At 40.2% G+C, this 144,179-nt stretch overlaps 2 protein-coding genes across 3 annotated transcripts; both read right to left on the minus strand.

Moving 5' to 3' along the window:
- Positions 1-28,785: 28,785 nt before the first annotated feature.
- On the minus strand, positions 28,786-40,910 carry BCAS2 (BCAS2 pre-mRNA processing factor). Its single transcript, XM_075196295.1, has 7 exons — positions 40,775-40,910; positions 38,283-38,375; positions 34,882-34,952; positions 31,848-32,009; positions 31,466-31,516; positions 30,951-31,031; positions 28,786-29,275 (listed from the first exon to the last, which is right to left on the minus strand). Exons 1-7 carry the CDS (start codon positions 40,865-40,867, stop codon positions 29,155-29,157), a joined length of 672 nt encoding a protein of 223 aa, XP_075052396.1. The 5' UTR covers positions 40,868-40,910; the 3' UTR covers positions 28,786-29,154.
- Positions 40,911-57,108: 16,198 nt separating this feature from the next.
- On the minus strand, positions 57,109-100,240 carry DENND2C (DENN domain containing 2C). Of its 2 annotated transcripts, none has more exons than XM_075196297.1 (19): positions 100,019-100,240; positions 81,136-82,185; positions 77,271-77,419; positions 76,756-76,868; positions 73,855-74,025; positions 72,728-72,824; positions 72,443-72,487; positions 71,206-71,393; positions 70,144-70,253; positions 69,909-69,978; positions 69,285-69,362; positions 67,455-67,595; positions 65,691-65,839; positions 63,526-63,703; positions 62,517-62,558; positions 61,590-61,695; positions 60,778-61,014; positions 59,844-59,930; positions 57,109-58,431 (listed from the first exon to the last, which is right to left on the minus strand). In XM_075196297.1, exons 2-19 carry the CDS (start codon positions 81,975-81,977, stop codon positions 58,400-58,402), a joined length of 2,835 nt encoding a protein of 944 aa, XP_075052398.1. In that variant the 5' UTR covers positions 81,978-82,185; positions 100,019-100,240; the 3' UTR covers positions 57,109-58,399. The 2 variants fall into 2 exon arrangements, with proteins under 2 accessions (XP_075052398.1, XP_075052397.1); XM_075196296.1 differs by having other exon boundaries at positions 60,778-61,017.
- Between the last annotated feature and the right edge of the window lie 43,939 nt (positions 100,241-144,179).

The raw sequence follows: 144,179 nt of genomic DNA on the forward strand, positions 1-144,179 counted from the left end.
GTGTGGTCTCTTATTTCTGAGCTCTGATCGATCAATACATCACACTGCTGATACAGCATCATATATATACTAACTTTGGCTTGTCAATTGCAGGTAAATATACCTCTATATAGTAATACAGGAGGCAGCCTTAACACTCTTGTGTCAAAGTATCCTCAATCTACTCACCCAACGCATTTTTCTCTGCACAGACAAAACTCTTTTGAGTAAGCTACCTCTACACTTTAGTCATTTAAGAACATTGTCATACTCGTACACTGTAGTATGAATGGGAGGCATATCCTGCAATTGTGCCTCCCCATTACCCTGCTCATGGAACCACTACCACTCGTACACTGTGGTGATAGAAAATGAGTAGGGCTAGAATAATATTTAGCAGGAAAAATCCTCCTGCACAAAACACCAGCCACTCACAGCAATAGGCTTTGAAAATGCATCCCCAAAACTGAGAAAGCACACCAGTAAGCAAACAACTAGGAACTGTCAGGCCCTCCAGTCAATTAAACAGGTAAATCTTCATACTTACACCGAAACAAGTTAAGTACATACTAAAAATATTCTTTCCACTGCCACCTTAAGCACTAATGTTTCTCATAATGGTTTCCTAGACCCACCGCACAAGGACAGACTACCAAAAAGCTCATAATCCTTCTGACACATGGCTTCCAGAAAATACTTCATGTGCCTCGTTACTCCCTAGTAATAAAGACTCTTGGCCATTACACCAACAGGGTCTGTAATGAAATTGTATTCAATACATACATTTTAATATGGAGTTGGTGCCCCTTTTACAGCGATAACAGCTTCCACTCTTCTAGGAAGGCTTTACACAAGATGTTGTAGTGTTTCTGTGAGAATTTGTGCCCATTCATGCAATAGAGCATTTATGAGGTCAGGCACTGATGCTGGACGAGAAGCCTGACTCTCAATCTCCGTTCTAGTTCATCCCAAAGGTGGTCGATGGGGTTGAGGTCAGGGCTCTGTGTAGGCTAGTGAAGTTCTTCCACACCAAACTCATCAAACCTTGTCTTTTGTAGTCCTTACTTTGTGCACTGGGACACAGTCATGTTGGAATAGAAAAGGGCCTTCTTCAAAGTGTTTTCACAAAGTTGGAATCATAGCATTGCCCAAATGACTTGGTATGCTGATGCATTAAGATTGCCATTCACTGGAGATATGGGGCCTAGCCCAAACCCTGAGAAACAGCCCCATACCATTATCTCTCCTCCACCAAACTTCACAGTTGGCATAATGCAGTCAGGCAGGTAATGTTATCCAGACATCCATCAAACTTAGACTCCCCCATCTGAGTGCCAAACAGAAAAGAGTGATTCGTCACTCCACAGAACATGTTTCCACTGCTCCCCAGTGCAGTGTTGGTGTGCTCTAAACCACTCCATCTGACGCTTGGCATTGGTCTTGGTGACGTGAGGCTTGCATGGAGCTGCTCGGCCATGGAAACCCATTCCACTAAGCTCCTGCCACACAGTTTCTGTGCTTACATTAATGCTGGTGGAAGTTCAAAACAATTCAGCTATAAAATTAGCATACCGTTGGTGACTTTTATGCACCAAGAGCCTTAGCAGTCGTTGACCCCACTCCCTGTGATTTTACGTGGTCTTCCTCTTCATGGCTGAGTTGCTGTTTTTCCTAAACGCTTCCAATTTCTAATAATATCACTTACAGTTGACCGTGGAATATCCAGCAGTGATGAAATTTCTTGAACTGTCTTATTGCAAAGGTGGCATCCTATCACAGTACCTCGCTTGAAGTCATTACGCTCCTAAGAATGACCCATTTTGTATCACAAATGTTTGCAAATGGAGATTGCATGGCTAAGTGCTTGATTTTATACACCTCTGGGTACGGGTCTGATTGAAACACCTCAGATATGCACAACCCGATATACTGAATGATCTAATTTAGATGTTTTGCAATTGATTGAGCTTCCAATGTGTGTTAAATATACACTTACATTCTCTGGAATTTTTTAGCCTCAAATTGGGCAGAAGATAGAAATTCCCATGTTAATTATAGAAGCCATGGATGTTATGTCCGGTCTCAAAAGGCACCTGTTAACTAACCAGACAGGCTGCAATTGAACTAAATCACTCCCAGTTACTAGTGGAGATCAAAGGAAATGCAGTGGCTGGGCTTAATAGTATTTGTCCCGATGTAAGATAGCCACTTGGACATACACAAGCTAGACCGACAACTGCAATCTTTGGCAGAGCAACAAGTGTTAACACAGCTGAAATGTTGAAGTGCACCGATATCTGGATAAGCAATACGGGTAGTCCATTTGAGATTCTCAATCCTCCGGCTGAACTAGTGACTGCGGTATGGCAGCTCACTATATTCATGTTCCTGTCTGCTGACAGGCAGACAGAGAATGCTGTCTGGCCACTCTGATTGTGTTTTAATACAATCAGCGCGAACGAGCAGCATTATCTGCTGGCCTTATTACAAAAAGGAGAAGACTGCACCAGGCAATCCATTCACCTTCCTCTCAATATATAAATCCTAATTTCACTTGCGCAGTAAGAAATGTCTACAGAGGAAGAGTGCACCCGATCATTGTGTTAATTATATAACCAGGATTAAAAGAGAAAGAGAAGAATGATCATATGGGGCACTCGAAACGGAAAGAAAATAAGTATATTATATTTGTATGCATTAAAAGTCTGTTGAATAAATCTTTATTAATTAAATTGATCAAAAAATGTCTAGTAGCGAAATATTAAAAGTTGCAATTGAATCACACACTGAGATTAAAATAAGTACTGTTAAAATAGACAATTATTACTTGTCTAGCCGCGACACTGCTCTGAGATAATTGTTACCCTGATTTAATATATCTTGGTCCGATGCCATAAATAACAGGTATATATACATTCCATACCCCCTCAGCTAAATAATGTATCATCCTCTATTGATACCATTCACACACCACCTCAATGATATGAAATGGATGGGCTTGACTTTTACAATTGAGGATACACTGCTGGTCGTTTGTAATAGCAAATACTGGAACTAGTGGAATTCCTAATAATATCCACTGAAATCTGCGGAATTTAAATTAAGAGTTTTTGCCCTATTAGTATAAAGATTATCCCCCTTGATTGGGTCCTCTTAATCTAGTAATGCTGAGTTTCATATCCGTGTTCTAATAATACGAATGGAGATTGAATTATATCTCATAATCTCTACCCTTGGGACCATTTATAGAATTAACCCATTAGAGAAGCTGAGATGGTTTGCTATATTATTGTCTGTTTGAGCCAATGAACAGCGCTATTATGCCCTAACAATGTTCAGGGCAAAACGACACAGCACATATTTATACAAGTTCTATCTTGATTAATCTAACCGAGGACTTGAAAATAGCAGGGATTGGAAATGTTAGAGCAGCGAACGCGGCGTCCGCCGAAGCGCGTTTCGCTATTGTGAAATAAGTTAATGATATAACGGTCTGTTCACAAAAACAAAATATCAACCACAAACCTAAAAATATGTTCCACATTTTACATAAAATATTGACAATAAGTTTAAAGATACCTTAGGGAACTGGATGAACTGAGAGTTGTACATCCTTGGATAGTTCTCTCCTAACCAGCTCCATTCCCTCTCTATAGTTGGAGCCTTCTAGCCTGACAACAGCCAAAGAGCACACATAGATAACCTGGGACATTTCCAAATCATATTATAATAGGATGAGCAAATCTGTAGTATCCCTTAAACATGTGTCAAAATGCCTACAATGAGCTTTAAAAATAACTGTATCTCAATTCTTTTTTTATAGATCCAATTCCTGATACAATTACAAATTCAAAATCCCAGATACAATTACAAATACAAAATCCATGATACAATTACAAATACAAAAGTATAGTATTAAAAGAGATTTGAGGTAAATATTTACAATGGATATCGAAACTTTGGGAGGCCTTAAAACTCAGAGCACCATGCTTAAAAATGAGTAGCTAGATCATAAACAACAATTATGAGTATTAATTTCATACAGAGCTATGAGAAAAGGCAAAAACATAACATATTCTGGCTTGTGGAGTCAGAGGCAACCCTTTTTATACATCTTGTGCAGAAAACAAAAACAAATATCTGCTTTTAACTACAGTTTTAGTAATTAATTATAAAAATACAGTTATAAAACACCCATTATGTTCAAGGGCAACCTCTTGTCAGCTTTGCGTTATTAAATCATCCATGTGCAGCAATATTCTTCTTAGAGATAAGAAACAAGTTTTCCCTGTAACTCTGAACCGGACAATTGGTCTGTGTTGAAAAGTAAGTGGCTTTGTTTCTTCACGGATTATTCTGCAGGTCATATCAGAACATTGGAATATCCCTAAGTTATCTCAGTTACTATTATGCAGAACATAGCAGAACATTGCTATATCTCTAAGTTAACTCACATACTGTTCTGCAGAACATAGCAGAACATTGCTATATCGCTAAGTTAACTATCATACTTTTCTGCAGAACATTGCTATATCCCTAAGTTAAATCACATACTATTCTGCAGAACATAGCAGAACATTGCTATATCCCTAAGTTATCTCACATACTATTCTGCAGAACATAGCAGAACATTGCTATATCCCTAAGTTATCTCACATACTATTCTGCAGAACATAGCAGAACATTGCTATATCCCTAAGTTATCTCACATACTATTCTGCAGAACATAGCAGAACATTGCTATATCGCTAAGTTAACTCTCATACTTTTCTGCAGAACATTGCTATATCCCTAAGTTAAATCACATACTATTCTGCAGAACATAACAGAACATTGCTATATCCCTAAGTTATCTCACATACTATTCTGCAGAACATAGCAGAACATTGCTATATCCCTAAGTTATCTCACATACTATTCTGCAGAACATAGCAGAACATTGCTATATCCCTAATTTAACTCACATACTGTTCTGCAGAACATAGCAGAACATTGCTATATCCCTAAGTTATCTCACATACAATTCTGCAGAACATAGCAGAACATTGCTATATCCCTAATTTAACTCACATACTGTTCTGCAGAACATAGCAGAACATTGCTATATCCCTAAGTTATCTCACATACTGTTCTGCAGAACATAGCAGAACATTGATATATCCATAAGTTATCTCACATACTATTCTGCAGAACATAGCAGAACATTGCTATATCCCTAATTTAACTCACATACTGTTCTGCAGAACATAGCAGAACATTGCTATATCCCTAAGTTAACTCACATACTATTCTGCGGGATGTTGCAGAACATTGTTATATCCCTTTTCCTGAATCTCATATTCCCTTTCAGGTGCTTTTTATATTAACTGATTATTACACATACTGTTCTGCAGAACATAGCAGAACATTGCTATATCGCTAAGTTAACTCTCATACTTTTCTGCAGAACATTGCTATATCCCTAAGTTAAATCACATACTATTCTGCAGAACATAGCAGAACATTGCTATATCCCTAAGTTATCTCACATACTATTCTGCAGAACATAGCAGAACATTGCTATATCCCTAAGTTATCTCACATACTATTCTGCAGAACATAGCAGAACATTTCTATATCCCTAATTTAACTCACATACTGTTCTGCAGAACATAGCAGAACATTGCTATATCCCTAAGTTATCTCACATACAATTCTGCAGAACATAGCAGAACATTGCTATATCCCTAATTTAACTCACATACTGTTCTGCAGAACATAGCAGAACATTGCTATATCCCTAAGTTATCTCACATACAATTCTGCAGAACATAGCAGAACATTGCTATATCCCTAATTTAACTCACATACTGTTCTGCAGAACATAGCAGAACATTGCTATATCCCTAAGTTATCTCACATACTGTTCTGCAGAACATAGCAGAACATTGATATATCCATACGTTATCTCACATACTATTCTGCAGAACATAGCAGAACATTGCTATATCCCTAATTTAACTCACATACTGTTCTGCAGAACATAGCAGAACATTGCTATATCCCTAAGTTAACTCACATACTATTCTGCGGGATGTTGCAGAACATTGTTATATCCCTTTTCCTGAATCTCATATTCCCTTTCAGGTGCTTTTTATATTAACTGATTATTTTATTTAATCTTATTCCTCTGAACACTTTAGAGCATTTCTCAATAATGTTTTTATTTCTATGATTGTCTTGATTTTTAATCTGCTGATTCATTCTCATGTTATAGGCTCAGAAGATTAACATAAGTACCTCTGTGACTTTCTTCACAGCCTAATACCTTAGTACTATTCCTGTCTATTTTAGTTTATGTTATTCTTTGGCATTTTATTTTCATTTTGTTTTATTTCTGAATGTTGTTGTTCAGTAATTCATTAATTTTTATTTCATTCCATTGCTATTTCCACATTTAGTCTGACTTTGATTTTTATAATGTATATCTTTATGTTTGTATGTAGTATATTCACTTTGAATATGATTTTGCTTATAATTCTATGACACCCACTTAGCATACATTAATAATTCCCTCTATGCCCATGGTATCAACTGTTGTACCAACAAGACATCCCTTATAGGAATTCAGGCATCATCCTACTAACCCTTCCCTGTGTACCCCTCAGGAGCACTGGATCTTTATATAACCTGCATATTGTTGATGCCCCTTTCAACTGTACAATCACCTTCTCATACGTTATAATTTACTTCTGTAAATTGCAAATAAAGACTCGGAAACATTTGTAAGTTTAGCAAATTAGGTCACAGTTTTAATTAATAAATTGGTGGCGGAGAAAACAAACTGCGAGACAGCTAACACAAATGAATACTGAACCAAACTAGTGGATGGCCAAATGCCCCTGAATCCACTAAACCAAGGAGAAACTTTCTTACTGAATGCACTGGAGTCACAATGACTATGCCTTCCTACCACAGCTGTAGTCCTTTAACAGAAAAATAGCTTGCCACTAAACTAATTAAAACAACCCCCTACCCCCAATAGATCTGTTTTAGGGACAGTCACAAACCATCTTCAGTGAGGTGAACCCCATCTTTTATAAACAAGGGATCTAATTCCACCGTAATTAAGGGATATCTAGTTACCAATGCCCTTGTCCTAATTATATTCATTTAATGCTTATCATGGAGACTCCTCATAATGGGGGCACTATCATTACCCCTTACACCTGGAAGGTGAAACCAATCGTGCCTGACAAATGACATGTTCGCTGACTCAAGAGTATTTCATAACCATCCCCCTGGAGCTCTTTAACTAAAAGCCCAGTGGACCCATTCAGTTTGCAGCAATCGCTTCATGCTGGAGCCACTAACCATTCCCGACAGTAGATCCTAGGGATATATTCGACCGGCAAAAATTACCACTGGCAATTTATCCTTCTAAAGTCTAGCCTGAATTTAATCAGCAACTCAATGGATCTGCTGTAACCAAACCAGTCCCCCAAGAAGTATGTCAAGGGCATCGAGTCAAAGTCTTTGAGAATAACATGGCCATAGTTAAATACTGACTGCTTTTTCATGTAGCACACAAATACTTGATAGCTTATTTGTACACTGAAATTTAAAGTTGATATTTGTGTGCTACATGAAAAAACAGTCAGTATTTAACTTATGTGCAAAACAGAAAACTAGTTTGCACCCCTTGCATTGTAACATGGTTTGGTCCAGGAGACTGAAATAACACACCTCTTCATTTAAGATCCTTAATGAATCAGGCACTAAGTAAACTACATTGTAAGTGTAAATAGCACCCAAATCTACATAAGGCCCATAATGTGCGCAAGGCCTGATCAAAGGTTCAGGCCACCCTACACTAATGCTCTTGTAATGCCTCCTTGCCTTCCATGCCAAGCTAAAGGTAAAAAACTTTAAATTAAAATCCGTCTTCCTTTAATGTTTATGTTTGGACTTTTTTGAAACCCAGATCCACTTAACTTTTTAAATGAGTCACCACAATCTTTGTCATTCTTTTTATTTTCATTAAAATCAGAATTGTATAGCGAAACGGATGCGTGAACGAGCGCTACTAAGGGTGAAGGGGTGATAATGGATGGGGGGCTGTTGGATCTGTGCCTATCACCATCCTTGTCTCTCCTGCTCGCCTATCCTCAAACGCCCACCCGAGGATATTTCATTGTCTACAGCCTTTACCACGGCAGTATGTCAAGATTAAAACCTTACTACATTTTTCTTTTGTTTTCTTTTTACTTTGAAGAACTACTATTCTCTTATATTTTAAAAAATTTTAGTTTATACCTCTCTCTTTCACAATTTTGTAACCCAAAAATTTTGCGCCCCCTAAAACTCTTGATCCCTAGGCTGGACCTCCTAGCCTATTGGTAATCAAGCCCTGAATGTGCTAAAAATGAGCTGCATATTTTTGTAAGTATATATGGATTTAGATATTGCACTGTATGTTATTTGTTATGATAGCTGTTGTTTAAAGTTACTGTTGCACTAAATATTTCTAATTATACTCTAATTAACGTTGAATGGTGTATCATTTTAGATATAGATCAGTGTAATTATGTGAGGCATTTTATGAATAACCTCTGTGTCTTTGATGTAGTTTGGATATGGGGAGGAGTGTCTTTGGGATGTTGTCCTGTAGTCGTGTTTCTGTTTTCAGTTGCTGGACATAGGGTTCTGTGAATAGTTTAAGAAAGGAAAGAAGAGAGGGTTACTTCCTATGGTTAACTTGCTTGTTGGCGGTGTACAGCTGTTCAGAGTTTGTTTCTGAGGGTTTGTATAGTTGAGTCCTGAGAAAATGGTATCAGATCTTCCTGTAGGGAAGTTCTTTTAATTAGTTCCTGAAAATTGTATCTGTTAGCCATGTAGTTCTTTCTTTTGGCATGTTGGGGTTCTGTCTCAGATTTAGTTTATGTTGTTTTGAAGTGGTTTAATAGCTCTTTTGTCTGTTGTGTTTTGGGTAAGTGGATGTGTATGCGCTTGAGTTTGGCACGCCCCTACTGTAAATTCACTATGGCAAAACGCCCATTCCCCGCCCAGGTCACTTCCTGAAATCATAGGCTATAGCAAGTGTCCTTTGCGTACAAAGACGAAGCGGACAGGGCTGCGATCATGGTCATATCTACCCGTTCTGGCATGCTCAGTAAGATTTTGTGGACGATACACACAAAAACGGCAGATACGTACTTTGATGAATCACGCCCGTAGAGTCTAATAATGCTCAATACAAAAAAAAAAGTTTTGTAGAGTACCAATGTTTAAAGCAAACATTGTTTATGACTCGTAATAGTGTTTATGCCTCAAATTGTCTATAGTAAACAAATTACCTGGTTGTCAATGTTTGTAGGTCACAATGTTCCCTCGGTACTTGGTGTGTATTTTTTATTGCCAAATAGGTATTAAGGCGGTTATTTGAGTTATATGCAAATTGAGTTTTGGTGTATAATATGCTTTTATATTTGTAATAATGCACACAAAGCACTACTTTGGAACTTGTGCTTTGTGCACATGGATGGATATATGCTGATAGAAGTGGAGCTCTCTTTAATCCAAATGCGTTTCCTACCGATGATATACTTATTTATTTTCCTAAATAAACAATTGCTCTTACCATTTCACTCTCCCATCTGTACATACACCATTGCCACCTGAGTACTCCCCAGCCTCCCACATACATTTCCTAAAACACCTCGCAGTGCCAGCACCACACAGCCTTATTCAACACTGCATCCTGTCACACACCTAATAACACACACTTTAAACCCACTCCTGAGATCAAACAAGATTAAGCACTCAATATCTATTTATCAATAAACAATACATACCAAGTACTGAGTTGTAAAGCTGGGTACACACTACAGAAATTTCGACCAGCTTTTTATCCCGAGCGATTTTACATGCAATCAATGTTCCAATCGCTCAGTCCATGGACTGCATACACACTAGCCTTGTTTAGGACGAGAAAGGGAAGTGCAGACGTCCCGTTAGCGACTTTTTACAGCCATGTTGTCGTGAGCAATGACTGTAATTTCATACTCACTGTTGTGGATCGGTCAGAAGTTTATACACACTACACAGCGGAAACGAGATTGGAACGAAAATATTAAACGGTACGACCAACCAAATGAGGTGACAATCGTCCATTTGGGCAGACTTTCGACCATCGTGTCACTGCACACACTGACTCGACTTTTGAACAAGCGGTCGTATGTCGGCTGATTTAGCCGATAATTGGTTGAAAACTGTGTAGTGTGTACCCAGCTTAAGCTATAAATATTGACAACCCATTAACCTGCTTTCTATAGACATTTTTAGCCATAAACATATTTGTCATAAACAGTTTTATGCTATAGACATTGGATGCTACAAACACTGTATGCTATAGACATTGGATGCTACAAACACTGTGAGCCATAAACACTGTGTGCTATAGACATTGGATGCTACAAACACTGTATGCTATAGACATTGGGTGCTACAAACCCTGTACGCTATAGACATTGGGTGCTACAAACACTGTACGCTATAGACATTGGGTGCTACAAACATTGTGAGCCATAAACAATGTTTGCTTTAAATATTAGTACTCTATAAAACCAGTAAGAGCTTTTGGGCATGTAAAGAGCTATAGACACAAACTATCTTTGTATTCAGCATTATTAGACACTACAACTCTTTTGGCATTTCCCAACAAATAAGGCTATACACATCCACATATAGCCTAAAGCACCCAAAATACAATTCACAAACAAGTTATTAAACCACTGCAAAAGAGCATAAACTATAACCTGGAAGAGGACCCCAACACGCTTTAAGAAACAAACTGGCTACAAGGATAATAGATACAATATTCAAGATATAAATACAATAACTTCCCTACAAGGAGAACTAATACAATTTTCTCACAACTTATTTTTACCTAGTCTCAGAAATAAACTCTCAACAGCCACAAGCTCTCACGCTATGACACCAGAATGCATACAAAAACTATATATATTATAAAATAAATGAACAACTCTTAAAAGTATAATCATTAATAAAAATATGGTTAGTAGAATTTTTTTTATATATTAAATACATAAATGAATGTTTTTAATGTGTACTGTAAATACAATGCATTTTTGTAGTCTATCTTACTTGCATACATATGTTCTGTGCTTTGCTAGTAGCATTCATATGTGTACTTTTCCAAACAAAGACTATGCCATGCCAGTCATCACCATCAGTCGGCATTTACACCTGCCTGTAGATAGTGCAAATAATACAACTAAAACCAAACACAGGGCTTGAAATGGCCACATCTGCATCGGAACGCCCTTGGTATGACCTTACTGTACATTTGTGTTTGGCCATGAATTACATGCAATTGCGTTAATTGGAGTAAGCTCTGTTTCTAAACATGCGCAGAGTTATATCACCCAAGATACCGCATACAAACGGACTTAAGTCCAAACATGAATCAGGCCCATTGTCTTAAACATATTTCATGGAAATACGTCAAGATTAAAACCTTACCACAATTTTCTTTTATGTTTTATTTTACTTTAAAGAAAATCAATTCTCTTATAATTTAAAATCAATTTTAGTTTGTCCCTCTCTCTCTCACAATTTTGCACCCCCAAAAATGCTGCATCCCCCCTAAATGCCTATTGCATATTCAGTCCCTGGAGACAAGGAAACCCCCGACTCATTCTGACTTGCAGGATCTGAACTCTTGAACTTTCCGTTAGACCTCAGTCACAAGCACAGATAACAAAAACCCAATTTCTCCCCATTTTATGAATAACACCTTAATAAGGACTTAATAATGACTTCATGCATTAAAGGAGTGATCCAATTTAAGACAAACATCTTTTCCTCACTACTTTGCTGATGGAGAATATATATGTGAAAGTTCCATCTAATTGAACACAGGCATTATACTGGGGATCATTTTCAGACACATATAGTCTAACATTTGATGAGTTATATTATTATTGGGCCATCCAACAACATGCATAACCCAGGGGTGTCTTATGTTAATACAAACTGACACAGCTGGCTTTGGGGCAGCATCATATAGGACAAAAAAGCTTATTTGTGTTTTCTACCTTGTCGGAGAATCTAGTAATGATTTACTAGACGGAGACTTGTAGTTAACACCAGGGCCTTTTTTTGTCATAGAATGGCGTTCCGACACCTTTTTTCCATGGGTTTTCAAAGTTTAATTACAGTGCAGCACCGCATCTTAGTGTGTGTCCTGCTTCTGGCTCTGACAGCATGGTGATGTCACGACGCTGCCAGTGAGAGGAGCAGCGATCAAGCAGAGAAGCAAGAAAAGAAGCATAGAAGGTAAGTACAGACTACGGAAAGCGGGGAAGGGGGCGCAGAAAGAGAGGGCAGGAAGAGGACCACAGAAGAACAAGGGAGGCAGAAAGAGAGGGCTACAGAAAAATGAGGGGGCAGAAAGAGAGGGCTACAGAAAAATGAGGGGGCACAAAGAGAGGGCTACAGAATAACCAGGGGGCCGAAAGAGAGGGCTACACAAAAATGAGGGGGCAGAAAGAGGTGAGTTACTGCACCTTTTTTCTTAAAAAAAAAAGCACTGGTTAACACAATTTGTGTTTTACAATATATTATTAAAACACATGTTTACAGTGATTGTGTAAAAAAAGTTCCATAATTGTCTTTATTTTTTCATACAGTCATATTATTCCAATGCCACAGTGCATTTGGCTTATTGCAGTGGGAAATTTTATTTGGAAATCTACCACAAAAAGTAAAGTATGCCAAGTAAATGTTATATAATTTAATGTATTTCTTTTGTTTGTAAATATAGTAGAAATTACTGCTTCTTTTCCACAAGCATAAGTAGGTTTGTTTACCTTTTACTTGCCATTCTCTGTGTTGAATGAAACATTTGAACATGCCCTCAGAATATAAGGCTGGCCCTCTGCTACCAGAGATGAATAATGTTTTTTTCCGCCTGTCAATTACGTATACTTTTAAGTGTGAAGAATTCTCAGAAGATTTCCATTTTTCATAAAATTGTTCCCTGCTTTTCATTTTGTCTGTCACCTGTCAACCCACCAAAGTCCCTGCTGATTTCTTTTCACTTTTCATTCCTGGATTCCCCTGTGTACTTTCTATTTGATCGCTTCTGCTGTTGGTTCTAGCCTGGTCAAGTCCCTTCACCTTTTATTTTCACAGCTGTAGAATGCTACACAGACATGGAAGACTGCCAGGTAATTCCCCACTGCCCAGATCATAGACACTTTGATTTCCCAAGGGAAAGCCTTAAGATTAAACATATAAATCCAAGGCTGTATGACCTTGTCCTCACTAGCTCTCACAAGATTATCACTGCATAGACAACATATTATACATCCTGTATATAATATATAGTCGTCAGGCATTCTGTTTTTATAAATCTGACAAGTTTTATGGTTTTATCATGATTACATTAATAAAATGTTTAGCTCTCGATAATTAAATTTGCCAGTGGATTTTAATATGTCAATCACTGATTAGCTGCATCTCTTCCCTGCATTAATGAACATTATTTAAGATATAGCATCTGATCTAGTTAAGCAAGTATCTTATTGAATTTTTATTAGAAATATTATATTCTAGGTGTAATTATGACAACCTAAGTAATCGTTTCACCCAAGTGAATGTAATTACAATTTTAGTTTGTACATTGACCACCTGAAGACTGTCAGGATTCCTAGCATTAATACTATGGAAAGTTATGGCAATGAAAACAAAATGTCTTTATTGATAACATGGTTACACAGGGAGCAATAGGTGCTGTCAATGGTTAACAGCAACTCAGTTCTTAGAGGCAGCAGATTCAAGAAAGCAAGAAATAGCAAGTATAGCACGGATTACACAAGAACCAACAGATGTAATGAATGGTTAATGTCAACTAAGTTCATAGGGGCAGCAGTTTCAAGACAGCAGGGATGGCAGGTAAAAGGGTAAATGAAGGCTCTAAGACACAAAGAGAGAACTACAGCATAGGGTAGCAGGTTTACTAGGTCAGGCTCTGAGGCTGGAGATGCAGCAGAAGCTGGAAACACTGGATAGATCACAGGTAACAGGATTCAGGTTTACCCAGGAGGCACAAGGCACCAGATGATCCACAGGTCTCAGGAGTCCGGGTTAGCCAGGAGGCACAAGGATATGAATGATTCAGGGGTGTAAATGGAGGGTCAGACAGGCCATGGGTCAGAAGCCGGACAATCCACAATGCCAGCAAATGTGCAGGAGCAAGCTCAAATCAAGGCAGGGTCTAGGTCACAAGAAGAGGTGCAAAACAGAGGGTCTAGCAGGAGTCAATGCAAGGAAGCAGGTCAGAATCATGTCACAAGAATGCACAGAGAAACCAGCAGCAGCAATGGCAATTGATGAATTGGCTGAGATTGCAGGGAAAGGCAGTCTCTTAAAAGTCAGCTACAGGTTATTGGGATCCAAATTCAAAGGTAAGGAGTTAACCCCTTGCAGACAGGATCTGCAGAAAGCAAAGCAGCATCTATGGAGAAGATGCTATAGTGTATCTGGAGGCAAATTCTAAAGCTCTCCCTCTAAATTTGGACAATAAGAAATATACTTGCTTGCATTAGTTGTTGACAACATCTGGTACAGAGACACAATGCTTCATAAGGGCACTTAATTGAGCAGTGTCCCCATCAAACGTAGGTGGCCGGAATTCTGGAACAGAAGATGAATCGGTAGTCTCAACAACTTTGGATGATGGGGTAGTAGAAACCTTAGTGGAAGAAGAGGCTACAGCTAGAACAGGAAACTTGGGGATCCCAGAATAGGAATTATCTGGACTATCTGGACTGGAGTCCCCGACTGACACATCAGGAGAGCAGGAATTCCCGACTGGGACAGCAGAATAGCAGGAGTTCCCGACTGGGACAGCAGGAGTCCCTGACTGGGATATCAGGAGAACATTAGTCGCTGACTGGGACAACACGAGAGCAGGAGTCCCCGACTGGGACAACATGAGAGCAGGAGACCACAGTAGGACATCAGGAGAGCAGGAGTCCCTGAATGAGAGAGCAATAGGACCCAAAAGATTTATCTTTGATGAAGGAGATAATTCAGATTCAGGCTGAGCATAGGTTTCTAGGGGCTCGGACTGAGCACAAAATTCGGAAGGCTTGGGTTAAGCAAAAATGTCAGAAGGCCCGAGATGGACACACTTGGCAAAAGGCCCAGACTGGGCACACAACTCGGAAGGCCCGAACTGGGCACACAATGCGGAAGGAGGCCCAGACTGTGCAGTTAGCTTGGGAGGTGGCTCAGACTAGGCAGACAACTCGGAAGGAGGCCAGGACTGGGCACACAGCTCAGAAGGAGCCCGGACTGGGCATACAACTAAGAAGAAGTCCAGTACTGGGCACACAACTTGTAAGGTTCGGATTGAGCGCCAGTCTTGGAAGGCGCAGCACTGTGAAGCAACTCAGACTGAACAGCACTTTGAGGCACCTCTGACCGGGTGGAGCCACAAGGCATCTCTGGATGAACAGTTCTATGAGGCATCTATGGCAGAACAGCATTTTGAGGCACCTCTGCCTGGATGGAGCCGTGAGGCATCTCTGTCTGAACACTTCTATAAGGCATCTCTGACTGATAAGTACTTTGAGGCATCTTTAGCTGAACAGCACATTGAGGCACTTCTGAACAAATAAAACCATGAGGAATCTCTGGCTGACCAGTACTGTAGGCATCCCTGGCTGGGCCGGCTGGAGGGACAGGGCCCTCTCTGGGGCAGGCTTGAGGAACAGGGCTGTTTCTGGAGCAGGCTGGAGGGGACAGTGCACTCTCTGGAGCAAGTTGGAGGGTAGCTGTCCTTAAAGCAGGTTTAGAAAGTAATCCCAAGCTACATTTATTCAGAGAACCCTTTGGACAACCTGGGGGTAATTTGTGTCTGCATAATGGGCATTGCACCAAAAAGTGCTTGTAGCTGGCACAGTAGCGGCAGAGATGGTTGACTGTTCTGAGCATGCGCTCCTCCTCAAACAAAGAGGGATGTGGGTGGCCTGGTGGTTTAGAACAGAGGTAGCCCCATTAGAATCTTTGTGCCTAAGAAAAGTCTCTGGAGGATGTGGTGCGGCCAGAATGTTCTCTCTACTGGAAGAATTCATTGCTCCAGAAGAAAAGAAAACCAAGACTGGAAGCTGTTTGAGCAACTCGATTAGTAGTGTAGACTTGTGTAATTTGAGAACAAAGTTGTAGTATATCAATCTGAAGCACTTGCAACAAATGGATTTCAGACATGGTCACGGAACTGAAAAGCAAACTATATTAAAAATAATGTAGAAAATGATGTAATGTAGACAAATCTTAAATATATTTAAAAACGCCAGTGAGCAAAAATGTGCTATAGTATTAATATACGGATCACTTGAAACAGTACCTATTTTTGGTGAAGTCATGATTGAACCAGACAGAGCTTTGTTCAATACAGAAAATATATAATTTGGAATAGGTATCACACATTCTTATGGTGAGTTACACATCACTAATAGTGAATGGTGACTGAGAAGATTAGTAAGTAGCGGTCATGGTCTATCTAGCATTGTCATGAACCTTTTTATAAAGATCAACTATCCATATTTCAGCTGTTCATTCTGTATGCAATAGAAAGATAAAATACAACTCAGACTTAAAGAGCAGGGACTTATTCCAGACATTGTGGGTACACAATCTTTAGCTTTTGGCTTCCAGCCTTTTTATGTTTGACACGCCAAAGTAAAACACAAAGTATTTGTGACAATTTGCATACATCATGACTATATTTTTTTTTTCTAAAGCAGTGACACTGTAACAGAGCACTGCACACAAAGGTGTTCTCTGTCATTGCTGAATGGAACAAAGGACTTGTACAAGGTATACAACCGATATAAAATGTAGCCCCTAATCAGCTCAGTGATAGGAATACAAAGCAGTCCCTATGGCTAGTACACATAGGCACAGCAGTTGCATCTCACAGTGTAGAATACTGGTCTCATAGCAGTGGCGCACGCAGGGGGGGTTTCTGAGTCTCCAGAAACCCCCCCGCGCTAACTAAGTGGCCGCTATAGCTGCACTGTCCTATACAGCAGCCGCGGCGCTGTCAAAGAAGCGTCCGCGGCGGTGCTGTAGTGTATACAGCACCGCCGCGGACGCTTCTTAGACAGCGCCGCGGCTGCTGTATAGGACAGAGCTGAAGAAACAGAGCTGCTGCGCATGCGCAGCAGCTCTCGCGGGGGGTGGGTTTTTTTTGGGGTCGGGGGGGAAACCCCCCCCCCCCGACAATCCTCCGTTAGCCCCTGCATAGCCAATATACATCAATATGCAGTGCCAATCTTTGATTAATACACAATACTGCCCCATAGCCTGTACCTAGTGTAGCCACACAGCAGGATAAATTGACCGTCATTGTCTCAGCTCTATTCGCAGACAATAAATTATGCGACATGAAATTCCACAAATGAAAAGCAGAATGGAATTCCGTTGAATGATCACACAAAAACATAACGTCACACCTCTGCCAGATTGCCTGTTCTGGCAAAAACTTAATTTGCACAACACTGCGCTGATCCATAGTCGCGTCACTATCTGCTCCACACCTGCATTGGAATCTGACATGGGAAATTAAGACAAAAAGCATTGCAGTGTTCACTGAGGTGGATTCTGCTCGTAAAGGTAAAGGGATGTTGGGTAAAAATTATTTTTTAACCTGGTTACCCTCAACTTAACTAATGGAAAAGAAAACAATATAAACAATGACAGAGGTGTAGTCAGCATTCCTTTTCTCCCCAGTTGGCTGAAAACCACTGGACTTAAGATAATGCCCTACGCATGAAGCAGAGGCTATAGACTGCTTGTCAATCAGTAGTACAATAACAAGAAATATTTAGCATAAGACAAACTAGAACCATACATGAAGCTCTGTTTAGAGTCACAAGTGCATTATTTGTGCCAGGGCCGTAACTAGGGCTGTGCGACAGGGGCGACCACCCAGGGCACAGCGCTGAAGGGGGGCGCAATTTAGGAATATTTTAGGTTAATTTGGTTAAAATTGAGGGCTTGGGGGGCGGCATTTGTCTTTCTCGCCCAGGGCGCTAGAATTCTAAGTTACTATCTAAGATGTTCCATTAAAACAAATTATCCATTGAGTGGAAATTATACTAATCAAAAAATAAATGCCTTCTAGGCAATCAGTTGAGAGCCCTGATGTGGCCAGTGGTTGCTCTAATGAATTATTATAGCAGACAATTAACCTTGCAATTGTAAATTTTGTATTGTACTCTGATGCAGATAGGATTTAATTTTGAATTAGACTTACATTAAAAGTCTGTTTTAAATCAGCTGGAATAAATTGTTTTTTTTATTACAAAACGTAATTTTCAGCACAAGTTCCAACTTTATTTTATTATTACATTATTACTTATATTTTCACATATGTGTTTAATTCATTTTGTATATATTTAAGTATGGTTATACAGCATATCATAATAATTCATTTCTTCCTTCTGCTTTTATTGTAGTTTTATAGTTTTTACTGGACATTAATATATATTAAATTTGCATTATGCTTGATTTAAATCGCAGAAATGTTTACTGCCTGGCATGCCACTTGTGTCACGTAATTGCTCAAAACAGACATGTTTAATAATGTGAAACGGGAATCAATTGGGAATGGTACAGAAACCTAAAATGTATCAATCAGCGGTTATTTAAATTTTGTGAGCTTTACCTTTAATAAAATTGCCATTTTAAATAAGGCAGAGAAACCACTGAGAATCAGCGGTTTTAAGTAACCACTGATTGATACATTTACCCCTTAGAGTGTAATCTCTTTACAGCAGGGTCATTGTGACAGGATGGGCCAAATATGCCACCCTGTCTGTTGTTGTTGGGAACCGTCTGTGCTTACTTTGCCACCGTTCCCTTTTGTTATCCCAAATGGGCCCTCTTGCCGCAGTAGGAGGGGCTTACACGAGCTGCCACCACTGGACTCCTTACCGGCATCCAGTACCGGGATTCTTCTGGGTAAATGATGCTGTTAGCGTATCTCGTTGCTGGTGTATCTGGGCTGGTAACTCCGGACATCTTACTATGGATTGCTGTGGATGGATCCTCCCTGGCCTATCTGACCAGAGCTGCAGGTAGCAGGCAGAGCGGTGGTACTGGAAAAGCTTGGGTCCAAACTTCAGACAGCCGGAGAATGGATTAGATTTAGGGTCTAATCGGCAGGTCACAGGATTACAGCAATATTGAAGAAGTTGTCAAGCAGATCTTTGAAGCAGAGTGATGTTAATTGCTCAAGTGTCCTGACAAGGACAGTTCCACTGACTTAAGGTATCAGTGGTCAGGTCAAATGGAACACAAACATGGATTTACATGCATTGCAAAGCCACTAATATTTATACTTAGCTATGAAATTCTTAAAAACCTTGCTGTGATTTCCTGGTTCTTATTTCAGAGGCAGGAGACTCACTAGCAAGTCAAAAGGTCTGACTGGCATGAATACTTCAGACAGTCGCCGAATACACATTTCCACAGAACAACAACAAAAAAAAAAAACAAGCCACTTCCCCACATCACAATTCACCAAAAGCTTGGTAAACACAGGCTCTTTGTATCAGATATATACATCAGAAATAGGCATATCCTATAGCAAGGTTAAACAGAAAAAACAACTTTTCTACCCTGGTCTCAGAGATAACGATTTCCTATCTCACAATATACACAATATCAAAAATAAGTTCACCTGCAATTACATAAATAAGTGCCCTGTGCTATTTGCTTTAAATAAACTTTTACCAAAAATTATTTAATAGTGATCCAGTCACAGTCATCTATACCATTTGTTTCAGTTTTATACTTGTATTTTGTATATAATATATGTTCTTTTACTTTAAATGTAGGTTTTGTTAGGATCGCAGCTTTTGATAATGCTTTAGAAACAAACTAGAAGAGGTCTTCTCCTATAGCAGCCGCCTTTCCCATAGAACTTTATACATTTACCGGTACTCGGATGCCCCCAGGACTTATCTCTATGGTAGTAGAGGCTTATCAGGAAAACTGTGGCACTGGATAGGGTAACTGTAAGAATGGAGGTGGCGTCTGAGGCCAGGCCTGGGTCGCGCGTCCATAGCCAGTAGAAGGGTCAGGGTACAATCCGGAGATCAGAGCTGGCAACAATCAAGCAGGTCCAAAATTTAAGCGAAGGTCCCGGTCACAAGCTGAGAAGTGAGATCCAATATCCAGGCAAACAGTCATGGAACAGGCAATCAAGCAAGGTCCAAAAGTTCAGGCAAGGTCACAATGGAAAATCAATCAGGAATGTCAGGAGACAAAGCAGGTAAGCAACACCCAGGCAGAGAACATTATAAGCGGCAGGGAGGCTAAGCCTTAAAAACATGGAAGGGCCAATCACAGAGGTGAAAGCTAAGCAGGGAAATAATTGATTAAATAAAATTGTGTAAGTACCTGGCTGCCCAACTGGCCTAGTTGCAGCGGTGAAATGAAGAGCATCCCGGCCATTGCCATGGTGATGGCCAGACCAAGAACCCAAAGTGATGTCCCGGTCGTCATGATGATGGCCAGGACGCAGCCGGGGAGCAGGAGTAAGTTGTGGCGGCTCGGCCACTGCCACGGCTCGTGACAGGTTTAACTAAAAAGTTGACAGTTTATAAATACATAATAATAATAATAATAATAATAATAGGCATATGTGCTTGGCTTGGAGTCTTCAGATGGTGGATAGACATAAACCTATTATAGGGACTCATAACTGTAATAAAACGCAATGTGCCTATTTTTATATTTTTACTATTGTAAAATTTGGGAGAGGTTTTTTTTAAGTATACACCCTTTACAAAATAAAACAACCAGAGGCAAATAATTCCACATTTTCACCAAATACCACGGCTGGATTAAGGGAATAGAGGACCCAGGACTAAGGGTACTGTGAGATGCCCCCCACCCCCCCATGATATATATAACAGAGCATACTATAATGCTGTGAAGAGCTCCCCCCCACGTGAGGCACCCCTCCCCCCCCCCCCCCGTAGAGCTCTTACCTCCTGTTACTGATCTGTCCTTTCTTCATTATCTTCCGTCACTCCCTGTAGTGCTTCCGCGGCGTGCAGTAAGCTCCGTACTGAGGAGATCTCCTGAGAGTGAGACTATGACTCATAGCCAGCTGACCCGATGAATGCCGGCACCCCCCCAGATGCCCGGGGCCCCTGGGCTCTAGCCCAGTTAGACCTCAGGTTAATCCGGCCCTTCTGAAAATTCTTTAATAAAATCTTGAATGTTCAGATAAATAAGTCACACTTCACAGTACACAATCATGCATGACATGGTAAATGCAATCCAATTTTGAAAGATCATTCTCATTTTAGACAAAATGGGCCTCATTTAGAGTTGGACTTATTTGCTTACTGACCTTACTGACAATAGGTAGGAAAAGACACACACAAAGAAAACGTATTTATGTGTATATGTTAAGTCGGATGGATCTCAAAATGTTTACAACTAGTATCTATGCCAAGTGTATGTCAGGCGTACAAGTGTCTATACTTACCCCTAACGAAAGCGTAGAAATGCAGTTTGACAGTGTAACTAATAAGAGCAAAAGTCTAATGACCATATTTGTACACAAATAATGTGGGGAAGGGCCGTTCACCCACAGTCAATGTACAGGAAGGATGTGCCAAACTCGAGCGAATGAAGCCATGTCTGAATCAAACTTTTGGCATCTCAAAGGTACTTGATTTTCTGCCATATCTCTTGCTCCAGCTACAGGATTAGTCCTGATTACTAGTGATGACAGTTGCATATAAATGCTATAACATGTGTCTTGCAATGGTAAAAATGTATTTTATGTTCCAGGGTCTATGCCCAATAAATCCCATGAACACGCTTGGTAGCGTCGGCTTCAATGGAGATTCAAGTTTTTAGTTATAAATTAAACTTTTAAAGGCAATGAAAATTCTGACATGACACCTGCTTATCTAGTACTGGAAAAGCTTACAAGTGTATGCTGGCACTATATAAATAAATGTTAATATTAATATATTAGACATCATTTTATTAGGGATGTGCACCGGCCACTTTTGGTGTCTCGTGTTTTGTGTTTTGGATTCGGATTTGCTTGAGGTTTTGGGTTCGGATTTGTTTCGCAAAACACCTGACTAAAGGTTTTGGTTCAGATTTAAGGTTTTGGATTTATTTTGAAAAATAAAGCACAGCACAGCACAGCACAGCACAGCCCGAGATATAGCAGGACAGAGGACCACCTAACACAACCTCCCTCTACCCTGATCAATGCCCGAGTGAAGATGGCGGCGGCTAGCGGGGAATTTATAGAATACGAGTATTGCGAGATCCGACAGCGGGATTATGACTCAGAGCCTCAGTTTCAGTTTTGCAATTGGCGGGAATACCCGGATCTGTCTAGGATCCGGCTCGGATCGGCAACGTTCGGGTGGGCTCGGATTTCAGATATCCGAGCCCGCTCATCTCTACATTTTATACAGCTATGCCACTGTGCAGGCTATGAGCAAGTGTTGCAAATCTGTGTCTTTCATACCCTTCTTTCCACCCATAAGCTATTTTATTGAGAGTGGCAAGAGTGACTAAGAAAGATAAAGGGGTTATGGGGATGAGATTAAAGCAAGGTAGTATCCTATAGCAAGAATATTTCATACAATAATTTCTTAAATGTATCACTAATTATTTATATGACAAATACAAAGGGGAAAAATTCTACATTAGATAAATACAAATTATGTAAAAATAAATCATGCAGCCCCTAATTATTCCTAAGTTTTATATAAATGGGCACTAAACCTAATATGTAAAATTGCTTAACATCAAAGAGTCCTATTAAAACTGACTTAATGTAAGACAAGGCTTTGATTATAGTGGACTACATGTTTTCCTATGCACAAAGACTACCAATCAGTATGTCTACCGAAAGATGCTTAAGGGAGTCTTTCAAAGTGTAATTGATTAATACCAAAGAACAATAGCTAACACAAGGTTGGATAACTTAAACTGTCCATATATGCTGTAATGTTGACAGCAATATCATGCAGCTGGCCCGATATAGCAGTGTATGTAGCTGAAAAACAAGCTTGATATCCAATAATAATCAGACCAAAATTGATCGAATCATCTTTGCACAACTTGGTAAATACCGTTGGAAGTAGACCACTATCGGCATGTGTTCCAACTGCACTAACAGGCTCTGAAGTGTTCCTGAATTGATTTAGCTGCACAGCCCGGATATCAAATATCCTGATCTCATCTAATTTCACCACGTACATGTGTGGCCAAATTGAAAAGGTATTGAGCAATATGTGACTGACTTTAAAATAGCCACACACATACAGAGCTGGGTTGGACAGATCTAGTTGTTGTGGGGTCAAGCCGAATGGCTGATTATATTCCCATGATTCAGTCAGTTATAGATCAGATGGATATTTAGCCCACACAAGCATCAACTGGGGAAGTTCATTATGAAACCGCAAAGTTGTCCTACCATTTCATCATGCATGTAGCCAGCTTTAACTCCTGCCGTGGTACAAGAACTGTTACATATGTTTGTATGCACATTATATAACTGCGAGTTTAGGCTTTGTGGCTCTTTAATATAGAACTAAACTAAACTGCCGTTTCATTTTACTTATACCTGTTTTGTACTGGAAAATCAGCCCGGTTTATATATCAATATATAGAAAATACCTGGCGATAAAGCTGTGAAGAAAAGTAGTATAAGTAGCACTGAGTGACAATAGTTTGGCCACAGGAACAGATAAAAACTATATATATATATTTATATATATATATATATATATATATATATATATATGTATATATATATATATATATATATATATGTATATATATATATATATATATATATATATATATCTAATATATAAATGCTTAGTGGCGTCTGTGTGTGTGTGGAAAATAAAAACCAAGTTGCAGCGCCACCTGCTGGGCAGAGTTATACACTGACCTACTAAATTCTTAGTGTGTGTGGGGAAAAAAATTCAAAAAGGGCTGAAATTTGGTAGGGCTCAAACTCATTTTCGTGAGGTAATTTTACCTCCTGAACACACATGTGTAGAGGCGTGCGTTAGTGTGTGTGTGTGTGTGTGTGTGTGTGTGTGTGTGTAAAAAACTATTTTCTCAGAAAGGGCCCATCCAATTGACCTGAAATTTGGTATACTGACATTATTTGACAAAAAAATTAGAATAGTCAAGTCAGTTAACTTCCATCATCCCCCTGGGAGGGGTAGTAAAGGCTAAATTTACGAGTTGAGGGGTCAAACTCATTTTCATGAGGTAATTTTACCTCATGAACACACATTAAAAAGGGCGCTTGCGTCGGGAAGTAACGATCTTCCCCTGAGGAGGCCTGGGCTAGGCCCAAATGCATGACAAGAACCTTTTTAAGACCTTAAGTATCTTGATTTGACTAGAATGCATGAGTATCATGCACGGGTTAACTTGTGTATATATATATATATATATATATATATATATATATATATGTTTACTGTTTTGTAACTGTTCTTAATCCATTTATATAATAAACCTGTTTTCAAATTGCTATAATAGGAAGCGCTTCCTTGCTATATTTTTTGTCCAATTATAAGAGTGTTTATAAAATGTGTCTGATATTGTGAAACATTTAGATGGATGATAGTGTGCAGAACATCTAACAATAATTACAGATACGCCCCTTTTCTCATACTCTCCTGTACGTATATTTATTTCCATTACCTTAATAACACACTTTGGAATACTACGCTGGATTCACCTTTTCTTCTTATCTGTTCTACCCTTTCTATATTCACATGGGGTGCACAATACAATTTTCCTTAATCAGCACTCTGCCAATTTCTGTGCAATGTTACTAATCCCTGACACCTGGTAAGAGAATAGTTAATTTTCCATATATTTTTCTACTCTGCCCTTTGCTTGTTTGCGGTACATAATGCCATGTTATTTTTCTCAAGACCTATAATTTCATCCCACCACTTATCATAGCCTTGGTGCTTTGAAAATAAACTCCGCTGGGACATTAAATCCAGCACTTAAAAAATAAGAATTCAGCAGTTTACAACTCTAAATAACAAAGGTTAAATTTTCTTTCTTAGATTAAAGGGACTTTTCGACCAAAACATACAGTAGGATGTATCGAGAAGGCAGAAGTCTTTTTGAACAGTGGCAATCTACCAAATGTATTTTTAAATAGAAACAGTGGTATAAACCTTGTAAGAGCAGATTTTATCCCGTTTCAAAAATAGATAATAGTTCACAGTGTATATAATTTAGTAACTTGTAACAGTCTATTATATTTTAATGAGCAGAGGAATAGATTTTACTAACTTGTCTTTGGAATACTGTACTCTTCCAACTACTTCAAATATAGACTATGAATTATCTTATCAATTAGGTTTTATGTCTGAAAGTTGGCTGAGGTGCTGTCTAATGTAATTAATATAATGAATGTTGAGTATTAATTGGAATTGGGTATTTATTACCTATCTAGTTCATATGGTTTCTCACATGGCCATTTTGTATACATGTGTGTGAGTCATTGCATCTAATCAGTAAAAAGATATAACCTGCGCAGAGTGGACCATAAAGTTGAGGAAATAAAAGATAATTATGAATATTCTGCACACATATAATAGATGAGAAAAAGGCTTTAAGATCACGTTGTGGTATCTTGTACCAGAGTAGATCTTCTCAAATGTCTTCCAGTTCAACAGTTTAATTGTCTAAAACATCATTTCACTCGCACTGCATTTAGGTTTCAGCAGGATATATCCATTCAATGGATGATGAGAAAACGTCCTTTGAGTTTCATGTATCTAACCACTTTTTGCGCATTTCATGAACCTCTTCTGGTCACTTCCTGAGAAAAGTGGTCACTTTGAACATCGAAAGGACCTTTAAACTCTTAGATCGCTCCTCATTCATTGACGCCTCAGGGTTAAGTACAGATCATTTTAATCCTAAATATATTCAAATAATATCAATACAGTAAAACAGTAGACCACAAACAAATAAATTCCTATTCATAAACTTCTCAAATGACATAATATGGAATTTGATTCTTTGCAGAAAGTTGCCATGTTAGGAAGAATAAGTTTTCCAACACATCCCTTCAATAAAGGACACATGATTTACACTGGTTCTGTAGCTGGCTGCCTGACACAAAGAAAGATGATTAACTCAATTCTCCAATTCATAATTAGCCATCCTCTGAGCATGTGAAAATCATACAGGTAGTGGACAAAAGATGGAAATGTCTTAATAAATGAGGGACAGCAAGCATATTGAAAGCAAAGGTTTCTACAAAGTGTGTGGTACCTGTTTATTTAGAAAATAGTATCTCAGTGCAGGGTTATGAATAATAATGCTGAACTGCTTTGTTGTTCTTCTAACGTTTCACGAGCCACTTTGTCTGATATGTCAGTATGAAACTCTTGAGAGAAAAACGCCATCAGTATAGGGTAACAGTGGGTATTCTCCTTGACCATGATATCCATGCATTAATTTGAAGTGCAAGAGCAACTGCAGATCAATTAACTGCACATTTTAACTGTGGTGCAGGCAGCCAGTTGCTCAAACCAGTTTAATGAGAACTCCCCAAATCAGAACATCAACAGTCCGATTGCAGTGCATAAACTGCCTCGCATACCTGGCAATGCAAATGCAAATGTTTCGTTCAGTTGAGCAAAGACCATTACCAACAATGGAAGGTTCTAATGGTTCTGTAATGTTGTGTGGTACATTTTCCTGGAATTGTTTGGGTCAATCCCTTAGAATCAAGATCAACGCTAATTACTACTTAATCATACTAAGTGATCTTCTAAACCCATGTTGTAGCATTAACCCCACATTAATTTTCTTCCATGATGGGGCATAATCCAGAATGACAATATCACCAACAGGATAGCATTTGTGACCACCCAATGGTTTAATGAGCTTGAGCCAGATGTATATCCATATTTCAGGAATGTTCAGTCACGAGATTTGAACCCAATTGAGCATTTGTGGGATATTCTGGAACAATGTGTCACCAACCAGTTGTTATTTGAGTGACATTCTTCTGGAAGAATGGTGCTGCATCCCACCTGCACAATACCAGATATTGGCTGGCTCAACACCATGCAGAATACATAGTGCACATAGTTGGTTATCATTCTAGAAAATTACTTTATATAAAAGGCTTTCATGTTTTTGAGAATTGGCAGTAGTAAGTGAAGGTGCTTCTCTGGCTGAACAGATAAGAGGAGCTGAAGTTTGGCACACTTCTTTTGCAGTAATGCACTATATGGAACTTTGCATATATATATATATATATATATATATATATATATATATATAATGTTTTGATTAATGTTATTCTTCTGTCAGGTTATTGACTTAAAGACTACAGCTGCATTCTCCTTGCTGGCTATCACCATAAGAATAATCCTTTCACAATACTATACAAGTGGCTCAAAGGCAAGAGATATATGTGGCATCATTGGGGTTAGAGCTTGCAAACACTCCATAACTCAGCTCATAGCTTGCACAGGATAACAGAAATATGTCTAACACAGTGGTTCCTAACCTTTTCCACCGAGAACCTCCTACAGATTTTTTTTCTTCCCCTGGGAACCCCAAATGTTTAGTAGTGCTTCAACACACTGTGGTTTTGGTTGCTCTTGATGCCCAATATATGTAAAACTAATTTTCATGTAATCATCATCATATTTAATTTTTTTGCATTTCGATATCTTATCTATTTTTTTGTCATAAAGATGTTTTGGAGAAAGAGGTGATTAGCTCTGTTTATATTTGACATTATCAAGGAAATAATTTTTTATTCTTGTTGAAAAGAGTGCCCCTTTCTGGTTAGTGAAAGCATGCACTCCAGGAGGAGTCAGTGATCTGTAACCCTCCAGCCACGGGCATTTTAAGAGTGAGCCTGTCTGCAACATTAGTCCTTGGGGCCCCTATCCCTGACTGAACAAAATGCAAATAAAGGTGCACAGATATTCAAGCTAAGCAAAAAGCTATCTAGCCCAGTAAAATTGCTTAAAAGAATAGACTCCAAGGTTACCACAGTACAATTTACTGAGGTCATGAGTTCGATTCCCGACCATGGCCTTATCTATGTGGAGTTTGTATGTTCTCCCTGTGTTTGCATGGGTTTCCTACCACACTCTAAAAACATACTGGTAGGTTATTTGGCTGCTATAATTGACGTGTCTGTGTTAGGGAATTTAGACTGTAAGCTCCAATTGGGCAGGGACTGATGTAAATGAGTTCTCTGTACAACTAATGATGATATCTCCAGATACTGTAGAACTACAAGTACCTTGCTAGCTAAAAAAAAATATGTGGCAACCTGCAACTCTTCAGATGGTGACAGGCCATTCTGATAATTGTAACTCCTCCTTTCCTGGCCAGACTTGATATGTCACCTGACAGGAGACACATCACAAGTAGATCCATCCACGTGACAATAAGAACAATAGTGCAGCCATTACTGATTATTTTTCAGAGAACCCCCAGGGAACACTTCAAGTACCTCCTATGGGTTCCCAAACTACTGGTTGGGACTCACTGGTCTACTACATACAAATGCAATTGAAAAGCATAGTTGTTATCTGAAAACAGAGTTTGGGCTAAAGGAACAATGCTGGTGTCCCTTCAAGAATTATTGGAGAAGCAGAAACTTTCTAGAACTTTAATTGTAACCACAATAGACTGTACAACAAGCAGAAGAAATAGGGAAAATAATTTTATTCAAATAAAAAAAGCAAAAAACAAAACACTGGGTTCCATTTTTGTCAACAGTAAAGTATTAACCAGTTTCACTGAACATTTGGGTGACATAACTCCAAAGGGTGTTTCATTGGCAGCCATCTAAAAGATGACATGTTTCATTGCAAAATGATTTCATTTTTAGCCAGTCATTAATGGCAGCCAACCAATTTTACCCAGTGTATGTACTCTTATATATAATTGAAACACAGACACAAGTACAGTGAGAAAAGCAAAGATTCATCTATGTCGGAGATAAATCTTTACTCAATCAGAAAGACCTGAGGAAAATAGATGGTGGACAAGATGTTAGTTGCTCTTGAGGAACTACAGTTAATAATCCTGGATATTTTCTTTGTTCTCCCCATCATTCTGCTTAAGTTGATTGATTTCATTTTCCAGCTGTACAATTGCACGTTCAATCTCATAGTTCTTACTCACAAGGGATACCCACCTGAATACAGAATACAAAACAACAGCACACCTAAGATATAGCAGGATCGAATATGCATATATTCAAACAATAGTTAAGAACAAGAAAATGGTATCATCTAAAAGGGGGGGGGGGGAAATACAAAACATTTTCTTTTTAGGCAGCATTATTCATTTTCTGCCAACAAATATGACATCTTATATAGACACCTCTATCTGAAAGCTATCCGATTATTAAACAAAGGAGAAAAGCATTGCTGTTTGTGTATTCAGTTGCTGGAGTTGAGCATCCAGTGGGCATAAGTCACAACACAAGAATTATTGTTGGCTTTACATTGTGCCTACATACATACATGTCACTAGTGAGTGACATCACATATCATGAGAGCAGGTCACTTGGGATCCAATTTATTGAAAAGGGTACTAAAGTTTGGTATTTGGGCGAGAAAATAGAAACTGAAGTTATAGATTTGGATCAGGGATTGGGGATAGACATCTGAGGTTGGAGTTAGACTGGAGATTAGAAATAGGGACTGGGAATTCAATTAGGGCACTGTAAATTTAAGTTAAAGAACAGTAACCAAGGTTAGAAGGTGTGGTTATGTATTAGGGACTGAGGCTATACATTACAGAGCAGTATAAAGGGCTGGGACTACAGTATTGGGTGCCAGGGTTATGGAGGGAACCCACAAGATATGTGTTAAGAGGTCTACCCAGTACTGATAATGACTGCACCTGGAACCCATGTTGTAATAGGCTGCATGATGGCTGTGTGTTGGCAGCATGTGAATGTTATGATCTGAGCTCACTAAACACATTAGTAATTAATGACCTTTGTCTAGTATATTTTTAAAAAAAAAGGAGGGGGGGGGGGGGGTCTTTTTTTTTTTTTTTTTTCATTTTTACTTTATGTTCAACACTTTCACACCAACCAGGTGGAGAGAAGAAATCATTACCAAAGATTAGTTACTATCTCACCCACACCTGGGACCAGTGTGTTTATAATTCAGTAGGTGTACAGGTCAAGGTCCGAAGCCAGCACCAGGAGGAGCCATGATGAGACAACATTTGTTGGAATGAGGACCACCATTCTGTACACTTCTTTCTGGCTACGTGTATTTGGGTCTTAATCCTAAATTCCTAATCTCAGTTAACAATCTGTAACCTAAATGCTTAACTCATTCCCCAATATAAATTTCAGAGTTTCAACACACTGTTGCCCAAATAACACATTGCTTCTGGACCACAACTCCAAACATTCAAGAGCTGAAAAATGGAAAACAGTTGTCAATGCCCCCAAACATGATCCAGATCCTTCCATATTTACCAAAGCCATGAGCAATGTCTAAGCCCCACCACTTGTGGAACTCAAAAATCTGTACTGTTGGGGGATATGCAAATTATTTTTAGTGCTCTCATTCTTACTAATGTGTGCTGACAGATATTGCCATGTTAAATAATGACAAATTTTGAGATCTATACAGGGAGAAAGCATTGAAGTGAACCTGTCTTATGCACACCGTGGAGTCCGCTTTTTCTTTGGGGTCTGAACAAATATTCATGAGAATGCAGCCTAGTAACTAAGATCCAATAAAATCACTAATGTACTAAAGTAATAAAAACATTGCTTAAATATTCACCTAATCATTCTCTCAATTAAAACGTTTATAATACACATGTGCTGTAAAATCACTTACGTTGATTCCATTTCTCTAAGCTTGGCCCCAGATGTAAGTTGGGAGTTCTTCCTCTGCCAGTTCAAATCCTGAATCCTTTTTCTTAATGTGAAAAACAAAAATACACTTACAACAGGAAATAAACTAATTCTTAAATGTTTAATACAAATCAGTGTTAAATGCCCCACTCTCCAAAAAAACACAACTCAGATAGCAAAAAATAAACTGCCAAATTAATGGGCAGATTGGAATTGGGATTCCTCCCAGGTCCAGGCATTATCAATTGTATGCCAACCTTATTAAATCAAAGCCAAATAAAGTCAGTTGTCATTCTTTGTGCTTGTATTTCATGACTGAAATCTTGATTTCAATCTGTCATGACAATCTTGGTGAAATCTCCCAAATGCTTGCCCAATAACATGAGTTTATTTAAAAAAAAAAAAAAGATTCTTGAGGAATAATGGGAATAATATTATAATATAACTGTAGTAGGTGGTAGTTCTCTCTCGGCACAGACCAATTTGCTAATTACTCACCTTAACTTCTGAAGATCCTTCTGTGCAGATTCAATCATACGAACAAGATTTCTAAAACAGAAACATTAGTTTATTAAAGACTAGTGAACTAAAGATAACCTCAATTCCCAAACCCTACCCCCTTCCCTAATATTGCTTTACAGGCCATCACTTTTCATAATTGCACTATTGCTGCCTGTGGACAATGTGTTATATGTGGCAGAGAAACAAATGTGCCATCTCCTATTCATAATATTGAAAATATCACTATAGGAATAATATTATTCTGTGTAGAACAATTTTAGGTACATGATTTGTTGTAATGTGAATTTATTTAAGCTAAAAGAAAAAAAAAAAAAAAAGGTCTATTTAATTATGTTTTCTTTCCAGTTTCCAGACTCACTCATTATAAACTCTCCATGCATTACAGCCATGCTGGGACATGATCTCCAGATTTTCAATGCGAACCGCTTGGTGCTCCAGCTGAGCCATTGAGTTATTGACACATTCCTGCCATGCAGTGATATCATTCCTCTGACCTGAAGAAGGAGCAGGTAATTCATATCTGAAAGAGAAAATACAGCCAAAATTCCCATTAAATTATTTACAATCTTAGGGAAAAAAAACAAAAAAAAAACTTCTGGAAACAGAGCAGTCATATTACACAACTCTGTACCATCAGAACTTCCAGGCACATTTTTCCCTACCCTGGTGAAGTTTACAACCAAATTTCCCTTCCACAAACGCACATCAGGTACAATTTGATTCAGAAGCCAAATAACCAACCAGTATGTCTTTAGACAGATGAAGGAATAGGGGCAGCCAGAGGAAATCCATGCAAATACAGGGAGAATTTACACACTACCCAATATTTATGCATGATGTAAACAAAATCTGCAATTGGTACTGCTAATTCTGTACAGCAAAAATAAATATGGACCTTTGCTGGACAAATGGAAAACATGATCTGAAATCCCAACCATTTATTATCTTGTTAATCCAGGATGCTTTCCTATAGCCAAATGTCCAACTGTATCTGAAAGTTATTTAATGCAGTGAATCATTCCACTGCAGGTAGTAAAGAGAATCCATCTTAACCTTTCCAAAGCAGACGAGAAAAATACGTCTAAAGAACATCCCATTCCCCTGTATTATACATAAGCAAAAATACAAGTACAGTAATTGGAAATGGATTTGCTGAAGATGAGGATTTGAAGTAAAACTAAACCATGCTTTTATGTCAGCAAAGCAGCACACTAGATGATTTATGCATTGGATTACAAAACCAGAGTGACTTCTAAGTAGCATATCCCATAAGATGTCCTCTACACTAATATAAGGCTTTTTACTAAAGTGCTCCTGAGAAATAATGGAGGATCTTGCAGAATGACTATGTAAAGGAAAACATCCTGTTTCAGCCTATTTGCATTACTGACTTTAGATTTATTGATATCTTATCTACAGAAACTTGCTGATTTGTTTCAATATATACAGCTCCAAACATATTTTGATATCCAGAGATTGGCGTCTTTCCCAGTCAGATGTTTTTTCATCCATCCTTATTGTCTCAACTTGCTACCCTGCCCCATTGTCTTCCTCTTGCTCCCCCTACCTCTTCCACTCGCTTCCATCCACCCTTATCATCTCAGTTTGCTTCCCTGCCCCTCGGTTACTCTTCCTCTAGTGGTGTCTTCTAATTTAGTTGCTTTCTCTATTGTCTCTTCTTTTATTGATTTTTGGCGATTCTATTGTTTCTCTTGTTCCTTACTTATTTGTAGATTGTTCGGTCGATAATATGATGCTGCAAATTCTGTGGCGCCTTATAAATAAACTACAACGATGTTAGATTTATGAAAAGAAAAGCTGAGCAATGTCAAGATATAGACAGATCCAGGATGGTAAAAATGTAGTAAGAAAATAACCTGTGCAAAACTATGCTTGGTGAAGGATGAGAGGCCGATGTGCAGTGCCTTAAAACGCATCTATAATTCATTTTAAAAATCATTGTAATCAAGTGTATATGATCTTAAAAAAAAGTTAGACTTGTACCTGTGAAAAGGCTAAGTAGCAGGTAGCCAAATGTGCCTAAAAAATATTTCTGGAACTTTTGAATAATTCTTATTGATCTCAATGGGTGCTCATCTTTCCCATCTCCTTAAAATATCCTGCTGGTTGACTGGCTTCTTAATTCTATATTATTTTTTCCAGCCCTGCTTTACACCAATTCTTCCTGGTCCCTTAAAAAATAAAAAGATGGAGATTTGACTCATTAAAACTGATTTAATGAGCCATTCGCAGGTTCACTGTACCGGTCGTGTGTACTTACACTTGCATTGCTTAATCTTTGAATCAAGCATATGGTACTGCCAGGATCAACCAGGAGTGTTTTGGCTGCAAGGATCACCTCATAAAAGCATTTTACTTTGTTTTAAAATGAAACCTCTGTAAACTAAACACAATAGTAAAAGTCACTACTGAAACCCATTGTTGTTCCCAGCAATCTTAACTGATTAACAGTACAATGGGTTGTACTGAAGATTTCAGTGATTTTCAACATGGCACTGTATTACGATACCACCTTTCCAAATTTGGCAAATCTCTGCCCTGCTTCAGAAGCCCCAGGCAACTGTAAGTTACTGTTACTGTGAAGTGGAAATGTCTAGGAGCACAAACAGCTCAGCCACAATGTAGTAGGCCACACAAAACGGTTTTTGCATTGTTTGATCTGCGCTCCTTAGATCCAATGAAGGGAAATCTTTATGCTACAGCATACACTGACATTCTAGAGAATTTCTTTGCTCCCAACTTTGTTTGGAGAAGGCCCTTTCCTATCTCAGCATAACAATTCCCCCATGCACCAAGTGAGGGCCATCAAAAAACGTTTGGTGGGAAAGAACTTTATTAACCTACACAGAGCCCTGACCTCAACCCAGTGGCGTAACTATACATTTTGGTGCCCTGGGCGAGACAGGGCACCGGCGCCCCCCATCTAAGGAGGGGGTGGAGGGAGGGAGAGGAGAGAGAGAGATTAACTTACCAGAGTTTGATGCTTGTCCATAACTTCCGCCATGTTCCACTGACAGGAAGTTCGGCATTTGGAACGCAAATGCCTAACTTCCTGTCAGTGGAACGCACATGCGTTCCACGGCGGAAGTTAAGGAGTGAAGCATCAAACTCTGGTTAGTTAATCTCTCCCTCTCTCTTCTTCACCCCTTAAACGGAACTTAAGGGCTTAAAGTATAAAGGCAGGTAGCGGGCGGCTGCTGCACCCACTTGGCTTTGCGCCCAGGGTAACGGTACTGCCCGCACCACCCTCGTTACGGCCCTGCCTCAACCCTAGCAAACACCTTTGAGATGAATTGGAGTTTTGGGATTATATGGTTAACAAGCACATAGCATACATTTATAAATTTATTTACTACTGACCTGGGACTTACCTTTTCATGCTGAGAAGTTCAAGTGGCTGGCGAGCAGCTAGTCTTTCAAACTCATTCCTCATTATTTCTGTCTGCAAACATATAAAGGTAACATTATAAAAAAAAACAAAAACAATGCTTTTCCTAATATTCAGTTGTAGATACGCAAGGGTTTTAATCACGAACATAGGTGAAATCTTCCACAGCAACTAAGAGACATATACATTCTGTTGCAATCAAACTAATTACTGATTTGCTTCTTTAGACTACTGCACTGTGCAAGTATGTTGATAACCAAGTCCCACTGAATTGTTTCCTATAAACTTTCCTATTACAAGAGATGTTTTATAACCCTTTGTAAGCAGTGTCTCCCCAACAGCATAAAGTAGTCAGGCTCCTGCCAAAATACTATAGTGCTTTATAAGCTCGAGTCACTGATATGAATCAATAACCTGCCATGTCAGTATCACTATGTGTCCAAAGTACAATTCTCACTTGTAACCCGTTTGCATATTATATATTTTTTTGCAAAGTAGAAATTATATACAAGCATAGACAGGATTTCTGTCATCACTGAAAGAAGTCTCTGCTCTCAGCATTTACAGTATAGTACCATCCACTTTAAGAGACATCATGGCAGACCCCAAATATTAAAAGCTGATGTAGTATACTATACTATATACTACCATCAACTGCACAAATCCATTACCTTAAGTACTACTAAAAGAGAGTTTTAAAACATAATTGACAGGAAAGTAACAATTATTCTTCATACCTATGACCCCTTCTGACAAAGACCAAGGGGTATATATACACAACAGGTTTGAAAAAGTGGAGATGTTGCCTATAGCAACCAATCAGATTCTAGCTATCATTTTGTAGAATGCACTAAATAAATGATAAATAGAATCTGATTGGTTGCTATAGGCAACATCTTCACTTCACTAAACTGGGGGTTTGAAAAATATACCCCCAAATGTTCTCCCAAACCTCCCAGTTAGTAACTATTGAGAGGAAATAATTGATCTTTAAAAAAAAAAAAAAAACACCCTTCTCATTAATCCACTCACTCAGTGCAGGTGATAGCAACAGTAAATTAAAAGAGAAATTCGGAGGCACAATATTTTGCACTGCTTGGAAGGATTCATGGCTGGAGTGTCTGCACGTTACGTGTAGTGTCATACTGGCATTTTGCACTCCACATTTAAAGCACAGCATATAACTGCTTCTATAACTCATTTCCATTTCCAGCTTCAGTGCTCATGCTTCATTATATAGCATTTTTATTGCAGCGTTTTCTTAAACCTCACAGAAATCGTTTTTATTAAGCATTTTGGACACTTCTCCAAAACATTGCTTTCAGCAGTTTTAAAAGCGTTTTGAGTGATTAAAGTTCTTGTGTGACATCCTCTGTTTTACTCACAGCAATGAATGATTTCAATTTGCATCAATTAGATGCTGCACTTTAAACGTGGAATAAAAACCGCTAGTGTGACCCTAAAGCTGGAAAAGAGGTATTATGAAAAACAACTATGTGACACCAGCTTAAGAGTATTTTCACATAGCATAAAAACATATAGAGAAAGCTGTTCCAAGTGATTTTCCGGTTTGAAAGTTCTACATAGCTTCCAAGCAGTGTATCAGCAGCTTGTGAGACAAGTGTGGGAAACAGAACAAACTGCTTACAGCTATTTAATCTGTTGGGTGTGCGACACTCTCTAGACTAAACCCATTTGTTTTAACAGGATAACGCACAACGGAATACAATGGTGAAATCGAAGGTGGTGGTGATGCTTTGGAAAAAAAAGGGGAATAATTAAACTGTTTTTAATATTTGTAATTGAGTTTTTATTATTATTTGACAGTGTATTTTGTGTTAATCAGTTCAAAGAAACCCACTATATCTAGCTGTAGTAAATAGATGACTATTGGCTTGATTGTTTCAGGGAATTAATCCAATGGTAATTTAGTTGGGGTTAGGAAGAAATGTTCTTCCCCTTGTGAGAATAAAATGGCAATCAATCAAAATAAATGAAATATTTACCATTATGAACTTAAACCACTCATTGGAATTAAAAAACTATGAACTATAACATTTTATATGTTGTTTGTTCCACTTTAATTGTTTATCAAACTAAATTACACATTTAACAGTTTCAGTTACTCAAGTAATATATTTTTGCTTTAACGCAACCAAAATGACTCCATCCATCCAGTTGTCTTCAGAGATTAATAAATGCGCTCTATTCAGCATAAACAAACAAGACTGGACGCATTGAGAGCTACAGTTCACATGACATTACACAGATGGGTCTGAGGAAAAGACCTCACTATTTACTACATGCAAGTGGGATAGTTGTTCAAACCTGGACAAGTCCTATTAAAGTCTGATGGAGTTACAGGTAGCAGAAGTAAAGGCAATAGATTTTAAATTTCAAAAATTGCCTTTTATTTTTAGGACATAGAGCCGATATGCTTCCAACGCAGATAACACAGCCAGATTTAGATAAATATCTACCTATTTGCTGGCGTATAAGACTACTTTTTTGCCCTAAAAAACATGCCTCCAAGTGGGGGGGGGTCGTCTTATACACCGGGTCCAGTATCGCGCGGTATCCAATGCAGCCGCGGCGGGTCATCAGCATGGCTGCGGCGAGCATCAGCAGCGATACAGGGGTGCCAGCCTTTTCGGCGTGACCGGCCCATTCTGCTGACAGGGAGGGCAGACAAGGAGCAGGGACCAATCCAATCAGGCTTTGTATACAGCCAACAGCCAACCACATTACTGCACCATTGTACAGTACAATACAGCATAGAAAATGTCCAGCAGTCAAACCCCTGTCAACCCTATCATGGCACCAGCAAACAGAAAGAAATATAATGCAAGTTTTAAACTTAAAGTTGTAAACTTTGCCATGGAACATAATAATTGTGCTGCAAGACAATATGGAGTAACAGAAAACCATCGGGACTGGAAATCAAATGAAAAAGCATTAAAGATTATGCCAAGGGGTAAGTGTGCACTTGCTCTCTCCCTCTATTTGTTATCTTCCTTCTATCATTGACTAGTGAATTACGTCTAATAAACTTGCACTGTTTTAAGTTTACTGTACATGTTTGATAACATACAGCCTTGTGACAGTTTCCCTGCATGTCATAGGCATTCGAATATAAATTAACATGTTGAAATCAAATCTGATGTTCTTTTACGTTTTATTTGGTGGGGTAGTCTTATATGGCGAGTATATAACAAACTCTATATTTTGAGTGGAAATGTTGGGGGTCGTCTTATACGCCGGCAAATACGGTAAATTATGCCGTGAACCAGTCACTTTTGGCATACATATACAATAGATTAGTTACTTAATAGGAATGACAAGAACAGTGAAAAAAAAAAGCAAACTTAATATGAAAGGTCATACCTCAAATGCAGAGTAATCTGGAGTGGGCAAGTAACTTAGATAATTTTTTGTTGGACGATATCGCCTGGTCTCCTCTTCCACCAAAGCTGCTGCCTAGTTACCAAACAATAAAGTATAAATTAACAGGATCAAACACTCCACTCAATACATTTGATATCAAAGCTTCTGTATATACCTGCAATAAACTATTTTTTATTTAATATATTCAGCATGCTATTAGTGCCACTCTTTTGCTGATAATTAAAGGGTTTCTTCACACTAAAGTTAAAAGTTGAATGTATACTGCTCTTGGTAGTACATAGCAAAATAATTCTGCTCACTACAGCTGCCCACGTGGTTTGATCAAATACCAGTGCCTTTTGCAGTCCTGATACCTACGTTTTCTATGCACTTCACTGCCATCAAGCTGGGTGTAGCGGGGTTCAATTTTTGTACATTGTTATTGTACATATTCCAGTCCTATGCTGTATCTCATATAGGACAAAAGTTGACAAATATTTATGCATCAGATGTGATAGTGTACAGGTGAGTAGTATTAAAATACACTGTCAGACATCCTCTAAACCAGTGATGGGCAAACTTTTTCAGGAGCGGGCCAAATAAAAAAGAAAAAAGTTAGGCGGGCCAATATAATTTATTAAAAAACTCAAATATCGAAATATATAATACAAATGTTTTGAATGGGACGGGAGGGTGTTATATAGCAGTGTTACCTCTATAAGTGCAGCGATCGTACAGACACAGCACTTATTTCAGCAGGTTGTTGCAGATCCGTCTTTCTGGTGAGCCACTAACTGACAACACAGCAGCCAATCGAAATCCGCCTTAGTATACGGCCCAGCCCATCTCTTCTCACATGACTTTCAGCCATTAGGGGGCGGGCAGGTGTTTGAGTGATTGACATACGAAGTGTCCTTTTAGGAAGGAGGATGAAGTGTAATGGAGGAAATAGCAGGGAAGGTATAAAAATGAAGGTTCTGACACACAGGGTCGGCCCTAATAATTTTATGCATATTTTAATGAAATTTTTTAAAATATTGGCAGGCCGGCTAGAACCTCTAAGTGGGCCGGATCTGGCTCACGGGCCGTAGTTTGCCCATCACTGCTCTAAACCACTGGTGTCAACTTATTTGCGACATGTGGTGAACGAACCCTATTGCAGAAGGGCAGCAAGGTGGCTAAGTGGTTAGCACTTCTGCCTTACAGCACTGGGGTCATGAGTTCAATTCCAGACCATGGCCTTATCTGTGTGGAGTTTGTATGTTATCCCTGTGTTTGCTTGGGTTTCCTCCAGGTACTCCGGTTTACGAGTAGGTTAATGGGCTGCTATCACATTGACTGTGTGTGTGTGTTAAAGAATTTAGACTGTAAGCTCCAATACTTGCCTACGCCCCCTCCTACCCGTCACATGACCTGTCCTCCCGAAGGACAGTGTTGGAAAGTAGGCAAGTATGGCCTGATGTGAATGGGTTCTCTGTACAGCGCTGCAGCATTAGTGACACTATATAAATAAATGATGATGGTGAGCAATCTGCTTAATTGCCAGAAATTTTAAAAAAACGTTAGTAACACCCTGCAGACAGACCCTTAAAATGAGTGTCTTACATTCAGCTTTAACTAAATGTTCAGTCAGCTGACAGGAAAATAACAGCCTTCTGTGCAGAGCGAGGGGCACACTGAGGATTGTCGAAAAACAAAAAAAAACGAGAGCTGCTGCACGCAGCTCCGTTTCGTCAGATCTGTCCTATACAGCAGCCGCGGCGCTGTCTAATAAACATTCGCGGCGGTGCTGTACTACAGCACCGCTGCGGACGCTTCTTTGACAGCGCCGCGGCTGCTGTATAGGACAGTGGCCACTTAGCGCATGGGGGGGGGGTTTCTAGAGAAGGGAATTTACATTCATAGCTATAGCATTAAAGAAGAGACAGGTAAGCAATTGTATTAATAATGTGTATTAGTGCTAAAAGTTTGCTGGTATACGGTGGTATGCTATATATATATATATATATATATATATATATATATATATATAAAATAAGGCTAGCATCACATTTTACTCTGACATCACTACGCGACACCTTCGAAATGGAGTCATTATAGCACCTTTTACAAGCAGTAAATGTTATCGTTGTAGCCAATAAGCATGGCTACTTATGAGACAAACAGCAGATTGTGATCTGGAGTTAACTGGCTATGAGAAAGTACTATGAAAACACACTATTTAAACCATCCATTGTGTTTCTGCGTATTGCTCTACCTATCAAAGAATTGTCAAAACAACGTACATTAGTTTGGTGTAATACTGATCATTAGTTTTGGATGACTATAAAGGAACAATTAACCATCTTGCATTTAATGTGTATCCGAGCAGATGCAGGAGATTGGTGCGGCGAGAGGTGATGCTGTACGGGTCCATGTGACTAATATCCGGGCTCCTTACACGATCCATTACAGAGATAATTGCATATATTAACAAACATGAATTAACTCACCGCCTCCCGTACTCCCGGTGCATCATATCCCTGATCAAAATATGGTAACGCGTCCACTACCACATCTCCAGCCACTAGACTGGTCCCCGCCATCTTGAAACCTGGCAACAGACTGAACCAAGCATGCGCACAACCTACTACGTGCTGAATGACGTTCTTCACTGATAGGTAACGAGAGAAGCTGCGCTCTGGCCTATCTGTTGTGAGCGCCGGCACATGGTGTGCTTGTGGTTGGTCAGCAGCGGAGGAGGGATTACCGACATTACTCATGCTGATTTACTGTGTACTTGAACATAAATAGTGTATTGGTTTTATATTTTATATATCTTTTTTGTTCTTTAAAATGTAAAGCATAAAACTACAAAATAAGTACAACTGTAAGAGTCACCCTGGACATAAATCTGAACCTACTGTTATTGATTGACGTTTTTTTAACTATGTAACATTTTAGAAGGATTGTCAGCATCGTCTTGTCAATGTAGGGGCATGATGACACTCACAGCTACTCTCACATCACACTCCACCCCAGTGAAACAACTGCATGCTCAATAACATGTAACAGTTATTATTTGAAGGTTAAAACAACCCACATTGGGCAGCAAGCTGGCTAAGTGGTTAGCACTTCTGCCTCACACCACTGGGGTCATGAGTTCAAGTCCCGACCATGGCCTTATCTGTGTTGGTTTCCTCCGGGTGCTCCGGTTTCCTCCCACATTCCAAAAACATACTAGTAGGTTAATTGACTGCTATCAAATTGTCCCTAGTGTCTCTCTCTCTCTCTCTGTCTGTCTGTTTATATATGTTAGGGAATTTAGACTGTAAGCTCCAATGGGGCAGGAACTGATGTGAATGAGTTCTCTGTACAGCACTGCTGAATCAGTGGTGCTATATAAATAAATGGTGATGATAGGGCCTGATTTACAGTTGCATCTAAGTGCATCTGTATGATGTAAACATTTGTCTTGGTGCTTTGGACATGCATACAAAACGCATCGGCAACTTGCACTTGTGGGCCCCTTACGCTTTATATGCAGATCAGGGGTATTAACGTGCAGTACAGTGTGGGCATGCAGGTACATTAGTCCTATATCTTATTTTGAAATACACAGATCTTGAAATAGGTAACAGATGTAAATTTACACAGATCTTGAAATAGGTAAGAGATGTAAATTTTCACATACTTAAAATGTGCAAGACTTTGAGTTGATAATGAATCTTTGCTCTGGGTGCTAGATTTAAGGTTGCACATATTTTAAGATGTTTAGGTTCAACCCTAAATTAGTCACATAATCTTGACTTCACTCTTTATCTCTGCACCAAAACTATATAACCGGTTTATTGCAGATAGATTGACCTAGACCTACACCTAACAAAAACCGTATCCATGTTTTGGAGTCAATAATGACTGTCACATGTCCTGGAAACATCTAAACACTAGATTTAAGGTAACTCAAAATACAGACATGGAAACGCAGATATGTAGATGCATCTTTGCTTAAATGCAAAGGGAGCATATTTACATTCAGCTTTAAATCAGACCCATAGTCTTGAGTTCACTTTTTATTTCCGCACCATTAACTATATAACTCGTATACTGCCCATCTATAGACATATTTGTCCTCCACATTAAATAAAAACAAAAGCGCCTACATGTTTTAGACAAAGATGGACTAGATCGCTTGAGGGAACGCAAAAGTACATGTACTGTGACAAGAGCCAGTTGACAAGAATAAAGGATTCCTGCAACATGATAGCGATGGTATATAACATTATCCCATCTCATAGGTATCCTTTACCAGGTTTAAAAGTATACTTCATATTAGATGATGGAAAATGAACATCTGAGCCTTTCATCCAAGAATATACCATTGGCCATAATGCTTCCAGTCCACCAAGCATTGTAGTGGACCTTAAACTGAAGAAAGAACCCAAGATCTGTTTTGCTTAATTGTTTATTATCAATTACAATTGGCTTTGGTGAACAAATATGAGTAGAATATAGAAAAATAAAATTCTACTGCAAACTCACAAATCGTGTTACATAAATTTCAAAAACATTTCCAGAACATGCACATATCTTATACAAGAGACTGATAAAACTCTAATTTATGTACTCATCTCCCGCATTGACTATTGCAATTCCCTCCTTACTGGTCTTCCTCTGAAACAGACACCCCTACAATCTATTTTGGATGCAGCAGCTAGATTGATTTTCCTTGCAAATCATTTTTCCTCTGCTGAACCACTCTGTCAGTCTCTGTTTTTTAATGAATCCAATATATAAGTGCTTCTACTAACATACAAGGCCATCAGCAAAACTGCACCAACATACTGCACCTCACTTAAAATATCTCCCAACTCGACACCTCCTTTCTGCACAAGATATGCATCTCTATTCCACTCTCCCAGGACTTTTTTTGAGCTGCACCAATTCTGTGGAATTCCCTCCCTTGGACAATAAGACTACAAACCTTCAAGCATTCTCTGAAAACCCTCCTCTTCAGACAAGCTTATAATTTTCCTCAACCACCCTCTTAACCTATTACCACCCTTTACACAATTCACAACCCTCTGACCCCCTGACCCCCTGACTTTGCTGTGTGACTGGATCATATAGCATACAAATCACATGCAGAGACTACTGGGAAAAGTGTTACCCTGTCCCTTGCCACCAGGTCATTGGTGCTTTTCTTTCTACCATGGGGCTGGACGTGTCAGAACGGCGTGACGGAGTTGCTGCGAGGACAGGACAAAGACAGTCGTGAGGTGAGTGTAGGCACACTGCAGATTTGGAACGACATTGTTCCATCATTGAACGAGAGTTTAGGTTCAGTTTGAAAATCTTGATGAACGATTTCATGTGCTTTGGAACACTAATCGTTCATCGTTCCAGGGTATACACTACTGTGATATCGGGCCAATGAGTCGTTTATTGTCTGATTGGCCCGATAATCTGCTAAAAACACAGTAGTGTGTACCCAGCCTTACAACTATGAAAATTATGATATTAAAATTTCACTGGAAATACAGATTTGCTAAACTTAAAGTTTAGATATAGTGATTCATGGCCACTAGATGGCAATAGTGGATAAGTTAATTGTACCTGTTAAATAGTATTTACTTCTTTTCTTATTCTGTACAGAAAGAAGAAAATGTTTTCTGTTATTGAAAAGAACATTCTTTGAGCACACACACAAAATGATTAAAACAAGATAAACATTGTGTATAAATAATCACAAGCAAAGTATTGTTCAAATAATAAAAATGGTTTCTAACCAATCTGGTCTTTTTTCTGTCCCAGCAATTATCTATGTACTATAACCAGAGCTTCAGTTTTGTATAGAAATAACTATGATGCAAACCAAAATATTCAGCACCATCTCCAGGAATTAACACAGCCCAACGAGGGCAGAATGGTGGCACAGTGGTTAGCATCCCTGCCTCACAGTACTGGGGCAATGGGTCCCCTATGTGTAGAGTTTATATGTTCTATATACTGTGACAAGAGCCAGTTGACAAGAATAAAGAATTCATGCAACATGCTAGCGATGGTATATAACATCCCATCTTATAGGTACCCTTTACCAGGTTTAAAAGTATACTTCATATTAGATGATGGAAAATGAACACCTGAGCCTTTTATCCAAGAATATTCCATTGGCCATAACGATTCCAGTCCACCAAGCATTGTAGTGGACCTTAAAGTGAAGAGAGAACCCAATATCTGTTTTGCTTAATTGTTTATTATCAATTACAATTGGCTTTGAGTAGAATATAGAAAAATAAAATTGCTGGGAAGCAGCTTTAATGAGGTATTTTAAACCAAACGGTTAGAATGTTGGCTCAATGAATTCAAAATAAACAGATGATGGCAGCAACATTTTAAGACAATAAGCCTACAATTTTAGATGATAATTCCTAATCAACAAAGAATGTCTTGGTGAAACAATGCCAGTTTTATTAATGGGACAGAAAGTCACCTTTGATAACGGATCTACAAAATTGGCGTGAAGGCATTATATTATATTATATTAGTAAAATAGTGTTCAACCAGTTTACCCTTTAAATGATGGTAGTAAGCAGACAACAAACAAAGTTTACCACCAATAAAAATCTCTTCAGAGTTTGGATTCAAGTGGTCAAAGGCAATGTCTAGAAAGACCCTGTAGATTGCTTGAAAAAGTGGTTAGCCAAGCTGAAGACATTAGGAAAACATCTACACATACAAGTCACAGTGACCAAGATGAGTGACTATTTAAAAGATGTAGTTAAGTATTATATAGAAAGATGAGAATCAAATTGTGAACATTTATTTTATGCACAAGTGTGATTCTTTAAAAACTACTCTAAAGTCAAGTAAAGTTGTTACTGAATGACTCACCGCATAGGTAAAATGATCCTGAGAGAGAACTTTGAAACATTTTTTTATTTTTAGAAAGTGGTGTTTAAGAAAAACATTACACAAACTTGTTTCAGTAGCTGCTACAATGCAAGTAGAATTGATAATTGTGTGTCCATTTTTGTTTATATCTTGATTCATATTATATAATAATATTAATATTATATATATTAATATATAATAATATAATATTAATATATTAATATTAATTAATAATATTTTATCACCAATGAAGATGGTTACAAAATAGACTTATTCTGGGGGATGATTAAAACATTATGTAAACAATGTTATATCAGTATACAGTAAGATGCAGCTTGTCCATTTCCTGTGTCAAGCGTTGCCTGGAGAACCAACAGGTGAATGAAGCATTAACAAAGGCTTGGTACAGGAAACTAGAGATCCTCACTGACCCCCGTGTTTTGGTTTTGGTTTTGGATCTGGATTACCTTCGGGTTTTGGTTTTGGCAAAACCACCCTTGCGTGTTTTGGTTTTGTTTTGCAATTTTGTTTAAAATCAATTTTTTTGGGCATATAATAACCGAATTTAGTGCTCCACCTGTTTCTTGGATAAGTAATGTAATTGTAAAGCTAATAAATTATGAAAAAAACAGTTTAATCCCTGGTAGGCCGTCACTAATTCTACACACAAACCAGATTGTCTTCCTCTCCATCTATGCATATTGGCAATGCAGCCATCGTCTTTGGGTATATATTACACCCTACACTTATAGTTAAATATATAAAGAAATGGACAAAGGCAGTTTGGTTTCTGTCTCTCTAGGCCCCCCTCCACTTGTAGAAAATACTAAAAAATTCAGCCGTTATAGACTGTACAATATAAATAGAAATGGACAAAGGCAGTTTGGTTTCTGTCTCTATAGGCCCCCCTCCACTTGTAGAAAATACTAAAAAATTCAGCCGTTATAGACTGTACAATCTTAATTGAAATGGACAAAGCCAGTTTGGGGTCAGTTTGTGTATGACACCCTACCCTTATTGAGAAATTGCCAAAACAGCAGCCTTTCAAGACGGTACGTGATATAGAAATGCCCCAAGTCCCTTTCCTATTTGGGGGTAGATTGCACCCTACACTTAAATAGAAAGTTTTAAAAACATGTTATCAACATCATCTTCAGCTCCATCCTCACCCTCATCAGTGTGTATGTCATCATCACAGACTATCAATTCATCGCCGCTTGAATCCGCCATTAGAGAACAGTCAGTGCTTGGATGTCTTTGATGGTGAAGGCCTTCCTCGTGGAAGATGTAGTTCATTTTTATAAACATCATTTTCTCCAAATTTTTTGGAGGTAACCTTCTACGGCGATCACTGACTAGGTTCCCGGCTGTGCTGAATACTCGTTCAGAGTACACACTGGAGGGTGGGCAGCTTAGCTATTGCAAAGCAAGTTTGTACATGGGTTTCCATATGGCCTGCTTTTCTTCCCAGTAAGGAAAGGGACTGTCTATCAATTACCTCTTGAAAATAATCCTCCACCATCCTTTGCATGTTAATACTCTCATAGGATGGAGTTATGGGCAAGCTCATACATTTTTTTGAAAAATCCTTCAAACCAGCCCAGATGTTAAACTGTTCTGGTCTGCCCCTTGTGTCTTCCCTGCTTCTTTTTGGAAAATTTTATTTTTTACAAGCAGCAGCTGCTTGAGAAACTGAAGGAGGACACGTCGTCAAGTCAAGGCCCAGTTCAGCGGACAACTTGCTGAGCAATAGCTCCTTGCAAAAGTTCACATCTCGCTCATTTTGAAGCAAAGACTCAATATAGGTCTTAAACCTTGGATCAAGCACAGTGGCCAAAACGTAGTGATCCGAGTTCAAGATTTTAATAACTCGAGGATCATTGTGAAGCAAATTAAGTACTTGATCTAAAAGGCCAACATACTTTGCGGAATTGCTTTCTTTCATCTCCTCCTTAATTTTCTCAAGCTGCTTTTCCAATAGTCTAATTAAAGGAATAACTTGGCTCAAGCTAGCAGAGTCTGCACTCACTTCACACATCACAACTTCAAATGCTTTTAGCACCTTGCACAGCACTGAAAGGATTCCCCACTGTGCAAGAGTGAAATACATCCACCCTCCTTTCCCAATGTCATGGCTTGTGCAATATGCTTGGATGGCTTGGCGCTGTTCCTCCATCCTCTGAAGCATGTACAGGGTGGAATTCCACCTAGTTACCACCTCTTGCTTGTTGGTGACAGGTCAAGTTAAACTGTTCTTGGAGCTGCTGCAATCTCCTACATGCTGTGGTTGAATGCCTGAAATGCCCTGAAATTTTACAGGCCACCGAAAGCATCTCCTGCACCTCACGGTTATTTATTAGGAAGCTCTGCACCACCAAGTTGATGGTGTGAGCAAAACAGGAAATGTGATGGAATTCACCCAGCTGTAATGCTCGCACTATATTGTTGGCATTATCAGAAATGACATATCCTGGGGAGAGACCAAGTGGTATAAGCCATGTAGCAATCGCATCTCTTAGTTTTCGTAACAAATTTTCAGCTGTATGCCTGTTAGTGAAGCCAGTGATACAAATAGTGGCCTGCCTGTGACAAATGTTACGTAGTGGTGTACATGCTGCTGCTGGTTCTGCTGGTGAAGGCGAATGACCAACCCAATGGGCTGTCACAGTCATATAGTCTTTGGTTTGCCCACTTCCACTTGTTCACATATCTGTGGTTAAGTGGACAGTGGGCAGAATGGCATTTTTCAGCGCAATCTCTACATTTTTACACACTTTTTGGTATTGTTGTGGAATAGCTTTACAGGAAAAATGGTGTCGCGATGGAATTCTGTAACGCGGACACAAAACCTCAATTAACTGTGAAAAACCAGCTGCATTTATTGTGGATATTGGACGCAGATCTAACACTAACATGGTAGCCATGGCGTCTGTGATTCGCTTGGCGACTGAGTGACTGCTGTCATATTTGCTTCCCCTAGCAAATGATTGTTTCACAGTTAATTGCTGAAATGTAGGACTGCTCTTTTTCTTGGCCTTTCTCTGGGATGACGATTCACCCCCAGCAGCAGCAACAGCAGCAGCAGTGGGACTAATGCTTTCTTCAGTGCTTGTAATTTTCTGGGAAGAACTTTCAGCTTTTCCCAACACTTTGCCATGAACTCTCGTCAAATAGCGTAACATAGACGAGGTTCCAAGATGGTTAAGGTCCCTCCATCGACTGACTGTGGCTTGACATACACTACAATGTCAGGATTTGGGTAGAAATAATTCCATACATAAGAAGAGGATTTTTTTGTTTTATGCCCAGGCATGACAATGGCCTTTTTCTTGTCACGTGCCAGAACTGTTGCCACTGGTGCAGGACTTACACAAACAACCTCATCCTCATCAACATCCTCATTAGCGCCCTCGTCGCCTACACAAATCTCCCCCTCATCCTCTTCTAATTCCAAAGTGGCATCCTCAATTTGTGTATCAACGGCTACACTCGGGCTGCTCAGGCACACATCAGCAGAACTGCTGAAAGGGCCCTTTCTTTATGGGTACACAAACAGAATGTTCACGATTAGACATACCACTGACTCTCCACAGGGAATGGTGTCATTTATGATTCAGAGCATACATTATCCTCTAATGCCTTACTTTTTTCTTGCAGCTCGGCTTTCACGCGTAACAATCGCTGTGCACCACTTTTAGACTCCAAATTACTTGGTCTTGCTTGGTCACGAGTGACCGTACAAGAAGAAGGCTCAGTATAATTTTTTGATCTGCCACTAATAGAGAAAGGCGAAGGCCTCATTCTTTCTTTGCCACTGCGTGTGTAGAATGGCATGTTGGCAATTTTTGTTTTTTTATCAGCAGTTAACTTTTCCTCACACTTCTTTTTCGCTTCAACACGGTAAAAAAAATTTTGGTGGGTGTTTTTTTTCCCTGATTTAAAAAAACTATGTAATTTTACATAGGTTTTACCAGATGACATACTGGGAACACTACCATCAGGACTGGTGCCAGTACCTGCTTGCTGATTCTGCTCATATGTGGACTGCTTTGAATCCATTTTAATGAGCCCAAAGAACTTGTAGTACAAAATATTGTATAGATACTGCTGATAAATATGACTTTTGGCAGCCAGAAAAAATATTGTATCTCACTGGGGAATATGGGATACCCCAAAGCACTTGTAGTGCAAAATATTGAAAAAAAAGCCTCCTCTAACAGAATTGCTAGCAGAATTTCAATAAAAATTGAAAAAATAAAGTATACAATTATTGCTCTGTCCCTGTTTTAATACAACCTGTGACCTAACCCTGCTCTCTCCCTCTGTCAAATGGCGATGGATTGCTGTGGAGGCGGGTATTTATGCATTTCAAATATGGCGAGAATTGAGCCCAGAGATCCGACTACGTCACAATGGCATTTTGCCTCGATTTTGAATCCGAATGGGCGGGAGAGCTTGGCTCGGTACTCGGATAGGCGAAGTTCGGGTGGGTTCTGATCTCGGGGAACCGAGCCAGCCCATCTCTACAGGAAACAGCAATTGGTAGCTGCATACAAACGTAGGAGTAAACAAATATCGAAAAAATGGAAAACATTGACTGTTATAGTTCCTCTAGTTGGATAAACCAAGATAACCAATATGGGTATTTGAGCCAAAGACTTGGAGACCAGTGAGAGCTCCCACGTTTACAAAAGTTTTGGATTTAGAAGAGGTTGATTGCCAGACACGTTTACGGGCTTCTTAGGTTGAAGGATCCCACCAACACCTTTTTTAGATAAAGGGCCATGGATATTCATCTTCTTGAGCATGATGAGGGTCTCCTCTGGGGAACTAGTTGATATCACTTTGCCCTTGGATTGAACTTGGAGGGAGAAGGAGAAGCTCCACCCAGTGGTCGAAGTGAGGTTATGTATGCTTGTATGCCATACCGCTACTTCTCCTACTGCCTTTATTGTAAAACTATCAAATTCCATTCACTAACATTCCCATTATATTTTTCATACTGCCATTTCTAAACTTCCACTTCAACCACTGGCATTACCTATACTTTTGTTTGGTTTCATGTAGGTCTTGCGCTATAACCTCTATCTCTCTCTTTTTAAGTAAGGTTGTAGGAGTCAAATCATAAAAGAGCAGCAGCTTTGCTCTGTCAATTGTGACCTCAGGACACATCCTTGCCTCTTTTCTCATTTGCTACTTTGCCTTAAATAGTTCAAGTGCAGGATCACATTTATTGGGGTATTAGGATTTTGTGGCCAGGAGCATATGACTCAAGAATCAGCATGTTATCTGAGGCCATTGATGCAAGCCACTTTAAAAGAAAACATTTAGAAAATTGTTCCCCCTTTGCTTCTATAACTGCCTCCATTCTTCTGGAAAGGCTTTTCACTATTCACTAGATTTTGGAACGTGGGTTTTGGGGGGTTTGCATCCATTCATCCACAAGACCATTTTCAGAGGTTGGCCACTGCTGTTAGGCAATAAAGCTTGGCTCTCAGTCAGCGACGGACCTCGCTTTGTACACGGGGGCATTGTCCTGCTGAAACAGGAAGGGGCCTTCCCTAAACTATTGCCACAGAGTTGGAGGCAAACAGTTTTTCTAGAATGTTATTGTATGCTACATTAATAAGACTTCCCTTCACTGAAACTAAAGGGCCCAGGCCAAACCGTGACAAACAGCCCCAGACCAATATTCCTCCTCCCCCAAATTTTACAGTTAGCAGTACATCTTCGGGTAGGAAAAGTTCTCCTGGCATCTGCCAAATCCAGATTCCTTTGTCAGACTGCCCAATGTTAAAGTGTGATTCGTCACTAATTTCCACTAATCTAGAGTCCAATGGCAATGCACCTTACACCACTCCAGTCGACGTTTGGCACTGCACATTATGGTTTGAGGCTTGTGTGCAGCTGCTTGGCCATGGAAACCGAATTCATGAAGTCCCCAAAGCACAGTGCTTGTGCTCTCGCTTCCAGTGTTGTTGCTCCTAGACATTTCCACTTCACAATAATAGCACTTACAGTTAACCGGAGCAGCTCTAGCGGGGAAGAAATTTGACAAACTGACTAGTTGGAAAGTTGGCAATCCTATGACAGTGCCACACTGAAAGTTATTGAGCTCCTTAGTATGACCTAATCTACTGCTAATGTTTGGCTATGAAGATTACCTGGTTGTATACTTGATATTACGATCCTGTTAGCAAAATGTGTGTCTGAAATGGCAATATACACTTAGATAGTTGTTCCATCTATGGCAAAAATACAAGCCTAATAAGAACTTTGCATTAGTTATAAACTCTTTCATTATGTTTATAATTATAAACAGATTTAACAATATTCCCATCCACCAACAGAAGTTACCTACCTAACATTTCCATTTCTGTTTATAACATGGCCAAAAATCCCACCCTGCAAACTCGCTGCCTAGGTGGGATTCTTGACTCACAACTATCCTTTGTTCCCCACATTTACTCTATATTTAAACCATGTTACATAAATTTAAAAAACATTTCCAGAACATGCATATATCTTACACAAGTCACTGATAAAACTCTAATGCATTCACTCATCTCCCGCATTGACTATTGCAATTCCCTCCTTACTGGTCTTCCCCGAAACAGACTCCCCTACAATCTATTTTGGATGCAGCAGCTAGATTGATTTTCCTTGCAAATTGTTTTTCCTCTGCTCAACCTCTCTGTCAGTCTCTACACTGGTTGCCTGTTTTTTAATGGATCCAATATATAAGTGCTTCTACTAACATACAAGGCCATCAACAAAACTGCACCAACATACTGCACCTCACTTGAAATATCTCCCAACTCGACACCTCGTTCTGCACAAGATATGCGTCTCTCTTCCACTCTCCCATTTCTCTCCCAGGACTTTTTTCGAGCTGCACCCACTCTGTGGAATTCCCTCCCTTACACAATAGGACTACAAACCTTCAAGCATTCTCTGAAAACCCACCTCTTCAGACAAGCTTATAATTTTCCTCAACCACCCTCTTAACCTATTACCACCCTTTACACAATTCACAACCCTCTGAACCCCCAACCAAGATTGCTGTGCGACTGGATCATATAGCATACAAATCACATGCAGAGACTACTGGGAAAAGTGTTACCCTGTCCCTTGCCACCAGCTCATTGGTGCATTTCTTTCTACCACGGGGCTGGACGTGTCAAAACGGCGTGAACAAGTAGCTGCGAGGACAGAACAAAGACAGTCGTGAGGTGAGTGTATGCACACTGCAGATTTGGAACAACATTGTTCCATCATTGAACGAGATTTTTAGGTTCAGTTTGAAAAACTCGAACGATTTCATGTGCTTTGGAACAATAATCGTTCATCGTTCCAGGGTATACACTACTGTGATAACGGGCCAATCAGTCATTTATCGTCTGATTGGCTCCATAATCGTCTGAAAACACAGTAGTGTGTACCCAGCGTTACAAAGAAACAACTATGAAAATTATGATATTAAAATTTCCCTGGAAATACTGATTTGCTAAACTTAAAGTTTAGATATAGTGATTCATGGCCACTAGATGGCAATAATGGATAAGTTAATTGTACCTGTTAAATAGTATTTACTTCTTTTCTTATTATGTACTGAAAGAAGAAAATGTTTTCTGCTATTGAAAAGAACGTTCATTGAGCACACACAAAATGATTAAAACAAGATAAACTTTGTGTATAAATAATCACAAGCAAAGTATTGTTCAAATAATAAAAACTGTTTTTAACCAATCTGGCCTTTTTTCTGTCCCAGCAATTATCTATGTACTATAACCGGAGCTTCAGTTTTGTATAGAAATGACTATGATGCAAACCAAAATATTCAACACCATCTCCAGGAATTAACACAGCCCAACGAGGGCAGAATGGTGGCACAGTGGTTAGCATCCCTGCCTCACAGTACTGGGGCAATGGGTCCCCTATGTGTAGAGTTTATATGTTCTACCCAGGTTTGTGTGGGTTTCCTCCCAAAATCCAAAGTAGATTAATTGGCTTCTGACAAAAATGGACCCTAGGGTATTTTTGCATGATAGAGAATTTAGACTGTAATGTCTATGAATCGATGAATTTGAAAAGCAGCAGAGCATAGTTGTTTATAAAATGCAATACTTTCCATGGTCTTAAATGCATGATGTGTATTTTAGTAGTAGTGGTTGAGTACAGGTAATGCTAGAAAGGAGAATAATGTAATATCCACCTGTCATTTTTTACTATGAGCTGTATTGACTAGAAAGGGGAAAGCAATTTAAGTGCTTGTAGAATTAGTGGTCAATAAATCACTGTGATAAGCACGGTTTCTGTACTCAATGTGGTTTTCAGAAACAGCAGACAGACTGATGTATGCAACAAATGGACTTCATCATCATCATTTATATAGCGCCACAAATTCTGCAGCGCTGTACAGAGAACTCATTCACATCAGTCCCTGCCCCACTGGAGATTACTAGAGGGAGAGGGAGAGGGAGAGAGACTTTTTGATAGCAGCCAATTAACCTAATAGTATGTTTTTGGAGTGTGAGCGGAAACCAGAGCACCCGGAGGAAACCCATGCAAACACGGGGGCTTGGACCTAATTGGTTATTGAATTACAGTGGGAGATACAATACAAGGGGCTGATTATCCAACAGTCTGCAGCCTAGGGCATGAGGCTTTTGGGGGCACAACATTTTGGGAGCACAGAGAATAGATTTCTCCAAAGTAAAAAAAAAAAACATGAAAGAAAAATGTAGAAAGGTTTTAATCTTGACACATTACCATGGTAAAGGCTAAAGACAATAAGCCATCCTTCCGCAGGTGCTTAAGGATAAGTGAGTAGGAGATACAAGGACGGAGATAGGCATGACAGTCCCCTGGCCCTTCACATCTACACCCTCAGTAGTGCTGTTCATACCAGCGTGCTGCTATACAGTTCTAATTTTAACAGTTTGCAACACCTAGAAGAAGCTGCACAAAAGCACTGTGGTCATAGTGCATAACAAATTCTTACTGTGCATCTTGGGCCTAGTTTGAGGAGGGGGGCTTTCAGTGAGCTTTACTGCATGGACAGTCCACTTCTCAATACTTATCTCAAGATCAGTGATAGGGGGGACCATCAGTGAAGCTCTGGGAGATTTGCTAAATGAATTCTGTTGATAGTCCATTTTCGGGAGGATCAGTGTCCGTTTCAGAGAGAGGCAGGCCAACATTACTCATGCTGTCAGTGTTTAGTAATCCAAGCACAGACCAGGGGCGGATCTAGAGAATACTGCTACCCGGGGCGATGTAGGGGGGGTGGGGGGGCGATTAAGGCCCCGCCCCCTTTTTGACATCTGAGGCTGCCGGCGGCTGCATACTATGTGCAGGTCCGTTCAGCAGTGACAGGCAGGGACAGTGTGCTGCCCGGATGCTCTGGTTGTGTTTAAAACACAATCAGAGCGGCCAGGCAGCACGCTGGCCCTGCCTGTCACTGCTGAATGGACCTGCACATAATGTGCAGCCGCCGGCAGCAAGCCCCTGCTAGGGGAGGGCCTCCGGTGACACTTTCTTCCGTGGAAGCAACCTGTATACCAAATACTTTGATGCAAACAAAAATGTCCAACATACAGCTCCATCTACAGTAAAGTACTCAGGCTAAATAACAAAGCTTCTATTTTCTACACATCATTATAACTTTCTATAGTAAAAATCAAAAATTCAAACACACTTCATGTAACACTTTATTTGTAGTTTTGTGCCAATATAAAAACATAACAATGACATATACAGGGCCTATTAAAGCATTACATAATTATCTACAAAAATGATATGCAAAAGCATGTAATAATAATTTGACATTAATATACAAGCTCAATATGAGCCAAGTGTTCTAACTACGATAATATTATGTGAACTGTGCTACCTCAGATGTATACGTATGTGGTAAATTACAACTGAATGAGAGAGTAGACGTTATTCAGACAAAGATCATCACTGCAATATAAATGGGTTAAGCTGGTCACTGACTAATAAAGGTCAGGTCAGTTTAATTAATCTAACCAAACAGCAAAGAAGTTTTGAATAGGAGATCAGTACAGAAAGTGTTTGTATGTAATCTATCACTTTTTAAGGTGTAAAACCAGTTTATGTACAAATTAATTTTTTAGTCAACATACTGCTTTTGTATACCTTTCAATGTATGGTAATATTCTGCAATCAAATAGCAGTGTTAGTGTCAATTTAACTTAATAGATCTAAAATACATCTTGTGTGGATACAATTTAAACAGAAGTGGCTGGATTTCCTGGTGTGCCCACGGCACTTATTTATTAACTTTTTTTTATATAGTGCCAGCATACGCCATAGCGCTTTACAATTACGGACAAACACAGTAAAAACAAACAAAAAAAAAAACTAGACTGGGTGTTAAAATGGGTTAGAGGGCTCTGCCTGCAAGATTACAGCCTATAGGGAGATAGGAGCTTGATACATGAGGTTAGGTGCCACTTGGTGCATATTGGTGCCGCCAGATAGTAATGGGGAAGAGGTTGTTAGTGGGGTGTTATTTCACACTGTATTGCATCTCTAGTCAAAATACAATAGTTAGTAGATTCAAACATTTTGTGAATGTCACTTATCCTTTTGAATATAGTAAAATAATGATATGCTAGCTGGTCATTGTGAATAATCCACTGGTCACTGCACAGTTGCGTTTTGCTAGAGAGTAACGTACACATAGGAGTAAAATACGGGAACCATGAATAACTATTCTACCGCAAATCCATAGTCTTCTGAAAACAGTCACCAATCACAAACCAAAAGTCACACCATTTACATATGTACATGACACTATAATAGGTAACAAATCCAGTTTAACCCAAAATAACAAAATTTTAATGTACTTCCCAGAGTTTTACCAGAACTTCATTATCCACCCGAGATCCTGCTGAATCACCCAGTTCTGGCTGTAATTTCTGTCAGCATAGTCTTCTCTAGACAGGTGCCCATGGTGCACATCTAGACAGGCAGCAGCGACAGAGCATTATGACACCAGTGAAAGTGGAGATGAAATTTAGCAATTTACGGTTGATAGTGGCCACACCTTCCCTTGGCTCAACAATATAAAAATTCAACATTCATCATCACCATTTATTTATATAGCGCCACTAATTCCGCAGCGCTGTACAGAGAACTCACTCACATCTGTCCTTGCCCCATTGGGGCTTACTGTCTAAATTCCCTAACATACACAGACAGACACACAGACTATGGTCAATTTGTTAGCAGCCAATTAACCTACCAGTATGTTTTTGGAGTGTGGGAGGAAACTGGAGCACCCGGAGGAAACCCACGCAAACACGGGGAGAACATACAAGCTCCTCACATATAAGGCCATGGTCGGGAATTGAACTCATGACCTTATATTGAACCCATTCTTCTAAGTAACTTGTATCCGGTGTATGTAAAATGTTCAGTATATATGTGCAGACTTCATCTAGAACTATGATTGGAGAATGTGAGTCTTATATACTTTTATCATATAAAACTTGTAGTACAGATGGATCAGCTCTTTTGAACTAAATCAAATTGAATAAACATTTTTACTTTAATTACACGAGAACTGTTATGTTTTTGCATAAACATCCTTCCCCCATATAGTAAAATTGTAGGTGTCCTTTCCCCAAGATTTTCACCACCAGGATATACCTGCTCAATGTACGCTATAGGCCTCAGTGTGTAAGCAGGTTTTCAGAAAGCAGCTTGTTTACCATTGTAAAATGGATCAGTGACTGTGGCAGGAGGATGGTGGATGGTTTTGAGCAAAAAACTTTAATCACATTGGAGTTCTCCTTTAAATGGAACCAGACACGATGTGCAGAAATAACGAACCATCTGCAGTTTTGCCAATACGATTTTTAAAATCCGTTAAATCGTGTCATAATGAAATTTGTATCAAATATTCTAAATTTCTTTAGGACATAGTATATAGTAACATTTCTGTAGTGGACAACCTAGCTATGATGCACAAGTGGCACTTATGAAAGGCACGTACATTGTATGTATATATGTAAAATGCTATATAAAGTGCATTTCTAGAGTTTATAACTTTTACAGAATGACCTGAAGGCAGTTGTGACCTTTGCATTGTATATGCATGTAATCAAGATTCCAAACAGCATTGTCCCACTCAAGTTATACAGTATAATGTACATTACTATTTACAGACCATTGCACATTATGATACATTTCACAGTGGTAAGTGACGCCTGGTTTGGACATATCAATTCTAAGGGGAAAAATTTCCGTTAGTCACAAGGTGTAGTAGTACCGCACGTGTTTTGTTTCTGTGCATATTGTAGCAGGTACAGTAATGATAAAATCGCTCATGTTTACTCAGGCAAAAATTAGCAAAGATCATTACTGAAACATCACGTGAGACTACTACTGAATCTCTCAGCTAATTGAATTTGATTGTAACACAGCAACATCAAACCATGATATTCCAGTTCAATATATAAAATATGTATACTGTAATATTGTATGAAATCAAGTTCTACTTAGTCTGCTATTTACATATAAATTATATAATGATGAAGTGCTTTCATTTAATTTCTTCTGTTTGGAATTTCTTAAACTTGCAGTGAACCTATATTATTAGGCCCATCTGTCTTGCTCCTTAAGATAACACTATGAACGACTCCTGGTGATGTCCCATCTGTTTTATTGATCACCGATATCTGCAGATTCAGCATTGGTAATCTTGTGTTGCCAGAGTTCTCAAATGTGGTCATCTGTTCACATGAGATACGTGCTTCCATTTTTCCCAGTATGTCTGACAGCAATATCAAAGTAAAATCTACAATCCAACTAGGTCCAGGATTAAAAGTCTTGAAGGAAGAAACTCCAGTCAATATTTTTAGTACTGGATGGAAGTCCCAAATGTAGCACTTTCCGAGAATTAATACTCCAAGCACATGCTGCCTTCTCAAAATGTTCAAAATTGACCAGGATCATCTATCCACTTGCTCTGTGTTATGAACGAGAATTTGATAGACTCCAACCATTATCTACTGACTAAAATGGTCCGTTCACTATTTCATCAATCTTCCTACATTCCAGGAAAAGTCAGAGGAAGATAAATGAGAGTTCTTTTAATCTTCCTGTAAAATGAGCCATCCAGGTAAGAAATTGTGACTCAAGTCTGGGTGATTCCAACAGTGGTAAATCCATATGTAACACAGACCAACAAATCCGTAAGTTCTTCAAGTGGATCATTTCTTTTGAAGAAACTTAATTTTACTACCTGGAAGCAATAGACAATAATTAAATTCTGTACAAATTATGCTTTTTTTTAATTCAGACATTGATACAATACAGTGCGTTTACCCCAGAACTTTTTTTTGTATGTTTTACACTTTTAGTGTAAAAGTCCGCTCAAACAGGCTGATGCCTCTTGTTTCATACACTCTTGGCCCAAATGTAAAACTGCAATTCGGGGAAGAGTAGGAAAAAATAAATCACTCTGTCCATCGCTGTTTCTCACCAGAGCCCAGGGGGCTCCGTCATGTGACACTGCAGAAGGGTTTGTGGCTGTATAGACCTATAGGAAGTTCCTATTGGTTCATGCAGCTACACAATCTTTTACGCTCCATTTTGCAATGGTAAACAAGCTACACCAGCACCCCCAGCTAACTGGGAGTGCAACTTCAAAGCAGATACCATCCTTAAATTGAAGATTTATTAACAACAATATAATTTAAGATACCAAGCCTTAAAACAGAGCCAATCACTTAAGCAAACAACAAGTAAAAAAAAAAACAAAAAACTATTTGCTTACTAAATCATATCCTCTATTTTGGGATATTTAGAAATATGATGTGATTCGCGTCATTTTGGCTCCGCCCCCAGTGACATAATGCCTGCTTTGGGTCTTTTTACCACAGACCCCAAACAGGCATACATCACTGGGGGGCGGGGCCAAAGAGGCGCAAATCTCAAAGCCCTGCCCCCTTCCACCCTCCCTTCACACCCCTCTTCAGTGATCTCCCGGAGGGAGCCTGTTAAAAGTAGATGAATATGCTCTTATGACATCAAACATATTTCTTTTCACTAAGCTATGCCCCAAAAATACTGTATTTAGAGGATTATACTTTAACAAAAAAGAGGATCCCTAGGAAGAGAAAAAGGATAAAAATATGACAAACAATGTCAGAATGGTGACCATTTACAAGAAATCTAATTAGCATCATATAAACTGGGTGAAGTCCTACAAAAAATATTATACAATCATTCATTAATATTTACATTGACAATTAGAAAGTGAAATATAAGGGTAGTGGTGCATGCCTAATTTTAGAGAATTTTTATAGCAGCTGCAAAAGCACAGCGCGTTTACAGCTCCTAACTTGTAATGAGCACTCAATACACTCTGTTGAATTATGATGAATTTCAATTGGAGTGCATATTTAATAAAGTGCTTTAAACACTTGTCCAATGTGCTGTTGTAAGTGTTTTAAAAACTGATGAAGTGGTTAATGCACTGTTTAACATCTTTTGCATATTACTGATATAAATGAATTATTTAAATTTGGATTAATTAGACGCTGCACTTCAATTGTAGCATTTAAGGCACACGTGCAACATCGCCCTGAGGTTGCAAATTTATAAAAAAAAATGAATATAGGAGCAAAGATATAGTGTTGGATTGGAACATACTTAAGCCTTTCAAAAATTTGTTGACTCCGCTGGGCTCCGTCTCAGGAAGAGTCTTCAGATATTCACAGGCTCGAACCTCAAAAAGTCCTGAATTAAAAATATTATTATAATTAATTACATATCTTATTGTCTTCCATAGGAAGGATCAGAAAGTAAATATTCCCAATTATTTTTCAGTAATCAAAAACTACTAGTCATGTCAAACATTTACATTATTGGACAATATAAAAAAAGGGGACATAGTTAACTGCACAAAGGAAGTGTATTAATAATGACTTTCATTAAGTAAAATTTACTAATAATTCTTAGACAGAATCTAATTGGTTGTTATGAGTTACAGTCCCACAACAATATTCATAAAATGTCTCCAACTGAATTTAATGTAGATCCCTTCATAATCAGGAATAGTCCAAATAATTATCACTACATTGGTAGTGCCATAACAAATTACACTTTATTGGCCTGAGTCATTAAGGAGAGCAAAGGATAAAAAATAAGTAACTTTGCACCTGGGTAAAACCATGTCGCACTGGGGGGGAGGTAAATTTAAATGTAGGGACAGATTTATAGTTTGGGTAAGGTTTGTCCTAGATCAACTTTAAATTTCAGGGTGAAAATAAAGCTATCAAGTATTTTTGTGCTAGATGAAAAAAAACAGCCAGTATTTAACTTATGTGCAAAGTAATAAACTATATAATAAAACAATAAACACCCCTTGCATTGCAACATGGTTTGTCCAGGAGAACATTTACTCCTTTTTTTGCCTTACTTTCCTTAATGACTCAGACCCCATTTATTGAAAAGCTCAAAATCAAGTGTCCTCCTTACCATCTGAACTTTGGCTCTAGCCTTGTCTACTACGTTGAGTGGGTTATTAGGACCATTTACCCTGGATACTAGGAGTATAGTAATAGGCCACAGGCATTTCTCTTACCTCTGACCACACTTTTCCTCAGTTCTCTGTCCTGTGTAAATCCTGCAAACATCTGAGTCTCCATAAAGATGTCAAGGAATTGGCGTACACTCCTGGAAGTGTGCGACTTGCGGAAGGGCTCTCTCTGGAAAACCCGCTCGCCCTTCTCATTCACATACATGTGCAGAGAGTAATGTCCAACAATCTCCACAAAGAACCACACAAAGGATTCTGATACCAGAGAATTCAGAGTGACATCTTCTGGAGAGGGAATGAAATAATGTATCATATGTTTGTATAATAGTTTGTGTGGGAATAAGACTAAAATTCATTTACATTGTCATGTGATTGAATGCAGGATCTGAGTAACTTCTGAAAGATAGACACGGGCTACATGTTTCTGAGAAGAACTTATAACTTATTATACATCAATTGTACAGTAATTAAATTTAATGAGATGTATATATGGGTTTGTAAGTGAATGGAATTTGATAATTTTACAATGAAGGCAGTAGAAGAAGTGGCAGACCACTGTACGCCCCCCACTTCGACTGCTGTATACATTATATTTATGCACTGGAATGTTAATACATAGTGAGGTACAGTTAAGAGTTAAAATAAACATTTCTTTGATAGTATCCTTATTTGGGCATCTGTTTCTTAGGACAGTTTTCTACATTCGACTAGCTAACGCGGGACTACTTTACTATAGGCGAACTACTCAAACTGGCTCAGTCACTGGCCTTGAAGTATGTTTACAGCTATGTTGTTTTTAGAACAAAATTTGTACACTGACATCCCTCGACTAGGCCTCATAAGAGGTTCTTACTCACCTTCTGTGAAATGCTGCTCATGGTACAAGATGTCATTCCTCTGCTCCAAGATCTGGCACAGGGCAGCCTGGAGCTTGTGAGGTAGAATGTCATCTTCATCTGATATCTGCGAAGAAAGAAAAAGAGAGTAAGTTACAAATATAAAACACCTGCGTGCATTTGTGTATTTGTTACTGGCGCTTGTGTAATATCGAACATTTTGGAACACTACATTAAATGTGTTCACACACTATTAATAACACTTTCTTTCCATGGCTTATTATGATATGCCACAAACTCACGTGCTCTTATTCAGTAAGTTTGTATTCCTTGATGAATCATTTGTGCGCACACACACTTATATTTTTTCAGTATGTCAGTTAGGTGGAAACCAAGTGTCCAAATTATAATCTTCAGATGGGCAGGTTGAGGCCAGGGAAGAAAGAAAACGTGATTGTGCACTCGGTGCTGTACTGGTGGGTGGAGGAGTTTCGAATTAGGCCAGGTGGTATGTCTAGTGAACTCCCTAATCTTGGCGGACTGCCCAGGAGACCAGATTGAGCTGTCTGTTTTGCAACTGGTACAAAGGGCTTTATATGTAATCACAGGGCAGGGACTTGTATCCTCCTGAGTTCTGTAAAAGAAGATGACCTATATGTACATAATGGTCTGGTGTAGAAAAGGATACACCTAGACTATCATTATAAGTAACATCAACAGACTGATCGTCTGTTTTACAATTATCACAGCTGCCTTCATATTTCCTAACTAGATGGATGTCCCTTATAGATGTAAGAATAAAACCACAAAATGCTCATTTCTCAGAGCCCTCAACAATCTAAAGAATTGCAAATAAATTGCATTGTTCACATCCGTTCATATAAATAACATTAATAAATATATATCAGAGAATCGGGTGGGTCTCTATAAAGATCTAAAAATTCTCACCTGCTGAAGAAACTTGTTTGCACATAGATCAACAATTAATACCTAGAAGAGAAAAACAACGTGAAAGAAATTAATTCCATACACTGAAAGATTATCTTAACTATTGTGCAAATGTTTGGATGGTCCATAAACACAATGAAGTGCACCATTAGAATCAGTAATCAAGTAACAATGAGAACAAAGTAATATTTGTCGCAACAATATATTTTATATTTAATCATTCATGGTTCAGTCAGTGTACACTGCTGAGATTATGACCTATATTATCTTTTTTTTGCAATCCAACACATTGCATACTTAATCATTCATGGTCCAGTCAGAGAATCAACAACAAGAACTGCGGCCCAAACGGCTTTTTTCTTATTTGCACAAGACCACCCAATTGTTTGGTAAGCACACTTGAAAGAGCCCATCCACTTCCCAGTCTTTGGAAATAACACCATATAATCAATTTGTGCCTGGAATTGTGGATTTGCGGATACTCCAGAAAGTACCACAGAACTTACTACATAACAGCCGTGGCAGAGTTTAGTTTGAAGCAAAATGTGTGTTTTCTGGCTATAACTTTAATACTGGCAAGACCGTTCCGGAGAACAGAGAACAAGCCACTGGTCATCCTCCTTGTTTGACATCAATAATATTACTTACTAAAGTATTATTATGACAATATAGATCCTGTTTTCATTCTGTGCAATTTCTACTGAATGTCATGTAGTAAAATAAGAATGTAAGTATTCTCTTGCAAGCAAATTAACTTCAATATAATGGCTATAGCTACCATGTTTATGATGGACCATGATGAAACAGAAAACTATTTAAATTATTTTATCTGCCTTTTACACTTTTATTTTCTGCTTTATGTATTGCTCCATTTGCAGAGGATAAAAGCAATGCTATTTACAGAATGTTACAGATTTTTTTTATGACTATTGTATATAATAATACAAGCAGCATGAGTTTATTGATAACTACTTTCTAACCCTCCAATGAAATAAGTCAGCAGACTCACCTCTTCAATGGGAAGGTCACTTAGCAGAGGTAAGGAACATGACAAGATGCCGATAAGGAATGGAGTGGGAGAGCAGACAATGTCAATCATGGAAGCCGGAAGGACAGGGATGTAGGTGTGCTGCCAGGTGAAAGGATAAAGCACGGCGAGCACCGCATGAGCACACTTAGACAGGGTGCTAGAGAGAAAAGAAAGATAGAACATTACAATGGTTATTTTCGAACATAAAACAAATGAGAGTTTCAGTGCAATACCAGGAGACTACAAGCTTCTAAAAAGATTTTAGAACACAGTCTCCTGCTCAGTCTTTCTATATACTCCAAATTTAAAGTTACTGTAAAACACAGTTCTTGATTAGGAGGATATGGAACGACAGGGCAAGAGGCTATTCTGCTTTTCCCAGTCCAGTTAGTGATATTAGAATTCTGTAACAGTTTTTTCCATTTGTGAGGAACATGACAACTAAAGATATAACAATGTTATATAACCACAGAGTAATTTATTTTAGAATTGGAATAGAGGTCAAAAAGCTCATACTGCAGGCATTTGAGTTATTGTGGCATCACTGGCCTTGTGTAAATCATCCAATCCACACATTGCAATCCAGTCTATAAATCTGTCAATCAAACTACACCTCGGGGTATATTTACTAAACTGCGGGTTTGAAGAAGTGGAGATGTTGCCTATATCAACCAATCAGATCCTAGCTGTCATTTTGTAGAATGTACTAAATAAATGACAGCTAGAATCTGATTGGTTGCTATAGGCAACAACTCCACTTCTTCAAACCTGCAGTTTAGTAAATATACCCCCTGGTCTGTTAGAGAAGAACACCCCTCCTAACATGGAAACTTGCAGCAGAGGATTGAAAGAGTTCAGTGGACATATTTAGTTAAGTATAAACACTCCAAGTATTATTATGTACATTATTAAGCTTAGTAATACACTGCATCTGGTATGTATTCACATTCTCTTTAAAAAGAGGACTAAGCTGAAAATTAATTGACAACTGAAACTAAAATACAAACTGGCTTACATGGACGAGCTACAAACAACATTCCAAAACATATCTAAACAATCGGAAGCTTATAGGAATTGAAGGCATTTATAAATAATGTTGTGACCATAAAGGGTTTATAATCCTATGCACAGCATATTTCCTGTCTATGCCCTATTGAAGGATGAAATCAGACTCTTTGAAAATGACTGATATAGTTGAAAATGACTGATGAACAACAACGTGCACTCGGCTACATAACAAACGTAAATCTAATGGAAAATATCCTGTGTCAAGGTAATACAGATATATGAATGTTATTAGTAGCAATAGAAAATTCCTTGCTAACCAATTCAGAGGAGTTATTGTTATAACCCACACTCCTCCGGCCCCCTGGTTTCTGCCAACAACCACCACCTCACTACGACACGGATTACCTTTTCCCACTCCTTCCCCAGGACTTCTCCCAGGCTGCTCCAGACCTATGGAATGACCTTTCATGCTCTACCAGGTTAGCCTCTACTCTCCAAGCCTTTAAGTGTGAAACTAATTTCTTTATTGAAGCCTATCCGACCTCTCACAAGCTGGGCCCTCTGTCCTCATGTTCTCCTTCTGATATTGCATCACCCTCTGTACCTCTAGGCCTGCTTCCCATAGCCCTGTTTTCTTTATCTCAGGCCTACTTCATGTTGGACACTATCATCACTATTATTATCTGTCCTGTAAATAACTTTATCTGCATTACCATGTTATCTGTGTGTAATCTGTGAATAAGTAAATGTCTGGTCTTTGCATAATTATGTTAATAATGTAATGTATTATCTATTTATTGTATACTACTGTCAATGTCATGCACAGAGCTCTGCGGACCTTTTGTGTTACCTTGTAAATAACAGATAATAATAATAGTAGTAGTAATAAAGTAACAGGCAGTAGATTAGAATTGTTGCTGACAGTGTAAACATTATGTATTATGTTTCTCTGTAGTTAGAGGATATCCTCAAGTGACTCATGGGTATTTTTAGTTGTGTACAATTGAACGTTATTGAAAGCAGATGGGCAAAACAGTGTAGTAAATGTGCTCAACAAACTCATGACTCAGAGGCCCACCACAAATATAAGCATCATATTTATTCTAAAAATAGACAATAAGAAATGGCTTACTCACCTAAGATTGTCAGCAACAAAGATGACCCGTCTCTCCAGCAGAAGTGAGGCAAAAACCTTGATGAGGTGAGGAACACTGAGGCAGCTAAATAAGCAGTCAAAGTCTACATGTTCCAAGCGGGAGTCCATCGGCCTGCAAAGCTCAATGACCTGGAGAGGAGAGAAGAGTAATCGTTAAAAATATCAATTTACTGTGTTATACAGGAAATCTGCTGTCTTACTTCAACTTAGCAATGTTTAGACCTAACGAAGTAGATAACATGATATAAATAAAGCATATATATATATATATATATATATATATATATATATATATATATATAATATATATATTTATATTCATTCAAGAGACATGGATACACTGCAATCACCAATCACACAATTAATGAGGGAGGATGAGATCAGTTTATCCTTATATTGTTTTATTTTAGTGCTCTTTCAGCTTTTACGGATTGTTGACATATACTAAAATTGTAGTATATCATGTGATCAGACTCATGATCGACATACATTTACATCTTTTCTCCATTGGAACCATCTATATACATCTATACCTATATATTTTTACTTTGTAATGATACCCCTAAGATATGTAAATGTAAGTGGCAAAAACATCCCTCTTTTCATGCAAATGTATTTCTATGAATGATTTTATGACATTTTATGGCAGTGGTTTTTTTTTGTGTAATCTACAGTTGATGGAACACAATACAAGAGTAATGTCATTGGAGAGCATCGCAGTCCATCAACCAATAATAAATGCACAGGATGTAAGAACATACAATACAGAACATACAAAAGATAGAGAGAGGAGAGAGAGCAGGGAAGTGGGAGAAAGAGAGAGGGAAAGTGGCGGAGCGGGGAGGTACCAGTGTTTAAGTAGATTTAAACTTATTTTCTGCTCGTTTTAATGGTTTTGCACGTCATTGATCTAAACAGGCTTTATAAATCTGTGACGGAACCATTTCCCCATACTCATGTATTGAAACATGTTGGTGATTAGGACTGTTAGGAATATTTCCACCGGCTGGATATCTCCCAAACAAACCACCTTGGATGCGGATTGTAACAACCCTGGTTTTCAGATTAGTTCTGTTTTAACATACTACACAAGAGGATTTTTACTGTTTTTATTCCCCATCATGTACATAATTGGAGGATATTCCCTTCATAAGATTGCAAAAAGCCATAAACAGGAGGAGGAAGATTTCTATAAAGATTATCTAAAGGCTGGTTGTCTGATTCAGGCATGCGAGTGTGAATTTGGCAACATCTCATTCTGATTTGGAGTGTTCTTTTATGATATTACACTATTTTGCTTCTAATTTATGTTTTGAAAGATATAAGAAAAATTGTGCAAAACACAACTTAATCTGCAACTTTTTCCATTAGTGTAAAGTTACCATTGCATGTGTATACCGTGTTTTCACATGGGTGTTGTCACCGGGTGTTATTTGCAAGTATCGAATATTAATCCTCATTTTTCTTTGTTTTTTTTGTGATTCATTATCATTTTTTTTACTTAGGATACCATATACGAAAGTTTGAGGTGAACAAAAGAATGGAAGTGTATGGATTGAGATTCACCTTTCAAAACAATGACATTTACCATAAGGCTGTTTGCCGATTTTTGAATTTTTTTTCTTCTGGTTATCCTCTTTTTATTGTGGACTTTAGCGCCATTGGCTCATCTTGTTTTGTATTCATAGCAATAAGACTAAAGACTGACTATTATCCCACATTCCACATAAACTGACATAGATACCTCATTTCCTGATCCAGGCAGGAAGCTCTTCACAGTTATTGTTCTCCCAGGTGCAGGAAATGGAGCCTCCATGACACTGCGCATGAACGGAGACACCAGAGCTGGGGATATTACCCTCCTCTTCTCTACTTCATCTAAAATCTAGAATTAAATTAATTGGAAAATTTCATGTTGACTTTTACATAATTATAGCATAATATCTCCAGGTATATCACATTATTAATATAATACATTTGTAATAATAATTATAAGTAGCAAGTTACACATTCCTATCCAGAGTCATTTATTTGTAGTCTGGCCTCTCCAATTCAAAATGTATTTGATAAAATACATTTGTTTAATTCACGGTTTCCCATATAGCATCCATTTAAAAATATATAATTTTTTGGTTATATACATTTAGTAATTCTTTGCTAAAATATATATATATATGTCCATTTTTTTCCTTTTATTGAGCAATATTGATAGCTACTTAGTCCAGTCACCTGCCTTTTTGAAAAAGAAAAAAAAAGGAGTGTGAATCTGACACTGAAGTTTGTATTGTACACCTGAAAATGGGTGGATTGTCTAATATCACGTACCAGAGGTTGAACAATGATATGACATACCAGCACTTCCCACTGCTCAGTCTAACATAGCACTTGGTGATCAATGGTTACAATTAAAATTATCTCCAATGCATAAGCCATAGTGGGTGATCAATATACATAGGCTTCAGTGCATTTTGGTCTACAGAAAAATGTCTGATACTTGTATTGCTTAGCCAGTAAAAGAGAAACAGTGTACAGTAGAAGTTAATTGACCTGAAACTGATATGTTTTAGCAAAACTCTATTTAGGAACTCCCTCTCAGCAGAATGAACAAACAAGTTATATTATTTACTTCATAAATACTCACAACACCATCTCCAGCATCTATCTTAGGACACAGGCACGTACTTTAGTGATTGAGCATAATATCCTGTATGCAGAAATCTGTCTCTGTTCGATGTGTGTCAGTCTATGGGGCAGATTCAATTGCCGGCAATGTAGCCCTGGACATCACTGTGATGTCCGGCTGCACACACTACTGGCCATTACGGCAGGGAATCTCTGCTCATTTTTCCCTCGCACCAAAATGAGCAGAGATTGCAGCCAAAAATTCGGCACTATGTGTCTCCGTGGATGTTCTAGAGACGCATTGTGCTCTATTGAATCTCCACCTATATGTCCCATGTATATATCAAAGAGGTCAGCCACAAGCAGAGATAAGTAAATTGTAATTAGGATGAAACAGAAAATCAATTCAAAGTAAAGTATTATATCCACTATCTGTTGTGACCACAAATAGCTAAATAATGCTTTAATTTCCTTATGGGGCAAGACACACTCTAATATAAAAGTAAATTGTTAGCATATAAGTATATTTCTAGTTCTCCATAGACAGAGCTCGGACAACTAAAATATTTGAAATGTCCCATGAGTGTATGTGTCTGTATGTGTATGACATGGGAGAGTTGGGGTGACACAGAGTGCTTATTAACAATATTTAATAAACTACGAAGGCATATTAAGGGATATCACTTAATGTGTCTCTGTATTGAATTAAATAGTGTTAAAAAGGATCTAAAATTGGCTTAAATTAATTTAAACCTATCAAAATTCCTAAAGCTTTGGGGATTGGGTGGCCCCTGGCCATTCAGTTACATTTGCCATACCGCCACTTTTCAATTTTCATTTCAACCACTGTCACATACTGTAACAGGGAGCATTTATCTAATATGCATTATCCTATAACTCACAGAACTAATTAAGAGTATTGCAGACTTAATTCTTACTGCTTGATAATTACCTTAGAGAAAAGGTTGAAACAGCCCAGTCTGCTGACCATGCAGTACACTTCTGGTAGACGTTTGCCTTTATCCTGAGGCTAAAATTGAAAGGAAAGTAGTTAGGTATACGGGTTAATGTGTTTTGTTTTTTTTAATACTTAACATTTTGGTAAAAATTAATTTGTAATCAGCTGCTCCGTGCCACATTCACATAGAAGTATCTTGACTTTTTACTTTACAATTGAGTTCTTCTTCAATGTAATAATTTTTCTCTTTTGCCTTTACTCTACACCAGGGGTAGGCAACCTGCGGCTCTCCAGATGTTGTAAAACTACAAGTCCCAGCATGCTTTGCCAGTAGATAACCAGCAGATAGGTGGCAAGGCATGCTGGGATTTGTAGTTTCACAACACCTGGAGAGCCGCAGGTTGCCTACCCCTGCTCTACACACTTTCAAAACTCACAAAGCTGCCTAAACGCTTAATCACTGTGCACTAATGTTATAATATAGCCAACATCATAAAACAAACATAAACACACTGGTAAGATAAGCAAAAGAAAATAGTTTAAATTTTTGCAGCTTAAGATCTATAAAAACAAATACAGGTATATATGAAACATTGCTCTGAGGAATATTATACTTACCAGTAGTTTTCTGCAATAGCCAAACCATCTGCTCCCGTCTTCTCCAGTCAGGACAAAAGAAAAGGTTTCACTAAAAGAATTAGAATGTTTCATTATATTATATTGTTAATAAACATGGGCACTTGAAAATATATAAGTATAGAATTAAACTGCGTAGTTGACAAATGAAATGACTATTTTGACACCATCTTATACAACAATTTTCACACTTCAATGTCTTGCATTAAATCATTACCTTTTAAGATTTGATGTGGGTGCCCAATCTTTTGAATCAGGGAAGCAAAATTGTGGGATAACTTTGAGCCTCTCCTCTGTGTCCTTAGATTGCTTCAATGGGCGATCATTCTATTGAAAAATAACATTTCTTTTCAGTGATAAATCTAGCTATGTTTGCCAGTATTAGCAATAATAATCAGTTGTGTAAGTTGAATTGTGCAGTGGTGGGCCACTCATGTCTTGTATGATGTTACAGAGTAAAGCATAGTGTCACAAGCAGGGGCGGATCTAGAAAAATGCTGTACCCGGGGCGATTTAGGGGGGGGGGATTTAGGCCCCGCCCCTTTCTAGCATCTTAGGCTGCCGACAGCTGCACACTATGTGCAGGTCCGTCCAGCCGTGACAGGCAGGGACAGTGTGCTGCCTGTCTGCTCTGATTGTGTTTTAAACACAGTCAGAGCAGCCGGGCAGCACACTGTCCCTGCCTGTCACGGCTGGACGGACCTGCACATAGTGTGCAGCCGTCGGCAGCAAGTGTCTGCTAGGGGGGGGCGATACCCCCCTGGATCCGCCACTGGTCACAAGGCATCATTTGTATTAGTTGAAGGTACTGGATCTATTATCCAAAATAGTTATACCCTTAACATTCCCTCTTTACTACTTTGAATAACAGCGCTCCTCTCTGGGACTGCAGGAGTAGGAAATTGATGATCATATCTGTGTGTATGGCAGGATTTCCCAAACCCAGTCCTCAGGGCTCCCCAACAGTGCAGGTTTTCTGGATCACATGTGACATAATTAGGACCACCTGTGGATCTGTTACAATGTGTCAGTCAGTAATGAATACACCTGTGCTCCAGGAAGGAGATATGGAAAACCTGCACTGTTGGGGAGTCCCGAGGACTGGGTTTGGGAAACCCTGGTGTATGGTATGATTGTAACCATCTAACAATCCAATTACCTGCATCTATTATAGGTATAGCCTTGTAAACCAAAGGTGGCAACAGCTACATAGGTAAAGCTGGTGAAAACAAATCAAGACTGTATCAAAGATACTTGTAGTATCAGAGATGATTTTTACCTTACTGGGGTACTGTTGCGTAATGTAGGGAACATAGCTTTCTCCAGATGGCTTCTTCTGCAAAGAAACGACCACAAACAACTCAAACAGCTGCTGCTCCTGGAGTTCAATGAGGTCCCTCTCCAAAGTCTGGTAGTGAGGGTTCCGCTTTAGCGAACTCTGGACATGAGTCAAACGCTTATTGTGTTCTAAAGAAGGACAGTATATACAGAATTTAAACACAGAACTTGGTTTATGGGCTTCGCTTTATTTAACACAAAATAATATTTAGAGAAGAACATTTAAAGCTTGCTCAAGTTTATATGCAGAACCAGAGGGTGCCAAAAATGTATTCTGCAGCTTATGGTTTCTTGTAATTTAGGTATTGAGAAACATTGTTATGGGCGTCAAAAGATTAAGGAAGACAGCCTAGGAGTCCTGCCCAAGGTTCAAGTAAACACATGCTCCTACCCCTCATCTATGATAACTAAGCTGGTCCATCCGGAACAGCCAGCTATCCTAGATTTGGAAACCTATTGTCTTGTTTAGTGTTTGAACTTTTATGTGGATAAAAAAAGATTGGTAATTTCATCTACAAAAAGTATTGTGAAGTGGATGGTGGGAAATTTGGGCCAAAGTCATCTTGTCTGAGTTAATAAGACAGGGAGTGGTGGTAACTTTACAGGCAACAGCTGATGTACAGCATATAAACCTGGTTCCCATTCATGGACCATGTGACTATTCAAGTAATTTGATGTCCCATTACGGAGGATAAAACAAAGTCTATGGAGTTTTAAAATATGTGCAGAAGAACTATTTATTATATTCTATTAATAGGCATAAATGGATATAAATATAAAATGTGTTTTAAAAGACACTTGCAAATAAAATTAGAATAAACTTCAATATGTACCAATGCAAACAACAATTTCAATAGTATAATATGGACAACTGCACATGAACATACACCATCTCACATACATAATAATACTAATAATAATTATTATTATTTCAGATTTACTATCTTTATCATTCTTTTATTGTTTGAACCACAGTGAAGAAGACAGGGCAGGATGACAGTGGCAGATAGCCAACACCTAAGTGCCATTGCACAAATAACACAAAGCTTAATATTTAAAATACATTTAAAAACACAAACATCTTCATGTTCACAGCTATTCACAATATGCTACGAGAGGACCATAAACACCCACAATTTTCATTGTAATATGTAATAGCATAACATGTATTTGCTTACTTTTCTGGCGATCCTCTGCCTCACTTTCAGATTCACTTGCTTCTCCTAAACAATGGAAATGAATGAGATCACACATTAACGAAAATACCACTAAGCTGCTAATATTGTATATTAAAAATAAACATATAACAAGCTACCAAAACTGGAACAGGAATATCCTAAAAGCACAAACAAACAAAAAAAACAATCCTAAAACAGGCAGTTTCTATCTTACAATCTATGTTTAGAAAATCACATTGCAAGGTTCCAAACCTAGTACTTGACCAGATAAAAAGAAAGACATACCTTTTGATGAAGAAGTATCCTGACCAGCAAAGTTCTGGACTTTAACCTTCTTCTTTCCACGTTTAGCATCAAATATATCCTGTATTTTCACCACCAGCTGAAATAATACAGTAGCCATGATTGTAGGACGGTGTATGCGCAGTATAAAATTCGTCAACATAATCCAAACAACCAAAAACACACATGTAAAAACACGCAAACAAAAATGAACCTCATCATACATGAAGCGTAGAGAAAAAAGGCCACAGACATTGCAACAAAGAAATCCAGTTGTCGTGGAAATGAGACAGGAAGGATTTTGAGTGTGTTTCCTTGTTAGGCACAATCATATCCTGTATGGGGGATTTTTTAGTTTATTTCATCTAGAACAACTATAAACACAGGATGAGCATGGCTACCATCTTAAACAGGGTGATCCCAAAGGAAGTACACAACTGATGTCTGATGGTATGTCGGGAATGATAAAAAGTCCTAATATTTCAAATTACGTTCTACACACTAAAAAAAAAAAAAAAAAAAAGAAGTGTAAAATACACAATTAAATTTTTTTAAAAGTTTGTTTTGAATGATCGGTTTTTCACAATCAGCCCACTTCCATCAGTCCTATGGACCTATAATTAATTTACCCTTTTTTCTTTGTCTTCTTTTGCAGAGCATGCATTGAGCTTTATAAGGTCTTCTTTGATTGTCTAATGTTCTACAAACTCGTAGTATCATCTACGAGATTTACAGCCAGCAAGTGTCACACAATTACACTTTTTATGTCGGGTACCTCATTAGGCTCTGCTACCTTTACATGGCTCATTACAATGAAATCAGATGGACGTCAACTATAGACATGCCCGCTCAGTGTTTACTTTTATGTAAACGTTTTGGCATTTATAGATGTCTCATACTAATATCACACACATACAGTATATTTCCCCTGTCTTGTCCTAGGTGAGGCTGGGGACTTGATAGGTGTGTATTCTGACTTGCTTTTGATCATTTGTAGACTAGAGATGCATGAGTGTGTGTGAATACAAGAAAGAGCATGTCTTAAGCAACCCTTTGAAATGATGGGGAAGCAGAGACTGTGATTGCCTTTGCTCAAACCAAACTGCTGGACAGATCTAAGCCTAACATACCCTGGGGAACTTCTTTCTCTTCTTAGCCGTTTCTCCTCCGCTCCTGAACACTTTCCATTCCATCAGTGTCACAGGTAATGTGGAGTCTTTGGGAGTCTTCTTATGGATGTACAATTTGGTGCTTTTCAGCTCCAGTGTCTGTCTTTTCAAAAAGTTTGGTTTTGAAGGAATCTATAAAAGCAGATTTACTAGTTAATGGTAATCTTTTGATAAATCCGCATATACGAGATTAACTTTTTTGCATATTTTGTTTCTATTTTAGTACGTTTTTTTGCAGATCTTTCTAATAAGACTGTGAAAAAAGTCTGAAAAAGCAAATGTTAACAGGATATAGTTTGCTGCTAATTCCATATTCAGTGTAAGTAGTAAATATCAACATGTATTATTTTTACAATACCTCCCAACAATATGTAAAAACATGAAAATCGGGACAAACTAAGCCCCGCCCCACCAAAACACCATATCAGTCCATCCAAAAATGCCCACTTTTCAACAAAACTTTACCCACTTTCTTGTAAGCCCCGCCCTATTTTAGTTGAGAGGTATGATGCTGTGTGGTTCAGCAGTGCACGGACTAAAATTATTTTTGTCTTCAAAGTTTGTATTTATTGAAAAAACACATATATATATATATATATATATATATAACAAGAGAAAACAGATTACAACATTAAACAGAAGCATTTCTGTTTTTTTTGTATAAAACAGGAGTGGTGAGGGGGTTGGCTTACAGGTACAGTACGAGGCAACAGTTCAAAACTGAATCTAACAAATTAGTTAAAGTATACAAATGCAGGGCCCAGAGTAGGCACTAAACATCTAAATACAATGAGTTAGCTTATGTAGCATGAAGGATCCAAGCCAATGCGATCATGAAGAGAACCCGGGAGAGGCTTCAGGTTTGCTCAGATAGAAAGTCATAAATTCTAAAGCAGTGGTACTCACTATTGGGGCCCTGTGGGCCACATGCGGCCACTCTCGGCCATTACTGCGGACCCTGAGAAGTTCCTGTGCTCAGAGAGGACGCGTATTCAATTCCTGTCTGAGCAACATAGTGTCAACACTAAAGGGGCAGTGGGAAAGTGACAGGAGGGGGGGCATTGGGAGAGCGACAGGAGGGGGGGCATTGGGAGAGCGACAGGAGGGGGGGCATTGGGAGAGCGACAGGAGGGGGGGCATTGGGAGAGCGACAGGAGGGTGGGCAGTGGGAGAGAGGTTTGAGGAGGGCAATGGGAGAGAGGTAAGAGGAGGGCAATGGGAGAGAGGTAAGAGGAGGGCAATGGGAGAGAGGTAAGAGGAGGGCAATGGGAGAGAGGTAAGAGGAGGGCAATGGGAGAGAGGTAAGAGGAGGGCAATGGGAGAGAGGTAAGAGGAGGGCAATGGGAGAGAGGTAAGAGGAGGGCAATGGGAGAGAGGTAAGAGGAGGGCAATGGGAGAGAGGTAAGAGGAGGGCAATGGGAGAGAGGTAAGAGGAGGGCAATGGGAGAGAGGTAAGAGGAGGGCAATGGGAGAGAGGTAAGAGGAGGGCAATGGGAGAGAGGTAAGAGGAGGGCAATGGGAGAGAGGTAAGAGGAGGGCAATGGGAGAGAGGTAAGAGGAGGGCACTGGGAGAGAGGTAAGAGGAGGGCACTGGGAGAGAGGTAAGAGGAGGGCACTGGGAGAGAGGTAAGAGGAGGGCACTGGGAGAGAGGTAAGAGGAGGGCACTGGGAGAGAGGTAAGAGGAGGGCACTGGGAGAGAGGTAAGAGGAGGGCACTGGGAGAGAGGTAAGAGGAGGGCACTGGGAGAGAGGTAAGAGGAGGGCACTGGGAGAGAGGTAAGAGGAGGGCACTGGGAGAGAGGTAAGAGGAGGGCACTGGGAGAGAGGTAAGAGGAGGGCACTGGGAGAGAGGTAAGAGGAGGGCACTGGGAGAGAGGTAAGAGGAGGGCACTGGGAGAGAGGTAAGAGGAGGGCACTGGGAGAGAGGTATGAGGGGGGGCAGTGGGAGAGAGGTATGAGGAGGGCAATGGGAGAGAGGTATGAGGAGGGCAATGGGAGAGAGGTAGGAGGAGGGCAATGGGAGAGAGGTAGGAGGAGGGCAATGGGAGAGAGGTAGGAGGAGGGCAATGGGAGAGAGGTAGGAGGAGGGCAATGGGAGAGAGGTAGGAGGGGGGCAATGGGAGAGAGGTAGGAGGGGGGGCAGTGGGAGAGAGGTATGAGGAGGGCAATGGGAGAGAGGTAAGAGGAGGGCAATGGGAGAGAGGTAAGAGGAGGGCAATGGGAGAGAGGTAAGAGGAGGGCAATGGGAAAGAGGTAAGAGGAGGGCAATGGGAGAGAGGTAAGAGGGCAATGGGAGAGAGGTATGAGGAGGGCAATGGGAGAGAGGTATGAGGGGGGGCAGTGGGAGAGAGGTATGAGGGGGGGCAGTGGGAGAGAGGTATGAGGGGGGGCAGTGGGAGAGAGGTATGAGGGGGGGCAGTGGGAGAGAGGTATGAGGGGGGGCAGTGGGAGAGAGGTATGAGGAGGGCAATGGGAGAGAGGTATGAGGAGGGCAATGGGAGAGAGGTATGAGGAGGGCAATGGGAGAGAGGTATGAGGAGGGCAATGGGAGAGAGGTATGAGGAGGGCAATGGGAGAGAGGTATGAGGAGGGCAATGGGAGAGAGGTAAGTGGAGGGCAATGGGAGAGAGGTATGAGGAGGGCAATGGGAGAGAAGTATGAGGAGGGCAATGGGAGAGAAGTATGAGGAGGGCAATGGGAGAGAGGTATGAGGAGGGCAATGGGAGAGAGGTATGAGGAGCGCAGCAAGTGGGCGCAATTTAGTTGCATCCCACTTGTACTTGTTAGAGGCTCAAAGTATAAATACAATGCATAGTCCAAGGCAAATAGGAAATCAATTCTGTAAATGTTGTGATAACCAACCTTTGGTGCTTTGATTGTACATCTTGGAGGTGGGATCTTCCATGTGGATGGGACCCTCCATAACGGTAAGGGAGATATTTTAATATCTTCATAAGGGTTCTCTTTCGTAGGATCTGAAATTCAGCAAAACCATTAACAAAAAGCTGTAAATTATCCATTTATGTCAACATCACAGCTTATCTTGTGTTACACACACAGAAAACCTACATCCAAACTACCTCTTCTAAGGATGGCTAAACATAATGAGAAATGTAATTCTATAGCTGAAAACCAAAGATCACCCAGTACTGTTATAGGCTGTGAACACAGCCAGAAGCTGCAAATGTGCATATAAGGTCCAACTAAGCAGAGATACACACAGCTAGATCCACAGTACATAAATCTGTTGTAGGGTTGTTTTTTTGAATATATTATTTTTAAACAATAATAGAGCATTTACATACAGCACTGTGCTGGAAAAAGATCATTAGGAAACATTCAGAGTGCAATAAATGTGAACATAATGGAAGACCTACACATGACGTCCTCATAGATGTTGTCTTCAGATACTGTGTGATAGAGAGTTGATCGTGAGGGCTCACTGGGTTCTTCAGAGATCTGAGGGTGGTTTGTTTGTTGTATGAAACGTCTGAAGGTTTGAACATCTTCAAATTCAAAGGATTTCCTAAAGACAAAGATACCAACACATCAATCATAGCATTCCAAGGGTGTCATGTTAGAGGGACCGGTATGACAAAGATAAAAGGTTGACTTACACAAAGGTGCACATTTTACTTTTAGAATGTCATTTTTTTTTTACCAGTTGAAAGATAAAATACCTGTTTAATCACATCTTTCCCTACAACAAAACTACAAATAAAAGTTTTCCCCATCATAAACTATATACCTTGATCAAACTGAAGTTTTCTATCCCTTGATTTTACCGGTTATAAATATTGAATAAAAATAATTCCCTAATACAAGACAATGGAACCATTTCCCTGACTTGACACTACAACCACTAAAAAAAAAAAACACAATATTTTCCAATTACAATATTTTATATCACCATAGTACTGAGAGTAGTTTTTTTCTTGATGAATATAACTGCAGCAGTTTTGAACAGTACTTACTGTTTTAGCAGTGCAAAAGTTAACATAAAAAAATCTTTACATACTGTAGACAGAGCTACATATGTTTCCATGGATTAGGATAAAAAAACTAAAAAACTCCCAATGTTGATGTCTGATTGTATTGTACAGATAAGTTTTTTCCATTAAACGTATAGGCATTTTTTTAAGCTGGAACAAGCTGTTTAACATAATAAGAAAAACTTAGCTCAAATTGCTCTGTATATTTGCTTCTTTATTTTACAGGTTTGAAGCAATCCCATTACCCAATGTGCTTAAAAATGACTGGTGGCAAATTTGTTTTTGCAAGTTACTGTTTTTAATATAATTGACTTTATTAATACCAACGGATTCACATCCTCTCTGGCTCCTTAAAAGATACTGCTGGCTCCAGCATACATTAGGGGGACCATTGCAATTACATTAGTAGAGCCCATATCCATTTGCAGAAGATTAGGGATAATCCACTATTGTAACCAGGGGTGCCAAGAAGGGGGGGGGGGGGGGGGTAAAAAGTACTAGGGCACAGGCCTGTCTGGGTGCACTGGCCTGCCTGTGTGGCTATGGAATGGGTCCCAAAAAGTTGCTGTACCAGGGCCTGACTGTGACAAAACCACTTTTACTCTTATAATTAGGAGTTTCTTACATTTTTAGAATTTGGCCAGCAAGACTCAAATATCTGTTAGGTACATGGGATAGTTTTTCTAGCTTGAGCTAGACTTACTTCAACTTTCTGTTCAGTGTAATTTGTTTCAACCAGGATATTTTAAGATCACCTTGGTCAAGTAACTTTAAAGAGGAAACTTCTTTAAAACAAGGGAGTCAAGTTTTACAACAATTTTCTCTAGGCCCTGAATGATAAATGGGGGTTGGATTGTAAATATGCTTGTACGGAAAACTATGTTTTCATCAATAGCATCCCATATAAAAATAATCTGTTCTAACTAAACTTTGATATCTCATTTATATCTCCCATCTCTTCCCCACTTGTCTGTTATCGCCTCCTTTGTCACTACCTGCCTTTGGCTACTCTTGAAATCCTTTTAATTGCCCTGATATTGCCTTTTATTATATAAATCTTCTGTTATTGCCACACACATTTTTCAGGGCTGCTCGTGCTATGTAATCTTTGAAAACTTTTGTGTTTGTGTATGTAAGCTATGTCTACCCTGTTTGTACTATGGCCATGTACGGCGCTGTGGAATTTTGCGGCATAGTGAAAAATGACAAGCTACTCAGACTGAGAGAGTACTGTCAACAAAACTATAATATTAGTATGAGAATCCACAACCTGTTAGTACACGATAATATTGTAATACACAAGTGTCAGCAAATGTATATGTGATGGGCAGCACAGTGGCCTAGTGGTTAGCACTTGTGCTTCGCAGCACTGGGGTCATGAGTTCAATTCCCGACCATGGCCTTATCTGTGTGGAATTTGTATGTTCTCCCTGTGTTCGCGTGGGTTTCCTCCGGGTGCTCCAGTTTCCTCCCATACTCCAAAAACATACTGGTAGGTTAATTGGCTGCTATCAAAAATTGACCCTAGTCTCTACCTCTCTGTCTGTATGTATATGTCTATGTGTGTGAGTGTGTGTCTATATTAGGGAATTTAGACTGTAAGCTCCAATGGGGCAGGGACTGATGTGAATGAGTTCTCTGTATATATGTATATATATATATATATATATATATATATATATAAATAAATGATGATGATGATGCCTAGTAATGGATATCATAAGAAATAAACATACTGCTGTTTTGTCGAAATTCATCTTTATATGGCCATTTTGATAGCCTCAAATTAGTTTGTGGTAGAATTGTGATTTCTGGGCCAGATCATTTAAAGTGCTAGAGCTGTTTGAAGTTGAATACAATGATAATATATTTCATATTTAATTAAACCTATATAATTTTTTTTTACTATTTTTAAATTGTATAAAACAGAAAGTTTGCAAATAAAACCATGGAAAATACAACAACAAACAATTTAAGTCCACCATGTTGAAACTGGCTGGAAGAAGGTGGAAGTTTATTGCAAAATTTAGAACTTTAAAGACGATTCGACGAACCAGTATGACAACCAATTCTGAAAAAAAAACCTCTCTAATTATCCCATACATTTTTCTAGCCACACATTCCATTACTTATCATGTAACCATTGAACTGAATTTATTTAAAGACTAAAGTTTCTGATCTTTAGTCTTTAATTAATTTAATTATTCCAGTACTGGTTAGAAGTTATTCAACATATTGCTCACTAGTTTGGTTATGGGATAATAAGAACTCTGTATCCTTTAGTATTTAGAGGATTGACACAGCTACATTTGTATGTAACTTTAGAATGGCCATTTGCTTTTTTCAACCCAGCTTTGGATCATTAGTATAACCAGCCCCTCACCCCCCACGAAGCATAACCAGGGCCGGATTAAGGGAATGGAGGCCCCTGGGCTAAGGGGGCCTCCATTCCCCCGTGAGGGCCCCCCCCCCCGTGATAGGAGCTGATTGCGCCCCCCCCGTGATCAGAGCTGATTGCGCCCACCCCCCCACCCCCACCCTCCCGGCACTTACCTCCTTCTCCGGCGCGCTGTGCTCTCTTTACTGAGAATATCTCGTGAGAGTGAGATTTACGAGATCTCCTCAGTAAGGAGACTACAGCGCTCCGGAGAAGGACTGCAGGGAAAGTGCTCAGCAGCACTGATCGCGACGGGGGCGCCCCAGCCCCCGACCGATCAATACTGCTGCTGAGCACTTTCAAGGGCCCCCTGGATGCCATAGGCCCCTGGGCTGTAGCCCAGTTAGCCCTGTGGTTAATCCGGCCCTGAGCATAACCCATGACCCTGTCCTGTACCACATCCAGGACTCCAAATCCCTGTGACTACATTTACAGTGCAGTGAGGCTCCAACTAACAAACGGGGTATTACATTCAGTCTAGTCCTCAGCAATAGAGCTTTATGTCAGAGGACTAAACTGACTGAGTTCTACAGCAGTTTAGCCACAGTGTAATCAGAATCTGGCTTTAGGTTGCTTTTGGACAACCCATTTAATTTATCCTAAACTTTTAACATCTATTTCTTCTGAGAGTAGTTTAGACTTAGTTTGACAAAATGTAAGTGATGAATATTAGTATGAAGGAGTTGATGAAGTGTACATTTGTTCATATAACTATACAATTATTTTTTTTAGCTAAACTGTACATCTGATAAATACATACATAAACTATAAGCTTAAAATTAGTGTCACGATTTAAGAACAGTACACACTGACCTTTTGGATCTAGGTCTCAGCTTCCTGTTGCCTGGTTTCTTTGGCTCAGATGATGCAATAGATGGATCAGAAGATTCCGTGTCACTCTCATCCACAGACTTTCTCCTCCTGTGATTGTGATAATTGTCCATAAGTTCCTCATGACGATTACAGTTAGCATAGCGAAATGTTCTCCGTGGCTTAGGGATGGGGTTTATAGATGGGGCAACATTGAATACTTCGGTATCATAATAAATATTTTCCATACTTTGCCTCGCAATGTTTTGGTCTGTTAGGCCTCTAAATTCAAACTCCTTTTCTGTTGAAATGCTTTTACCCCTTTTTCTTTTAAAATCCAAAACCATTTCTGTCAAGTCCTCCTCTGAAATCATGCAGTTTTTCTTGAACATTCCTGCAGAGGTGTAAAAGTTCCCTGGAGGAAGGTCTACTTCTGGATTTAACAATGTCCTTCCTTTTGTGCTATAATGCTTTATACTTTCCAATTGGTTCTCATAATTATCTAGTTGACTACGGGTCACTCTGTGTTTTTCATCAGCTAATAAGTTGCCTCTACTGCTTTCCCTGAAATCCAGACCGACATTCTTACCACGACTTACACCTTGCTTCCTGTTGTCCAGTCCATCCTCTGTTGATTTTGTAAGTTCATCTTGATCACAGGAATCTCTCCTGGGTTTTAAATCCAGTAGATCTCCACAGGAGCCACTATTGGCCCTAACTTCCCACTGGGAGATTTTCTGCTTGATATTTCTGCAGTGACTTCTTGAGAGAGTTTGTTGAGCAGCTCGGGTCAAGCCACATTCCGGGCTCCCCATGGTATGCATAACAGGCATCTCTCTAGTCATACAAGCTTCATAGTTAACCGAAAAGGCTCTCAAAACCGATAATTTGGGGATTTTGTGTCTTTAAAACTGTTCTCTATTTTCTCAAATGACATGTCTTCTTCCAGCAAGACTAGAACACTCCAACTTGAACTGCTTCATGGAGCTATGAGCTCACACGTAAGAGCTACGCAGCAGCCTGTACATTGATGTCTCTTGTTCAGTGCTTCAGCTGAAAAACAAATGCATCTTGTTACAATGTGTCCTATAGATAAGGACTCAAGTAGAAGCAACAATAACTGCAGTGTTCCACAGCCATGGCAAACACGTCAAGTTTAACAGATTGCGAAGGACAAAAAGTTAAAAAAAAAAAAAAAAACAGAAGCAAAAAAACACTGAATAATGAAAACTCTAGCTCTCTTATGGTACTATAAATATATGAAAAAAATATTGCAAAATATTTCTATGATCTGTTTATGTGATAGTATATATAGGGAATAACACAAACCTCACCACCATTTATATAAGCAGGACACAAAAAGTACTGATGGCTACAGTGAGGCTAAAAAACCATAGACCGAACAGAATAGCACATTAAAAGAAGAACTAAACACAGAAAGAAATGTAAGTGCACAAAACTCCATGAGTCATGTATATGTGTGTAAATTACATATACACAATAATATATATATATATATATATTATTGTGTGTATATATATATATATATATATATATGTATATACACACACATATATATATACACACACACATATATACATACACACACATATATACACATATATATTGATGTGAATGAGTTCTCTGTACAGTGCTGCAGAATAAGTGGCGCTATATAAATAAATGGTGATGATGATGATGTATACACACATACACAGCTGGAGGTCAGAAGCTGGTAGTATAATGACTTACATTATTTGCATGATCTCAGCATTGCTGATGGGGAGCTGTAATATAGATGCATTGTATATATTTCATGATAAACTAAATTCTCTGCCTGATTGTATATTTTTTAATACAAAAGAGAAAACAAAAGGCTATAGGCTTACTGATGAATATGTGAACTACCCATTTATAAACACAAGTCATGATCAGGGCTGTCTTTCCACATGGCCACGCTGGGCAACTGCCTATGGGCCCCACATGCACAGGTGGCCCCATAGGCAGGGACCAGAGAAAGAAGATTTTTTCATCTCCTTTGCGGCAGCGATCCGGTTCCCTCCCTCCTCCCCTCTGCACTCACACTGAATGACGCTCAATAATTTCTGTGAAGAGCGCAGGGAGAGGAGCCGTGACGGCGACCAGTAAAGACAGAAGAGAAGAATTTTGAAGAAAGAAGGCAATAGAAAGGTAAGTGAAGGGGGAGTGTGAAACAGGGGAGGCAGAAAGGGGAGAAGAAGCAGCATAATGGAGGGCACAGTGTGCAATAGGGGAGACAGAAGAACGGGAGAAAAAGCAGCTGATGTGGATGTAAGGGACATATGGCGAGATCTGATGGGCATGCAAGGGGCATTTAGTTAGGTTTGATAGCATGTGGAGTGGAGTAATGGGTATTTTGGCCATTTAAGACTTTTTTTATCCCCACTTCAACAGTTTCCTCAACAGCGATTGTAAAGTTCTGTAAAGAGACTATATGTAGCCCGTTGAACCCTCCTCTGCTGAATACAGCAGCGGGGTAAGAGTTGTACAGCACGTTTTTTAATGTTTAAACACTGATTTTGGTTGTGTATGTAGAGGCCCCAGTGCACTGCTTTGGCATCATTATTATCACCCTTCATATATAAAACACCAATATATCACATGTTACAGGCATGGTAATATAATGAATATAAAAAATAATTTTTTTAAAAAATCACCCAGCCAGACATGCACAGACCTGTTACTTCAATATCAGGATACATTTTTTAGACAGCTTAATTTTACTGAATTCAAACTTGGCAGATGCGAACAATTATCATTTTTGAATACGCAACTATATAGGCATTTAACCAAATGTTTATGCGTAATAACAGGGTTTGTTACCACTGGGAATGTGAGAGGCAGGAAGAAAGGTTTGAGTATGACCAGAATATGTTTTTCCCCAGCTTCCTGCAAAGTTAGCAGTGCCCACACTCCAAAATAGTTTCAATAAACTGCTTTCCTGGCGTTGCGAGATAGAAAGAAGAAAAAAAAAAAAAAAAGTACTGAACATGTCAGCTCAGCCTTTTTTTCTTGAAAAGCTTCGGAGAGCAAGAGAATTTCCCTACTGCAGGAGAATGCCATAGTCAGTTGCGAATCCAAATGACAAAGATTAAGAGTTCTTTTCATGAAAATCTGTACTAAAATTGCATGTGTTTGTGTGCTGTCATAAAACAACAACACAGCAGTATTTCAGCAGCAGCTCCGGTGATTACACTTATTAATATTGCTGTTGGATGCATATTTGTAATAAATTATATGAATCATAATTTATTATCATAATCACTGCACGTGGTGCTGTAACATTAGTGCAGACTGTCCTTCCCATAAGAGACCTGAAAACTGCAAATGGGATTCATAGAAACTCATGCAAAGCTACTTATGCAGTCAGAATAATAAAAAAAAAAAGCACACATACATTTCTAGAGCAAATGTTAGCTTTAATATAGAAATTAAATATGGAATTATTGCCGTTTAATATAATTCGATCCATGCGGTGTACTGTATTGTTGTAAGCTGTAGTACTGGGCAATGCTTGTGGCAATCAGCAATTACAAGGCAAATAGAGGAGGCTGCCTCAGGTATGAGATTTTTTTTTTTTTCGGGTGGGGGGTTAAGGGGTGATGTGGAGAGATATCAAAAATGTTAATTTTCTTGCTACAAAAGCTGAAACATGCATTTTCTATCCTATTGATATATCAAAAAATTATACTTGCCTTTTACAATATACTGTATACAACAAGGTGAACGATTTTGTTACCTTGTATGATTAGTGTATGTTTAGGGTCCCATATTTTGAAGAAAAAAAAAAATAGCTGGGACGTGGATTCAGTCTATAAATGCCACCATAGTCATCTTGTTGGGTGCCATATACAGAAATATTGTTCTAGAAACTTGCACTATTCCTTTTAATCCAGATGCAACAGGAGTCTGCATCATACATTTACAAAGGCTTACCCATCAAAAACAATAAGATTTCACAAAGTAGCCACATGATATCACAAAACAGCAATTGCACTGCAATTTTGGATGATTGTAAATGAGCCTCAATGACAACCCATTATATACTACTTCTGCCAATTGTAAAATACACATTTAAATAAAAAAAAATAACTTTATCAACAAGGCTTATTTTCATTAATATATGTGCAGAGATCATATTGTCCAAATAAGTTTTAGGACTATTTCATTTCACGAGTATTGGGGCTGCCATACTTGCTTGACCAAGATAAAGTAACAATAATTATATTCTGCAATGGAACAGTGCCCCTACTGTTAAAATAATTCTGGAAGTTAAGCCAGCAATACCATGATGAAATTAGGTGTATCTTTTTTAAACATAAATCACTGTGGAAGGCATTGTATTTACCCTTTTCCTTTGTTTGTTTCTAGAGGCTGCTAGTAATGATTTATAATTCAGCAAAGTTTCCACAGTGTCATGTGATAACTATGGCAACCAAAGTCACATAGTACATGATGCTAGTAGAGAAGCTTTGAAACACGTCTTTAAACCCAGTCTACTATAAAACCCTCCTTATCCTCCTCCGCCTTTATATGACATGCTGAGAGTGTGAGTGTGTGTGATTGGCAGCCATACTGGTCTCCCCCCTACAGAGAGATTTTGAAAAAGAGATAATGATTTATAGTAAGACAGATATAAAAATGACTATTAGATGCATACTTAAAAGGTACTTGTTATTTAAAGAAAATAAACAACTTCTATGTGGGAATAATACGAAGTTACAACTTGTTCTTGGACTCATGTAAACCATACTTACCAACTTTAGAAAGTTGGTTTCCGGGAACCTGCCGGGGGAGGTGGGCGTGATGGGGGGGTGGGTCTCCAAAATGTGCGTCATTTTGGACCCCCCCCCCCCCCCGTGATGTAATGACGCGTCATTTGACAGCGGGGGCAGGGTCAAACGCCGCGATTCACTGGGAATCGCGGCGTTTGAGACCTAATTCTGCCCACTTCACTAGGAAGTGGGCACTTCCTAGTGAAGTGGGCAGATCTGGGAGATTGCCACACTCTCCCGGGAGTACGTGAGACTCTCGCAAAATTCCGGGAGAGTTGGCAAGTATGATGTAAACAAGACCTACATATTCAGAAGAATAGGTTTCTTGAAAGGCCACTTACATGGCAGACCCCTGGATAAAAGCTTTACCCACAGATGCTGGGTTTTAGAGCATGACACAAGCTAGTTCCCATCTACATACAGCTTGTTGTACCCTTGCTAGGACTCCTTAGTGCAGGGTAGATTTTTTTTTTGCCAGCATATGAAGCAATATAAAGACAATCTTGCTAAAACTATGAGCGAAACTATAGCTTCAGTATAATGTTCAAATAAATATAATACTTCCTGCTAAATAGTTTAAAATTATTATGAAAATGATGTCTCCACTCCTCTGTGAGGATATTCAGTGGAAACCAGCAGCGTTGTTTCCTGTTATGTGGTATGCATCACAAGAATTGCTTTGAAAGTGTTTTCAACAGAAAGTAATAAATCCACTACAAGCATTAACATGATCTGAGCCTCCAGTTAATGCCAGAGAATAATACACAGGTGTGGCAGCAGCTGTATACAGATTAACATGAGTCAGAATGAGGAAGAGTATCTGAAAATGGCTAAAATTATTTATCTATGGAAAAAAAATAGATGCTGACTAAATCCATCTCAGTTTATTTCAAAAGCAGAGTGTTCATTGCACATAAACTCCCCTCCACTGACACCATATAATGAAAGTATGACAGTACACTGGAATACTTAGGATTCGGATAGTATTTAGAAGTTTCTCTCTTTTACATTTGGAAAGGAAAGCATAGGGAAATACGGGAGAGGCTTACAATAACATACCTCCCAACTGGCGTGATTTAGACAGCCCCAATTTGAGGGATCTATCCCGCCACCCCAATCGAGACAGCTATGTCTCGATCAGTGGGAAGATCACTGGCAGAGCAGTGGAGAACTGGTGCCGTGCGCAAAGGCAATGAAGGGGTTTGGAGGGGAAGACAGAACTGGCCAGTCCAGCGCTTCAAAAGTGCTAGGCAAGCCCCTGGCTTTGTGACCATGCACCCACCCATCTATCCCGCCCTGGTATGCAATCAACAATGTAAGGGATCAATAATCCCTATGAGAAGACAAGTGTGCAATTAACTGATGCATTAGAAACACATACAATACAATACAATACAGTGCTGGGGCCATGGGCTCCATTTCACACATGACAATATCTGTGTGGTTTGTATGATTTCCCCAGCATTGTGTTTGTTTCCCATGGGTGCTCCGATTTGCTCCCACAGTCCAAAGACATATTGGGAAGTTAGTTTATAGATTGATGTGAATAATTAAAAGACATTTTCTGCAAGCGATGCATAATATATACCTCCCAACTGCGACATTCCCGATTTTAGGGATCTTTCCCGCTGTCCCACCCGTGTATGACTGTCCAATGGTGGGAAAGTTGGGAGGTTTCTTCGGCTCACTGCTGCAGAGCAGGGTGCCATGGGGAGCATGACACCCAGGGAAGGCAAGGTGACTAAGGGGCAGCTTGGCACTTTACAGTGCAAGACAAGCCACCTTCGTGTAGCAGTCACGCCCCACATCATAACCCCCAGTCCAGATTCTGTGATCTAAGGGAAGTGTCATAATATGCTGTTGCTTTATAAATAAAGATAAATAAATGTATATATAGTTTTGTACCACACTAAAATACACTGTGCTTGCTCTTCTCATAAATAACTCTTACTGCTCTTTAGTTTAAGTCCCTGCTGTAGTCCATGTTGTTAAAAAAAACTCTGTTCAAAACGAAACAAGTATAACAGCACTTTATGGTTTACACTATAGAGAGCCCTCCTACTGTTAATGAATGCATCTCTGACAATCCTCATACAACTACGTGCCTTTAAAAGGGATCATGGGAGCTGTAGTTCAAGAACAAATGGAGTGTCCCACAGAAAAATTGGAAATGCTGGTTTGAAAAAGTGGAGATGTTGCCTATAGCAACCAATCACATTCAAGCTTTCATTTATTTAGTGCATTCTACAAAATGACAGCTAGAATCGGATTACTTGCTATAGGCAACATCTCCACTTTTTCAAACTCGCAGTTTAGTAAATATACCCCCAGGTCTATTTTACCAGACACACGTAGAACAGTGTTGTACAAGTTTGGCAACATAGAAGTGGTTGATACAAGTTTGCCGGATAATTTTATTAAAGGGACTCAAACCCAATATGTTATTTATGCATTTTTAGAATATTATATTAAGGGATGAGTATGAGAGGATGCAAGTCAGTCTGGTTGCAGAGATCACTATTTAGCATGGTTCCCTCATTTGCTTCCTCATAGTTCATTATGTCTGCTCAGAGCTCTACGGTCAATAAAATTTGAGATGTAATAATCGTGAATACGGTAATAATTTAGCGCAAGGAATATGTGTGACATAGTTGGGGCTAGGCTACAATATCATTGGAGTGTGCCCATGCTGAAAAGGTCAGAAAATACATACTTGCCAACTTTCAATTTTTGAGCTCCAGGAGATCCAGGGTGGGGAGTGTGGTGGGAGGGCGGAAGGGGGCGGGGCACGACAAATCAGCACGAGCTGCACAACAAAATTAACAATTTGTCACAGTTGATGATGATGATGAATTAAACCACCCACTGACCCAACCCAAAGGATAAAGTATAGTCATGGCCAAAAGTTTTGAGAATGACACAAGTATTGGTTTTCACAAAGTTTGCTGCTTCAGTGTTTAGAACTTTTTGTCAGATGTTGCTATGGTATACTGAAGTAAAATTACAAGCATTTCATAAGTGTCAAAGGCTTTTAATGACAATTACATTAAGTTTATGCAAAGAGTCAATTATAGCCACTTAGTTACTCTTGCCTTATGGCAAGGTGCTCCATCATGATGGAAAAGGCATTGTTCGTTACCAAACTGTTCTTGGATGGTTGGGAAAAGTTGCTCTTGGAGGATGTTTTGGTACCATTCATAGCTGACAAAAAGGTCTAAAAACACTGAAGCAGCAAACTTTGTGAAAACCAATATTATAATATAATAATCAAATATAATATTATAAAGAGTAACTATAATAAGGCAATAGTAACTTGTTTAGATCTTACAGAAGTCACAGGATCTCCTTGATGAGCTCCCATCTTCTGTATTAGGTGGCAGTCATGGCTCCTATACAGCATTATATTTACATGCAAAATCTTTAGGACAATGACATTAAGGACTAAAGCTTTGGAGCTGATGCAGGGCCTTCTCACCTCTTTCTCTGTTTTACACAGTTTGTTTCTTACTGTATTTGTCACCAATTGTAAAGCGCTACGGAATATGTTGGCGCTATATAAATAAATAATGATGATGATGGATAGAAGCAGTCAGTAATATAAGATTCTTAGCCGGTCTTACATTTATATGGAGTCAGCACATGCACCTAATTCATTAGGTACAGTAGATTTACCACATCAGCCATGTAAATCAAGGTTCACATGAAAACTATATTCTTCATCTTTACAATTATTATACATTTAGGCTACATAATAAAAGCAACTTTCATGCATGTGAACTAGTTGCAGTGGAGCAATGCTCTATATTTCATAATGGTCTGAATTTACACCATACTTACCTACTTTTGAAGCCAGCTGTCCGGGAGGGGGTCCGTCGGGGGGGCATGGCCACGTGGATGGCCCATTAGGCTCCGCCCCCTGTCAATCTTATGAAATTCTAGCCACTCGTAGCAGGGGGCGGGCCACGATGATGCGGTTAGCCCCGCCTCCACCATCTACAACAACGGGGAGATGCTGGTTCCAGGATTTTTGCCTGCTCTCTCGGGAGTCCGGGAGAACTCCCAAAAATTCGGGAGTCTCCCGGACATTCCGGGAGAGTGGGCAACTATGATTAACATGTGATGGCCCTATATGATACTTATGCCAGGGGTAGGCAACCTGCGGCTCTCCATGTGTTGTGAAACTACAAGTCCCAGCATGCTTTGCCAGTAGATAACCAGCAGATTGGTGGCAAGGCATGCTGGGATTTGCAGTTTCACAACACCTGGAGAGCCGCAGGTTGCCTACCCCTGACTTATACTAACTTGTAAATGCAATGTCCAGATTGTCAGACAAAACAGATCCAGATCCACTGCTAAACTTGCAATGTGAAAGAATCCTCATCTTTTACTGATTCCTCCAAGAGCCAAAGCATACATATATACATACAAGAGAGACACTGCTTAAAAGACAGGTCCATCCCATAGACTGACTATTGAAATGGTGGAGTTTATACGCAAACTTTAAGCAGCTCAATCACTCATTGAATCAGAAGATGACCACTTACAAATCATATCTTCCTAGTGGTCTGTAATAGTCTGTTTGGTTAGTTAGAAAAGAAAGCACCGCACTTCTAATATGGCAACCTGCACGCATTTCCCATAGATCATGGAGCTCAGTAAGAGACAGCCTTTAGTATAGTTTAAAGTAAATTAGTGGCTTTAGCTCCCCTTCAAAAACAGATGGTTGATCCTGGAAAACTACTATATATGTGACACATTATTGCATTTTACTTAATTAAATATGCTTAGCTTGTATAATTGTTGGTTAGTAGAAGGCAGGTTTATTTGTTTAGATAAATGTCTCATTATATTTCGTAAGTGTACCTGTTGCCCAGGAGGCTGCCATTTTATGGGCTAAATCAATATCAATTAAGAAGCAGAATAGCAATCAATTTGGAACTATTGTCACCACTGTTGCCTAAGATACTTTACCAAGACCTCTCCGTTAAGAAGATTTTTTTATCACTACTTATCTCAGAGATAGAAGATTTTATATCAGGCCATGTATCTAAAAAGAAAGTCACTGGGGCAGCTGAGCGATGTTCCGCTCCCTTGGAGACACTGGCAGCAGTAAGAGGACTTAATGTTAACCAGGCCATCCAGTGTCAATCTGCGCATCTGTGAACTGGATTGCCAACTCGTGAATGCGCACTGATTCAGTAACTAAAAAACTAATAAAGTTAAATTAAAATGACTTTCCCAAACTAAAGCTCCCTCCAGCGATAGTCTTTATCGGCCAAGGAGCTTTGATATATAGGAAGAATCCTTCATTTTGCTGGATCTAGGGGTTTTCTCTTATTGATAAATAGACTTTTTTTTTCCTTAAGCCTCATTGATATCTTTAGCTTTTAGTGAAGTGGCAGATAATGCTTCAGCCCCCAAATATCTGTGTCCACTGTGTGTATGTCGATCACAGGTACAATGTGCATACAGGCTTTAATTAATTCCATCTCCTCTCTGCTCTGTTTCTAACAGCTGAACATGCCATTAATCTGTAGAGGCGCTGGTGCAGTGTACACAGCCATCTTCCCATATGGAATGCAATGCAAAGGAGAACTTGCTCTACCTGTTCCCACATTCACCATGCTAAAATAGTAGTATGCACTGCCTAGCATTTCCCCATAGGGGTCACTGTCTTCTGTGTGAGCTTCCATCTCTCCTACATCAGCTGTTAAGCTTGGATTGGAGGAGAGCTGAAATGAACTAAAGCCTTTGTGCACAAGAACTGCATCCATATGAACTCCATCTGCTTTGAAAAGGGAAAAGAGTTGCGCTTCTGTATTAGACCACTAACATAACAGAGCAGCACATTTTAGTGGGGGACTTGTACAAACACTTTATGTGCATCAGAACAGAGCACTTCCTCGTAGGTTTTCACTTCCAACTAAAATTTGCTATTTAAACTAAAATAGTTCCTTATTTCAGCACATTTTTCTAATGCACAAGTGATTTGGCAATAATCTAATGATTCTACACCAACACTGTATGTAGGCAGATTTACACATTTTTTATAGCTTCCTTTTGGGCTGGTTGACACAATTTGCATCATCAAGTAGGTGTATAATGATGGGAATAAGGTCATAATGCCCTTAGGTGGGGCTTGACATGATTTGCATAAGAAAAAAAAACCCTCCACCCCCACACTTCTCAGGCTGCTATTCGGCCTTCAATGCCTCCTGTCCTCAAGGGTATCCTAATAATCTGGGAGTCTAGTAGGCAACTATTTATTTAAATTCATCATTTGCACTAAAACCATGACAAGCAATCGGCATTTATCTGTGTTGTGAATGAGTTCTCTGTACAGCGCTGCGGAATTAGTGGCGCTATATAAATGACTGATGATGATGATGATGATCTGTCTAGTGCAAGTTATTCAACAAATAGTCTTTCTACAGGTCATACTTTAATTCAGTACTATAGTAAACATATCAGTTAGAACACAACTTTCATCATGCATCCTATTTAGAGCAATCAGTCTGTTAATCAAGATAACAAGTACTACATTTGTTTTGTCTTGATGAATGACTCACTCAATGTCTTATCGCTCCTGTGTGTCATGGCTGGTTGACGTGAAAGTATTTAATGTTGGGCCCACCTCATAGGCACACACCCACCCATAATTATGGGCCAGACCTCACCTAAAATGCTCCAGTGCACGCATTGTGGTACTAAACTGGTTTCACACATGCAATTAGCACATCATGGCACCCACATGTTTTCCAAGGAAAAATGATAAGCTACAGTTTCCTCCTGTATAATGCAGATGTTTTTAGAACATTCACCAATATACATAGACAAAACTAACAGACGATCACAGAACCTAAACACATTTCTATATAGCAGTTCCCTCCCCCTCTTCGCTAAGCAAGTATTAAAACTATAGGACTCACTACAGTACACTAAATATACCTCATGTTACTATACAAAACAGCACATCTCTTTCCTTTGATCGAACAAGTGTTATTTGTATATAAACTCATTGTGCATGTAAGACAATGTTCTACACAGTCCTCGTTAATTAAGCATGGAGGTGGCAGTTATGTCCCCTGGTTGACAGGTCATCTAACAAATATCACAAATTAGGATTAATTAACTTAAATCTGTTACTATACAGAATAACTTTGCATCTATTCTCATGAGAACTTGATCTATTCAAGTATAGTAGCTCTGACATGTAGAGACTGAGATGTAAGGTTTTTTATGCACAGTATGATAAATCCATACTTTACTTCCTATATGAATAATGCCCTTATTCTTAATTGAAAATGCTTTCTCATGCAAATATATCTACATTTTCTAACATTAAAATAGGATTTACTATGAAATTACCTAGTATAGAGCTATAAGTTTACTCTGACAATAAACATTTTAAGAGGTGATCAAAACACAAGCTTTCCATACACAAAACAATTCAGAAACCAAATTTGGTTATTTTAAACTAAATTGGTTGCAAGTAAATTTATGTTTGTGAGCCTATAATATACAGTTTTCCGAATTATCATTTCATCATTGATCAGATTGTGATGAGCACTGGATGGAAATGTGGTCAGAATATTTCAAATTAGAAATGGATTCACCCATTTGGCACTTTGGCAGTAGTTAATAAAATTAGGTAACACCAAGTTCTAAAGATCAGATTAGATGAGCAAGAGTTTGCTATTTAGCAATAATAAGTGCTACTCTGTATTTGTAGATAGCCACAAAACCTTTGATTTAATGATATATTTATTATTGCAAACAAACCAATGATTTTTAGCTTTTTATTAGAAACATGAATGTATCTTTAGTATATAGGTGTTGTGTTAGCCTGCATCACATTAATCCCGGGAGGTGAACACACCATCAGCGCATCCTAAAGGAGTGATTTACTGACCACTACGACAAATGCTGGATCTATCAGCATGGCAGTTTTACAGAAGCTGGATAGACCATGGAATCCGCCTGTTGTGTTTTTCATGATATATATGGAGTTTGGAAAATGCCATAGGTGTAAACAAGATTTGCCTTACAGTTTAATAAACTGAACTAAACTTGCACGTGCAGACTGCGGTAAAATAATAAATAATTCCCCCCTGCCCCAAGCACCTTCTCATCATTGACAGGTTTAAGCTGGCTATGATGTTAATAGGTATATGTTGCTATGAATGTCCAGTCTTAGCACTTAAGTGCACTGTATACCCCAGGTGTTGTATATCTCATGTGTATGTTCAACTTGGACAAATGCCCTAATGGCAGAAATGTTTCCCAGAATGTAGTGACTCATAAAGGGTATTTGCTCCTGGCTGGTGGCAGTTACGTCCCCTGGTTGACAGGTCATCTAACAAATATCAAAAATTAGGATTAAGTTAAAAGCTAAAACGCAGTACAGCAACAGATCTGAAGAAGTTCATTAAAAAGAGAAATATCTGTTTCATACAGATCAAAAGACATACAAGCCAGAAGCCTGATAGTCAATTAATGGTACTTTGTCCTCTACCTCATTTCAAAATCTCTTTGTGAACCTAAACTGCCTCCAGCTCTCAGCCTGGTGATGACAAGTGTCACACTACATAACTTTTTACAAAGATAAATATTGAACACACACCTACTATAATAAAACGCACCGAGATATGTTTAGTGATGATTAAATAAACACAATAAAGCCTAATCATACATAATAGTCAAAGGAAACAAAATCTGAAAAACCATGTGGTAAAAAAAAACCCTTTTAAGTATTAATTTTATAGCATTCACTTATAAATATATATTTGATTTGAGTTGGTTAATTTTGGCAAATAAACCTTTGCAATATGCATGAACTCATTATACCCAATCAAAATCGGATCTGATTTAATTATATAATGGGGGAAAAAATACAGAATGATAACTCCAATCGCTATGTGTGAGTGGCCCATCGCTTGACCTAAAGGGTAGGAGTCGATGGTAGCTATGCAATCTGGTTTTTCAGTGCAACCCCTGAAACCCAAGATCAATGCTATTTGCACATGTGTGTATGGGCAAACTGGTGATCTGGTTGAGCAACCACATTATAACATGCATGAGCAGCTTCAAACAGCTTATCAATTTAAAATAATTAGCATATTATTGCCAGAAATATCTTACACAAGGAATTCATTCACACCTTGTTGAATTTAAACTATCTTATAAAACACCAGGCTTTCCATCACTATTCATATATCATGGATGAACATTAAATAAATTTGATCATGAAGTGTTGCAGGCAAAAATTAAACAAAACAAAACAAAAAAAATAATCCTGGAGACCAGGCAAATAAATAAATGCAGACTCTCATATGCTAATATAAATATACCACTATTATTTAATTGGACACCTGTACTGTTATAATAAAATATGTTAAACTATATATTTGTAAATAAATGTTCAAGTATTCAGGAAAACAAAGGCTGACAGCACCCTGGCAGCTCTCCCCCAATGTAGATTAGGCTTTTTTGTTTTTGTTTTTACAGATTAGTTAGCTGCTGTTTACATGCCCACAGGCAGTGGTTTCAAAGCAATCTTCTTGAATTACACAGCAACCCCCATTGCTTTGGGCTATATGACTAGTATCACATCAGGAACAAATTGTGTAGCACAAAGCAACAAAAAGTGAATAAAATAGGCTACTTTTATGGTCTAGAGGGAGGTATGCAAGGCCACATGGTGACATACGTTACAATCAGCTGCATTGGTACCCAATTTGGCCACAATTGCCATATGCATGAGGCTGCCAAACATTTGAGGTGATAGTGTTAAGGTCCACACGCATATACTAGTTGTCTGCCCATTTGGTGGAGTTGTCCCTCCTCATGAGAACGTATAACCTGGTAGAGTAGGAAAACCATATAAGAGGGGATAGGTAAAGTATTAGTCTGTAAATATGGACAAACAACAAATATTAGTCCCTTGGCTGTTGAGAAAAGAGGATGTTGAAAGGAGTTGAGATTAAAGAGTAGAAGAAATAAAGGAGTAACAAACTGGTGGAGAGTGTGAGAAGTATAAATATTTAGAGATAAATGGCCATGCACCCTTGTGTCTTTAGTGCAATTAACCACACTAATAGGTCGTAAAACCCATGGATAGTGTTTTTCTCACTTTGCTTCATACATCAAAAACAGGGAGTATTTAACTTATGTGCAAAACAGAATGCTAATTTGCACCCCTTGCATTGTAACATGGTTTTGTCCAGGAGACTGAAATAAGAAGTTTCTCAAGTTAAGATCCTTAATGAATCAGGCCCTAGGTCCCTAAATATGCTATTCGACGTTCACACCCACTAAATTAGTTAACAAAATGGAGCAAGCTGAATACCTATCCCATGTGAAACCCTTTGTTCATTTCTCTTAATGTTTACATATGATATGGACCTTCAGTTATGCGTTTAAAGTAAAATTAAAGTGTAAAAGCTCATTTGCATGCTATTCAGAACACAAGAGTAAATCTGACTGAACAATCACAGCACTGATTCCCTTAGGGATTTCAAGATTTCATGTTCATAGTTCTCATGTTCCAAAACAGCTAGCTACTCTGCATATGGGCAAAGTAAGCAGCAGATGCTAACAGCGGTGCTTTAACTGAACCACAACCCTGTGGAGTTTTTGCTGTTGCTTGTACAGATATGATCCAAAAGTATAGTCACAGGCTGCACCCTTCAGAAACTGCATCTGACCTAACTACACATTTGTCTTCCAGCAGCTACAAATTAGTAAAGGGAGATTAAATTAAATATTCACAGCAGGTTATGCGAACAGTGGTTGACTAGCTGCCAGACCATTGGGGACCAGCTGTCACATGTTTACCCGATATGCGATTTTTGGTTCATGGTTTCATGCTATCAATCACATTGTTCTGCAACACGTGATTCGCTGTATACAACATTTTATTTCCTGACATTTCTTTAAATAAAGAACTTGCATTCATTTGCATAGCTGTGACTTGTCTCATATAATATAACAAAACTACAACAAATGTAGCAGGTCCCATGATTAGCCATTGTTTACAGAACATGTGACCTTTAGGTCACCATAAAAACATCAGAATTTAAGACCACTAATGTCTAATACAGGGGTCAGAGAACTTTTTTACCTTTTACCCCAAAATATATTTAGATACACCGACGTTACCCCCTTGCTTTGAAAGGAAGGAAATCATATATTATTAATTATTGGAATTCAAAATTTTATCAAATCTATTCAAAATTTCTTTGAAAGCTTCAACTTCAAAAGTTCAGGTTTTGGAAAAATGATGTTGCTTCATTTTTGATACGAGAGCATCAATATTGGGGCATTTTTATGTCAGAGCAGTTCGGATACAGTCTTCAGCGTCCAATCGATTTCTCTGCTTTGTTTTTATGTTCGTTAGAGTGGAAAATCCTTGTTTGCAAAGGTAGGTTGTTCCAAAAGGCAGCAACTTTTTGACTGCCTCCTCCTGTGCAATTTTGAATGCCTTTGCAGCTGTTGATATCCAAAAATATGACAGATCTGCTTTGTTTTCAAATGCAATACGTGCTTCATTATTGCATCGAAGCTCAAGAAGTGCCTCTGCCAACCCTTGAGGCTCTTCTGGTACAACAGCAATTTCACTTTTAAAGGGGTCTACAATCCAACTGACAGCATGTGAATCGGCAGCATTACTCGGGTAATTTACCCCTGTTCCCTGACCACTGGTCTAATAGATAGATAGATAGATAGATAGAGCTAGAGGGACAGGATTAGTATTTCATTTTTTCCAGCAGAAACCTCAAATGTAAAATAAGTATTTTGCACAATGTTTACCATAGGCTCATTTTGATGAAAAAAAGCACTATTTAGAAAATGTCTAGTTGCACCAAACACCAACTCTATCCTTCTTGACACTTTGTTCCCTAGACACTTCGGTATTATGATAAGACATAGAAAACACAATAAAATAAAAACATACAATGTTGGTATCCCACTATTTGCACATGGATGCCAGACAAACTTTGAACAACTGTGATCTTTATCTATAGGTCAAAAACATCCATCCTCTGTAAATGGGTTTCACAATTTGTACACAAGTAATTGTTACACAAAAGTCCTCACATCTAGAGTTCTCATGAATACTTGAAGCCAAATGGTTACAGCTAATCTATCTTATGTATTAACATTTAGATCTGTGTGTTTTACATACAGGACTTTCGTAGTAGCCATTACTGCACAATGAGTGTAATTTACTAACCGCAGAACATGCCGTACATTTAGTGGCGCGAATACGCGTTTGTATTTACATCAAGTGCATAACACACTTACCCGTGCCTCTTGCAAACGCTCTGCATATCTATTTGTTGGATTGCGGGCCCAGATGGAAATGCCCTTGGTGGATCAAGTAAGAAGTTTACTTCGAGGCCTATAATCGCTTTTGGACCACCACCTTAATTACAACTTTTATATTTTGGCCCTAAATTACTGTTAATCCAAGCCTCTTTCAAGATTTTTATATTAAATAAGTCATGGGAGTAATGGGACACTGTGGCTGACTAATACATGTGTTATTGATTTTATTACATCCCATATAAAGTATTCCACTGAAAGTGTAGGCCAGAGCGCGATGTCCACCCCCTCTGCTCATGTAAACATAAGGATGTTTGGGGGCTTGAAGATGCTCTGAGCCCAATTCTCCCAGGTCCTCGTGCAGTCACAGCCACCTTGACACGTTAAGCAATGCTCTTATCATCATCATCACCATTTATTTATATAGCGCCACTGATTCTGCAGCGCTGTACAGAGATCTCATTCACATCAGTCCCTGTACCATTGGAGCTTACAGTCTAAATTCCCTAACACAGAGACAGACAGAGACTAGGGTCAATTTTAATAGCAGCCAATTAATCTACTAGTATGTTTTTGGCGTGTGGGAGGAAACCCACGCAAAGACGGGGAGAACATACAAACTCCTCACAGATAAGGCCATGGTCAGGAATTGAACTCATGAGCCCAGCGCTGTGAGGCAGAAGTGCTAACCACTTAGCCACCGTGCTGCCAGCTCTGTGTGTGCTTGAGCAGCTGAATATTGCTGCTGCCACTAAGCATGTCTGTACATAGCATTTTACAGTCATATGGGGTGGCGATAACATGAGTAACCCCGATTTAAAAAACAAAATAGGGGCACCTTGTCACAAAGTGGATTTTGCACTGCTAAAGGATTTCCCAATATTGTGAATGTTCCCTAATTTAGTCTGAGGTACTTTTAGAATAGCAAATTGCCACCAACTTTACACTCTGCTCTTAAGTTACATTCGCATAATATATGTCAGTGCTCTATGCAGCCTGATATTGTATTTCACAGGGTAAAGATGTACTTAATGATTATATATTACATTATAACAGATTCAACTGTAGCATTTTACAAATGTTAAATGCCAAATATAAAAATCCTGTGCACTAGATTTAGTGAAAAAAAAAAAATTAATGAAAATCTGGCATGAAAAGGTGATGCAAATTTTTGCCAATTGCCTGAATTTGAGGGTGTTTTCTTTGTAATTATCAATTTGCCGGTATTCTTGCAACTATCAATTTTGTCAAGTAGCATATGTACAAAGACACATACTATGTCAATGTAGTTTACAGCAAACCTAACATTGGTACTTGAACCTCAAACTACAATGCAATATATTTTTAGAGGAGAGTTCCCCAGAGCACAACTTATCTAAATATATAAATAAATAGTCTACACATAAAGACTGTAGCAATTTAATGCCAATGAAGATGATCCAGAAAGTTATCTTTTTTTCTATTTCAAACTCATTTCGCTATGTTTTTATATGTAATATGTATATGTATATGTCATGAGCAACATGTGGCACTACAAATCCCAGCATTTGTTATAGGTACCTTTGTCTGGTGTTAGAATGAGATGAAAAGCGACAACATTGCTCTATACAAAAGGTCTAAAAGAGAAAACAGCTCCTGTTGAATAGTGCTCTTGTTCTGTCTGTGGAGTTACGAGTGAATGAATACAGCTGCCCAACTTCTACACACAGAATGTCAATCACGAGAAAGTGAAAAACACCACTTACCAGTGACGGGTCTGCAGTGAGATATACTAAATTCAGAATAAAATCCACGTCTGGAGGATATAATCCACGCTGCAGTTTCTTAATACTCGGGCTGTGATGTATCCAGCAGTGTGGCTGCTAACTGCTGTTGATTTGAATGGATCCACAATAGAGGAATGTCATATGACACACTCTTTCAGACCAGTGTAAACAGCTCACTGAGAACAATCCCTTTAGCTGCCTCATTAGTCAGAAGTGGAGCGTGGATGTGTAGGAACACGTTTGTGAAATGTGCTGGGTGGAGACTTAGCAGAGAAAACTCAAAGAACAGTGTATGGGCAGCTGTAGGGAGAGGAAGTGTACAGCACTTGAAGTGGAACCTTCAGTTGTCATCTACTCCTCTATGTGAAAAGCAACTGTTAATATAAAGTCATAATACATGTGATAATTGAGTGGAAACTGTTGACTCCATGCTTTACTGCATTATTGAGTAATATAGCAGACAAGTAGGATGGTCAGACTTCCCTATTCATAAAAAAACATGTGAAATTATTCTAACATGACTAAGTATTACAAAGTGGTAGCGTCATAAAATGTGCTCATAATTCCAAAATCACAGTAATATTCTGTTTTTATATTCTGCTATCAAACTCACTTTGATTTGTATAGAGTCTTCATTTGAGCCAGGGTCTGGGGCATCTGGGGGGATCCCTTAAAACTACTTGATTTTTTTTTTTATACCTCTAGCACCAGCGGTGGCATTATTCATCAGGCTCTGACTATCAGCTGCTCAAAGAGAATGGCAGGGAGCTAAAAGCAAATGTTATGCTGTTAGCTGCCTGCTGTCACTGTAGTGCTTCCGCAGTGCGCAGTAATCTCCTTACTGAGGAGATCTCGTGAGAGTGAGACTATGAGTCATAGGGGCATATTTACTAAACTGCGGAATTGAAAAAGTGTAGATGTTGCCTATAGCAACCAATCAGATTCTAGCTGTCATTTTGTAGAATGCACTAAATAAATAACTAGAATCTGATTGGTTGCTATAGGCAACATCTCCACTTTTTTAACCCCGCAGTTAAGTAAATATACCCCATAGTCTCACTCTCACGAGATCTCCTCAGTATGGAACTTACTGCGCTCTGTGGAAGCACTACAGGAAGTGACAGAAGAACACCTGCTGCCTGCTTGCAGTGAAGAAAGGACGGATCAGGAATAGGAGGTAAGCGCTCAGGTGGCGGCCTCACAATTTTATATTATGCTCTATTATATATATCGGGGGGGGGGGACTCCCAGTACCCTTAGCCCGGGGGCCTCCATTCAGGGCCATCTTAACAACATTATGGGCCCCCGGGCAAAGCAGTGCACCGGGGCCCCTAGATATAGATATATAGATGTATACAGATACAGATATAGATATATAGAGATAGATAGATGTACTTGCTCAGTGACCTTTGCAGGTTTTTTTCTTTTGCAGGATTATTTATTCTCATTAAGAGCCGTGCCTATGGGGCCCCCTTGCCTGTGGGGCCCCCGGGCAGCTGCCCATCGTGCCCAATGGAAAAGATGGCCCTGCCTCCATTCCTTTAATCCGGCCCTGATTTGAGCTCAGATTTGCAGGTCCATTTCTTACCAGCCTTGTGCTATCTATGTAGGTACAGGGGTGGGCAAACCAGTCCTCAAGGGCCATATAAGAGTTCATGTTTTTAGGATTTCTGTCTGTAGAAACAGCTGGGATAATTACTGACCCAGCCAAATAGATTAACTCAGCTGTGCATGATTAAAGAAATCCTAAAAACATGAACTGTTATATGGCCCTTGAGGACTGGTTTGCCCACCCCTGATGTAGGAGGAGCAGTCAGCACAACACTAAGTGAAAGCTCTGAGGGTGATTATCAAATCGCAGTACTACTGTCTCATCATCCTCAAACTGCTGCAAATAGCCTATAGCACTAAATTGCAATTTCAAATGAACTTTGCTGTCACCATTGCTAGGAGCTGACATATTGTCCACAATGTCTACAAATAGGGCCTGATTATTGAATAGGCTGAGTGGGCTGCAGCCAAGGGCGCTAGGCTTCGGGAGGGGTGCAAAATGTTTAGGGGTGCAAAATTGTGACAGTGAGATGTATAAACTGGAAATTATTTTAAAATATTTGCGAATAGTTGTCCTCCAAGGTAAAAAGAAAACATGAAAGAAAAATGTAGTAAGGTTTTATTATTTATAAATGTCCATGGTAAAGGCTGAAGAAAATGTGTCATCCTTAGGCGGGCACTTGAGGTTAATCAAGTAGGAGAGACAAGGACAGCGACATGGCCAAGCATGAAAGCACCTTTTACTTTTATATCTTCACCCTCAGTAGTCCACGTTCATGCCTCCATTCTGCTGTACATTCTGCTATGCAGTTCTGAGTTTTGATGAAAACAAAATCTTACCTCTATATCTGTCTGTATTACCTAATATTTTTATTATAACTGTGTTTGTTCCCAATTGTAAAACACTACAGAATTTGCCTGCAGTATATAGATGTTGATGATGAGTAACAATGACTGCCGTCAGGGGTGCCAAAAGGGAGGGGCGGGCACAATTTTTTTTAAAAAATCCTTTTTTTTATGTCCGCGTGTATTTCACGCGCACACCCGCAAGTGTGGAAGGATGAGGGGTCTGGGTTTATGGGAAGAAAGGTAGCTGGCATCAGTTCCCAGTCCCCGGACAGTGTGATGTCATACACTTTCCGAGGAGCTCGAATTCTTGCGACCAGCACAGCTTAGCTTAGGTAAGTATGCCTGGGGGGTAATGATGTGTCTGGGGTGGAGGGTAATGATGTGCCTGGGTGTGGTGGGGGGTAATGATGTGCATGGGTGTGGTGGGGGGTAATGATGTGCCTGGGTGTGGTGGGGGGTAATGATGTGCATGGGTGTGGTGGGGGGTAATGATGTGCATGGGTGTGGTGGGGGGGGGGTGGTAATGATGTATTTGAGAAGGGTTAATGAAGTATTTAAGGGGTATTGGTGTGCCTGGGGGGGGGGGGTAATGATGTGTTGGGGTGAGGGGGGTAATGATGTGTCTGGAGGGTGACAAGATGTTGGTGTTTGGTGTGATGTGGCTGGGGGTGGCGTGATAAATGTAATGTTTTATTATAATGTGTGTATTGTATACTGCGTGATCTGTGTTATGTACTGTGTTCACTTATTGCCCGGTTTTCAATATTTCATGAACCTATACATTTTCCAAACAGGTCCCAACATTCCAGGATGCATACATGAATCCAGTACCAGGTTGTGAAAGCTGCAATAACAGGTAGGTGAGAGTAACACAATTTTAATACATAATGGGGGAGATTCAAGAATATTGCGGCTAAGTATTTTTACTGGTAGTACAGTAAAAATATTTGCTTATTTTTGCTCACTCCTCTATGGGGTGCAAGCAAAAATCAGTAAAAAAATACGCTCTAGGTGTCTCCGTGACCGTTCAAGAGACACATTGCGCATGGTTTTTTTTAATTGAATCTCCCCCAACATGTCATGTTGAAAGTGACGCAGCCACGCCCCATGCTGATCATACCCCCAAAAATGTGGCTTTGCCCCCGTAAGCCCTTTCAACTAGGGAGGGAGGGTTGGGGCAAAAAGTTGCTGTACATGGAACCTAAATCCCTTTTGGCGGCCCTGATTGCCGTGACCTTTCTAAAAAGCCAAGTGGAGCTGAGTTTAGAACTACTAAAAGTATAATATTAATGATCTGTTGGTAATAAGATCAAACCAAAAAGGGGATGGTAGCTGCCTATTGTCTGCAGCCCCTTCTTAATCCCTCCTATACGCAATGTACACATTGTCACTGGTAATTAGATCAGACAAACTCACTGGGATTAACACCAGAGCTGTGTAATTAGCTGTCACGATGAACCAGCTAATCCCCATACATTGTATCAATGTTTATCTACCCAAATACTATTAATAAAGACAACGCTCTATAGGTACAGATTATCTGAATCTAATACTATATATTTGGTGTATAAAACAAGCTCATTTGAATAAAAAATTCACACCAGAGCTGTATAATTAGCTGTCACAATGAACACGCTAACCTTCACACATTCTGTCATGGTTTGTTTATCTGAAACTTAGTAAAGATAGTGCTGTACAAGCGCAAAATATCTGGATCAATTAGTATAGTTTCAATTTATAAAGGAGCAGGATAGCGGCGTGCTGTACTGCCAACGCGCGTTTCGCTATCTATCTTTTTCAAGCTTGATAGATCTAACAACTTCTCTTGTTCCAGCGCCAATCTCCGCGCTCTCCCCCAAACAACGCTTCCGGGTATCGGTGGTCACGTGACCCCATGTCGGGGTGAGAAATTTGAAATGCTTAGTATATAAACCTCGCTATGACACTTCTTCATTGTCAGAGCAACTCATAGGTTACTGACTCCTGCTTCTGAGACCTGAGCCTTGTGCCTTCTTTCTACCTTTGCTGATATCTGTGTACTAGACCCGCTGCTTGGCTGACTACTCTCGGCTCTCCTGATTCTTGTGTATCGATTCCTGGCTTGTCTGACTACCCGTTGCCTTCTGATCCTGCCTTCTCAATTCAAATGTACCAGACCCAGCTAGTCCAGACCTCGCTCTTGTCTCCTGAGTGTACTTCACTCTCCCTGTGTACCGGTACTTGGCTTGACCTGACCCTGTCTCCAATCTACTGATTCTATACTTCACCATCAACTTGTGTATCCAGATCTGGCTTGCCTGAGTTTGCTCATTTGTTACCTGCATATATTGCATACCATTCTGAACAGTTTCATGTGACTTCCATGGCAACCACAGTCACATCACACATGATGTAGGAAGTAGAGAGGCTTTGGAATGCCCCTCTAAGCTCTGCCTGCACTGCAAATACTCCCCCTCCATTTTACCCTCTGCCCTTCACTGACCCCACTCACAGCTGGTTCACGCAATCACATTTCACAAGCAGTGTCACTGGCATTTACTTAATGTCAGTAAGGAAGAAAATAAGACATTGGCAGGTGGATGAAATGTTCGCATGTTTATACTGTGTTAATTACTACAATGTACAATGCCGCAGGTCACTGATGTACAGGACACACTCTTAGCAATGTGCGAGTAAGGATGCAAGTGTTGATATATAAACAGAAGCAAATATTTTAGACACACGTGGCTTTGCAAATGTACAAAGTGAGCTGATGAAAGATTTTAAAAACATTTTTTTTAAATACATGTTATTGGAAAGTACAACCACCAAAATAGTTGCATAAAAAAAATTATTTTATGTTACATTTTATTAAAATATGCCTGTGCTATTTAATTTCAAGTTCATTGAGCCTCCCTAAAATATGCTTAATAAAATCAGCATTTACTCATTTAAAGGGTAGTATGAAGTGGTTAGTGATTGATTTAGTACACAAGGTGAAAACTGCATATATTGTAGCACTGACTACAAGTTCTGCCTATTAAAATAGAAATTTGCAATATGAATCAGAAGTTGCATATTTAAACAACTCCTACAATAATGTGTTTTCTCATAAACTCCTGGGGATATATTTACTAAACAGCGGGTTTGAAAAAGTGGAGATGTTGCCTATAGCAACCAATCAGATCCTAGCTGTAATTTTGCAGAATGTACCAAATAAAGAAGAACTAGAATCTAAATGGTTGCTATAGGCAATATCTCCACTTTTTCAAACCTGCAGTTTAATAAATCTAACAACTGAAGTTTATAGAGCAGCTTCTGATTTGTATTGCACACATATCACTGAATGATCTGTGGAGATGATCCTTTCACCAGCTAGCACCATCATCATCATCACCATTTATTTATATAGCGCCACTAATTCCGCAGTGCTGTACAGAGAACTCATTCACATCAGTCCCTGCCCCATTGGGGCTTACAGTCTACATTCCCTAACATACACACAGACAGAGAGAGAGAGACCAGGGTCAATTTTGATTGCAGCCAATTAACCTACTAGTATGTTTTTGGAGTGTGGGAGGAAACCGGAGCACCCGGAGGAAACCCACGCAAACACGGGGAGAACATACAAACTCCACACAGATAAGGCCATGGTCGCGAATTGAACTCATGACCCCAGCACTGTGAGGCAGAAGTGCTAACCACTAAGCCACCGTTCTGCCTACCAGGCGGTAAATGTATCAACGTGCGATTCTGGCAAATCAACAATTTTTGGTGATATTGCCAGCCACATTTACAACGGCAATTTGATTAAAGGCGAAATCTGCATTTAATCAGAATTGACATTTTAAATCTGGATGTCATTATTGCCAAATATATTTTATAATTTGCCTGAATCGCATGTTCATTTATCCCCTGGGAGTGAGTTCATAACAATTAGAGGTATGCACTGTGTCTTGTTTTGAATAATTAATACAGAAAACAAAAGGGAAAAAAAACGTGTCAGGAATGCGATTGTCCCTCAGGCCAATGGTACAGCTGTAAAAATGTACTGGCATAAACAAAAATATGGTGTTTTGTTTGGTTCTGGTATACAGGCACTATCTGCTACCTATGTGGTTTTGTGAGCGTTAATGGCCAATCAGCAAATTTCTCCAGGTGAGTTGTCATAATCAGGATTATTCTGCAGGAGGACTTGACTGGCAGCTCAATATAATCTGTTACCTCTGTATGTCTTTTTCAAGAATTTGTCTGCCCACCAACTTCTCTATCTCTCCTACTATAAAGGTGACCTGCAGCCTGGGAGCCTAGACGCAGCCCGGCAGCCTATTAGGAACATTTTAAAGTAAAACAAAAAATGCAGTAGGCGCGCTGACCAGACCCAAGGCAGCCCTATATTAGAACTGACCGCCAGCCCCTACCTGCACCAGTGTTATATGTTACAAGAAGTTTGTTTTGTGCTAACTTTCTGAGGTTGCTCTAATTTCTCCAACGTCACTATAGGAAGCAAAAATTGGAAGTGTGTTTTTTTCCCATTTTGTCTTTTATGTTTTCCTATATAATGCCCGTAAAAGTAGAAAATAAAAAATATATAAATACATTTACTTCACTACGCTACCAAAAGAGCCCGATCTATCCCAAAAGTCAATATACAATTCAATAGTGTAGACTTTGAAAATAAAAAAAAAATGTTATTCCTATTGACAATAGCATATCTCTAAAACATGAAATTTAGTCTGGCCTTTAAAGCAATTAATACAAAATACAATATCATGATCATTAAGGAGTTAAGCAAGGTCTGTGTCATAGCATCTCATTGCAACTAAGGCAACTTGGCAGTGATTATAATAAAACATAGTGTGCAGAGGAACTAAATTATTTATTTATTTGGAAGTTAACCAGTCTGAATTGTAAAAGGGTGTTTGCAAGAACTGCTGTAAAGTTTGCCTAAATAAAACTTCTAAAAATCTTGGCCTTTATCCAAATAACATTTTTCCAAATATTTTGCGCAATATAAAGTGTAAGCGTATCTCAATAATTTATGCAAATAAAATGAATGACAAATTTCTATACAACTGTACAATTAATTATGAAGTTAATATACACAAGTGTATGTGTAATTAAAAAGATAATTTTGGGTAAACTATTTTTTATTGTATTGCCTTTTAGATGTACTGTACAGTTCTGTTATATGGGCCATAAATGCATATCTGTGCATGTGTGGCCAAAAGCATAGTATGAGCTGACAAAAAATTCTAATGGAAATGGCTCAGATTGTTAATGGGTATGCAGGTAAATCTGATCAACCAATGACAGCATCAGCATGTGGTTGTTTGGTCTGACTACCAATGAAACAGATCTGTCTAATTCGGCCCACCAAGTGTGTGGCCAAACTGTTCATGGATCTGTGTGGGGTCTGCATTTTATTGCTTTTGTATGCTATAACATTCTGTAAGACAATTATTGTTATTATGACTTATACATTGCCACCATATTACTCAGCGCTTTACAGAAAATATTTTATCATTGACATCAGTCCCTGCCCCATTGGAGCTTACAGTATTGATTATCTACCACACCAAACTAACTTGTAAGTAGAGGTTCGTGAATGATCCTCAGACGATTTTTGAGCTTTTAATAGTTGCTCGGCCATAGATTAGGATTTGCAGAGTGTGTTGTAACAAAGATTAAAAATAAATAATTTATGCTGCATGAGTTCAGTTAATCAGGCAGAGCTCTTCCCATTGGATCCCAGCAAGTAAAACCTCTTCCTGTCTATCACCTGGGTTGGTGATATTTCAGTCTTTTCTAGTGTGCTGAGGATATTCTGTTTGAACTGCTGTTGTGACCCTGTCCATTATTTAACGTTGCTGTTTTTATCTTGCCCTTGACCACTGTTTATTTTCTGTATTCGCTATTGACCTCTTCCTGCTCTGACCTTGGTCTGAGTACTGAATTTTGCCCTGATCTCTGCCAGCCCTGACTTTAGCCTGTATTACTATTGAACGCAGTCAGGCCTGACCTCAGCTTGTTTATAGACTCTGCTTAAGATCTCTGTCTTTTCTGACTTTTGGCCTGTGAGTTGAACTGTATTTTGCCATTTTTAGTTACCATCTATTACCTCCTTCCGTGTCCTGTCCACACCATCCAGCAATATCGTAATTTATATGTATCTATTACCAGTTAAGACCTGGGGCAACCTATTACTCTGGAACATATTGCATTACTTGGAAAGTGGGCTGCTCTAGGCGAAGACCTCACGAAGAATGTTCAAGGGGTTTATTATGTCGTCCGATATTGCCATAACAGTTATTAAATTTTAAATGATGCTTGATAGCAATTGCATTAATAAAATATAGGAGGAGATTCAAGTAGACGTAAGGTGTCTCCACAACCTCCATGAGACACCTCGCAGTAAAGATTTGACAGAAAGCTCCGTTCATTTTTTTCTTGTAAAGGAAAACAAGGTGATATTTCTACTTTAACTGCAGCCAGTGTGTGCAGAGTGATATCCACCAGCCACATCACCAGCAGTTGAATCTCCCCATAAAATAAAAGGTTTTTGTTCATGTTCGCGAGTAGGACATAAATGTCTGACAGATGTGTCTGTTATGCTGCTCATTGTTCTTACTTCTACTCCTTCTTCAACTACGAAGTACACACGCATACACCTGTTTGCACCTTTTTCAATCACAAGTTGCGCTTGCTTAAAAAGGGTAGAATATGTTTAGCTTAGTTTTGTTTATTCATATGCCTTGAGGAGTGAAAAGTTTATACACATCTGTGGTTAGAAACCAGTTGATGACATGGCTCATAAAGCAATTGTAATGTAATTTGTGGTGGGTGAAACAAAGCTGCTGAGAGACTAATGACGCAGACAGCTGCCAGGAAAGAATGACCAGTGAAATATTTATGATGTAGTTTTCCTGTTTTAGTTGTAATGCTTATCCGACAATAGTCTCTGTTGGGTAAAACACACATAAACAGTGTTCGATGCTAATTAAGATACTATTAAAAAACATAATATAATCTCATTGATGGCAAGCTTCTCTGGGCAGAGCCCCCTCTTTTCTCTCTATCAATAAGTCATTGTATCTAATTTTATCCTCCAGTTGTACATAACACTACAATGTGTCAATGCTTTATACAGAAAGAATAACAACAACATAGTTCAAATATAACCACATCAACCTTATTAACTAATAAATAAAGTGGGTTGTGTGGGAACAGCTGACTAGAAAACGTAAATTATGTTTAGCTTATTATGCTTAGCACATTTATAGGTCAAAGCGAGTGAAATAAAGGTATTAACCATACAGACATATGGAAGCAGTACCATAGAGCTGATTTGTTCAGGATGACGACTGTGTGGCACAATTACACTGCCAGTAAAATCTTCATAAACAGATGAGTATAATCAAAGGAGGTAGACAAGATTTATCATACCTGTCATCTGTGCCTGATATTGGATGCTGTCACACATAAAAAATTCAGGGACAATGTCATGGCCAAGAACACATTTACAATTACAACTGTCATCGGAAATAATAGACAGTTGTCAGCTAACAATTTATGAAGTTGGTTGCAGCAGTGGTGGAAGTGGGCCAGTATACAACGGCATACCATAATGCGGCCATACTGTCACTTCTGCTACTGCTTTTATTTTATGGCTATAACTGAATATCTCTATATTGCCCCCACAATACAGGCTGCCCATGTATCCCCCATCCTAGCATCCCCCTCCACATCAGGGCACACAACATAGAGTGGTTGCCATCACACCGGCCCTCCCACAGCAGTGTGATTGTGTCGGGAAACAGCCTCATTTAATGTACCAGTAGCTTTTACTTTTTACATTTTTTTTTACCTCTGTGGCTCCCATTCCCGAAGCAGAAGTCGAAAGTGAAACTTTCCGTTCCACATGCATTCCTTCACTCTTAACGAGTGAGGCACAAGTAAGCAGCAAAGAAGAGAAGTCAGCAGAGAAACAATTGTGAGTGGGAATGTCCTAAGAGAGAAAAGTTGGGAAACAGAAAAAGGAAAATAAATGAGTGAGAGAGAAGAAAGCTTCAGTAGGATAGGTAAGAGGAACAGGGAAGGAGATAGTACAGGGGGATTGGTGAGATGGACAGGGGAGAAGGTGGTGTAGGGGGATAGGTCAAAGGACAGGGGAGAAGGTGGTGCAGGGGGATAGGTCAAGGGACAGGGGTTAAGGTGGTGCAGGGGAATAGGTCAAGGGACAGGGGAGAAGGTGGTGCAGGGGGATAGGTCAAGGGACAGGGGAGAAGGTGGTGCAGGGGGATAGGTCAAAGGACAGAGGAGAAAGTGGTGCAGGGGGATAGGTAAGAGGTAAAGTGTGATTGGAGAGACAGCTTAAGAATGGGAGTATCAGGGATGCAGCCATCATTTTGTGAAAAGTTAATAAAGTTAATACAGCTGTCCTGTAGTTGGTGTAAGTGATACAACTAAAAATCCCATACCTCAGAGACGAGATGGCCAGAGCTTGAATTGGACAAATGTCCGTGCGCTTCACCTTGGCACACTTTTACTTTACATTGCCTGCGTATATACACCCTTTTCATACCCCGTTCCACCCTTCAAACCATAGGCTGTCAGAAGTGTCATTTGCGCAAAATACGGCATGCCATGGACTTACCTCCAAAGATGAATCAGGCCCAGAATGTCTCTCAAGGTGGGCACAACAAAAAAAAGAGAGTGATTTCCAACTCAAAGGCCGTCAACTAAACATTCCTGTAGTTGACACCGAGCAGTTTATTAAACACCATCTGGTATAGGCATGCATATTTAACACAGAATAGTCCACAACATGCTCTATTATCCATCCCTGGTCATTTGTGTCCATTAGAATGGCTTTATTTTACATTAATTTGTTAATTTGCTCTTTCATTTCATTTCAGTAGTAAACAGTTGCACAGTACCACTTATTTTTCTGGTCATGCTAGATACTTATTTCAGTACATTCTCTGTGCAGTGTATAATATTTACAAGAGTGTATAGAGTAATATCATTGCATTATGGTTGTGTAGCATGTTCATATGTCTTAGTATTCTATGTGTATTCTATGTCTTAGTATTCTATGTGTATTCTATGTGAAGTTAAAGTGAAACATTTTATGAATGGAACCATCTGCCGAGCAGCATAGCATCCCAAAAAGTTATATTGAAACAATTACTCTGCTATAGGTAGAAGGGGCTACACTATGGTTACATGTTTTCTATATACAGTAAGACTCAGGGGCATGCTCTTTCAAACTATATCTAAATAAGTACTGAAATAAACACACAGGGCCTGAGTCATTAAGGAGAGCAAAGCATAAAAAAGGAGTAACTTTGCACCTGGGCAAAACCATGTTGCATTGGAGGGGAGGGTAAATTTAAAATGTGGGGACAGATTTATAGTTGGAGTAGGCCATGTCCTAAGTCAACTTTAATTTCAGTGTCAAAATAAAGCTATGAAGTATTTGTGTGCTACATTAAAAAACAGACAGTGTTTAACTTATGCAAAATAATAAACTAATTTGCTCCCCTTGCATTGTAACATGGTTTGTTCCGTAGAACATTTACTCCTTTTTTTTGCCTTACTTTCCTTCATGACTCAGGCCCACAATGTATTTGATATACTTTTCAGTTATAATTTTTAATATCTTGCTTTTTATGCTATGACACTTAAGTCTTGTAACATGAGTTCTATATTTTCTATAGTTTATGTGTGATTTATATTGCTGTAAAAATGGTCACAGCATCAATGAAACAGAATGCTTATATTTAAACAAGTTATTGAGACTTATGTCTAGACATTTAGGCTCAATGAGACATTGTATGTTCATTCTCACTTTTGATGTGTCACAATGCTGAGCCAGTGTACATATAAATACATAATGAGTACAGTATCAAGACAGAAGAAAGGTATTGTATCCAAGTCTAATGAACGTGAAATGTCTAATTAGTAAAGTCAAATTCTACGTATAGAATGCTGATTAAACTGTAAAGATAACTCCTCTCCCAGGATTTACATGTTATTTATAGCAACTCAAGTTGTTGTCATGACCTAGTTTATTGGATCCATGATTGCTTTATACACATTAGGTGAGAGATACCCAGTATTGGCATCAGGATGACACAATAAAGAATAAATCATCCCCTTGTATGCACTTGTTTCTATTTAAATAAATCTCACAAGCCTACCATATGTAGTTTTCTAAAGATAAAATGCTGTGGAAATTCAAATATCAATTATTCTGTTCCAAATGGCAGAGGGGCATCTTTCAGTTACGGGTAACAGTATTCTGGGTAAGGTAGGTACATTTTGTCAAAGGCAGTAATCACATATTGTGTTTGCCTCATTTGTCTGGCCTCATTAACTTGTAGGATCAGATTAAGTTTTGAATATATAGGAGAATATAGATACATGTGGTGCTCTATGCTAAAATCAACAGTTAAATTCAGATTTTTTTTCCCCCGATGCAACCAAATTTATTATTTCCTAAATTCCTACCCTTTTGTTTTAACATTACAAAGCATCACTACTGAAACATCAGGCTGAAACACCACAATTTGAAGGAGTACAAGTTCACAGACAGGGGCGGGCTGGGCCGGAGGGCAGGGAGGCATCTGCCCCCCGGGCCGCTCAGTCTAACCGGTGTTTGGGCCCCCCCGCCGACCACATAAACTGAATATTACCAGCAGCGCACAGGCAACCACATAACATGACACTCGATGCGGCCGCGTGTCATGTGATGCGGCCGCCTGTGTGCCCCCCGGGTTGAAATTTGCCAGCCCGCCCCTGTTCACAGAGTATGCAAACCCGCACTGCTTCTTTATTTGCCCAAGTATGTCTATTTGTCCACCATGCAGATTTTATTGTGGGTGCCCACATTCTGGTCCTTGGATCTGCCCTGGTATATCTCTCTGTACCCAAATTTTTGGGCTGCTGTTCCATCTGGAAATATGCATTGTGCACAAAGTGCAAAGTAACTTCAAGTCCAAACTACTAACACTTTACCATCACCCCCTCATTAATTTAAGCTTTTCCTTTTTTTTTTAACCGAAAATACTGCTCAGTTTATCCTATTTGTTTAGAGAAAAATCCCCCAGCACACTGCTATAACCAGTAAAGGAGCTGCTATTTCTACTTGTGCATAAAAATGCAGAATTCTCAGTTATACACATTTGCAAATGCACAATAAGCCACCCACCCCATCAAGGCACTTTTGCTAATAGGATAGTCCTAACTCTAAACAATGAGAGTCCCTAATTTTGGGACATACATATATGTGTTTTTAAATTGAGAACTAACTTACCATTTTTATGTACAACGTAGATATAGCAGCTCCTACGCTGGTTATAGCAGTGTGCTGGGGGATTTTTCTCTGCATTTAGTCCTTGCTAGATAACCCCTCCCTTTGAAGCACCTGCTATGAACCTATAACTTGATTGAACAACTTCCAATTCTGTATTTTACCCTCTTTATATGTTTTAAAGTAATCAGTAGTTGCCGATATTAGAACTTGTGTCTATGAATGTTTTTAGTACAGTGCTCATAATCCGCCTTGGATATGCGCTTTTCTGCAAAAATGCAAGCGTGTCCTATGAAAGTATAGGGTGAAGCCCAGTCTCAACCACCTGAGAGGTGGTGGAAAAAGAAAGTCCTTTTTTCGGAGAGAACAATGCTATATACAGAACTCTCCCCTCTTTAAACAGTCGTCCATCAAAACAAAATACCATTTAGTTGCAGGGCTCCTCCCATCAGCCATTGCAAACTGTGCGCTTCAACAGATGCCGCTATCTTGGCCTGCAAATCCTTGCACTTAGCAGTGTCCTTGTTGTTCCAGCAGTGAGCATGATACAAAAAACAAACACCAGGCACAACGCTACTTCCGTACACCAGACACACAGCTACTGGTGGCAGAAAACCACAAGAGTGCAGCAGGAAAGTGACAGCCTTCTATAGAACCAGAAAAAGAGGAAGCTTCAGTTAAAATACATGGTTAGTTATGATAGTTATGACTGACAGCAGGTGGCTATTTTAAGGCTTCTCCCGTGTTCATGTTTTGTGTCGGTACCTTCCTCTGGCCCTACTCGTTCCAACCATACCAAAACATAGGTAGTAGCACAGAAAAGTCGCCAATGGCTGCTTTATTATTGGCGTCTGATAATGCTGTTGCGTTTACAATAAGTTAATTTAAACACGGTAATCATTACCTTCTGTGTCATGTCATTGTATGTAATTTGTGCCTTGATCAATGTACAGTGCTGCATAATATGTCAACACTTTATGAATAAAAGATAATAAACCAGTTGAAATTTCGCAATTCAGCATTTAAACGGCTGATCTGCATTTTTGCATGGCCATAAATAAGCCTTACCGAATAAAATTGGGCTGTAATGAGTTGTAGAGGAAAGAATGGTTCAAAACATGACAAAACACAAGATCTATTACCAACTTATTAAGAAAAACAGAGCTCCAGCTTAATGCAAAACACATGCCAGAAGTCCCACAATTAGAATAAATTTTAAAAAAGGCAGTATCCCTACAGGACTCTGTATAATTTGTACTTAAATGTATTTGGTACAAAATGCCAGTGTTACTTTTTTATATACAACCATAAAAGCAACCTACTACATATAATGTAGCCATTATTTACTGACAAACGACATCTAAAAATCTTAGATTTTTTTTCATGACAAATGATACTACAGTCATGGCCAAAAGTTTTGAGAATGACACAAATATTGGTTTTCACAAAGTTTCCTGCTTCAGTGTTTTTAGACCTTCTTTTCAGATGTTGCTATGATATACCGAAGTAAAATTATTACAAGCATTTCATAAGTGTCAAAGGCTTTGATTGATAATTACATTAACAGTATACACAGAGTCAATATTTGCAGTGTTGATACTAGGGATGTGCACCGGCGACTTTTGAGGTCTCGTGTTTTGTGTTTTGGATCCGGATTTTCTCGATGTTTTGGGTTCGGATTTGTTTCGCAAAACACCTGCCGAAAGGTTTTGGTTCGGATTTAAGGTTTTGGATTCGGATTTTTTTTGAAAAAAAACTAAAAAGTGTAAAAATCAAGTTTTTGGGCTTATTTTCACTCCTACGCTATTATTAACCTCAATAACATTCAATAACAATAATTTCCACTAATTTAAAGGCTATTCTGAACACCTAACACCTCACAATATTTTATTTTTTTTAGTACAAAACATTGCAACGAGGTACCTTTCTGGACTGCGTAGAGGAGTGTTCCCCACAATATAATTAAAAACCCATCAACTGGTCTGAATTACACCCAAAAATAGTATCTGGACTGCGTAGAGGACTGGCCACTGGCCACCACAATATAATATATAGAAAACCTTCAACAGGTCTGCATTACACCCAAAAATAGTATCTGGACTGCGTAGAGGACTGGCCACTGGCCACCACAATATAATATATAGAAAACCTTCAACAGGTCTGCATTACACCCAAAAACAGTATCTGGACTGCGTAGAGTAGTGGGCACTGGGCACCACAATAAAATATATAGAAAACCTTCAACAGGTCTGAATTACACCCAAAAGTAGTATCTGGACTGCGTAGAGTAGTGGGCACTGGGCACCACAATAAAATATATAGAAAACCTTGAACAGGTCTGCATTACACCCAAAAATAGTATCTGGACTGCGTAGAGTAGTGGGCACTGGGCACCACAATAAAAAATATATAGAAAACCTTCAACAGGTCTGAATTACACCCAAAAATAGTATCTGGACTGCGTAGAGGACTGGCCACTGGCCACCACAATATAATATATAGAAAACCTTCAACAGGTCTGAATTACACCCAAAAATAGTATCTGGACTACGTAGAGTAGTGGGCACTGGGCACCACAATAAAAAATATATAGAAAACCTTCTGTCACGGGCACTAGGAGTCTTTACCCAGGGATCACCAGGTGGTAAGCTTACCAGAGCAGTATAGGTGGTAATATGGTACTCTGGTAGCAGGGTGATCACGGAACAGGAGACAGCAGATGATAGAGATGCTCAGGAAAGTCTATGACTAGCAGCACTGGTGATATATATGTAGTAATACACAAGGAACTGTATGGACAGAGGACACGTGAGGGTAGTCAGTGGTCTGCGGTAGCAAGTTGTACCACTGCTATAGTGAGGAGGAATGTCCAACAGAAACGAGGAGGTGATGAGAGTCAGCGGTCTGCGGTTAGCAAGTTGTACCGCTGTCTGAGTGAAGGAATGGAATCCAAGTGGAGGTATCCGGGGAGTCAGTGGTCTGCGTTAGCAAGTTGTACCACTGCTATGTGAGAGGATACTGGAACAGGTGACACGGGAAACAGGGATCAGTGGTCTGCCTCTAGCAAGTTGTACCACTGAATATATATGTGAGGAGGAGCACGGGGAGAGACTGCAATACAGAGGATACACGGGCACCTTGAACTTGATCCACAATGACATGCACAATATAGTAATGACTGAACAGCACTGTAATAATATAAAGTCACTGAAACTATCCGGGCAACAGATAACACAGTCAATGATGGTAATAGTCTCAGCGGATAGTAAACTCCAGAGGAGAGCAACTCAGTCCAGCAAGATATGCAATACACCAGCACAGTCAATGAGAAGTATGCATACCGTGGTTCAGGAGCAGGCTGTCAGACAGGAGTACAGAGATACCTGAACGGCAGGAGGCCGGCAGGATGCGAAGTCCCAGGAGGATGAAGCGGTAATCAAGTAGGTGCAGCGCACAGGTAGGTAGACCAGCAGGGGAACAAATACTCAGGAAGCAGTAGTATGTAGAACTGGACTCCTGGAGGACCCTGAAGAGTAACGATGGTCTAGATGAGAAGAAAGCATTGAGGCGCAGATCCGATGCAGACTGGCGAGTAGTGACCAGCGGGAACACGGAGAAGCACGGAGAGCGGATCAGCTGTTGTAGGACGAGTAGAACTGAGGAGTAGCAGCCAGCAGGACTCTGCAGGTACACGGAGGTAGCGGATAGCAACCAGCAGGTGCAGCAACGATGAAACACGGGAGAGCAGAGCTGAGCTGGAACTGTTGAGCACGGAGAGCAGCGGATAGGAATCAGTTGTAGCAGTCTCGAGGAAACACGGGAGAGATGAGATGAGCTGAAGACTGAAGTGCACGGAGGCAGCAGATAGGAATCAGCCAAACAGTCACGATGAAACACAGAAGGGTTGAAGTGGTCTGAGGACTGTAGTGCACGGAGGCAGCAGATAGGAATCAGCCAAACAGTCACGATGAAACACAGAAGGGTTGAAGTGGTCTGAGGACTGTAGTGCACGGAGGCAGCGGATAGGAATCAGCTAACAGTCACGATGAAACACAGGTGAGTTGAAGTGGTCTGAAGACTGTAGTGCACGGAGGCAGCGGATAGGAATCAGCTAACAGTCACGATGAAACACAGGTGAGTTGAAGTGGTCTGGAAACCACAGGAGTAGAAGTGGTATGGAAACCACAGGAGTAGAAGTGGTATGGGAACCACAGGAATCAGCAGCGCTGAATACACGAGGAAACACAGGAACACCTTCAGAGGCTCATGGGGAATGAGACTCCAAGATCAGACCCCGTGGTATTGACCACAGGTGCTTAATATAGGGAGTGTTGCCTGATCTGCCAATTAAGTTAAAGGAACAGGTACTGAAGGGTTTGAAAGGGCTGCGCATGCGCAGACCCTCAGGATGGTGGACGGCCACGGTTCCTAAACACACGGGAAGAAGCACTCACAGTCCGGTGAGTGACAGTACCCCCCCTTTTAAAGGTGGGCACAGAACGCCTGGAACCGGGCTTGTCCGGATTTTTGGAATAAAACTTCTTAAGAAGAGCTGGGGCGTTGAGATCTTCAGCTTTGATCCATGAACGCTCCTCAGGACCAAAGCCCTTCCAATGAACGAGGAAACGGAGAACTCCTCGCGAAATTTTTGCGTCCAATACATGAGTAATCTCGAAATCTTCCTCCTGATGGACTTGAACTGGCTGAGGTGCTGAAGGAGGAGTCGAGAAACGGTTGATGATGAGAGGTTTAAGCAAGGACACATGGAAGGCATTGGAAATACGAAGGTTCTTAGGAAGTAGAAGTTTGAAACAAACTGGATTTATCACTTGAATGATCCTATATGGACCAATAAAACGAGGAGGGAATTTCATAGATGGGACCTTCAAACGAATATTCTTGGTAGATAACCAGACACGATCTCCAATTTTTAGTGGTGGAATAGCCCGCCTCTTCTTATCTGCGAAAGACTTATATTTGGCAGATGTCTTCTTTAAACAGGTTTTGACCTGAGACCAGATATTTTTGAAGGTCTGACAAACAGTCTCTACAGCAGGAACTTGGGTGGGAGGGAGGGCAGGAAATTCCGGAAAAGACGGATGGTGACCGTGAACCACCAGCACTTGACTTTTTGAAGATGACTCCTGAGATCCATCTTCAACGTCCGATGACGTCACGAACGCCCGATGAGGAGGAAGGCGTTCAGACTGAACCTTATCGCACAGATCCGTAGATGAAGGATCCTGTGGAAGAGGACCTGGTGGAATAGACGAATGCTGTCTTTTGAATGAAACCGCTTGAGAGAGACAACGATGATGACATTCAGCTCCCCAAGACGTAACTTGAGGAGTGCGCCAGTCAATCTGGGGAGAATGACATTGAAGCCATGGAAGGCCTAAGACTATCGGACTTGTCGTAGCAGGAAGAATTAAAAACGAAATCTCTTCATGGTGTAGCACACCAATCTGAAGCGTTACTGGAGACGTACTCTGGGTGATGAGACCATTGATGAGACGTGATCCATCTATAGCAGTCACAGTAATCGGTGTTTTCAAAGTAATCACTGGTAGGGACCATTGATTCACTAGGGATTTAGCAATGAAATTTCCTGCTGCTCCAGAATCAATCAGTGCTTGAGACTCAAAGGATTTGGTAGCAAAGGAAATCGTAACATCAAAAGCGCAGACTTTTAATTTCGTAGAAGATGGAGAGGACTTCAGGAACCCTAACCTTATCTCCCCAGTATTGGTTAGAGCCCGGCATTTCCTGGGACAAGAATTGAGCATATGCGTAGAATCAGCACAATAGATACAAAGTCTATTCTTTATTCTTCGGTCCCTCTCCTCTAAAGTTAATTTGGAGCGACCTATCTCCATGGGTATCACCGGAGATGAAGCTGGGTGAAATTGAGGATTTGAGAGAAGAGGTGTTTTAACCGAAGTTACTTTTTCGGAATCATTCTCACGAAACCTCATGTCTACACAAAGGCAAAGGGAAATCAAATCATCCAAAGAGGAGGGTACTTCTTGTGAGGTCAGTGCGTTTTTAATTTTATCGGAAAGCCCCTGTCAGAAGGCGGCGATCAGTGCCTCAGCGTTCCACTGAAGTTCAGAGGCTAATATCCGAAATCGATTGACGTACTGAGCCACAGTGCGAGATCCTTGGCGAAGACGGAGAATGCTGGATGCAGCGGAAATAACACGACCTGGTTCATCGAATACACTTCGGAACGTGGAAATAAATTCGGCACTATCCTGTAACAATGGATCGTTTCTTTCCCACAGAGGGGAAGCCCATGCGAGAGCTTGTCCAGAAAACAATGAAATAAGATAGGCCACTCTGGAACGATGGGTAGAAAAATTTTGAGGTTGGAGCTCAAAATGAACTGAGCAGTGAGTAAGAAAACCCCTACAAGTTTTGGGGTCTCCATCGTACTTTGACGGAGTAGGCAGGTGAAGCGTGGGAGCTGTAGACACCTGGGATGGCACTGGGGAAACGGAGGAAAGCACAGGAGCTTCAACATTAGCTGTAACAGGCTGTCCAGATGGTCCTTGGAAGGCTAACGACTGGTAGCATTGAAGTAACAGCTGTTGGCGAGCATCCTGTTGCTCCACACGGGTGACCAGATGCTGCAGCATCTCTTTGGCGGTAGGTTCCGTATCTGGGTCTGTCATGGCCTGATCTTACTGTCACGGGCACTAGGAGTCTTTACCCAGGGATCACCAGGTGGTAAGCTTACCAGAGCAGTATAGGTGGTAATATGGTACTCTGGTAGCAGGGTGATCACGGAACAGGAGACAGCAGATGTCGAAGTCAGTAAATTGGATACAGTCATTTCAATTAAAGTCTAGCAAAATTGGTTGTCTTTGTCTGAAAAGATGCGTACGGTACGCTACGACGTACAAGGGCACGCTACGGCGTGAAAGGGCGTACGCATCCACTACACGTGGCAGCAACAGTAATTGGTCTTTTACCATACATTCGCACAAACACGCATACTTATAAAATAGTACACATTAATGGTAGTTGCAACACATAGTCAGTTATGTCGAAATATAGTAGTATTTATATGTTATATCAGAGTTACATGCATATTAGTGAAATACACGGAACGGGTTGAGGGAATAACATCATGAGTGGTATCATAATGAACCTTGTTACATATCCTACTGTTTGGTTCACTCTGCGAGGGAATCGCAGAGTGAATACGCAAGTTATGAATGATAGGGAATTATGAACTACTTAAGACTAAGGAATCCTGGCGGGAAGAGCAGAGCATACCCCCTGCAGAGATGACCCCCTCCTTTGGATTCCTTAGGATGAACCAGCCAATGATTGACGACCCCTTGGACATTCCTGAGACCCGGACCAATAGATGCAAGCCATACCATCTTCATTGTATTACTGTATTTGATTGTGTATATAAGCAGCAGCTTGTGATCCAGAGTGCAGACATCTTGTCCCCAGACTTCAGGATTGAATGACTGCACTGGATCCAGAGCGCCTGCGATAAGTAACGGCTGTATTTACTATTACTTCGCTTGAGCATATTATTCTACTTATTTGCGAATAAATCTTTGTGCTTTGGAAACACATATCGAGGTTCGACAATCGTTATTGGTTAGCGACAATACGCACATAACAATTTGGGGGCTCGTGAGCTTTGGAGGTTTCGTTGCCGATGATACGCAAGACCAACGGATTTCGGTTCCTCAACAAAGGGTGGAGACGCGTCATAAACGGGTAAGAACGCATGGTGTTCAAAACCTGAATTTTACTCTGTGTTGCGAAACCGAATGTCCGTTTTGCATTATCTAGGGCACGCTAACTAGAACCTAGGGACAAAAGAGAAAACTGTTTCTTTTTTTTCTGTCATTGTGCGTTTTAACTGTATTACATTGCTTAGCGTATGTGTATTTCCTGCTGTGCGTACGCGAACTTCCGGTAGATTTGCCACGTGGTTAAACAATCAATTTGATAGTTATACATGCATAGTATAAATCACTTGTGAAAGTCTCTGAAACACTATCACTATTGTTGGGAATATTGTTGATTTTCTGCGCAGAAAACTAAGGTGTATGTGTTTTGTGATTGTATGATTTTGAAGTGAAAGTTGATTTACTGTCAAAAGGACAGGGATATCGGTTGCCGCTTGACGAGGCGGGCTTGCAACCGAGGTAGTATACAAGGCAGGTATACTGGCAGCAAAAGCCCTGTTTGAAAAGAGAACAGTTAAAAAGCTTTTGGAAACTTTCTCCCCAAGAGTAATCGCAAAGTTTAGTAATAGTTAGTATTGCTAAGCGGTGCGATCGGACCGCATGGTTGTACAACCGTGCTTGTGACTTGGGTTGAACGGCTGAGAGGAATTACGCTGGTACAAACGGGTATAAAACCCCAGTACTACCAGTTCAGGAAAACTCAACAGAATTTTTTGGAGAGCCAGGATATCGAGGAGCTGATATTTCTGTTGTCCATAGTGATATTTCAGGGTTAGGAGGTGCGTGGGCGTAGCCTGTGAAACCGTCCACGGATAAAAAAAAAAATCTCTAGTAAGTTCTGTTTGAAAGGAGAACAGGTAAAAAGTCTTTTTGTGTAGCGTTGAGAAATAGGTTGTTTTCACAATGGGTGCGAAGCAAACGCTAGAGATGGTTGATGTTGTGCTGCTTAAGGAAGGACCGCTGGGGTCAGCTAGGTATCTTATGTTTAAGAAATATGGTGCATACGCAACTGCGTATTGCGACACGTGGGTCAAGATGACCAAAGATTGTGATAGGCCTTTCCCAACAATAGGAAGTTTTTATTCAGAAGTACTAAATAACGTAAGAGATAAAGTTTGGTTGATTAAGTCAACGAAAAAGAGAAATAGACATAATGATTGTTTAAAATTGTGGCAAATGGAAGGTAACACGTGGCAGAGCAGCGAATGCAAACCGGAAGTAGGCGTGACGAAAAGCGCGCACAAGGCGGATGTAACTGTTGCGAAGCGTGGCGAACTCAGCGCAAGCGCGCCCCCGCCGCCTTATGTAGCGGGAGGGGTAAGTACAGCCGTTGTTAAAACTGAAAATAGAAAGATTGCTAAGTTGTACCCTGTTTTAAGCCAGTTTCAACCAAGTGTATCTGAAACTGAAGATGAACCCACTGTGATTTCGGCCATTGCCCATGCTGTTAGTGTACTAGAGGCTCAGCGCAAGTATGAGAAAATGGCTGAGATAGGTGAGAGTAGCGTGATCACTAGAAGTGAAAGCGTTTTAAATCTAGAACTAGCAAATCCTGTAGTGTCCCCTGAAGTCAGTGTACCAGAGGGTGCGTTCCCAGTCCGCACAATATCAGTTCCCAATGGGAAACCGGACAAGGATGGTGTAGTTCCTTTAAGAAATGTTACAATGCATTGTCCCTGGACTAGATCAGAATTACGTTCCATTATGACTGAATTCCCAGATCCTAGTAAAGAGTTGGCTAAGTGTCAGAAATTTGTTAAAGACTTAGGAAATGCCCACGAACCAACCAATAAGGATTGGCGTGTAGTGTTGAGGGCGTGTCTTCCTCCCAATACTAACATACAAAAATTCATTGAAGATTGTTTGTTGAAGGAAGATGACACCTTGACTGATGAGATTAACCAAAAGAATATAGAGCAAATTGTCAAACATTTAGCCATCTATTTTCCAGTAGTAGTAAATTGGAGTAAGATTTTCACCATTAAGCAAAAGGATAGTGAACCAGCAGCAGACTATTTTTCTAGGGCGCTAGCATCAATAACACACTTTACCGGAGTAACTGACATAAGAGAGGATCCACATCACAGGGAAGTAGCTGTAGGAGTGTTAATGGATGGTCTTAGGGAAAATTTAAAAACAAGGGTACAAACCTCATTACCTAACTGGAGAGGTATCACAGTAGACTCTCTTAGGGAGTCTGCTGTGGAACATGACAAAAATATCTTTAGGAAAAAAGAAGAGAAAGGTGATAGGTTGATGACGGTGAGTATTCAGGCTTTAGAAGGAATACACACACAACCACAATCATACCAAGCATACAACTCAAGTAAAAAGGCCATGGTATGTTTTCGCTGTAAGAAAGAGGGACACATAAGGAGATTCTGTCCAGAAGCAAGGAAAGGAACATCAAGGGGGGAATCATATAGGTATCCTCCCCGGAGAAACACACATAGGCAAGAGAACACACAGCTACCCGCGCATAATATAGCAGCAAATGCTGCGCGAGAAAATAATAGTCAGCGCTAGGGGTCAGGTCATACCTGTAGTCTACAGCCAGTGAGGTTAACTGAGAGTCAGAGTGAAGAACCAACAATGATAGTTGACATAGCTGGTAGGAAACAAACTTTTCTTGTAGATACAGGGGCGGCCCGATCTGTGATAACCTCTCCTTTCAATCTACAGGTGACCAGTAAAACTATTCCAGCTATGGGGGTAACGGGAAAAGTGTTACATTATCCTCTAACTAAACCCGCCGAAGTTACTATCGGGCCTCTGCATACTAAGCATTCGTTTCTCTTGGCTGCAGCGGCTCCTACTAACTTGCTAGGGAGAGACTTGTTATGTAAAATGGGATGTGTCATATACTGTACTTCAGATGGTGTGTTCCTAGATATACCCGAGAAGGTTGCACATGAGGTACAGGACATATTGGACACCCCTCAAAGGTTAATGTTACACTCTCCTGTTATAGAACAAAGTCCATCTCAAGTAAAGGGGATGTTGCTGGAAATACCAGGTTCCCTATGGACCAGAGATGGACAGGACACTGGACTGATGGCAAACGTAGCCCCTGTCATGGTCAATCTAAAAAGTGGTAGGATAGCTCCAAAAATCCCACAGTATCCATTAAAACCGGAGGTGGAACTAGGGGTATATCCTGTTATTGAGAGGCTGTTACAACAAGGGATTTTAATTCGAACAGCCAGTACAGCAAATAGTCCCATTTTCCCTGTGAAGAAGAGAGGGGGGAGGGGCTATAGATTAGTCCAGGACTTAAGGGGAATTAACAAAGTTGTTGAGAGCCAATTCCCCGTAGTGCCGAATCCAGCTGTCATCCTCATGCAGATTCCACCGTCTGCCAGTCATTTTACTGTCATTGATCTATGTTCTGCTTTCTTTTCAGTCCCTCTTCACCCTGACTGCCAATACCTTTTTGCATTCTCCTACAGGGGAGTGCAATACACATAGACCAGACTACCCCAGGGGTTCATGGACAGCCCCAGTATTTTCTCCCAAGCCTTACATGACTGTTTGCAATCCTTTCAACCCCACAATGGGTCTGTTCTAATTCAATATGTGGACGATTTGTTGTTGTGCTCTGATTCTTTTATGTCATGTTTACATGATACTAAATTGTTGTTGCTTCATCTTTCACAAACAGGGCACAAGGTGGCAAAGGATAAATTACAGCCATGTCAGACTAAGGTCAAATACTTAGGACACTGCCTCACTAAGGGGCTAAGACACCTGACAACCGACAGAATTGAGGCCATACAACACATGACCCTGCCACAGAGCCAGAAGCAGATTCGTACTTTCTTGGGGATGTGTGGATACTGTAGGTCATGGATCCCAGGTTTTTCTATTCTGGCATTACCATTGCAGGAAGCTAGTCTCTTCCTCAAAACCAGAACGTGTCGTACACACAGAAGAGTCAGAGCAAGCGTTCTTTAACCTTAAAGATAGTCTGACAAGAGCACCTGCATTGGGAATACCTGATTATGAAAAGCCTTTTGAGCTATTTTGTACAGAAGCTGATGGCTGTGCAGCAGGTGTCCTCGCACAGAAACATGGTGACGCTAGCAGACCGGTAGCATACTACAGTGCACAATTAGACAATGTGGCAAGGTCACTCCCAACATGTCTCAGAAGTGTAGCAGCAACGGCCCTTCTAGTAAGTAAGAGCGATGATGTAGTATTAGGACATAATTCAACCATCTATACACCCCATGCTGTATCAGCTCTGTTAAATTCAGCCCAAACCAGACATGTTTCTTCAGCTAGATTCACAAAGTGGGAACTAGCCCTGATGGCACCCTCAAACATCACCATCAAACGATGTAGCACCCTAAATCCAGCTACATACCTTCCGTATGTGTCTCAAGAGACACAAAGGGTGGGAGGTGAGGAGACCCTGGTTGATGATGAGTTAGGCAAGAATACTGACACGCATGACTGTATGGAACACCTGAATCAGACCTTTACTGCAAGGCCCGACATACGTGACACCCCCTTAGAAAATGTAGATTTTACGTTTTATACAGACGGAAGTTGCCATAGACAGACAGAGACAGGAGAGCTATGTACTGGTTACGCTGTTGTAGACGATCAGGATGTGGTAGAAGCTGAACCCTTTGGTCCACCTCACTCAGCCCAGGTGGCGGAACTAGTAGCACTAAAGAGAGCGTGTGAACTGGCAGAGGGTAAATCAGCCAATATATATACTGACTCTAGGTACGCCTTCGGGGTAGTGCACGATTTTGGGGCCCTTTGGCGTCTTAGAAACTTCACGACAGCAGCAGGTACACCAGTAGCACATTCACAACACATAAAAGGACTTCTGACAGCGATACAATTACCCAGAACAGTAGCCGTCATAAAGTGCAAAGCCCATACCTTTGAAGAGGACCCAGTGTCATTGGGCAACAACAGGGCAGACGAAGCTGCTAAATGGGCAGCAGGGCAACCTATGACTGCATCGACCGAGACTATGATGGTTTTTCAGACATTAGACACGCAGAAATTAATTGAAATGCAAGATTTGTGTTCCCTGCAGGAGAAGGCGGTCTGGAAGGCGAAGGGATGTGGTCAAGAGTCCTCAGGACTCTGGAGGGATGGACAAGGTAAGCCTGTAGCTCCCCGAACATACTATCCAAACCTGGCTGAAGCAGCACACGGCCTGACTCACCTGGGTAAAGAAGGTATGTGCAAACTGGTGAGAGCATACTGGTGTGCTCCCGGATTTTCCTCTCAAGCTGGTAAGAAAGCAATGTCATGTCTTACTTGTTTGAGGAAAAATGTTGGGAAAACTATTCCAACTGAGCCATCCCACATCCCTCCTACAGACGGACCTTTTCAGGTAATACAAATTGACTATATCCAACTACCACCGTGCAGGAATCTAAAGTATGTGTTAGTGTGTATTGATGTGTTTTCCGGTTGGGTAGAAGCATATCCGGCAGCCACTAATACTGCTGTGTTCACTGCAAAGAAAATTGTACAAGACTTTGTGTGTAGGTTCGGTATCCCTAGAATCATTGAAAGTGATAGGGGTACCCATTTTACTGGTGATGTCTTCCAAAATATGTGTAAACTCATGGGAATCAGTAGCAGACTTCACACCCCTTACCGACCACAAGCCAGTGGTAAGGTGGAGAGAGCAAATGGTACTATAAAGAACAAACTAGGTAAGATAATGGCTGAAACTGGGTTGGCATGGCCTGAGGCTTTGCCGTTGGTCCTCCACAGCATTCGAACCACTCCTAGACCTCCTCTTAATCTGTCCCCCTTTGAGATACTGTTCGGACGACAACCTCATTTGATCGTGAGTCCACAAGACGACTTAAAGTGTAATAATGAAGTGACTGTACAATATCTTATAAGAATGAGTAGACAGCTGAAACAACAACAACAAAAACTAAAAATGCTGTCACCTGGTATGCCAGAGACGAACTGTCATGATGTTGAACCTGGAGACTATGTTATGATCCGCAATTTCTTACGTTCAGGTTGTTTAACAGACCGTTGGGAAGGCCCGTACCAAGTGCTGCTGACCAGTACTACATCACTGAAGGTTGCAGAGAGAGACACTTGGGTCCATTCCACCCACTGCAGGAGAGTCCATAATCCGGAGAAAGTGCAAGACAAGACTCAGACCGACGACATAGAGCTGTCACTTGTGAGCCTGTTCCGGGAGACCTAAAGCCTGCAGTTGAGACACCTGAACCAGAGACGTTGCCTCAGAACTATCTTTCCAGCGATGGAGTGGCGGTTTTTGTTTTTCTTTTGTTCCAGGATTTTCCTTGTTTTTACTTTTTCTAGGACATTCTATTTTTGTGAAGGAGAATGGAGGACGGAGGAGAGTTCTGGGAGTGATACTGATGAAATGGAGGCCGAAGAAAAGTTAATAGGATATCCTGAGCAGCCCATTATCAAACTTGGTCCAGGGGTTATGAAAAGGTCTGCTAGCTCAGGAACTCGGAGGCAGTGTGAGGGGCTATTGTCTGATGAGTATTGTATCTGCAAGTTCTGCAACTCCCTAGTTGAAGAGAGATGCATCCAACGATGCCAGTCCCCCAGTACTCTGAATATAGGCGGGCATCCTTTGGAGGATTATCACTCCCTGGTGGGTAAGGTACTAAACCAAACCGAGTGTTGGGTGTGCTCTCATGTGCCTCAAGGGCAGCATAACATAGGACTAGTGCCATTCCCTTTAAACATATCCGAAGTACTCGAATTAAGGGGTGGGAGGCCCATAGAAGGGAGGTACAATAACACTAGGTCCCCTAGTCTGACGCTTCGACAATACTCCATAGGCAGATCTTTGCTGTGTCTAAACATATCCCATGCAAAGCGCCTGGAGAATTGGGAGGCTGACCTATCAGATCAGACAATGGCTCGCCACACTCATTTTAGAGAGAGACTCACAAGGTCACTACTAGGCAGGAATGCTGATGGAAGTCACAAGTTAGGACGTATAACCAAACATAAGAAGGTATCTATTGGAAAAGTCTCTACAGATAAATGTGAAAATATCATTAATGCCGACACGTGTCCAGAGCAGATGGAGACACTAGGCATGGTGTCACGGGCACTAGGAGTCTTTACCCAGGGATCACCAGGTGGTAGGCTTACCAGAGCAATGTAGATGGTAATAGGGTACTCTGGTAGCAGGGTGATCACGGAACAGTAAATAGCAGATGATGAGATGCTCAGGAAAGTCTATGACTAGCAACACTGGTAATATGGAGGTATTAATACACGAGGAACTGTATGGACAAGGACACGTGAAGGTAGTCAGTGGTCTGCGATAGCAAGTTGTACCACTGCTATAGTGAGGAGGAATGTCCAACAGAAACGAGGAGGTGATGAGAGTCAGCGGTCTGCGGATAGCAAGTTGTACCGCTGTCTGAGTGAAGGAATGGAATCCAAGTGGAGGTATCCGGGGAGTCAGTGGTCTGCGATAGCAAGTTGTACCACTGCTATGTGAGAGGATACTGGAACAGGTGATACTGGAAACAGGGATCAGTGGTCTGCTACTAGCAAGTTGTACCACTGAATATATATGTGAGGAGGTGCACGGGGAGAGACTGCAACACAGGGTAAACACGGCACCTTAACACGATCCACAGTAATATGCACAATATAGATATATATATGAATGACTGAACAGCACTGCAAATATGGAAAGTCTCTTGAAGTAGTCCGGAACAAGATAGTATAGTCAATGATGGCAACAGACTCAGCGGATAGCAGACTCCAGAGGAGAACCAACACAGTCCAGCAAGATATGCAATACACCAGCACAGTCAATGAGAAGTATGCATACCGTGGTTCAGAAGCAGGCAGTCAGACAGGAGTGCAGCGATACCTGAGCGGCAGGAGGCCGGCAGGATCAGAAGTCCCTGGATGGATGAAGCAGAGGTCTAGTAGGTGCAGCGCACAGGTAAGTAAACCAACAGGGACACGAATCCACAGGAATCGGTAGAACGTGGAACTGGACTCTTGGAGGACCCAGGAGGATGGTGATGATCTAGCAGCAGGAAAGCAGATGAGACACGAATCCAATGCTGACAGGCGGGTAGAGACCAGCGGGACACAGGAAGGTGTGGAGAGCGGATCAGCAGTAGATGGACGATCAGAGCTGGCAGCAGGAGCAGGACTCTGCGGACACACGGAGGTAACCAGTAGCAACCAGCAGGTGCAACTAGCGATGGAACACTGGTGAGCAGAGTAGACCAGGAGCTGTTGATCACGGAGAGTAGCGAATGGCAAAACTAGCAACAGTCTCGAGGAAACACGGGAGAGATGGGATGAAGACTGCAGTGCACAGAGGCAGCGGATAGGAATCAGCTAACCGTCACGAGGATGGAACACAGACGAGTTGCAAGCTGGAGTCTGTAGTGCACGGAGGCAGCGGATAGGAATCAGCTAACAGTCACGATGTTGAAACACAGACGAGTTGTACGCTGGAGGCTGTAGTGCACTGAGGCAGCGGATGGGAATCAGCTAGCAGTCACGAGGAGGAACACAGACGAGTTGCAAACTGGAAACTGTAGTGCACGGAGGCAGCGGATAGGAATCAGCTGACAGTCTTGATGATGAACAGGTGAGTAGATGTGAAGAGTGGCTGAAGTGCACGGAGGCAGCGGATAGGAATCAGCTCACAGTCTTGATGATGAATAGGTGAGTAGATGTGGAGAGATGCTGAAGTGCACGGAGGCAGCGGATAGGAATCAGCAAACAGTCACAATGATATGAGATAGCGTTGAAGTGGTTTAGAAGACTGTAGTGCACGGAGGCAGCGGATAGGAATCAGCTAACAGTCACGATGATACACTTGATGGTAGAAGTGGTATGGGAACCACAGTAGTAGAAGTGGTTTGGAAACCACAGAGGTAGAAGTGGTTTGGAAACCACAGGAATCAGCTAACAGTCACGATGATACACTTGATGGTAGAAGTGGTATGGGAACCACAGTAGTAGAAGTGGTTTGGAAACCACAGAGGTAGAAGTGGTTTGGAAACCACAGGAATCAGCAGCGCTGAATACACGAGGAAACACCTTCAGAGGCTCATAGGGAATGAGACTCCAAGATCAGGCAACGTGGTGTTGACCACAGGTGCTTAATATAGGGAGTGTTGCCTGATCTGCCAATTAAGTTAAAGGGACATACACTGAAGGGTAGGAAAGGGCTGCGCATGCGCAGACCCTCAGGATGGAGGACGGCCACGGTTCCTAAATGTCCGGGAAGAGGCACTCACGGTCCGGTGAGTGACACATGGGTAGTTTTATCAAAACTCTGTGTGATATAATTCATGGGCTTACTGTTCCTTATGTTCTCCCTGATGATGTGTATTTTGTTTGTGGAAGGAAAGCTTATTCCTGGGTGACTCCGAGTTCCAAGGGCTTGTGTTTCTTAGCTAAACTGGTTCCTGAAATCATGACTATTACTCATGAAGAAATGGTAGATATTCACAAGACTACATCACCACCATACATACACACACAGTATGAACACCGTGGCAAGAGAAATATGATTCCTGGTGAGGAACCCATAGCTACAAAATTGATTAGTGAAACTGCTGGTTTCCAAGTTATGGTTGCTCTAGATCTCACCAGGACCGCTCGGGGAACATTAAACTTTAAATATATCCAAGACCTAGCTAAATTAATAGATAATATCACCGAGATGTATGATGACACTTTCAGGTATACTGGAAGGGAGCTACAAGCGTACAAGAAGGAGTTGGTGCAACATAGACTGGTACTAAATTATCTCACCTCTATTACTGGTGGGTACTGTGTGACACTGGCCACCCAGTTCGGTGTCAAATGTTGCACGTACATTACTAATAATACGGAAGACCCTAAAGAGGTTATAGACTGGAAGATGGATGAAATTTTGCAGCTGAAATGGGAATTTCGAAAGAGCCATAATTCTTCGTTATATGAGGTCGGGGAAAAGGTGCCGGGTTGGTTCTCATGGTTGAACCCAGCAAAATGGTTCTCCGGTCTGGGGGAGTGGGTACAGGAAATGATTGCGAGTGTAGGTAAGCTCCTTCTCCTTATACTGGGTGTCATCTTAGCAATTGGTTTAGTTGTCAAATGTGTTCCTACTGTGTTGAAGTGTGGAAAACGGTCTCATGGGAGTAACACTGAGAAAGAGACTGAAAGGGTGGTACCAGATACCGAGATCATGGTCTGTGGAGAAGTATTGTACAATCCTGAACTTGAAACGGTGATTGGGTGATAGTTTATTACACTATCAAAGGGTGGAACTGTCGAAGTCAGTAAATTGGATAAAGTCATTTCAATTAAAGTCTAGCAAAATTGGTTGTCTTTGTCTGAAAAGATGCGTACGGTACGCTACGACGTACAAGGGCACGCTACGGCGTGAAAGGGCGTACGCATCCACTACACGTGGCAGCAACAGTAATTGGTCTTTTACCATACATTCGCACAAACACGCATACTTATAAAATAGTACACATTAATGGTAGTTGCAACACATAGTCAGTTATGTCGAAATATAGTAGTATTTATATGTTATATCAGAGTTACATGCATATTAGTGAAATACACGGAACGGGTTGAGGGAATAACATCATGAGTGGTATCATAATGAACCTTGTTACATATCCTACTGTTTGGTTCACTCTGCGAGGGAATCGCAGAGTGAATACGCAAGTTATGAATGATAGGGAATTATGAACTACTTAAGACTAAGGAATCCTGGCGGGAAGAGCAGAGCATACCCCCTGCAGAGATGACCCCCTCCTTTGGATTCCTTAGGATGAACCAGCCAATGATTGACGACCCCTTGGACATTCCTGAGACCCGGACCAATAGATGCAAGCCATACCATCTTCATTGTATTACTGTATTTGATTGTGTATATAAGCAGCAGCTTGTGATCCAGAGTGCAGACATCTTGTCCCCAGACTTCAGGATTGAATGACTGCACTGGATCCAGAGCGCCTGCGATAAGTAACGGCTGTATTTACTATTACTTCGCTTGAGCATATTATTCTACTTATTTGCGAATAAATCTTTGTGCTTTGGAAACACATATCGAGGTTCGACAATCGTTATTGGTTAGCGACAATACGCACATAACACAGATGATAGAGATGCTCAGGAAAGTCTATGACTAGCAGCACTGGTGATATATATGTAGTAATACACGAGGAACTGTATGGACAAAGGACACGTGAGGGTAGTCAGTGGTCTGCGGTAGCAAGTTGTACCACTGCTATAGTGAGGAGGAATGTCCAACAGAAACGAGGAGGTGATGAGAGTCAGCGGTCTGCGGTTAGCAAGTTGTACCGCTGTCTGGGTGAAGGAATGGAATCCAAGTGGAGGTATCCGGGGAGTCAGTGGTCTGCGTTAGCAAGTTGTACCACTGCTATGTGAGAGGATACTGGAACAGGTGACACGGGAAACAGGGATCAGTGGTCTGCCTCTAGCAAGTTGTACCACTGAATATATATGTGAGGAGGAGCACGGGGAGAGACTGCAATACAGAGGATACACGGGCACCTTGAACTTGATCCACAATGACATGCACAATATAGTAATGACTGAACAGCACTGTAATAATATAAAGTCACTGAAACTATCCGGGCAACAGATAACACAGTCAATGATGGTAATAGTCTCAGCGGATAGTAAACTCCAGAGGAGAGCAACTCAGTCCAGCAAGATATGCAATACACCAGCACAGTCAATGAGAAGTATGCATACCGTGGTTCAGGAGCAGGCTGTCAGACAGGAGTACAGAGATACCTGAACAGCAGGAGGCCGGCAGGATGCGAAGTCCCAGGAGGATGAAGCGGTAATCAAGTAGGTTCAGCGCACAGGTAGGTAGACCAGCAGGGGAACAAATACTCAGGAAGCAGTAGTATGTAGAACTGGACTCCTGGAGGACCCTGAAGAGTAACGATGGTCTAGATGAGAAGAAAGCAGTGAGGCGCAGATCCGATGCAGACTGGCGAGTAGTGACCAGCGGGAACACGGAGAAGCACGGAGAGCGGATCAGCTGTTGTAGGACGAGTAGAACTGAGGAGTAGCAGCCAGCAGGACTCTGCAGGTACACGGAGGTAGCGGATAGCAACCAGCAGGTGCACCAACGATGAAACACGGGAGAGCAGAGCTGAGCTGGAACTGTTGAGCACGGAGAGCAGCGGATAGGAATCAGTTGTAGCAGTCTCGAGGAAACACGGGAGAGATGAGATGAGCTGAAGACTGAAGTGCACGGAGGCAGTGGATAGGAATCAGCTAACAGTCACGATGAAACACAGGTGAGTTGAAGTGGTCTGGAAACCACAGGAGTAGAAGTGGTATGGAAACCACAGGAGTAGAAGTGGTATGGGAACCACAGGAATCAGCAGCGCTGAATACACGAGGAAACACAGGAACACCTTCAGAGGCTCATGGGGAATGAGACTCCAAGATCAGGCCCCGTGGTATTGACCACAGGTGCTTAATATAGGGAGTGTTGCCTGATCTGCCAATTAAGTTAAAGGAACAGGTACTGAAGGGTTTGAAAGGGCTGCGCATGCGCAGACCCTCAGGATGGTGGACGGCCACGGTTCCTAAACACACGGGAAGAAGCACTCACAGTCCGGTGAGTGACACCTTCAACAGGTCTGAATTACACCCAAAAATAGTATCTGGACTGCGTAGAGTAGTGGGCACTGGGCACCACAATAAAAAATATATAGAAAACCTTCAACAGGTCTGAATTACACCCAAAAATAGTATCTGGACTGCGTAGAGGACTGGCCACTAGCCACCACAATATAATATATAGAAAACCTTCAACAGGTCTGCATTACACCCAAAAATAGTATCTGGACTGCGTAGAGGACTGGCCACTGGCCGCCACAATATAATATATAGAAAACCTTCAACAGGTCTGAATTACACCCAAAAATAGTATCTGGACTGCGTAGAGTAGTGGGCACTGGGCACCACAATAAAAAATATATAGAAAACCTTCAACAGGTCTGCATTACACCCAAAAATAGTATCTGGACTGCGTAGAGGACTGGCCACTGGCCACCACAATATAATATATAGAAAACCTTCAACAGGTCTGAATTACACCCAAAAATAGTATCTGGACTGCGTAGAGTAGTGGGCACTGGGCACCACAATAAAATATATAGAAAACCTTCAACAGGTCTGAATTACACCCAAAAGTAGTATCTGGACTGCGTAGAGTAGTGGGCACTGGCCACCACAATAAAATATATAAAAAACCTTCAACAGGTCTGCATTACGCTGCACATACGGCTGCTCCTCCATCCTCTCCATCATATACATGTTGGAGTTTCAGCGTGTGAAAACCTCTTGTTTTTGATAATGTCAGTGCATTTTGAATATTTTTTAATTTGCCCCACAACACTGAATGTACTTTATCTATGATACGCATCTATCTTTCTTGACTGCGTAGTGTGGTGGCCCCGGTACACAAATTGGTACCGATGCCACAATATAATTAAAAAACCCTCCACGGGTCAGAATTCCACCAAAAAAGGGTATGGACTGCGTAGTGTGGTGTGCCTGGAACACAATTTTTTACAGCGCCAACAATATAATTAAAAAATTGGGCATCAACTGTCACCGTTGTTTAATATCTGATACACCTAAATATGGACTGCACAGTGGAGTGGCCCCGGTAGTAAATTTGGTGCCGGGGCCACAATACCTCCTCCAACTTCCAAGTGTAGTGTTTATAAAGACAGACAGCGTCGAAGTGTTATTAGTTGACTTTCTTAACCCTAAAATTGTCCCTGGTGCAAATATTCGTGCAATGGAGAGTTACTTTTTCATTGAAAGACTCAAGCTTTCAAGTGTAGCGTTTATAAAATATAAACAACAATACAGTAGTTTTAGAGCACGTCAATACCTCTTGTTTTAAATTATGACAGGGCATTTTACTTTTGGTTTAATTTCTTGAATTTTTTTAAATTTGGTTTTACTTTTTGAACATGGCAAACGACTGTTGATTGGTCACATAATGCAAAAAAAAAAGTTCCAAGATGGAATTGTCCTTGGGCCCTCACACCCACCCTTATGTTGTTGAAATAGGACATGCACACTTTAACAAACCAATCATTTCAGCGACAGGGCCTACCAAACAACTTTGGCTGAAATGATTGGTTTGTTTGGGCCCCCACACCAAAAAAGCTATTCATCTCTCCCTGTACAGACTAAACAGGCTCTACTGAGGCAAGATGTCGTCCTCATCCTCAACCTCTGATTCCTCTCCCCCTACAGTGTGTAGTTCCTCCTCATCACACATTATCAATTCGTCCCCGCTGGACTCCACAACCACAGGTCCCTCTGTACTATCTGGAGGGCAGTGCTGTACTTCATTGAGGAATTGATTATTCATTTTTATAAACATCATTTTTTCAATGTTATGAGGAAGCAACCTCCTTCGCCGCTCACTGACCAGGTTCCCCGCTGCACTAAAAACTCTTTCCGAGTACACACTGGAGGGGGGACAATTCAGGTAAAAGTAACAATATGGACTGTCTGACATGTCTACTTGGATGGTGTCAGCAAAGTAATCCTCCACCATTTTTTCTATTGTGACAGCATCCAATGCAGCGAGAGTAGACATGTCTGCAATGGTTGGCAGGTCCTTCAGTCCGGACCAGATGTTATCAGCATCCCCGCCAGCGCCTCTTTTTGGAAAACGGAGCTTTTTCCTCGCAGCCATAGATGTGGAAGAAAATGAGGGTGGAGCTGTTGGCATGTCACGGTCCTCTTCAGAGGACAATCTCCTGACCAGCAGGTCTTTGCACCGTTGTAGACTTGTGTCCGCCGGAAACAGAGACACAACATATGATTTAAAATGAGGATCAAGCACGGTGGCCAGAATGTATTCCTCTGACTTTAAAAGAGTGACCACCCTCGGATCCTGGCAAAGCGTACGAAGGGCTACATCCACAAGAGCTACATGCTTGGTGTAATCGCAATGGCTTACCAGCTCCTCCCTCACTTTCTCCAGCTGCTTCTGCAACAGCCTGATCAGGGGAATGACCTGACTCAAGCTGGCAGTGTCGGAACTGACTTCTCGTGTGGCAAGTTCAAATGGCTGCAGAACCTTGCACAACACGGAAATCAGTCTCCACTGCGCTTGACTCAGGCGCATCTCCACTCCTTTGCCTATGTCGTAGGTGGCTGTGTAGGCCTGAATGGCCTTTTGCTGCTCCTCCATCCTCTGCAGCATATAGAGGGTGGAGTTCCAGCGCATCACAACCTCTTGTTTGAGGTGATGGCAGGGCAGGTTCATGCTTTTTTGATGTGCCTCTAGTCTGCGGTAGGCACTGGCTGAATGCCGAAAGTGTCCAGCAATTTTGCGCGCCACCGCAAGCATCTCCTGCACACCCCTGTCACTCTTGAGGTAATGCTGCACCACCAAATTAATGGTGTGGGCAAAACATGGGACGTGCTGGAAATTGCCCATATTTAATGCCCGCACAATGTTACTGGCATTGTCTGACACCACAAATCCCCATGAGAGTCTAAGTGGGGTAAGTCACTGGGAGATAATTTCCCTCATTTTCTCTAATATGTTGTCAGCGTTGTGCCTCTTATTAAAGCCTGTAATACACAATGTTGCCTGCCTTTGCACGAGCAGCCATTTTGTAGATGCTGCTACTGATGCAGCTGTTTCTGCGGAAGGGGATGCATCTACCCAGTGGGCTGTCACAGTCATATAGTCCTTCGTTTGCCCAGAACCACTTGTCCACATGTCCGTGGTTAAGTGGACAGTGGGTACAACCGCATTTTTTAGAGCACTGAGGACACTTGATCGTACTTCTCTGTACATTTTTGGTATCGCCTGCCTAGTGAAGTGGAATCTCGACGGGATTTGGTACCGGGGACACAATACCTCCATCAACCCTCTAAATCCCACTCCACTGATGGCGGACACCGGGCGCACGTCTAACACCAACATTGCAGTTACAGCCGCAGTTATACGCTTTGCAATAGGGTGACTACTATCGTATTTTGTGGTCATGGCAAATGACTGTTGGACGGTCAATTGTTTTGTGAAAGACTTAGCGGTCTTACGACTTCCCCTCTGGGAAGATGACCGACTAACAGCAGCAACAGCAGCAGTGGCAGTAGTAGGCATACCGCTGCAGGATTCCTCGGATGAATCCCGTATTGAGGAGGACTCAGTCTGGCTGCTGACTTGGGCTGCAGGACTGAATCTGATGGAGATTGTGGAGGAAGTTGACGAGGAGGGTGTTGCTGGTGTGTATCCAACTGGACCACGGGATTTAGGTGTCCCTGTACCGATGACAGTCCTAGCCCCAGTTCCTGAACTAACCACTGAACTATGAAGGTTATTCAGGTGACGTATAAGGGAGGATGTTCCTAGGTGGGCAAGATCTTACCCCTGCTTATTTGAGCTTTACATAAGCTACATATGGCCATACATTGGTTGTCTGGATTTGGATAAAAATAACTCCAGACCAAAGAGGTGCATTTTTTGGTCTTCTGACCAGGCATGATGATGGGCTTTTTCATCCCATGGACATCAGCTGTTTCCCCCCCTGGTGCCTCATTTACAATAACCACATCACCATCCTCATCATCAAGTTCCTCCACAGCGCCAGCTACATCATCAATAGGCTCCTCCCGAGCCACCTCTTCCCGTACAGTGATGGGAAGGTCAGGCTTGACAACCACCAACACCCTTGGACTCGCCTTGGGGATTTGTGATAATTTCTCTTTAGAAGGCAGAGTTGTTTGCTGTTTTGTTGCTGACAGCATAATTATCTTCAATTTTTTGTAGGGGGGGTGGGGAGGAGGAGGGCTAAGATCCGTGGGTGAAGCTGAACCACTAGTCATGAACACGGGCCAGGGCCTAAGCCGTTCCTTGCCACTCCGTGTCGTAAATGGCATATTGGCAACTTTACGTTTCTCCTCAGATGATTTTAAGTTTCTCTTTTTGCTACTTTTTCTTAACTTGGGCTTTTTGGATTTTACATGCCCGGTACTACGAGATTGGGCATCGGGCTTGGAAGACGACGTTGACGGCATTTCATCGTCTATGTCATGACTAGTGGCAGCAGCTTCAGCATTAGGAGGAAGTGGGTCTTGATCTTTCCCTACTTTATCCTCCAAATTTTTGGTCTCCATTATATGTAGCACAAGATACTGCAGAATGTGTGAACTTGGTAATATTGCAGTACCAATGGACTTATACTGCTGGATTGGTTTTGCAAATTTGGTTATAATTATTTTTTTTATTACTTTTTTTTATTTTTTAAAAACTTGGGAATAATGGGGAAATAACTATGCCCTTAGAAGCACAGAGCACAGGACACAGCACCACTGGACTGAACAGGACACAGCACAGGACCCAGCAGCACTACTAAACTCAGCAGGACAGAGCACAGGACACAGCACCACTGGACTGATACTGCAGAATGTGTGAACTTTGTAATATTGCAGTACCACTGGACTGATACTGCAGAATGTGTGAACTTGGTAATATTGCAGTACCAATGGGCTTATACTGCTGGATTGGTTTTGCAAATTTGGTTATAATTTTTTTTTTTTTTAATTTTTTATTTGAATTTTTTTTTATAACTTTTATTTTATTTTTTAAAAACTTGGGAATAATGGGGAAATAACTATGCCCTTAGAAGCACAGAGCACAGGACACAGCACCACTGGACTGAACAGGACACAGCACAGGACCCAGCAGCACCACTGACCTCAGAAGGACAGAGCACAGGACACAGCACCACTGGACTGAGCACAGCACAGCACAGAACTGAACTGAACAGCATGAGATATAGCAGGACAGAGGACCACCTAACACACCCTCCCTCTACCCTGATCAATGCCCGAGTGAAGATGGCGGCGACTAGCGGGGAATTTATAGGATCCGAGTATCGCGAGATCCGACAACGGGATTATGAGTCAGAGCCTCAGTTTCAGATTTGAATTTAGCGCCAATACCCGGATCTGTCTCGGATCCGACTCGGATCCGCAATGTTCGGGTGGGCTCGGATTTCATAAATCCGAGTGCGCTCATCTCTAGTTGATACCCTCCTTTTTTTTATTTTTTAAACTCTTTATTTTCAGCAACAACATGAATTCAGTACTATACAAGGGAAGTATAATAAGACCCTCTGCATTTCGCCCTGGCATGCTGTCAATCAACTTCGGGGCACATACTGACTGATGGCCGCCCATTCTTGCCTATTCAATGCTTGGAGTTTGTCAGAATTTGTGGGTTTTTGTTTGTCCACCCGCCTCTTGAGGATTGACCAGAAGTTCTCGATAGGATTAAGGTCTGGGGAGTTTCCTTGCCATGGGCCCAAAATTTAGATGTTTTGATCCCAGAGTGACTTAGTTAGCACTTTTGCCTTATGGCAAGGTGCTCCATCATGCTGGAAAAGGCATTGTTCGTCGCCAAACTGTTGTTCGATGGTAGTCAGTCATTGCTCTTGGAGGATATTTTGGTACCATTCTTTATTCATTGCTGTGTTTTGACTGACGTCAGTGATCATGTGATAGTCTGTCCGGTGGCGCCTCTGAAGTATCACACTGTCTGTCACTGACAGACAGTGTAAAAAAAGTTGTTCCCGAAGTCCCCCTCCCCTCTCAACATGCATCGCGAGGAGCAGCTAGAGGAAGAAAAGGTAAACAAAAATCGAATTAATTTTTTATTTAGTGTGTTCGGGGGGCGGGGGGCGCCCATTTTGCCTAGGGCGCCGCGAACCCTAGCACCGGCCCTGCCAATCCCTGTACCTTTTGCAGAATATTAGTCTGTCCCTGATGTTTTTCCTGGAGAGAAGTGGCTTCTTTGCTGGCCTTCTTGACACCAGGCCATCCTCTAAAAGTCTTCGCCTCACTGTGCGTGCAGATACACTCACACCTGCCTGCTGCCATTCCTGAGTAAGCTCTGCACTAGTGGTGCCCCGATCCAGCAGCTGAATCAACTGTAGGAGATGGTCCTGGCGCTTGCTGGACGTTCTTGGGTGCCCTGAAGCCTTCTACACAACTATTGAACCTCTCTCCTTGAAGTTCTTGATGATCCAATCAATGGTTGATTTAGGTGCAATCTTACTAGCAGCAATTTCCTTGCCTGTGAAGCCCTTTTTGTGTAAAGCACTGATGACTGCACGTGTTTTCTTGCAGAAAACCATGGATAACAGAGGAAGAACAATGATTTCAAGCATCACCCTTCTTTTAAAGCTTCTAGTCTGTTATTCTAACTAAATCTGCATAACAGAGTGATCTCCAGCCTTGTCCTCCTCAACACTCTTACCTGTTGTAATGAGAGAATTACTGACTTGATGTCAGCTGGTCCTTTTGTGGCAGGGCTGAAATGCAGTGGAAATGTTGTTTTTGGAATAAAGTTCATTGTTATTGCAAAGAGGGACTTTGAAAATAATTGCAATTCATCTGACCTTGTGAAAAATAATATTTGTGTCATTCTCAAAACTTTTGGCCATAACTGTATTTCTCTGTGTCAGCCAGAAAACATGATATCCTTGATAGTGTACAGTTTTTTAAATAGTGGTTTACCTAAAAATTATATCTGAACAGAGGCATAGACATTTTTCTACTTTTATAATATGAAGTAAAATTGGACACACTGGGGAAAATTCAATTTGCAAAATATTCACACGAGGTGCCTCCGGAACGGCCGCAAGATTTTTTTTTACAAAAGTAACGCTCATTTTTCCTTGCGCCCCATAGAGATGCTTTTTACTGTTACATTTCACCGCAGTAACTGTAAAAAAGCACGTACATCGCGGACAATTCAATCCAGCCCATACAATGGGAAAACTAAATAATAACTGATATACAGGTGCAGCCACATAACTGGCAGCTACTGAAATGTAAAACTGCCATACTACAGAGCTGCAATGAGGGTCTTGGAGACACAAACCTCCTATTTGGTCTAAGTTATTTTTAGTTCTTTTAACATAAGGGTTAAATGGTATGTACAAATATGGTAAAAATTGTAAGTCACTTTTTGAGTTACAGCATTCCAAAGTACCTCTAAATGTTCCTATTCACCAATGGGATGAAACTGTTATGCTAATTCACCAGTAATTAGATTAATTAACACACTCTTCACAAATTCTAGAGCTAACAAAACACTGACACCTAAGATCCTTTGGGATAACTAATACCAGGTGCAATTCTTCCATTTTTGCTGCCGGAAAAAAACCTCTTCATCTTGTTCATCTGCTGGTCAACACCCAACACTCCTAAGTAAATGAATGTGAGAGGAAGTGTAGTGTGAAACCAATTACCTGTGCTTTCTCCTGCAGTGATTGCATTAGCAGCATGGCGAATGACAATGGGAGTAAAGGTAACAGGGGAGAGCAGGGGTAGGCTGTACTGGGGGTAGGGGATCCGGTCCCGTAGTGGGCTACCTTGGGCTGTGTCACTGGGCCATCTGCATTTTTTTCATTGAAATGTTCTTAATGGGCTGCTGAGTCATGTCTTGACCTCCAGACTAAAATCTGCCAGCCCTCCCCTGGGGGAGGAGAGAGAAAAAGTATCTCCTGTACGCACACCACTAGACACAACGCTGCTAATGAGAGAGGTATAACATTATTGTGTTTCTTCCCACAATCTGTACAGCTGGAATATGGTGACAAGTGCATGAACAGAAGGGAGAGCAGGTGCAGGTTGGGGGCACAAACAAAAGGTGAGAACCTCATCTCTGTCAACCCTAAAAGTGTGTCAACATGAGACAAGGTTCTAAGTTCGGATTGTGGGAGGAACAGCTCTGTGTGGAGCCAGCATATTAATTAACACAAATAATAAGCCATGAGGTAGTATGCAAAGGCAAACACATTTCCCAATACCATCTATCATGTCTACATATGTAACCATAGAAGATGTCTGTGCCAAAAACTGTTTGGAATTATTTTTTTCTTAACATGCAAGATTATATCATGTAGTTATATTATAAAATAGTTATGATATATAAGGATTCATTTTAAATTTCTCCATGCAACATAAAACATAGGGTATGAATTTTAAAGGATCATTTTGTAACAGTAAGTAATGAGATTTACACATCTATTAAAAAAATAGTTTGGGATACATGATGGAGTGTTTCTTAGTCCATCGTTTGAGTGAATCAACAGAATATTGCTGTTGCTGACATTTTATGCATTTTATCTCATAATCTCCTACTCTAGTCGGTGCCAGCGCTAGCTCAGAAATGGCATCCGACAGTATTGCCCCACCCCCAATACTCACCAAGACAGTACAGTGTTTGAAGGTTCTGCACGGATGTGAACTGAAAGCACTGTCCAGAGTTCAGCAGTAATGATACCCAGACATGGGACCTATAACAAGTGCTGCAGCAAGAAACTCTACTGCTTTTAACAGTAGCCACAGCCTCCACAGAGCCTCACACAGGAGCATCTGGCCAGGTAGTCACTAGAGACACTTGCCATTTAATCTGCCCACCTCTGGAGCTTGCTGACTGAGCAATTTTGTTTTTTAGTCGCTGTCACCACTCCCAGTATGATTTACGCTGCTTACCCACTGGCTTTAAAGCTATGTGTTTAACATACATTTTTAAAACAAATTAAGCGCATGTACAAAATGTGACCATACATATTTGTATTTTTACATTTGTTTATACCTCCTGATATTTGGGATCGGCAGTATAGAGACATGATGGGGGCATAGCCACACCCCCGAAACTGCCTAGCACATAGGAATCACTAGGCTGCCCCGTTCTCGTCAACATTTTCATTGTCGTTGTCAGGAGGAAGGCATAAATATGATAGGATATAATAGAATATTAAATGTCAGGGCGCAAATAAAATATTAAATTGAGACATAGAAGTGAACATGATTTTCTCCTCAGATAATAGTTTATTTCATTTTTAAAACATTTAGTCAATTAGCCCAGTATGAGGTAATTAGGTTGCGCAGACCCTTTGTGAGGACACCAGCTTGAGATGTGCAGATCCTAGACATCCATTGTTTTGATCCCGTATTCCACTTCCTAATTGACTTCCTTTCAATAGGTAGTGTAAACACAAAAGAACCACTAGATGTAAAATAGAGAGCCATATGCCTAGGTAAGAATTTCACAGACAAAGACAGCATTTGAAGGCTGTCTATACAGGTATATAGAAATATGAACTTCAAAGAAGGTGTCTTCTAATTTAATATTTTAGGAAATCTGTGCGCCTCTCCATACGGAGGAGCAGAAATCAGAACAGGGTTATGAATTCCATGTTTTGATTTGTGTGGATAAGCATTATTTTGATTTTATTTTAATTTATTTTATTGTTTTTTTTGGTCAGGGGATCTGGATTACGAGAGAATTAATATCTCAAGCTAGGGATATAATGCTAGATATCCCTCTAACGTAGATTTAATCATTGGACAAGTCCGGGTCAGTTATCTGACGATTGTGTGCTCACAAGTGATTACAAGTGATGTAATGCTTTCCAATTGAGTGTTCTGCTGCAGGATATCTCCGCTATAAATGTTACACTATTGGACAGTCCTGGATGGCCAGCTGACGATCATATGACTATGTATTTGAGAACATAGGAAATCGGATACTTCCGTGATGAATGTCAAATTGCCGGATAACTTCGGACGGTCAGCTGATGATCACGTGACCAGCCCCATGTGACCAGTTTGGTATATTTAAACCAGCGCCGCTGGTCTTTCTTATTATATCTAC

The sequence above is a fragment of the Mixophyes fleayi genome, chromosome 2 (assembly GCF_038048845.1).
Source record: "Mixophyes fleayi isolate aMixFle1 chromosome 2, aMixFle1.hap1, whole genome shotgun sequence".
Classification (NCBI taxonomy): domain Eukaryota; kingdom Metazoa; phylum Chordata; class Amphibia; order Anura; family Limnodynastidae; genus Mixophyes; species Mixophyes fleayi.

What these genes read in the sequence shown, in the direction of transcription:
- BCAS2 (XM_075196295.1), bottom strand. Translation starts at nt 40,867, where the DNA reads ATGGCGGGGACCAGTCTAGTGGCTGGAGATGTGGTAGTGGACGCGTTA. An exon ending in GCATGGAGAGTTTATAATGA is followed by an intron (nt 31,517 to 31,847) that starts GTGAGTCTGGAA and finishes TTTCTGTTTTAG; the next exon opens with AAATCTTGTTCGTATGATTG. An exon ending in AAGGATCTTCAGAAGTTAAG is followed by an intron (nt 31,032 to 31,465) that starts GTGAGTAATTAG and finishes TTTCACATTAAG; the next exon opens with AAAAAGGATTCAGGATTTGA.
- DENND2C (XM_075196296.1), bottom strand. Translation starts at nt 81,977, where the DNA reads ATGACTAGAGAGATGCCTGTTATGCATACCATGGGGAGCCCGGAATGT. An exon ending in CTGAGACCTAGATCCAAAAG is followed by an intron (nt 77,420 to 81,135) that starts GTCAGTGTGTAC and finishes CTTTGTCTTTAG; the next exon opens with GAAATCCTTTGAATTTGAAG. An exon ending in GAGGAAAAGTGTGGTCAGAG is followed by an intron (nt 59,931 to 60,777) that starts GTAAGAGAAATG and finishes TTTTTAATTCAG; the next exon opens with GACTTTTTGAGGTTCGAGCC.